Source organism: Pseudophryne corroboree, chromosome 10, assembly GCF_028390025.1.
Source record: "Pseudophryne corroboree isolate aPseCor3 chromosome 10, aPseCor3.hap2, whole genome shotgun sequence".
Taxonomy (NCBI): domain Eukaryota; kingdom Metazoa; phylum Chordata; class Amphibia; order Anura; family Myobatrachidae; genus Pseudophryne; species Pseudophryne corroboree.
In genome coordinates, this window is record NC_086453.1 from 186,479,920 (window position 1) to 186,624,098 (window position 144,179).

Sequence of the window (144,179 nt, forward strand, 5' to 3'; positions counted from 1 at the left end):
AGTTTCGTTCCTGGTTTGACGTCACAAACACACCCAGCGTTCGCCCAGACACTCCTCCGTTTCTTCAGACACTCCCGCGTTTTTCCCAGAAACGGCTGCGTTTTTTCGCACACACCCATAAAACGGGCAGTTTCCGTCCAGAAACACCCACTTCCTGTCAATCACACTCCGATCACCAGAACGAAGAAATTTATTCGTTAAGCCGTGAGTTAAATACCAAACTTTTTAGCAAATTTACTTGGCGCAGGCGCACTGCGAACGTTGCGCATGCGCAGTTTGCGACTAATCGCACCGATGCGAAGAAGAATAACGAGCGAACAACTCGGAATGAGGGCCTTAGTAAATAGACTCAGTGCATTTCCACCGTTGTCTAAAACATCTGAATTGTCCTACCAGGATGTTGTTAAATCAATTTGGATTGTGACTGCTATAGATAGTTATTTCTTGCAAAACACACTGCCTCCTTCAACACGTCCCACGTAAGCTAATCAACATGTAAAGACACAACAGCAACTGACCAGACTGCGTCAGTCGTGCACATATGATTACTTCTGCCCGCAATTCTATGCACAATACTTTTAAAGTAATGCTGCAAAGTCTCTTTGGCATTAATGACCATACAATAAAGCATTCATTTTGCACTATCTGATCATCTGCATTACACATTCTTTTCTAACCCAGATAAACAAGAAATGCAATGGCTAACTCAGGGCTGACATGTGCAGAATAAAGGCCAGAGTTCGCCATTTTATCACCAATTACTGCAGGTGCGTTAATCATTAACACTATATTTAGATTGTCACTATCACTCTAAAGAGTACTTTGGCTCTCCAATTTTAAACGACACATCCCAGAATGAGATAAAATTTTGGGACTTGTAGTCCAACCGACACCGTGACCAGAAAGCTATAGGTTGCTTTTCCTAGTTTAAGTCAAGTGAGGTCGTCGTCAGTCTGGCTAGCACAGCGAGACTGTGTGTCAGAGAGCTGCGGCTAACCGCAGTCAGCAGGGTGACATCAGCGTGATCACGTGAGGAGGCTGCCGCAGAGGATCTCTGGGTATAGATCAGGAAGTGAGTACCAGTGTCTGTCAGCAAAGTGACTCCTCTCCATGCCAGGCAGGTGTCAGGATTGTGCACAGGAACATCTAGCCGCTGTTGGTCATTCGTATAGGTCACTATTATGCTTGTACAATGTGTATCCGTATATAGATTGTTTTACATGTATAGTTACTATTCTAGACAAAAAAAGCCTGCTGACAATGCCTCTAATTACTGTGTATTGTAATGCATTGGGTAAATTGGACACACACCTCGGGATTCAGATTAAAAAAAAAATTATTGTAAATGCATATTGCCCTTTATGTACCTAGAAGTTTATGCAACTGGTGTCTTTAACTTTTGCAGGGCTTATTAGGAGCTAATTCCTAGTGATAAAAGTTCAGGGCTATTTAAATGTTAACTCTCTGTCCCTGGTATCTGGTATTACACATTGGTGTCCAAAGTATGTCTCTTTAGTCATTTTTAAGTGTCTCTAGTTTGTGTCGCTATTCTAAAATTATTTTTTTCAACAAAAATGTATTGTGAACAGTGTAAGGAGAAGTTCAACAGAAATACCTTGTGGTTTCTTATTTCTGTACTTTACTGCAGATGCTGAATAAAGACAGTTTTTCATAAAAAGCGCATTGATTTAAAAGTAAAGCAACTGACTGCATTATAACACTTGTATTGTGTTGCCCTAAATATTAATTATTAATTATAAATGTCCACAAAATGAATAAGTAGTAAATTGAGTGCCAAGCCAATCCTTTTGAAAGTTTGTTTGAATTTGATGTTTATTGATACGAGTATTTGTCATTTTTGAAAAAAGTATTGCTGTTGCATGTTAACCAGATGCCTACTTAGCCGTATAAATGCTATTTCTGATAATTAAAACATATACTGCCAGAAAATTTAAATAAAAAGCCATCTGTTGTTTCTAATATTAATGAAACTAACCTGTCGCTGGGAAGCTTACATAATGGGCCAGGTTGGATCATTAATGCAATGTCTTTGCATTTTCTTGATTTTCAGGCCAAAGCGCACGTGCAGGACCTGTTCTGCGTATGCTCGGCCCTGGAAAATGCGTTCCCATCGCAGGGATGTGAACACCTCTGCCTGATTAACTGGCAGAGGCATTCGCGGGGCAGCAACACGGCATTGTGAGGGCCATAAAAACTGGCATGTCCTGGCCATCTCTGGGGCAGCCGCTTGATGTCACACATGGTCGATGCGGAGGGAGACATGGCTGCACTGCGCCTGACTTCGCAGCCAGGCTGCATGGGCAGGAGGCAACCCTTATTTTGCCGGGTCTGCATTGCGATTGCATCGCTGGTGGCCATTTAGCATGCTGGGCACCCTTGCCCTGTTGTGGGCGGTCACTAGCACGCGGTTCTAGGCAGTTGCAGTTTTGATAAATTAGCAAAACGGCAACTGATGCTGAATAAGGTCCTGTATCAGTTATTTAACTAAACCTCGCTATGGTCCATATTTGATTCTGAGTTGCACACAATGCTGATGTTCACAGAGTTTAACTTTTTTTTGGTACTGCACATGTGCAGAAATCCCTAAAAACTCGCACTTTGTAAAAAAAATTGCATCTGTGCTACATATTCAGAGTAAAGGGGGGTACTGACAGGAGAGATGTGTGCTGAGCGATCTTAACACAGACCGCTCAGCACACATCTCTCCCCCCGCTCAGCACAGCGCAATGTGTGCTGAGCGAGGGGGGGACGCTCACTTCACACAGCGGTGAAGTGAGCGACCCACTAGATTGAGCCTGCATGCAGGCTCAATCTATCACCGGCGATAGCAATGCGCAACCTATCGCTGGGGGGCATACACACGGCAGATCCGTGCTTAAAATCGAAACAATCTAGTCAGATTGCTTAGATTTTAAACACAGATCTCTCCATGTGTACCCCCCTTAAGTTGCATAGGCAAGTCTCCAGCTGCTACTCCCTCCCCTCGTGTGGCTCCCTGCTCTTGTCCTACCTGGATCAGATGTTGGTTGATTGGGGCTGGGGCATGGTTACGCTGTGAGTTCTGAAATATTGGCCGGAGACAGCAGATAATTGGTACCCCAGTTTTTTTGGGCATGTGCAAATAAAGGCCCGTACACACTGGTCGATGTATCGGCCGTTCTCTTGAACGGCCGATACATCGCGGGACCGTCGGCCAGTGTGTACGGGCGATATGTCTGTGAACTCCGTCGTTCACAGACGTATCGCGTCGGCCGGGCAGCACAGCCGACAGCCAATATATCTAACGATATATTGGCCCGTCGCTGTGTGTGTACGGGGCGGTCGTCCGACCGCCCGTACACATGCTGCGGCGGCCGGCGGTGATTGACAGGTGAACTGGGCGGGCGCGAGCGCCCGCCCAGTTCATGACGTCAGTCCCCCGACGGATCGGGCTGTGTGTATGCACAGCACACTGCCCGATCCGTACATAGATATATCTGCAGATCAATTGATCTGCAGATATATCTAATAGTGTGTACCCACCTTAAGACATTTTATCTTATTTAATGACAACACTAATGTATTGTGCAGCATTTATCTTCCCCCGACTGAATACGAAGTGGTCTCAGTTTGGGTAAAACGAGTGCTCTCAACCATGTACATTCAATTTTCATTGAGTGTTTCAGCAGTTTTAGTGATTTCATAAATGTATTTACTATCTGCGACCAATCGCACACAATCATCATTATCAACATTACACTTACACCAGGGTCAGCATGGCCGTAACTTAAACCCCATCAGGAGGCTGGTTTTGAGACTTTTTAGCTTCCATTTTAGTTGCACTTCCTGACTACATGCCCTTACTGTACTTGTCTGCTACTGCAAGCCCACTGCCCACAACTTTCTAGCCCCGATCTCAGCACCCTAGATGTACACAGTCGCAAGCCACAATTATGACTGAAAAAGACGTGAACACATGCACAATAAAAAAAAATACATACCCTGAGACAAAAACTCCCTAAAAACAGTTAACCTTTTGGTATAAGGCCTTATGGGCTCTATCCTAAGGATTTCAGTCTGTACTTAGTTACTGTTTGAGATGTATTACTTAAAAGTGTATGTTTAATATAAAATGCTTTGTGTTATTTTATTAGTAACTTTTTGTATTTCATTTCATGTTCATGTAGATTTCTCAATGGATCTAAGCTGTGACTGTTTACATTCTTTGGGAGCTCTCTTTGGATTGTTACTGACTATTGTACTATTGTGGTTGGGTTGTCGTCTGGGTGTCATCTACCAGCTTTTTCACAAGGTGAGGAATCTGTAAGACGTTTGGATAAACATAGGGATCCTCATATTGAAAGACAACGTTACTCATATAACTTCTACTTAGAAAAGCTTAAACATTTACTGAAAGTATAGTATTTAGTCTATGATCTAATACATGTTTCATCTGATATGTGATAATACCAAGGAGGTCCATGATAACATAAGGACACAGGTTGAGTATTCTAAAGGTGCATACACACTGGGTGTTTTTGCCCACTGTGTATGCATAGCTATGATGTGAAAATCGCTGGTCGGAAAATCGCTCAGTGCATACACAGTGAGCCATTTTTACCCGGCCCAGCGATTTCACGGGGGTGAACCACTTTCAACAGTAGGAGACTGTGGAAAGTGGTTCACTTGGCTGGTAAAACAGGCCGACGGACGGCGGCGGCTGGCGATGATGCGGGAGTGCGCATCATCGCCCAGTCATACACACTAGGCGATTTTGAGCGCAACGTAGCTCAAAACGCCAAAAATTAGCTACTTTGAGTTTAAAATCGCCTAGTGTGTATCTACCTTTACTGTCCTAAAATTTCAAGGTGACTTCAGCTTTAGTCATATAATAAATAAAAACATGGCTCAATAACTTTCTCCCTTAGGTGCAGGGCTTAAACTTAAGAGCCAGAAAAAAAGACTTTTTCAGGGCTAGCTAGTTGTAGCTTTATATTGTCATGTGGTTCAGTGATAGTTCTAGTTTGACAAGAAGAGAGTTTGTGCTTGTCCTTCTGGTGAAGAGAGCTAATCGGAGTACAGCTGTCTGATTTGTTGCCAGACTGTCTGTCTTAGCAACCCTCTGCGGTGAGAAACCCAGGCTGTCGATGCAATGCCTGCACTTAAGACAGTGCAGATGGATGTGCCGTGCAAACTAATTGTTTCTCGTTTCTAGTCACTCTTGGCGACTGAATTTGTCAAGTCCTTATTTAAGATGAATTTCTCTTACGTCCTAGAGGATGCTGGGGACTCCGTAAGGACCATGGGGATAGACGGGCTCCGCAGGAGACATGGGCACTTTAAGAAAGACTTTAGGTATGGGTGTGCACTGGCTCCTCCCTCTATTCCCCTCCTCCAGACCTCAGTTTTACTACTGTGCCCAGAGGAGACTGGGTGCATTACAGGGAGCTCTCCTGAGTTTCCTGAAAGAAAGTATATTTGTTAGGTTTTTTATTTTCAGGGAGCCTGTTGGCAACAGACTTCCTGCATCGAGGGACTGAGGGGAGAGAAACAGACCTACTTTAATGTTAGGCTCTGTTTCTTAGGCTACTGGACACCATTAGCTCCAGAGGGATCGGTACGCAGGTCTCACCCTCGCCGTCCGTCCCAGAGCCGCGCCGCCGTCCTCCTCGCAGAGCCGGAAGATAGAAGCCGGGTGAGTATGAGAAGAAAGAAGACTTCAGAGGCGGCAGAAGACTTCAGTTCTTCACTGAGGTAACGCACAGCAGTAACGCTGTGCGCCATTGCTCCCACACAGCACACACAAACGGCAGTCACTGTGAGGGTGCAGGGCGCAGGGGGGGCGCCCTGGGCAGCAATAAACCTCGTTTTCTGGCAAAAGTATATATATACAGCTGGGCACTGTATATATAAAGAGCCCCAGCCAGGTTTTTAGATATTTGAGCGGGACAGAAGCCCGCTGCCGAGGGGGCGGGTCTTCTTCCTCAGCACTCACCAGCGCCATTTTCTCCACAGCACAGAGCTGAGAGGAAGCTCCCCGGACTCTCCCCTGCTTATCCACGGTGAAAGAGGGTTTTAAAGAAGGGGAGGGGGGGCACATATTTGGCGCAAAATACATACAGCGCTATCTAGGTAAACATATTGTGTGTGTTTTTTCCTGGGTCATATAGCGCTGGGTGTGTGCTGGCATACTCTCTCTCTGTCTCTCCAAAGAGCCTTGTGGGGGAACTGTCTTCAGATAAGAGGATTCCCTGAGTGTGTGGTGTGTCGGTACGCGTGTGTCGACATGTCTGAGGTAGAAGGCTTTCCTAGGGAGGAGGAGGAGGAGCAAATGAATGTGGTGTCTCCGTCGACAACGCCGACACCTGACTGGATGGATATGTGGAATGTTTTAAGTGCTAATGTAAATTTATTGCACAAAAGATTAGACAAAGCGGAAGCTAGGGAGTCAACCCATGTCTGTCCCTATGTCGCAGGGACCTTCGGGGTCTCAAAAGCGCCCACTATCCCAAATAGTAGACACAGATACCGACACGGATTCTGACTCCAGTGTCGACTACGATGATGCGAAGTTACAGCCAAAAGTGGCTAAATGTATTCGATATATGATTATTGCAATAAAAGATGTTTTGCATATCACAGAGGAACCCCCTGTCCCTGACACGAGCGTACACATTTATAAGGGAAAGAAACCTGAGGTAACCTTTCCTCCCTCACATGAGCTGAACGAGTTATGTGAAAAAGCTTGGGAATCTCCAGACAAAAAACAGATTCCCAAAGGGAGTCTTATGGCGTATCCTTTCCCGCCAACGGACAGGATACAGTGGGAATCCTCCCCTAGGGTGGACAAAGCGTTGACGCGTTTATCCAAAAAGGTAGCGCTGCCATCCCAAGATACGGCTACCCTCAGGGATCCTGCTGATCGCAAGCAGGAGGCTACCTTGAAGTCCATTTACACACATTCGGGTACCTTACTCAGACCGGCTATTGCGTCGGCTTGGGTGTGTAGCGCTGTAGCAGCATGGACAGATACCTTATCAGCGGAAATTGAAACCCTGGATAAGGATACCATCTTATTGACCCTAGGACATATAAAAGATGCTGTCTTATATATGAGAGATGCTCAAAGAGACATTGGTCTACTGGGTTCTAGAATCAACGCTATGTCGATTTCTGCTAGACGAGTCGTATGGACCCGGCAGTGGACAGGTGATGCCGACTCAAAGAGGCATATGGAGGTTTTACCTTACAAGGGTGAGGAATTGTTTGGGGAAGGTCTCTCGGACCTGGTCTCCACAGCTACAGCTGGTAAATCAAATTTCTCTATCGTCCTAGTGGATGCTGGGGTTCCTGAAAGGACCATGGGGAATAGCGGCTCCGCAGGAGACAGGGCACAAAAAGTAAAGCTTTTCCAGATCAGGTGGTGTGCACTGGCTCCTCCCCCTATGACCCTCCTCCAGACTCCAGTTAGATTTTTGTGCCCGGCCGAGAAGGGTGCAATTCTAGGTGGCTCTCATAAAGAGCTGCTTAGAGAAAGTTTAGCTTAGGTTTTTTATTTTACAGTGATTCCTGCTGGCAACAGGATCACTGCAACGAGGGACAGAGGGGAGAAGAAGTGAACTCACCTGCGTGCAGGATGGATTGGCTTCTTGGCTACTGGACATCGGCTCCAGAGGGACGATCACAGGTACAGCCTGGATGGTCACCGGAGCCGCGCCGCCGGCCCCCTTGCAGATGCTGAAGTAAGAAGAGGTCCAGAATCGGCGGCTGAAGACTCCTGCAGTCTTCTAAAGGTAGCGCACAGCACTGCAGCTGTGCGCCATTTTCCTCTCAGCACACTTCACACGCAGTCACTGAGGGTGCAGGGCGCTGGGGGGGGGCGCCCTGGGAGGCAAATGTAAACCTATATAAAGGCTAAAAATACCTCACATATAGCCCCCAGAGGCTATATGGAGATATTTAACCCCTGCCTGTATTCACAAAATAGCGGGAGACGAGCCCGCCGAAAAAGGGGCGGGGCCTATCTCCTCAGCACACGGCGCCATTTCCTCTCACAGCTCCGCTGGTCAGGACGGCTCCCAGGTCTCTCCCCTGCACTGCACTACAGAAACAGGGTAAAACAGAGAGGGGGGGCAAATTTAATGGCAATATCTTGATATATATAAAGCAGCTATAAGGGAGCACTTATTATAAGGCTATCCCTGTCATATATAGCGCTTTTTGGTGTGTGCTGGCAGACTCTCCCTCTGTCTCCCCAAAGGGCTAGTGGGTCCTGTCTTCGTTTAGAGCATTCCCTGTGTGTCTGCTGTGTGTCGGTACGTGTGTGTCGACATGTATGAGGACGATATTGGTGTGGAGGCGGAGCAATTGCCAAATATGGGGATGTCACCTCCTAGGGGGTCGACACCAGAATGGATGCCTTTATTTATGGAATTACGGGATAGTGTCAACACGCTAAAGCAGTCGTTTGACGACATGAGGCGGCCGGACAATCAATTAGTGCCTGTCCAGGCGCCTCAAACACCGTCAGGGGCTGTAAAACGCCCTTTGCCTCAGTCGGTCGACACAGACCCAGACACAGGCACTGATTCCAGTGGTGACGGTGACGAATCAACCGTATTTTCCAGTAGGGCCACACGTTATATGATTTTGGCAATGAAGGAGGCGTTACATTTAGCTGATACTACAGGTACCACTAAACAGGGTATTATGTGGGGTGTGAAAAAACTACCTATAGTTTTTCCTGAATCAGAAGAATTAAATGACGTGTGTGATGAAGCGTGGGTTGCCCCTGATAAAAAGCTGATAATTTCAAAGAAATTATTGGCATTATACCCTTTCCCGCCAGAGGTTAGGGAGCGCTGGGAAACACCTCCTAGGGTGGACAAGGCGCTAACACGCTTATCAAAACAAGTGGCGTTACCTTCTCCTGAGACGGCCGCACTTAAAGATCCATCAGATAGGAGGATGGAAAATATCCAAAAAAGTATATACACACATGCAGGTGTTATACTACGACCAGCTATAGCGACTGCCTGGATGTGCAGTGCTGGGGTAGTTTGGTCAGAGTCCCTGATTGAAAATATTGATACCCTGGACAGGGACAATATTTTACTGTCGTTAGAACAAATAAAGGATGCATTTCTTTATATGCGTGATGCACAGAGGGATATCTGCACACTGGCATCACGGGTAAGTGCTATGTCCATTTCGGCCAGAAGAGCTTTATGGACGCGACAGTGGACAGGCGATGCGGATTCAAAACGGCATATGGAAGTTTTGCCGTATAAAGGGGAGGAGTTATTTGGAGTCGGTCTATCAGATTTGGTGGCCACGGCTACAGCCGGGAAATCCACCTTTCTACCTCAAGTCACTCCCCAACAGAAAAAGGCACCGACTTTTCAACCGCAGCCCTTTCGTTCCTTTAAAAATAAGAGAGCAAAGGGCTATTCATATCTGCCACGAGGCAGAGGTCGAGGGAAGAAACAGCAACAGGCAGCTCCTTCCCAGGAACAGAAGCCCTCCCCGGCTTCTACAAAAGCCTCAGCATGACGCTGGGGCTTCTCAAGCGGACTCGGGGACGGTGGGAGGTCGTCTCAAAAATTACAGCGCGCAGTGGGCTCACTCGCAGGTAGATCCCTGGATCCTGCAGATAATATCTCAGGGGTACAGGTTGGAATTAGAGACAGATCCACCTCGCCGTTTCCTGAAGTCTGCTTTACCAACGTCCCCTTCCGAAAGGGAGACGGTTTTGGAAGCCATTCACAAGCTGTACTCTCAGCAGGTGATAGTCAAGGTACCTCTTCTACAACAAGGGAAGGGGTATTATTCCACTCTATTTGTGGTACCGAAGCCGGATGGCTCGGTAAGGCCTATTCTAAATCTGAAGTCCTTGAACCTGTACATAAAGAAGTTCAAGTTCAAGATGGAGTCACTCAGAGCAGTGATAGCGAACCTGGAAGAAGGGGACTTTATGGTATCCTTGGACATCAAGGATGCGTATCTCCACGTTCCAATTTACCCCTCACACCAGGGGTACCTCAGGTTCATTGTACAAAACTGTCACTATCAGTTTCAGACGCTGCCGTTTGGTTTGTCCACGGCACCTCGGGTCTTTACAAAGGTAATGGCCGAGATGATGATTCTTCTTCGAAGAAAAGGCGTATTAATTATCCCATACTTGGACGATCTCCTAATAAGGGCAAGGTCCAGAGAACAGCTAGAGATGGGATTAGCAATATCTCAAGAGGTGCTAAAGCAGCACGGATGGATTCTGAATATTCCAAAATCCCAATTAATGCCGACAACTCGTCTGCTGTTCCTAGGGATGATTCTGGACACGGTTCAGAAAAAGGTTTTTCTTCCCGAGGAAAAAGCCAAGGAGTTATCCGACCTGGTCAGGAATCTCCTAAAACCAGGAAAGGTGTCTGTACATCAATGCACGCATCTTCAGATGCACCTGCGGATAACCCTGTCTCCAAGGACAAGGGTATCTCTTCTGTGGTGGTTGCAGAGGGCTCATCTATTGGAGGGCCGCAGATTCGGCATACAGGATTGGATCCTGGTGACCACGGACGCCAGCCTGAGAGGCTGGGGAGCAGTCACACAAGGAAGAAACTTCCAGGGAGTGTGGTCGAGCCTGGAAAAGTCTCTTCACATAAACATTCTGGAACTAAGAGCAATCTACAATGCTCTAAGCCAGGCGGAACCTCTGCTTCAAGGAAGACCGGTGTTGATCCAGTCGGACAACATCACGGCAGTCGCCCATGTAAACAGACAGGGCGGCACAAGAAGCAGGAGTGCAATGGCAGAAGCTGCCAGGATCCTTCGCTGGGCGGAGAATCACGTGATAGCACTGTCAGCAGTGTTCATCCCGGGAGTGGACAACTGGGAAGCAGACTTCCTCAGCAGACACGATCTTCACCCGGGAGAGTGGGGACTTCATCCAGAAGTTTTCCACATGCTAATAAACCGTTGGGAAAGACCAATGGTGGACATGATGGCGTCTCGCCTCAACAAAAAACTGGACAGGTATTGCGCCAGGTCAAGAGATCCGCAGGCAATAGCTGTGGACGCGCTGGTAACACCTTGGGTGTACCAGTCGGTGTATGTGTTTCCTCCTCTGCCTCTCATACCAAAGGTATTGAGAATCATACGGCAAAGCGGAGTAAGAACGATACTAGTGGCTCCGGATTGGCCAAGAAGGTCTTGGTACCCGGAACTTCAAGAGATGGTCACGGACGATCCGTGGCCTCTACCTCTAAGACAGGACCTGCTTCAGCAGGGACCGTGTCTATTCCAAGACTTACCGCGGCTGCGTTTGACGGCATGGCGGTTGAACGCCAGATCCTAAAAGGAAAAGGCATTCCAGAAGAAGTCATTCCTACCTTGATTAAGGCAAGAAAGGAAGTCACCGCGAAGCATTATCACCGCATTTGGCGGAAATATGTTGCGTGGTGCGAGGATCGGAGTGCTCCGACGGAGGAATTTCAACTGGGTCGTTTCCTACATTTCCTGCAATCAGGATTGTCTATGGGTCTCAAATTGGGATCTATTAAGGTTCAAATTTCGGCCCTGTCAATATTCTTCCAAAAAGAATTGGCCTCAGTTCCTGAGGTCCAGACTTTTGTCAAAGGAGTACTGCATATACAGCCTCCTGTGGTGCCTCCGGTGGCACCGTGGGATCTAAATGTAGTTTTAGATTTCCTCAAATCCCATTGGTTTGAACCACTAAAAAATGTGGATTTGAAATATCTCACATGGAAAGTGACTATGTTACTGGCCCTGGCGTCCGCCAGGAGAGTATCTGAACTGGCGGCTTTATCTTATAAAAGCCCTTATTTAATTTTCCATTCGGATAGGGCAGAGCTGCGGACGCGTCCGCATTTTCTCCCTAAGGTGGTATCAGCGTTTCACCTGAACCAGCCTATTGTAGTGCCTGCGGCTACAAGCGACTTGGAGGACTCCAAGTTGTTGGACGTTGTCAGAGCTTTAAAAATATACATTTCAAGGACGGCTGGAGTCAGAAAATCTGACTCGCTGTTTATACTGTATGCACCCAACAAGTTGGGTGCGCCTGCTTCTAAGCAGTCGATTGCTCGTTGGATTTGTAACACAATTCAACTTGCACATTCTGTGGCAGGCCTGCCACAGCCTAAATCTGTTAAGGCCCATTCCACAAGGAAGGTGGGCTCATCTTGGGCGGCTGCCCGAGGGATCTCGGCATTACAACTCTGCCGAGCAGCTACGTGGTCAGGGGAGAACACGTTTGTAAAATTCTACAAATTTGATACCCTGGCAAAGGAGGACCTGGAGTTCTCTCATTCGGTGCTGCAGAGTCATCCGCACTCTCCCGCCCGTTTGGGAGCTTTGGTATAATCCCCATGGTCCTTTCAGGAACCCCAGCATCCACTAGGACGATAGAGAAAATAAGAATTTACTTACCGATAATTCTATTTCTCGGAGTCCGTAGTGGATGCTGGGCGCCCATCCCAAGTGCGGATTATCTGCAATACTTGTACATAGTTATTGTTAACTAATTCGGGTTATTGTTTAGGGAGCCATCTTTCAGAGGCTCCTCTGTTATCATACTGTTAACTGGGTTTAGATCACAAGTTGTACGGTGTGATTGGTGTGGCTGGTATGAGTCTTACCCGGGATTCAAAATCCTCCCTTATTGTGTACGCTCGTCCGGGCACAGTACCTAACTGGAGTCTGGAGGAGGGTCATAGGGGGAGGAGCCAGTGCACACCACCTGATCTGGAAAAGCTTTACTTTTTGTGCCCTGTCTCCTGCGGAGCCGCTATTCCCCATGGTCCTTTCAGGAACCCCAGCATCCACTACGGACTCCGAGAAATAGAATTATCGGTAAGTAAATTCTTATTTTTTTGCCTTATATTCCCTCACAGCCTAAGAAAGCACCACATTATCAAATGCAGTCCTTTCGGTCACAAAGAAACAAGAGAGTACGAGGTGCGTCCTTTCTTGCCAGAGGTAAGGGCAGAGGGAAAAAGCTGCACAACACAGCTAGTTCCCAGGAACAGAAGTCCTCCCCGGCCTCTACGAAATCCACTGCATGACGCTGGGGCTCCGCTAAGGGAGTCGGCCCCAGTGGGGGCACGTCTTCGAATTTTCAGCCACATCTGGGTTCACTCACAGGTGGATCCCTGGGCAATAGAAATAGTTTCTCAGGGTTACAAGCTGGAATTCGAAGAGGTGCCTCCTCGCCGGTTTTTCAAATCGGCCCTGCCGACTTCTCCCCCAGAAAGGGAGATAGTGTTAAATGCAATTCACAAATTGTATCTTCAACAGGTGGTGGTCAAGGTTCCCCTACTTCAACAAGGGAGGGGATATTACTCAACCCTGTTTGTAGTCCCGAAACCGGACGGTTCGGTCAGACCCATTCTAAATGTAAAATCCCTGAACCTATACTTGAAAAGGTTCAAGTTCAAGATGGAATCGCTCAGGGCGGTCATCGCCAGCCTGGAAGGGGGGGATTTTATGGTATCTCTGGACATAAAGGATGCATACCTTCATGTTCACATATATCCTCCTCATCAGGCGTACCTGAGATTTGCGGTACAGGATTGTCATTACCAATTTCAGACGTTGCCGTTTGGGCTTTCCACGGCCCCGAGAATTTTCACCAAGGTAATGGCGGAAATGATGGTGCTTCTGCGCAAGCAGGGAGTCACAATTATCCCGTACTTGGACAATCTCCTCATAAAAGTGAGATCACGAGAGCAGTTACTGAACAGCGTGTCACTTTCACTGAAGGTGTTACAGCAACACGGCTGGATTCTCAATATCCCGAAGTCGCAGCTGGTTCCTACGACTCATCTGACCTTCTTGGGCATGATTCTGGATACGGACCAGAAAAGGGTTTATCTTCCAATGGAAAAGGCTCAAGAACTCATGACTCTGGTCAGGAACCTATTGAAACCAAAACAGGTGTCTGTGCATCACTGCATTCGAGTCCTGGGAAAGATGGTGGCATTTTACGAGGCCATTCCATTCTGCAGGTTCCGTGCGAGGACCTTCCAATGGGACCTACTGGACAAGTGGTCCGGGTCACATCTACAGATTCATCAGTTGATCACCCTGTCCCCCAGGGCCAGGGTATCTCTCCTGTGGTGGCTGCAGAGTGCTCACCTTCTAGAGGGTCGCAGGTTCGGCATTCAGGACTGGGTTCTGGTGACCACGGACGCGAGCCTCCGAGGTTGGGGAGCAGTCACACAAGGAAGAAACTTCCAGGGTCTTTGGTCAAGTCAAGAGACTTGTCTTCACATCAACTTACTGGAGCTGAGGGCCATATACAACGCCCTTCGCGACTTACCAGTTCTGATCCAGTCAGACAACATCACCGCAGTGGCTCATGTAAACCGCCAGGGCGGCACAAGGAGCAGAGTGGCAATGGCGGAAGCCACCAGGATTCTTCGCTGGGCGGAAAATCATGTAAGCGCATTGTCAGCAGTGTTCATTCCGGGAGTGGACAACTGGGAAGCAGACTTCCTCAGCAGACACGACTTGCATCCAGGAGAGTGGGGACTTCATCAGGAAGTCTTCGCACAGATTGCAAGCCAGTGAGGACTGCCCCAGATAGACATGATGGCGTCCCGCCTCAACAAAAAGCTGCAGAGGTATTGCGCCAGGTCAAGAGACCCTCAGGCGGTAGCTGTGGACTCCCTAGTGACACCGTGGGTGTTCCAGTCGGTCTATGTGTTTCCTCCTCTTCCTCTCATCCCAAAGGTGTTGAGAATAATAAGAAAAAGAGGAGTACAGACAATTCTCATTGTTCCAGATTGGCCACGAAGGGCCTGGTATCCGGATCTGCAGGAGATGCTCACAGAAGATCCGTGGCCTCTTCCTCTAAGACAGGACCTGTTGCAACAGGGGCCCTGTCTGTTCCAAGACTTACCGCTGCTGCGTTTGACGGCATGGCGGTTGAACGCCGGATCCTAGCGGAAAAGGGCATTCCGGATGAGGTAATTCCTACTCTGATAAAGGCTAGGAAGGACGTGACAGCTAAACATGATCACCGTATATGGCGAAAATATGTTTCTTGGTGTGAGGCCAGGAATACTCCTACGGAAGAATTCCATCTGGGCCGTTTCCTTCACTTCCTACAAACTGGAGTGAATTTGGGCCTAAAATTAGGCTCCATTAAGGTTCAGATTTCGGCCTTATCCATTTTCTTTCAAAAAGAATTGGCTTCTCTCCCAGAAGTACAGACTTTTATGAAGGGAGTGCTGCATATTCAGCCTCCTTTTGTACCTCCGGTGGCGCCTTGGGACCTTTAACGTGGTGTTGAGTTTCCTTAAGTCGCACTGGTTTGAACTACTTAAAACGGTGGAGTTAAAATATCTCACTTGGAAAGTAGTCATGTTGTTAGCCTTGGCTTTGGCTAGGCGAGTGTCGGAATTGGCGGCTTTGTCTCATAAAAGCCCCTATCTAGTTTTCCATATGGATAGAGCGGAATTGCGGACCCGTCCTCAATTTTCCCCTAAGGTGGTGTCATCTTTTCATATGAACCAACCTATTGTGGTGCCTGTGGCTACACGAGACTTGGAGGATTCCGAGTTCCTTGATGTGGTCAGGGCTTTGAAAATTTACGTGGCCACAACGACTAGAGTCAGAAAAACAGAAGCACTGTTTGTCCTGTATGCAGCCAACAAGGTTGGCGCTCCTGCTTCAAAGCAGACTATTGCTTGCTGGATCTGTAACATGATTCAGCAGGCGCATGCGACGGCTGGATTGCCATTATCAAGATCGGTCACGGCCCATTCCACTAGGAAGGTGGGCTCGTCTTGGGCGGCTGCCGGAGGGGTCTCGGCACTACAGCTGTGCCGAGCTGCTACTTGGTCGGGTTCAAACACCTTTGCAAAGTTCTATAAGTTTGATACCCTGGCTGAGGAGGACCTCCTGTGTCACAACTGAGGGTTTTGGCTGACAGGAGAAAGCCTCAGTTGTAGGGGCTGAGAGGAACTTAAACCGGGGAGGTTTAATCAGACCCCTGGACATGTAAGTGTTAAAAGGAAACCCGAAGGTGTGACCATGACAACCAGGTAAAAGTCAAAATAAAAGTTTATTAGCAGACTCCGTGTAAACAAACAGCATTCAAGGTAAATAATGGCAATGATAAATAATATGATTCCTGGAGCACTCTGACCATGAAATGGTTACACAGGACACTGGTAGGTAAGAACAGCTGTTACAGTCCTTAGATGGAATAACCTTACCATGCCTGGCTATAGTGAAGATATCCAAGGAACATGCCAGTAGATGGAACAGATGAAGTTGGTAACTTGAATCAGCTGTTGTAATTGCTGGATGGAACCAGCCAGGTGGTAAGACACGGAGTGGATATGGAATGGAATCAGCCAGATGATAAAGTCACTGAATGAATGCTGGGTGGAACCAGCCAGATGATGAAACACGGAGTGAATATAGTAAGATGCTAGGGAGCGTGGAAACAGAGGAATTGAAGGATGATTACCGGTGGTAATGGATACTGCTGGAAGCAGATGAAATAGCTGGAAGCTGGAAACTGGATCAGCCACGGAGGACTGCAGAGTCAGGCTGCACCGCAGGATGGTAGGCAGGTGCGGGTCTCTTTGGTGGATGCTGGAGACAGGAGCTGGAACCTGGAAACACAACCACAGGAGAGAGACTGGAACAAGGTATGACAAACAAAGCACTGACGATTTCCTGGCCCAGGCACAGGATACTTATACCTGCAGCAATGCAGGCATTGGCTGGGCAATTATGCAGATTTCCAGAGGCAGTGGATTGGAGGAACTGAGACATGTGATTAGATCCAACATGGCTGCGCCCATGTTAGAACTTGGAGGGAAAACTGGCTTGGGAAACCATGTGGAAACATAACTGTAATGGCGGCGCCGACCACAGAGGACAGGAGACGCCAGACTGACAAATGTATGTTGAGACTCGTGAATGACAACGGAGGCCGCAGCAGGCATGGAACACCACACTGACAACCTGCACCTATAACACAGGAACGGCGGCGGAGGCCGCGGAGAACGGGAGACTCCATGCAGGATTCAAACATGGCGCCGCTGTGACAGCATCTCAGCGTGACAGGAGGAATGTGCAGTATGTGGACACAGATGAGATCCGGCCTTGGAACGCTGAGCGAGCCTCAGGAGACATCTGAAAGGCAGGTAATGGCATCCAGATACCCGGATCGTGACTTCCTGTTTGCTCAATCGGTGCTGCAGAGTCATCCGCACTCTCCCGCCTGTTTGGGAGCTTTGGTATAATCCCCATGGTCATTACGGAGTCCCCAGCATCCTCTAGGACGTAAGAGAAAATAAGATTTTAAACCTACCGGTAAATCTTTTTCTCGTAGTCCGTAGAGGATGCTGGGCGCCCGTCCCAAGTGCGGACTGCTTTTGCAAGACTTGTATATAGTTTTGCTTACATAAGGGTTATGTTATTGTTTTCATCGGTCTCCGACTGATGCTATGTTGTTTTTTCATACTGTTAACTGGTTAGTTTATCACAAGTTATACGGTGTGAATGGTGTGGGCTGGTATGAATCTTGCCCTTGGTTTAACAAAAATCCTTTCCTCGTACTGTCCGTCTCCTCTGGGCACAGTTTCTCTAACTGAGGTCTGGAGGAGGGGCATAGAGGGAGGAGCCAGTGCACACCCATACCTAAAGTCTTTCTTAAAGTGCCCATGTCTCCTGCGGAGCCTGTCTATCCCCATGGTCCTTACGGAGTCCCCAGCATCCTCTACGGACTACGAGAAAATGATTTACCGGTAGGTTTAAAATCTTATTATTATTTTTTTAACACCAAAAGTATAACCATAGTTGGGTGAGATAAGTAAAACACAACATATAAGAGTGAAACCAGGTATCATTGGTGTAGGTACTTCAGGATTTGGACTGTTGGGATCCTGATTTACCAAATCTTAGGGAGCCTCTTTATTCCATAACATAACGTTACTCAAAGATTACTGACAATCAAACTCATTTTATGTTATTGTTATGCATTGTATTATATAATTTAATTGTCAGTATTATTTATTAATTATTATATTATATTCTAGGTAGCACCTATTGCAATAATAGTGTAATAATCAAGTGCATGCACAAATCAGCTTGTTAAATGATAGGCAACATGTAAAGTCAGGGAGAACTATCCAAATGGTGTATACAATTAAATATAATACTTGTAGTAATTTAAATTCACACAATGGAGCTATTATGCTACAGTTCCTCATTAAGACTGTGTTCCAGTGATGCATAGTGGTTTACATTTTAGTTATTACTGAACAATTTTAATGCTGCTTTCTACTGCAGTCATTATAAGGGTATGGGTCGACCACTATTGGTCGACAGTGACTAGGTCAACACCTGAAATAGGTCAACACAGTCATTAGGTCGACATGAACAAGATCGACATGAGTTTTTTTTTAAAGTTTTTTTTGTGTTGTTTTCATCGTAAAGTGACTGGGAACTCTCACAAGCTCGCCATGCTTCGGGCAAGGTGCCTCGCTCCGCTACCGCTGTGTTCGGCACAGGTTACTATTCCCAGTCGTAGTCCACGTGGATCGTAAAGTATGAAAAATTAAAATAAATAAATAAATAAAAAATGTGAAAAACACATGTCGACCTTTTTCCATGTTAACCTAGTACATGTAGACCTAGTGACCATGTTGACCTAGTACATGTAGACCTAGTGACCATGTTGAGCTAATGCATGTCGACCAATAGTGGTCGACCTAATGACCGTATCCCCATTATAACATCCTTTAGTAGATCTATACTTTGGTAGATCCCCCTCCCTTGAAATGCACGTTTTATCTTGTAACTGTGCTGCTCAGCCACATGAAAGATCTGTGTGAGCTGGCGATGGTTGGGATTCTATGGATTGGCTTGGAATACTAGCCATCACCTGAATAGATGACTGTGACGTTTTTGCATTCAGATGCCGGTTGTCATTTCAAGACTGTGTTAAAAGCCACTTTCTTTGGTGCACATGTTTTTATTGCATCAGAAGAATTGAGATCACAGTGCATTGTAAATACATCTACACCCCTAAGCTCAAGCTTAGGGAACCAGGGGTAGAAATTGGACCAGTTCGTTTCTTAAATTGGCCATTTACTGCGCGATAATCCTGCAAAGCAACTGCTTTGAACGATTATTGTTCAGTGTGATACTGAACGATGATCGTTTGCAGCCTGAAAAGGGCTGAAAAACATTCTGCATCATTCAGTTTGGTTTTCAAACCTATCTGATCAGGTATGGTTCATTAGGTCGATCCCAAAAGGTTGACTTTAGAAGGTCAATATGAGAAAAAGGTTGACAGAAGAAAAAGGTCGACATGAAAAATGGTTGACATGAGTTTTTTTAGATTTTTCGGGTGTCAATTTTTCACTTGTAGCACATGGATCCCCAATTAGTGTGCTGCGTCCCCTCGCATGCTTCGGGCAAGGTGCCTCGCCCTGCAGCTGTTGCACTCTGCACTGGTTACCGTTCCAAATAGTAGTCCACGTGGATGGTAAGTGATGAAATGGATATAATAATGTAAAAAACTCATGTCGAACATATACTGTGTCGACCATTATCCTGTCGATCTTTTGACCATGTCGACCAGTAGTGGTTGACTTTTTTTTTTTTTTACTGTTGACTTAACGACCGAATACATATCTGATCCACCTGACTGTTGTTCAGCCATCTTTAGGCTGTGAGTGGAGATCGCCTTCATACATTGTGTTGTGTATGGAGATAATAAAGTGCAGACTAGATGGGCCAAGTGGTTCTTATCTGCCGTCAGATTCTATGTTTCTATGCTCCTATTATCGGACAGCTGCTCCTACCCTCTTCCCTGTCAGCTGCACTATTGTGGAATGTGTGACCACCTTAAGTGTTCGGTTGTGAGAGGAATCTGAAGAATGCATTAAGTGGTGTAGTCTAAACCGCTCTTGGCTACCAAAGTACATATACTGATAAAATGAAAGCAGCAGCATGGGCAAACATTTTGGGAAGTGACAACTGCAGTAGTTTCTTAGTACTTTGTATAGGCGTTATTTGCTAGGTCTTGGCTACAGTAAAAAATGCGTTCCTAAAGAAAATAATGCATGAATGCCATCTCCCTCTTATAAGCATTGACTCCTCATAAAAGCAATGTTTTTTTCCCTATTTTTGCTGAAGGTTGAGACCCAAAGTCCTTGCCATGGTGGAGAGTTGGTAGCAAAGGTGCTTCAGTCCCATGGCGTGAAATATGTGTTCACACTAGTCGGCGGTCATATCTCGCCCATCCTGGTTGCCTGTGAGAAGTTGGGAATTCGTGTGGTGGACACGAGGCAGGAGGCGACTGCAGTATTCGCTGCAGATGCAGTGGCCAGACTTTCAGGTACAGGAGCTTAATTTCATTGTTTTAAAGATCCTCTAATGATGGAACAATGATGTAGTGGTACTGGACAGTGATTACTCTCCTTCAAAGGCCTACACAGTTACTAAATGCTACCATTACAAAAGTACATCTCGCATGCCAAGTCCTACATATACTGTAAATGCTGTTTTTTTGTTTTTTTTTTAACAATTCATGCTATACAATTGACTTTTAACATCCCTTATCTGTCATTATCACTTTATAAATAATATATTATATAGCAGCATCTCCAGTTAGATGTGGAAACCTATTCAAGTAGGTTGAGAAATCCTACGCGTAGCAAGGATATTTCAGTGCAGCCTCAGGAGCTGCAAGGAAACATCTGCGGTAACTCACCCACTGGGTTTTAACACGTGTGGAAACCCATACATTCCAGCATTTTTACTTGTGGGTTTAATGTGCGGGTAAAATGCAGAATAATTGAATACCTGGAACTTTTCCCAGGGCAGCAAACGCACACCTAATTGGTAACAGGAATTTTATATTACCCTCACCATATACTGCACAATACTAGTCTTACATCATCAATAACTCTTTTATAGCTGGTGGTGTTCCACCACCAGACTGTAAGTGTCACATGGTGCCCGCAGTTGCAGAAGACTAAGTGCTGCTAGGATACTGACCAGCACATGAAACTATTTGCCTATGGTTGGTGTGTGTGTCTGCTGTAGCACTTTTGGTAGTGGATATAAATGGGTCCTCCTTGCAGTAATAGAGTAGGATCTTTAGGAAGAGTAGTGTTTTTGCTCATCTGTGACATATTACCTGATAATCCGCCTGTATTCAGAGTAGGTCCTGTCCCGTGGCATGTGTGGAGAAAGGGAGATCCTGCCATAGTAGGGATAACAACCTGTGGCCAGATCATTGGTCTCTTAGCAGAAGCACACAAGGTATTTTTGGAGATTAATGTTTATATTTTAGAAGGCAAAGATAGTGGAAAGACTAGGTCCCTCGAACAGGGTAAACTTGTGATGGCCAAATGCACCTCTTTATGAAATAAATGTTTTTACTATGGACTTTAGCAGAGACCATCTTTAAGCATATGGGTTTATTTTGTATGTTTAGTTTGGGTTTTTGGTGATTTTTGCATTCAATTTGCATTTCATTTTGCATAGGCTTACTAAAGGCAAAATCAAAAGTCCAATCGAGTATAGAACCAAATCCCACTCAAAATCGAATAAAAACAAACCATTGGTACTTTTAAATCAATGAATGTAGGATCTCCGATTTACTAGCATACAAGTTGAAAATCGAAAACAAAATCAACACAAAATCGAACTACAAATCCCCAGAATAATAGACTAATAACAGACGGGCGATTTTAGCTATTAGATAACATTCTATACTCTAAACCTTCATCATGATGCCTATAAAATTAGTGATAACAGACTATATGCCAATGTTTTTTTGCAATTTAAGCGCATGTGCCAAAGATTTAAAAATCGAATCTTAGTAAATGTGGGATTTGATGAGTGAAAAAGAATGTCGATTTCATTAGATTTTATTTGATTTCAATCAAATGAAAAATCAAATACAAAATCGAACTTTAATAAGGATAATCCACATGTCTCTCTTTTGGGAGTCAGATTGGTCTGTTTGTTTGGACGTGGACTTCCTTTCCCAAAAATGTTATTTAAAGAGTAACATTTTGTAACTCATGTTCCCTAAACACGAAGCTAGGTGTGTGTGGGAAGGGGGTAGGGGGTGACACCCTTTTCTTGCCCTCTGTCACACTTTGTACTGGACTAAGGTGGTCATTCCGAGTTGATCGCTAGCTGCATTCGTTCGCTGTGCAGCAATGAGGCAATAAATGGCACTTCTGCGCGTGCGTGTGCGGCGCAATGCGCACTCGCGAAGTACTATTACAACGAACGATGTAGTTTCACACAAGGTCTAGCGAAGCTTTTCAGTCGCACTGCTAGCCGCAGAGTGATTGACATGAAGTGGGCGTTTCTGGGTGTCAACTGACCGTTTTCAAGGAAGGGTTCGAAAAAACGCAGGCGTGCCGGGAAAAACGCAGGCATGGCTGGGGAAACGCAGGGCGTGTTTGTGACGTCAAAACAGAAACTGAACAGTCTGAAGTCATCGCAAGCGCTGAGTAGGTATTGAGCTACTCTAAAATGACACAAAAATTTTTTTGACGCCGCTCTGCGATCCTTTTGTTCGCACTGATGCTAAGCTAAAATACGCTCCCAGTGGGAGGCGGCATAGCGTGTGCACGGCTGCTAACAACTGCTAGCGAGCGAACAACTCGGAATGACCACCTAAAGCCTCAGACTCCTGCTGCTATCACATACATAAAGACTTGCAGTTGATATTGAGTGCAAAGTACCAGCTGGAACTTTTAAAGATTTCGGAAGAAGAAAGACACAATTGACTTATTAGTGCCCAAATAAAGCCAAGGTGAGTGACTTGAATAACCCAGCCCATTACAAATACGTGTAGATGACTGATCTTCATGTTTAACGATTTTCCCCACCTATTTTAAGGGAAATTCTGAGAGTGGTCGCAGCAACTGACCGAAAAAATTTATTTAACCTATAGTTTCCTTATATTTCCCCCTTTTAAGATCAATCTCACACAAGCTCTTTTCACAGGAAGACAGGGACATGTTTTCTAAGCGGTGGGCTTTTTAAAGCTGCTGATATTCAGCTGTTTTAATTGTTGGATTTAAAACAGCAAATTCATTGCATGTATTAGTATTGTAGTTTTAGAACCGCAGTCAAAACCACCAAAAATTGTCAGCCTTGAGAACCAAACCACCAAAAATTGTCATCTCTCCCAATTTTTTTTTTGTCACTGTGGCCTCAAAAATGGCACTTTAATAAGCTCTACATAAGATCTGAGCATTTTATGTGCAGTTTAAACAGTTGCTTGAAAAGTGCTGGAAACATAACACTTATACCCCTTCCACACCGCACAAATAACCTGGTATGGACCCAGTATATTGCCGGGACGACGCGGGTCGCTGTTTGCTGTGAAAGGGGTCGCTGACGAATTCCCGGGTCGCCCAGTAATTCAACCCAGGAATAAAGAAGGGTTATTACCGGTTCAGGTGCAATGTGAACGGGTTGCCGGATCGATGTGATAGGCAGAGTCGGCGTGGAGATGATCTCATATTGCCAGTTTGGGAAGCCAGTCTGAAAGGGTCCAGTGCTGGGTCGCACCCGGGAAGGACCCGTTTCCAATTCCTGGGTGTGACCCGGCATTGTTGAGCTTTTAATGTTTGCCAACTGACTTTTTACAACATACAGGGCCAGCAGCACCCCTATATTTTACAGCATACTGAATTATGTGTACTAGTGTTACCTCTATAGAGGGTGAATGATGTGTACTAGTGTTACCTCTATAGAGGGTGAATGATGTGTACTAGTGTAACCTCTATAGAGGGTGAATGATGTGTACTAGTGTAACCACTATAACCACTATAGAGGGTGAATGATGTGTACTAGTGTTACCTCTATAGAGGGTGAATGATCTGTACTAGTATAACCTCTATAGAGGGTGAATGATGTGTACTAATGTAACCTCTATAGAGGGTGAATGATGTGTACTAATGTAACCTCTATGGAGGGTGAATGATGTGTACTAGTGTTACCTCTATAGAGGGTGAATGATGTGTACTAGTGTTACCTCCTACAGAGGGTGAATGATGTGTACTAGTATAACCTCTATAGAGGGTGAATGATGTGTACTAATGTAACCTCTATGGAGGGTGAATGATGTGTACTAGTGTTACCTCTATAGAGGGTGAATGATGTGTACTAGTGTTACCTCTATAGAGGGTGAATGATGTGTACTACTGTAACCTCTATAGAGGGTGAATGATGTGTACTAATGTAACCTCTATAGAGGGTGAATGATGTGTACTAGTGTAACCTCTATAGAGGGTGAATGATGTGTACTAGTGTTACCTCTATAGAGGGTGAATGATGTGTACTAGTGTTACCTCTATAGAGGGTGAATGATGTGTACTAATGTAACCTCTATAGAGGGTGAATGATGTGTACTAGTGTTACCTCTATAGAGGGTGAATGATGTGTACTAATGTAACCTCTATAGAGGGTGAATGATGTGTACTAGTGTAACCTCTATAGAGGGTGAATGATGTGTACTAGTGTTACCTCTAGAGGGTGAATGATGTGTACTAGTGTAACCTCTATAGAGGGTGAATGATGTGTACTAGTGTTACCTCTATAGAGGGTAAATGATGTGTACTAGTGTTACCTCTATAGAGGGTGAATGATGTGTACTAGTGTTACCTCTATAGAGGGTGAATGATGTGTACTAGTGTTACCTCTATAGAGAGTGAATGATGTGTACTAGTGTTACCTCTATAGAGGGTGAATGATGGGGGTCATTCTGAGTTGATCGCTCGCTAGCAGGTTTTAGCAGCCGTGCAAACGCTATGCCGCCGCCCACTGGGGAGTGTATTTTAGCTTAGCAGAAGTGCGAACGCATGTGCAGCCGAGCTCTGCAAAAACAGTTTGTGAAGTTTCAGAGTAGCTCTGAATCTACTCAGCGCTTGCGATCACTTCAACCTATTCGTGTCCGGATTTGACGTCATACACCCGCCCAGCCACGCCTGCGTTAATTCAGACACGCCCGTGTTTTTGCAAACACTCCCTGAAAACGGTCAGTTGACACCCAGTAACGCCCCCTTACTGTCATTCTTCTTGCGGCCGCCAGTGCGATGAAAAACTTCGCTAGAACCTGAGCACAACCACAAAGGACTTTGTACCCATACGTCGCGCGTGCGCATTGCGGGGCATACGCATGCGCAGAAATGCTGTTTTTTCACCTGATCGCTGCGCTGCGAAAATCGGCAGCGAGCGATCAACTCGGAATGACCCACGATGTGTACTAGTGTAACCTCTATAGAGGGTGAATGATGCGTACTAGTGTTACCTCTATAGAGGGTGAATGATGCGTACTAGTGTAACCTCTATAGAGGGTGAATGATGTGTACTAGTGTAACCTCTATAGAGGGTGAATGATGTGTACTAGTGTAACCTCTATAGAGGGTGAATGATGTGTACTAGTGTTACCTCTATAGAGGGTGAATGATGTGTACTAGTGTAACCTCTATAGAGGGTGAATGATGTGTACTAGTGTTACCTCTATAGAGGGTGAATGATGTGTACTAGTGTAACCTCTATAGAGGGTGAATGATGTGTACTAGTGTAACCTCTATAGAGGGTGAATAATGTGTACTAACGTTACCTCTATAGCGGGTGAATGATGTGTACTATTGTTACCTCTATAGAGGGTGAGTGATGCGTACTAGTGTAACCTCTATAGAGGGTGAATGATGTGTACTAGTGTTACCTCTATAGAGGGTGAATGATGTGTACTAATGTAACCTCTATAGAGGGTGAATGATGTGTACTAGTGTTACCTCTATAGAGGGTGAATGATGTGTACTAATGTAACCTCTATAGAGGGTGAATGATGTGTACTAGTGTAACCTCTATAGAGGGTGAATGATGTGTACTAGTGTTACCTCTATAGATGGGATTTTGTCTATTATGAAGGCATATTAGGGAAGTGCTATCTTTAGACCTTTCTATATCATTTGTGCATGTAGTTTGTCATCTGATTATGCTCATTTCCTATCATTGTTTTCCTGCAGGGACTGTGGGTGTGGCTGCAGTGACCGCAGGTCCAGGTTTAACCAATACAGTCACTGCCATTAAGAATGCTCAGATGGCAGAATCCCCACTCCTGCTAATAGGTGGAGCGGCTGCCACATTACTACAGGTAAGTAATCCTCATCTTGTGTCCTTTCGTTTATAAGCAACATCAATTTATTTAAATTTTGACCCCCACAAATTAGATGATCTTAATTAGATTCTCATCCATGTTTATTTATTTTTTCCATTATTATGGAGCCCATTTATCAACCAGTTTTAACTACTTAAAGCTAGCGTATGGTAAATGGTGCTTCAGCCAATGAGCTGGAGCACCATTTATCATACGCGACAAGTTTTAAATAGCTAAACATTGTTCATTAATAGGCTCCTTTGTTTTATATTTGAACAAATTGCTTTAAGTTGCATATAATAATTCATTGTCATTTGTAATGAGTGTTGCCAGCTGTAGACACGCAAAATGATGAATGTGCCGAGATTCTTCAGTGTTTGTAGCTGCATTGCCCTAGTGCATACCACATATGGGTTGGATACGAAATCCCGGTAGTCAGGATCTTAACCCTAATCCTAACCCTTGCCCACCCCTTCTGCAGCCTACCCCAAGTGTCCCCTACTGCAGTCTATCTCTAACACTAACTCCACTACACTACTTACCGGCGGGATCTATTGGGATTCTGTCAGTCAGGATCCCGCTGTGTGTATTCTGGCCGTCGGGATCCTGACCGAATTTCCCCACATATGTTTATCTTCTGTGCAAGCTGAAGTAGAATGTACAGTTGTAACCTAGACTGAGGGGTGTGGTATGTTACTTAGAAGCCGCACATGTATCATGCATTACAGAGCCAGTGTACAAGGGAGATGTAGTTATGTGATCAGCGGTCAGGAGACCTACGGTCACGTTACTAGCACCTACATCCCAACCCCCTCTAATCCCGACAGTCGGCATGCCGACTAGCAGGGACTATTCCGACACCCATAGAGTAGGAATACAACCTGTGGCAAGCGCAGCTCGCCTCCAAGTGTGCAAGGGGACTCGTTGCGCTCGCCTCCCCAGCGCTGGAATTCCGCAGCTGGGATGCTGATCGCTGGGATCCCGGCTGCCGGTAACACACACCCAATCCGTACAAGGGATAAGCTTGAAAAGGTCAATGTTATTGGTCTGCTGTGTGCATACTGTAGTAAGACTACCTTGAATTGCCATTAACAGGCTGTTGCTAATTGATTTACATATTGATACACTGCATAAGTATTAATTGATGGTACAAATGTTGTTCTACAGTTAAGAGCTGCTCTTATTTGAGGTTATTTTTATTTATAAAGAGTAAACTCTGGAGCTCCAATTTATGAATAAAAAATACATTTAAATTATATTCTTTTGCCCCCAGACAAAATCTAAACCTCGTGTTCAGTTTGTAGGTGAGTCAGCCACAGAATGCTGCTCTCTAGCTATGGGACAATTTTTTCTTAGCGATGTAATTTTTTTTACATGTATCTAAATAAAACTGTTCTTGTATTAAAATTACGAATCCTCTTTTGCTGATCGTTCTCCTGATGTATTTTTCAGATGTCGGTATCCTGACCATTTAATTCAAGTATATAATTTATGTCTTTTAACCTGTTACTTGTACTAGGGCCGAGGAGCACTCCAGGACATAGACCAGTTATCTCTTTTCAAGCCTATTTGTAAATTCTGTGCTTCTGTAAGGACTGTACGTGAGATTATCCCTGTGCTGCGGAAGGCGCTAGCTGAGGCACAGTCGGGAACTCCCGGTGAGCAATGGCTTTTTAGTACTTTGAAAACAGAAAAATGTTTTACGTAATAAAATGGCATACTGTATATAGAATAAATGTGCTGTAACTAAGATTATTCATGTTCTGTCTCTATATAAAAGTAGCAAAGTAACCCAGTTATTGTCCAGGGAGTAATTAATGGAAAGAGTAAAAGAGTGATGTCGCTGTGGGTTGCAGTCTGCGCATTTAGTTGTGTTTTCTATTGTTTGTGACTGTGCATGTTTTCTATGTCTACTGCAACTGCAGTTTGTGTTTAGAGGTGGCATTGCCATAATCTAATTTTCATTTAATAAGATTCAGTATCCTTCTTTATTTGTTGCACAGTGCAGAGATTGCATTAACTAACTTGCACAGCCTCATTGCTCGCATATAGCTAGCCACATTGCCATATTGCATTGTTCCTGTTGCCAAGGACACCGGGCACTGTTCCCGTTACCATCTGGCCACAAGGGGTATTACTTAATACCTGCCTTCAAGTTTTAAATGGCTGTTTGCAAAGGGACAGGGCTGTATATGCCACTGTTTAAAAATCAGCCCTTAACAAGTGCCTTGGAAGGCTGCTTTGTTTGAGTACTGTGGTGTTAATGGGTGTGAGAATGTGAAACATAGAGAGGACACGGTTAGGGGCAGTGTGTACTGTGAGGTGTGGAAGAGAATAGTGGTAATTGTTGAATGGAAAGGAGCAGACTGAACAACACATTATTTTTCCTTATTTGTAGTCTGTACAGCATGTGTGCAAATATGGGTATGGGACTCAAGGTCGACACCCATCGGTCGGCAGCGGGTATGTCAACACTACAAATAGGTCGACATGAGTTTTTGTGTGTGGTTTTTTTTGTGTCGTTTTCTCCGTCAAGTGACCGGGAACCCCAATTAGTGCACTGCGTCCCCTTGCATGGCGAGCGCCGGGCAAGGTGCCTCGCTCTGCTACAGCTGCGCTTGGCACAGGTTACCGTTTCCCAATCGAAGTCAACGTGAATCATAAAGTATGAAAAAGTCCAAAAAAATTAAAAATTTTGAAAAACTCATGTCGACCTAATGTCCGTGTCGGCCTATTTCTAGTATCAACCTAATGGGTGTCAACCTAGAGTCCGGATACCGCAAATATTGCAGTACATGTACAGTATGTGTTCCATCAGTGTAGCGTGCGTCACATGGATGAACTAGGTGCATACACTGAGTTACTCTTTTTGCAGAGCAGGTGCTGTGTGATTTTGCCTTAATGTTTTACAGGTTGAGTATCCCATATCCAAATATTCCGAAATACGGAATATTCCGAAATACAGAATTTTTTGAGTGAGACTAAGATAGTGAAACCTTTGTTTTTTGATTGCTCAATGTACACAAACTTAGTTTAACACAGAAAATTATTAAAAATATTGTATGAAATGACCTTCTGGCTGTGTGTATAAGGTGTATATGAAACATAAATGAATTGTATGTATGTACACAAACTTTGTTTAATGCACTAAGTTATTAAACATATTGGCTAAAATGACCTTCAGACTGTGCGTATAAGGTATATATGAAACATATGTGCATTCTGTGCTTAGACTTGGGTGCCATCACCATGATATCTCATTATGGTATGCAGTTATTCCAAAATATGGAAAAATCCAATATCCAAAATACTTCTGGTCCCAAGCATTTTGGATATGGGATACTCAACCTGTACTATGTTACGTTCTTATCTCCTTATTTACATTCACCACTGTATCCTTTTTATGGTAATATAGTTAAAACTAAAGTGACAGTTTGTCCAGATATGTACAAATTGCCTTATAACTCGACCGTGATTGCCAGTATAAGGGACACATCTTTTTTTTTTTTTTTATTTAAGAATATTTCTACTGTTATTCTCTTATTATAGTTGACTCAAAATCAAGCATTCTCTTTCAACTCTAGTTTTTGTCTGTGTTTTCCAGGGCCCGTGTTTGTGGAGTTTCCCATTGATATTTTGTATCCATATCATGTGATCCATAAAGAGTTGTCCCCAAAAGGTGCTCCTAAAGGAATTATAGGAAAAATTATTAATTGGTAAGAGTTATAGAAGTTCATTATAATTAAATGTATTGGAGACATTTTCCAGTGTTATTCTGTCCTGATCATCTCATTTGGCTTATTAGCTCTGCTTATTTGCAAACTAGTATACATACCTGAACTGTCCTGATTTTCGCGGGACAGTCCCGTTTTTTTGGGGACTGTCCTGTCCCGCTGTCCCAACCGCGGTATCCCGCGGAGGGGGGGCAGTCGGGAGGCTCTGTCATTCGCTGCTCTGCTTAGACAGGCGGGAGGGACAGGGGGCATGCCAGCAGCTCACAGAGCACTGGCCATGCCCCCATAGTGATATGAAATAGGGGCGTGGCTGGCACTAGAGGCTTTACCACGAGGTTACGCCCCCCTTTTCTGAGGACACGCTCCTTTTCCCCCGGCAGGCGCGGCTACACCGCGCAGAGAGTCCCTTTTTCTACCTCCCAAAAGTTGGGAGGTATGAAGTATATGACGTACAGTGTATATAGTGGAAGGCAGGAAGTATTGTGTTTTTTGTTGGAAGTGTCACTCTGTCATTTGACCAAAAGGCCATTGCTCTATCTGTGCCTCCATGCCTAGGCAATCAGAACCACAATGTTTTTGAAATAACCTCACAGAGTTCGCTCTTTAAATTCCATATACTGCATTATAATGTGCTAAAATAGTATAGCACACTATAGGTGGCAGGTGAAGGTGTAGCATGGTTAATCATTGAAGGGTTGTAGTTCTAACCTGCTAGAGTTGTGGAAAAGACAGGGGTGCAGGCAGGAAAAGTAAAAAATAGATGGTGACGCCTTTTTATCAAATCTATAATATTGTTTTGATCAAAAAGGGCTTTCTCCTGCAGGGTCCACAGATTATCCACAGGAGAAACATTGGGATATGAGGTAGCGTCAGCAGATTGGCACCAACGATCAGAAGTTTTCGGCCTCCCAGAATGCAAAGGGCCAGTCCCCTATATCCCCGCCGCCTGGCTCAGGCAATTCAGTTTTTTTGTTGGTGCAGAAGGAGCCGGACCACGGTCTCTGGGCTCCTGATTTTGGCAGATTTGGCTTGTTATTTAATTTATTTTTATAGTCTTAATATTTTTTTTTAGTTTTCTAAAAAAAGCGTCTTACATGGACCTTTAGAAAGAGTCGCTACAACAACTCTCCGCTGGGTCGCGACAATTCTTACCCACATGTACAGTGCTATTTTAGCGGGTGTATGTGTAGGATGTACTAGCAAGTCCAGCTGACGTTACCAGGCTGTGGCCGGAGCACGGGGAGGAGGTAATGCGTCAGTTCCGCTTCACGGGGGAGACGCAAGACTCAGCCGCACTGTTTTTGGAAAGTAGACTACCGAACAGTTGCTGACGCGGCTGTCACCTCGGGTGCACCAGCGCTAGGCCCCAGGGATCATAGGCTCCAGGGATTAGTAAGAGGTCGCGATCCCTGGGGTTGATGTCAGCAGTGGGGAGTGAGATGCTTCCCTGGTCTCCCCTCCCCCCTCTGGTTCATGACCAGTTTCCTCCAAGTTTCCCGCCATTAACTGATTTCCCGCTTCCGTCTGAGACGCTGTGTATCAAAAGGTCCCAGTCGCAGCATAGGCGGCCGTATGACTGGTGCGTTGGTGTTCACTTGGACGTCTGTGTTCACTGTGGGTTCACTGGGTGTTTATGTACACTATTGGCATCTGGATCCACTCAGCGTTCACTAACGTATTGATCGATCCTGGAAGCAGGGTGAAGTCTCCCTGTATCCCACTCTCCTGAGTTAGGTGATACAGCACTAATTCTCTACCTACCATTAAGTACGAGTGGTTGGATAAGTGCCTGATGCATAGGAGTCTGTAAACTATTGCTGCTGTTTCTTTCGCAGTGCGACTGAATTCGTTTGAAGTCCTGTATAAGGTAATGCAGTAATATGTTTCTCCTACATATTTGAAATGTATCTGTAGTTGAAAATGTGCTCATATTGCTTATTATACTAATGTATAACTTGTGACTGATTGCTGACTTTACTATCCCTGTCAGTTTCTGTGTATATACCGATCCTCAATGCTGGTGCAAGGCAGGGAGGGATCGGATTGTATGTCACTTTAACAAATTTTAAAGTGATTTCAGTCACAAATTGTGTAGTTAACACTGTACATGTGTGTGATTTGTTTATCTTGTCTAAGAGAGGCAAGGGTGAGGAGGATACACTCTCCACAGCAGCACCTACACTGATTTCATGTTTGTCTTGCAAAGCTAGGTTAACCTCTCAGGATCTGGTTCAAAATGAATTATGTGCAAATTGTTTTAGCTTTCACCAAAGCCTCCTGAATAATCAAAGGCAGGCACAGGTTCAAGTTGAACCCCTTGGGCTTCTTTTGCACAGACTTTATCCAGTATAGCTGAGCGGATAATGCCAGCTCCTACACCAGGGATAGATTACCCTGTTAACCCTTACATGCAACATTCCTCTTGGGGGTTATCTCATCCAGTCCAGGAATTTGCAGCCTTTCAACAAAAACAGGCTGAAGGGCCTGTGGAAAGTAAATCACACAAACATGAAACAACATCTTCACAGTCTACACATGTTTCAGATGTGGACTCTTCAGAGGATGAGGACTCCTCGCTTTCCAGGTCTGCATACAGAGATGAGGATGAAGGTCCCAGCTCAGTGGATATACCTGAGCTAATCAGTATTATGAAACCCATTCTGTCCTTAAAGGAAGCAGCAGAGCCTTTGTTAAAATCCAAGGCACCCATGTTTAAACGTCCCAAAACAGTCAGGACTGAATTTCCTGGGTCAGAACAGCTGACGGAGATTATGCAAGAGGCTTGGGTAACACCTCCATAAGAAGTTTAGAATTCCAAAAAAATTTAGTTCCCATTATCCTCTAACAGCTGGGGACTGTTTAAAAAGGGAGGTGGCTCCCAAAGTAGATAGGCATGTCATTCGATTGGTGCGAAAATCTACATTGCCTCTGCCTTCAACATCATTAAATGATGTTACAGATCGGAAAATAGATGTTTTTTTTTAAAACCATTTTCTCCTTGGCTGTGACTATTGTAAAACCAGCCATGGCTTCAGCCTGGATGGCAAAAGCAGTGGCAGCCTGGGCTGATGCATTGGAGGATGATCTTTCATTGGCATCTAGAGAGCAAAAATCCGATATTGCACATATTAAACAGATGGCTATTTTTATGGAAGAAGCAGCCTTAGATATGGGTACTATTGCCTCTCAAGCATCAGCTTCAGCAGTAGCAGCTCGCAGAGCTGTTTGGCTACGTACATGGAAGGCTGACTCAGAGTCCAAGAATGTTCTAGAGTCTTTGCCTTTTACTGGAGATATTCTTTTTGGTAAAATTTTGGTAAAGTATTAAACAGTATTTTGGAGTCAAAGCAGACTCCAAGAAAGTTTACAGCTTTTCGTCCCTTTTGGACCCAGAGAAAAGCAAAAGGAAAGGGTTATGGCAAACAGTCTCAATCTGACAAGTCTGGTAAGACTAAAAAGCAATGGGCTACCAGAGGGCCGGCTTCCAAGCCAGAAGATAAGCCATCAGCCTGATGGTGCGGGCCTCCACCTGAGGGATCCCAGGGTGGGAGGCCGACTTCTTCATTTTGCACAGATCTGGCAGCAGTTCACCACAGATGCCTGGGTGCAAGAAGCCGTATCTCACGGTTATGCGTTTGCCTTCAACAAACACCCTCTACAAAGGTTCTTTTGTACCAGCCCGTCTTCAGTGGAAACGAGGCAGTTCAGAAGTTGCTTCAATCAGGAGTGATAATTTCAGTTCCTCCTGCGCAACGAGGACAAGGTTTTTATTCCAACCTGTTTCTAGTTCAGAAGCCAAGTGGGTCGTTCCGGCCCATACTCAATCTCAAAGTGCTGAACAAGTACATTTGGGTGCCTCGTTTTCATATGGAGACTTAAAATTCCATTATTTTGGTCATGGAGCCGGAGGATTTTATGGTATCCCTGGATATTCAGGATGCTTATGTACATGTTCCTATAGCACAATCCCATCAGTGCTACCTCAGGTTTGCCATCCTTCAGCAACACTTTCTGTTTCAGGCTTTAGCATTTGTACTGGCCACAGCTCCAAGATTGTTCACCAAAATTATGGTGGTAATGGCGGCTTATATCCATCGACAGGGGATAAGGATTTTTCCATACCTCGACGACTTATTATTCCTAGCACAATCTGAAGAATTGCTTCAGTGTCATCTGCAACAGACAATAGCTTGTTTGCAGAGACACGGTTGGCTCATAAATTGGTCAGTCATCCCTGGTTCCGTCACAACGGATGACGCACTTGGGGGCTGTATTGGATTCGGGTCTTCAGAGAGTAATTTTACTTCTGAACAAAATATCCACAGTACAGTTGTTGATTCAGGAGCTGCTACAAAGTCAAAGCGTATCCATTCACGCAGCAATGCGTGTGATTGGATCTATGGTGTCGACATTCGACATGTTGGAGTATGCTCAATTCCACTCGAGGCCTCTACAACGTCTGATCCTTTTCAAATGGAATGGGTTACATCAGACAATAAAAACACAGACTATGGTCCTTCCTCTGAAAGTAAGGTCATTAGCCTGGTGGCTACAGACATCCCATCTGGACAAAGGGAGACCCTTTTGGATCTCAAATTGGGAGGTTCTGACAATGGATGCCAGTCTTCAGGGCTGGGGAGCAGTGTCAGAAAGAAGTTGCTTTCAAGGGTAGTGGACCAAGGAAGAAAGTTGCCTGACAATAAATATATTGGAACTTCGGGCCATATATATGCACTCATTCAAGCAAAGGACATTCTTCAGGGGTAACCAGTTCAAATTCGCTCGGACAATACAACAGCAGTAGCATACCTCAATCATCACGGAGGAACTCGAATGTCTTCATCCAGGCTTGTCCGCAGTGTTCATTGCGGGAGTCCTAAACTGGGAAGTGGATTTTCTCAGTCGACACGCTATCCATGCAAACGATTGGGCTTTACATCCCATGGTCTTCCAGACTCTGGTAGACAAGTGGAGGTTACCGGAGATAGATCTCATGGCTTCCCGTCAGAAAAACAAAGTTCATGCATACGGGTCAAGGACAAAGGATCCCATAACGATCTTTGTGGATGCTCTGTCAGTAATATGGGACTTTTGTCTGGCCTATGTGTTTCTATTGATCGCCCTTTTGCCCAGGGTGATGAGAAAAGTAAAACAGCGAAAGGGCACCATGATACTAATACCTCTGGCTTGGCCCAGAAGACATTGGTACACAGATCTGCAGAGGCTATCAGTGGATACTCTGTTCCTACTCCCTCAACGTCCAGGTCTACTGTCTCAAGGTCCTTGCTGTTACAAGCACCTGGATCAGCTGTCTTTGATGGCGTGGCTCTAGGTCTTTCAAAGTTTCCAGAGTCCTAGCATTCCTTCAGGCAGGAATGGAGAAATGTCTATGGGTGGCTTCCTTGAGAGTTCCTACATCAGCATTGACTGTATGGTTTCAAAAGAAAATTGCTAACCTACAGGATGTTTGCACTTTTTTCCTAGGAATTCTTCACATCCAACTTCCTTTTGTTCCTCCTACATCTCCTTGGGATCTAAGTTTAGTCCTAAAGGCACTTCAAGTTGCCCCATTTGAACCACTGAGTTAAGCAGATCTTAAATGGTCGACAGCTAAAGTTCTCTTTCTACTGGCTATTGCTTCAGCCAGAAGAGTTTCAGACTTGGGGGCATTGTTATGTCGCCCTCCTTTTCTGATATTTCATCCAGATAGAGCTGTTCTCAGAACCAAATCTGGTTCTCTTCCTAAGGTGGTGTCTAAATTCCACCTTAAAGAAGAAATTGTAGTCCCGGCTTTTCCAAGGGCCGGACCTTTCTGCGGGAGATGCATCATTGGACGTAGTCCGTGCTTTAAGGATCTACGTGGATCGTACCAGTGCCATCAGAAAGACAGACACTCTCTTTGTTCTCTACGGATCTCACAAGAGAGTATGGCCTGGTGAGGTGGTTTCGGATGACTATTTCAGAAGTGTAAAATCGAAGTGTGAGGTGGTGTATCTGGGGCGCCCTCTTTCTGTGGTCATGTGCTAAGACCAAAGCAATGGTCGCTTTACCAAACAAATGGTGGAAAATACAAAGAATGACGTATAGTATGAAAACTTCAATTAAAACATTTTGCACAAATTTAATATACATTCACATACATAAAACAATTACTAAAAGCATACCAATATGGTAAGCTAGGAGCCGCAGGTGGTAATTAGGCAGGGTGGTCCAAGCTTCACCCTGCTCTGGCTCCTAAGCTTAGTGATGGGTTCTTTAACCCTGGATAAGTGATGATGTTCGAATATTCAGGCAATTCAAAATGTACTCAAATAAAGGAAAGCATACCAGATAGGTAGATGAGGAGCCGCAGGTGTTATACTAAGCAGGGTGGTCCAGACTGCACCCTGCTCTGGCTCCCAAGCTATCCACGAAGTTGATGTCCAAATGACAGGAAGGTTCAGACTTCCAATAGATCCAGGCTACTGGATCTATTGGAAGTCTGAACCTTCCTGTCATTTGTACATCAACTTCAACATTTCGAGAATTTAGCACAGCTATGAATGTTAACTCAGACATGTGGGGGGACGCCCAGCATAGGGCTAGTCCGCCCCGCATGTCCGTGCCCCCCCCCCCCCCGCACAAATACAAAAGCATCGCACAGAGGCGATGCCTTTGTATTTGAGGAGTAACTCCCGGCCAGCGCAGCTCCTGCGGCTGGCCGGGAGTTGTGTCTCGCTGCCGCTGGCCGCAGAGGCTGCGTGATACGTAACGCAGCCGCCGCGCCATGCCCCCCCTGCGGTCCGGCCACGCCAGCGTTGGCCGGACCGCACCTACTAAACAGCGGCTTAACGCCGCCGTTCAGCACCCTCCCGCCCAGCGACCGCCTCTGTCTCAGAGGTGATCGATGGGCACCGACGACTGCCATGCGCTGGCGCACTGCCACGCCGGTGCATGCGCAGTTCCGACTCGATCGCTGCGCTGCGACATACTGCAGCGAGCGATCGGGTCGGAATGACTCCCTCTACTCGTAATGTAGATCCGTCATGTTCAGCACAACGTGGTACTTCAGCTGAACAAATATGTAGGCAGCCACATGGTCTTCCATTAACACATTCATTAGGCATTATGCCTGTGATACCTTTGCCTCTCGGGACGCTGCATTCGGACGAAGTATTCTCCTGTCCAATCAAGAGCGTCCTCTCCACTAAAATTGCTTTGGTACATACCAATGTTTATCCTGTGGATAATCTGTGGACCCTGCAGGACAAATACGTAGTTATGGTAGACTTCCCGTCGATAACTCTATTTCCCCTAAGTCCACAGTATCCACAGGGATCCCACCCTGATGCACCTGATTAGAGGATCCTTATACTTACTAACCTCTTCCTTCTTGTACAGAAGTGTCTGCATGTGTGTTCTTTTCGCCTGATTAGGGCTCTCTATGATACTCCTGCCTTGAGCTTTGGAAAATAATTGAATTGCCTGAACCAGGAGGCGGGGGGACTGGCCCGTTGCATTCTGGGAGGCAAAAGCTTTTGATAGTTGGTGCCAATCCGCTGATGCTACCTCATATCCCAATGTTTATACTGTGGACACTGTGGACTTAGGAGAAATAGAGTTATCGACGGTAAGTCTACCATAACTATGTATTTTCTTGAAAATAAAAAATATTGATTTTTTTTATTTGTAACTACAGTATGTAGCATGATGGTGACTTTTAATTTCACCAATGATTTTCTGATTTTATACCCCTGTCACCGTGATGGATCCTTTTTTTGATTATTTTTAAACCGCAGTGGGCGGATGACAAGCTCACACTTTATTAATTTCAGTTGAATAGTCTATAACTCTATGTAAATATACTGTAACTGTAATTCATCATATACCCAGACAGCGTACAAGGTGCTGTAGGGAGAGGGTTGTGACTGTATTTCCTATGTTGGGTTTTCACCTTTTAGGTACTTGCAGAATCACCTGAATAATTTATTTGCTGGAGCCTGGGAGCCAAGAGACACTTCACCCCTTCCAGTCTCCATCACTAAGGCTACGGCTGAACAGGTCTGTTTAATGTATTCTTGAACCTCATTTCGTACATGTTAACGTTAAAATTAAATAAGGAAAATATACAGTATAACTAACTGTATGTTTGGTTATAATAGTATTTCAAAATGAATAGCAGCATACTTCCTTTACTTATAAAACACTGCAAAGAAACTTTCCAACATACAGTACCACTCTATAACTTAACAAGAACAGCAATTTACTTATAGAAACTAATTTTCCATTTTTTCTTCATAGACTGTGGGATTGTGGGGTTATCTGGTTGGGAGGCTGAGCACTCACAAATTGGTGCTGAAACTCCAATTCCTCCCGCTCAAAAGCCTGTTCAGTTAAACAGAATGTGAGAGCCCAACGGAGGCGGGTTCTCTCCTTATGGGTGCGTTGTACAGCCACTTTTTGGCACATTTTTATCTTTCATTTTTAAATGTCTCTCAGCTCTGCAGTGGGCCATGGAGCAGTAATGTGCTGTTTCTCTGAAGCTGGTAGCCCACCTTTTCCGTGGGATTATATAATTGCCTAGGTAGGTACTTCGGTATCCAGAGCCTCAGCGCCATAGAGATACCTTTAAATGTGAGTTCATCAGGATCTGAATTGTGGCACAAATGGAAATGCTTTGATACCGCATGCGTCAGGACTTTGTTTTTAATGTTTCTCACATGTTCATGAATACGGAGTTTCAAAGGTCTCTTAGTTGTTCCAATGTACTTCATTTTGCATGGGCATTCCAGCATGTAGATTACTGAGACGGTGTTGCAGTTAATGAACTGTTTGATCTTGTACTCCTTCTTGTTACTTTTGTTCTGGAAAGTACTCCTGTTGGGGTGTAGGTACCAACAGACATTACAGCGACCGCACTTATACCATCCCACACACTTAGGCATAGTAGTACGTACAGTACTTCAGGATCTCCCAGCATACTTGGTGCCAAGAGGTCTTTTAGATTTTGTGGCTTTCTGAATACCACTTGTGGTTCCCTCAGAAGAAAGTCCTTTAGGATAGGGTCCATTAATAATATGCTCCAATGTTTTTTTTTTAGTTTTTTTTTTAATGAGATTCTCATGCCTACTATAGGTGGTAATGAACCTGACTGTATCCTCTTTCTTTTCTTTAGGTTTATACATAAAAAGTTGTTCCCTTTCCAATTTCTTTGTCTTTAGGTTGGCTTCTTCCAATATATGGTGCGGGTAGCCTTTCTCCTTAAATCTTTCAGTGTAGACTTGTAGCTGTTGGTCACGGTCTTCATTGTTCTTTCCTGTTCCGGGCTATTCTGTTAAACTGTGAAAAGGGATGTTGTTTTTTTATTGTTGACAGTGATTACTTTTAAAGTGCACGTAGCTATTCATATCGACCTCCTTAATGTAATTCTTGGTAACCACTTCTTTCCCCGAGTGTGTCAATACTAGGTCAATAAATTAAATATTTTCTGAGCTCTCATTGGCGGTGAAGCTGAGGTTCATGGTATTATCTGATAAATATGTAAAAAAATTCTCTAAAACTTAGATTGTCACCATTCCATACAATTAAAATGTCATCTATGTAACGTTTATAAAAGACTATGGGGTATATGCAATTAGCGGCGAATCGCGACAATTTTTCGTCCGTTTTTCAATTCGACACAATTCGACAGTCTAATTTCGGCAAGTGGGTGCCGAAATTGACCATATTCAATAAAAAACGGATTCGACAGTCCCGCTGACGAAAAACGGCCAATTTGACGGATTTTGCTCCGATTTTTGAAAAACGGGAATAAACACGAAAAAAAATGGCGTGGGGTCCCCCCTCCAAAGCATAACCAGCCCCGGGCTCTTCGAGCTGGTCCTGGTTCTAAAAATCCGGGCGGGAAATGGACAGGGGATCCCCCGTATTTTTAAAACCAGCACCGGGCTCTGTGCCTGGTGCTGGTGCAAAAAATACGGGGGACAAAAATAGTAGGGGTCCCCCGTATTTTTTACACCAGCATCGGGCTCCACTAGCTGGACAGATAATGCCACAGCCGGGGGTCACTTTTATACAGCGCCCTGCGGCCGTGGCATTAAATATCCAACTAGTCACTCCTGGCCGGGGTACCCTGGGGGAGTGGGGACCCCTTCAATCAAGGGGTCCCCCCCACAGCCACCCAAGGGCCAGGGGTGAAGCCCGAGGCTGTGTCCCCCCCCCCCCCCCCCATCAAGGGCTGCGGATGGGGGGCTGATAGCCTTGAGAAAATTGAAAGAATATTGTTTTTCCCAGTAGTACTACAAGTCCCAGCAAGCCTCCCCCGCAAGCTGGTACTTGGAGAACCACAAGTACCAGCATGCGGGAGAAAAACGGGCCCGCTGGTACCTGTAGTAGTAGTACTACTGGAAAAAAAATACCCAAACAAAAACAGGAGACACACACCTTGAGAGTAAAACTTTCTTGCACACCTGCCGACACACACATACTTACCTATGTTGACCCGCCGACTGCCACGTCTCCTGATCCGACGATCCGGGATACCTGTGAATAAAATTATACTCACCTCAATCCAGTGTCCAGATATAAATCCTCGTACTTGGCAAAACAAATAAACGAACACCCGGACCAGCGGACTGAAAGGGGTCCCATGTTTTCACATGGGACCCCTTTCCCCGAATGCCGGGACCCCACGTGACTGCTGTCACAGAGGTCCCTTCAGGCAATCAGGAAGCGCTACTTCGTTGCACTGACCTGATTGGCTGTATGCGCGTGTGACCTCAGACAGCGCATCGCAAAGCCTCTCCATTACTTTCAATGGTGGGAACTTTGCCGTCAGCGGTGGGGTTACCCGCGGTCAGCGGCTGACCGCGGGTGACCTCACCGCTGACGCAAAGTTCCCACCATTGAAAGTAATGGAGAGGCTTTGCGATGCGCTGTCTGACAGCTCAGACGTGCAGCCAATCAGCAGAGTGCCAGGACGTTGCGCTCGCTGATTGGCTTAAGAGACCTTTCTGTGACAGCAGTCACGGGGGGGGGGGTCTCTGCATTCGGGGAAAGGGGTTCCATGTGTAAATATGGGACCCCTTTCAGTCCGCTGGTCCGGGTGTTCGTTTATTTGTTTTGCCAAGTACGAGGATTTATATCTGGACACTGGATTGAGGTGAGTATAATTTTATTCACAGGTACCCCGGATCGTCGGATCAGGAGACGTGGCAGTCGGTGGGTCAACATAGGTAAGTATGTGTGTGTCGGCAGGTGTGCAATAAAGTTTTACTCTCAAGGTGTGTGTCTCCTGTTTTTATTTGGGTATTTTTTTTCCAGTAGTACTACAGGTACCAGCGGGCCCGTTTTTCTCCCACATGCTGGTACTTGTGGTTCTCCAAGTACCAGCTTGCGGGGGAGGCTTGCTCGGACTTGTAGTACTACTGGAAAAAACAATATTCTTGTCATTTTCTCAAGGCTATCAGCCCCCCATCCGCAGCCCTTGGATGGGGGGGACAGCCTCGGGCTTCACCCCTGGCCCTTGGGTGGCTGGGGGGGGGTCCCTACTCCCCCAGGGTAGGGACCCCCACCCTACTCTTTTTGTCCCCCGTAATTTTTTGCACCAGCACCAGGCACAGAGCCCGGTGCTGGTTTTAAAAGTACGGGGGATCCCCTGTCCATTTTCCCCCCGGATTTTTAGAACCAGGACCAGCTCGAAGAGCCCGAGGCTGGTTATGCTTTGGAGGGGGGACCCCACGCCATTTTTTTTCGGGATTTTACCATTCCATTTAAAAAAAAATATATATTTTTAAAAATATATAAATAATACTTGTGCCTCCCAAAAAGACAAACCAAGTACCTAATCCCTTCTAATATAAATAGATATGCTATTACCAATAAAAAAAACATGTTTTAAATTTTTTTTATTAGATTCACCCACCAAAGTGTGGCGGATTGAAAATGACGAATTTACTGTCTAAATGCACTGTTGTCGAATTTCCAAACTTCAATTGAATATACTTTTGTCGAATTGCCGCATTTGTACCATTGCAGAAAAGTCGAATTTGACAAATGTCGAATTTCAAAAAGTCGAATTTTGAAAGTCCGTTTTTTTGACGGAAAGTACTGAATTGCATTGTCGAATTTTTTTTTTTGGCGAAAAAGTCCCGTTTTTCGACAATTTCGGGAATTCGACCGCAATTGCATATACCCCTATGTTCTGTTGGTATGGATGGTCGGTAAAAACATACTCGTTTTCCCATTGTCCCATTAAAAAGGTTTGCAAAAGTGGGTGAAAAGATAGTGCCCAGGGCGGTTCCACAGATTTGAAGGAAGAAACCATCTAAAAACTTAAAATAATTATGTTTCAGAATAAAAATCATAAGTTCACATATAAAAAATCTGTGTTCCTCTGTGATCTGAGTATCCTTACTAAGAAATCCATTGCAGGCCTCAATCACCTTGCCATGTTCTATGCATGTGTAGAGTGACTGCACATCTCTGGTGATCCACCTGTATGTGTATTTCCATTCAAATAGTTCCATCAATTAAGAACTGATGTGGGATCTTTCAAATACGCAGGTAGATTCACCACGTTTCCTTAGAAATATGTCCACATATTCTGATAAATGCGAGATTAAGGAATCAATCCCAGCAACAATTGGTCTTCCTGGGGGATTTGTCAAAGATTTATGCACTTTTGGTAAAAAGTAAAAGATGGTGGTGGTGGGGTTGGAATTAAATAGGTACTGATCTTCATCTTTGGCAAGTATCTCACGTCTGAGCCCCTTCAGGAGGATTTCTCTGAGTTCATCCACATATGATTCTTTTGGGTCAGCCAGAAGTGGGATGTAATATGTTCTGTCCCCTAATAGTCTTTTTGCCTCCAAAACATAGGCCTCCCGATCCATGATTACCAACACCCCCCCCCACACACACACACACACACACACACACACACACACACACACTTGTCAGCGGGTTTTAAAACAATACTCTTGTTATCATGGAGTACCTTGATAGCTTTAACCTCTCTATTGGTTAAATTTCTTTCCTTTATTGGTTCAGTTTCGGTGTCACATAGGTCCTTCTTCACTAGATCATAGAAGATTCCCACATTGTGCCCCTTAGATTCTAGAGGGTAAAATTTCGAAGTAGGTTTTAGACCCGACTTGGATTGTTCATAATTTTGGATCACAGCTTCTTCTTTCTTAAGAAAGTGTCTTTTGAGGGTGAGTTTCCGTATGAACTTGTTCATATCCACAAAGTCTTCGAACTTGTTAATTCCCTTTGTGGGTGCATAGGATAATTCTTTGTTCAGCAATGAGGTCTCATGCTCTGATAATGTGCATCTGGATAAATTGAATATGCCTTTTTGAGCTGAAGGTTCTATTGTATATGTCTCTTTTTGTTGCTGTAGTGACTTTTTCCTCCTGTCCCCGTGGCATCCCCCTCTTCCACGAACCTTCTTTTCAGTGGTGATGCATGCATAACTTTTTCTTTGAGGACGTTCCTTGTTGTGTCTTGAAATCATGTGCTTGTGCCTGATGACAAAAAATCCCCCTCATTGTTAGAATTCAGTCTCTGTAATGTTGCAAATCTATTTGTTATGCGTACATTCTGGTTTCCTTGTGTATCGTTGGTACTTGTTCTATTTCCTGTTCCTCTTTTAGGTACAGACTGCCAGTATTCCCTTTTTCCTCTTTGGTTTTGTTTATCAACTCCGTTGAACCGACTCCAATTCTTAATTCTGTTATTCTCATAATTGTGCTTGTCACTTATGAATTTATTTTCTTTATTCCTGATGACCTCATCTTCAATATGTTCAAGTTTCTTATTCAGTACCTTCTCATTGATCTTAAAGTTCTCTTTGTCCTTGAATGTTTCTAGTTTATTCTCAGTCTCTTTTATCTCCAGTTCCAAGGCAGAGATGATCCGTTTTTTTTTCTCCGTGACAAGTAGTTTCATTAGATTAATCGAGCAGTTGTGGAGTATATTATCCCACTCTTTCATATATTCGTGGTTCTCTATACCAAAGGTGGGCTGTTTCATAATTCTGAGTCCCCTAGGTACTCTATCCACGCTAATATAGTGCTTGAGTCCCTTGACGTCCCACCATGCTTTAACTTCTTTAATCAATAGTCTCTCCATGTTCCAAAACATTTCATCAAGTTTAGCAGTTGTGGATACATTTTCAGGGGTGTTAGTTTCATTAAAAATCTTATGGCATAGGTTACTCCTTTTTATTAGTGCGTTCACTGGTTCTAAACATACTGCGTGTGTGGTACTGGCTTCTTTAAGGCAGCCGTAGGCAAGTAATACCAAAGAGAATGTGTGTGTAAAAAAGAAAGCCTGCAGCGCCAAAATGCGGTGACCACTATAAATCTAGTAGTTAGACACAGAATGGTATTAATAAGTATCGTCCCTTCAGTGACCCTCCCTCTATAAAATAGGGCATCCGCTATACCTTAAAGAAACCAAGCACTGGTATGGGTGCTTATAAAGAGTATAAGAAAAAATGGATAAGGTATTTCTAAGCGAGCAACTGATGTCATATAAAATTAGGGAGATCAGGTATATTTAAAAGGTAATTATAAAATGTAACTTACAAACAAACAGCACAAATAAAACCAAAAATACAAAGTCATAGGTTAAAAAACTGCCTTTGAAGCTACATATACGCATAAAATAACATCCATACAATTTAAAGACAAGAGGACAAAATATAAAAGATCAATGTAAAAGAAAAAACAATAGCACTTAACTTGAGATGATGGGTTGTATCAGGTTTCATCCTATCTGGACTTCATCAAGGGGTGATATGATGCTGGGACAAACTATATATACATACCTACACTAATAAGGAAGTGAGTGTTATATCACTTCCTGGCAATTGCAGGTTCAAAGGTGAGAAAACATTTAAATTAACACAAACTTTTATATACTAATATATACTATACTATTAGTATATATAATATATACTATATATACTAGTCTCCCCAAAGGTACACTGATCCTGGGAAGAATCACTGGCTATATGGCACATAATTAATGTAAAAAACTGTTATTGAGTATTAAAAAGTTTATATAGCCACGGATTTCCTGTCCGGGCAGCGTGTGACGTCACACCCGCCCCACTTCCGGTGTCCGCGGTTCTTTCTGCACATTCGTTGGCTCCAAGCAGCTGGATTTGATGACCCCCGGACATCTACGCATGCGCCCGCTTCGTATAGCGGGATCAAATGGACTCCTCATCAGTTCATAGTGGGCTGTGTGTGCAGCGGCCATTTTACAGGAGTCTTCATGCTGGGGACATTTCTTATTAGTATTTAGAATCCTGGCGGCCATCTTTGGAGTGAAGGTTCTCTTAGCACACCGAATTGTGCTTGCAAAAGAGAAAGATATAATAGAAGAAAGAGGTTGTTTAGTAGTTGTAATTTATACACAACTCATAATAAATTTATTGGATCCAGACATCCCCATAAAGAAGTATATCTAATATGAGTACAAATATCAAGAGAGAGAATATAGGGAGCTGATGGTATTATATATAATACATTAGAATCATTAAAGTTCGAGGATCACATAGCCGTAATGGGACAAGATGATCCAATATAGAAGGATCTACCTATAGTAAACGGATTTTATAAGTATTGAATGACCGTAATCTATATCCGTTTAAAAAAAATTAATACCATATGTGTAGCGGAATGTAGCCAACTGCGACAATAAACAGGAATTCTCATATGAGTGGAAAAGTTAGAAAATAGAAGAAATTTTAGATGCATCAAAAGTAGACCCAGAAAAACTCCTATTCCTCTTTCAGTTACAGCACCCGGTCTTCCATGGCGGTCTCCCATCCATGTACTGACCGGGCCAACACTGCTTAACTTCCAAGATCGGACAGAATTGGGAATATCCAGTGTGGTATAGCTGTAGTAACAGTATGGAACAGAGAAGAAAAAAATTTAAGGTGAAAAGGGAGATAATTAAGAGGAAATCCCAAAGGTACAGGCAGGGGAAAATTTTGGATAGGGCTTACGTCACAGAAAAGGGCTATTTCATAGCCCTCATTGAAGCCATCTGGGTGGAGGGTATTCAGTTCAAATATCCAATACATCTCCCTTCTGGAGAGAAGGTTGGAAAGATCTCCACCTCTTTCCCCTAGGGAAACCAACTTGATACCTTTAAACATGAGTTCGTCAGGATCCGAATTGTGGCACAAATGTAAATGCTTCGATACCGCATGCGTCAGGACTTTGTTTTAATGTTTCTCACATGTACCTGAATATGGAGATTCAAAGGTCTCTTAGTTTTATAATATAGTACAAGTCAAAAGTGTGTGTGTGTGTGTGTGTGTGTGTGTGTGTGTGTGTGTGTGTGTGTGTGTGTATATGTGGATATATGTATATGTGTGTGTGTGTATATATATATATATATATATATATATATATATATATATATATAATTTTTATTTTTTGCATAATGTCTGTTTTAACGTGTATAACACTTATTATTACATGCACCATGACACCTACAGTATGTTATCACAAAACCACATCTCAACCCTGACACCTACAGTACGTTATCTCAAAACCACAGTCCATTTTCAAGTTTATGAGAGCATTAAAAAACATGGAAATATATGCGTTGCGTGATTGTAATTCTATATTCCCCATTTATTTTCTTGGAGAAAGATAAAGTGGAGACAGCTAAAGTACTAACCAATCGGCTCCTAACTGTCATTTTTCAAACAGGACCTGTAAAATGACAGAAGCTGATTGATTTGTATTTTATCTCTATCCAAGCTTTGGTAAACTTCCTCCATAGTTGTTTTTTTGATGTTTTTATTTTGGGGAGGGGATTTTATATGTGTTTCTCCCATGAATAATAATATTAGGTCCTTACTACATCTGCTGGAAGACTGTTCCCTGCATGTTACTCTTCTGCCTCCTAATCAACTAATCACTGTTTTATAAAACGGAATTTCCTACGCATTCTACTTCACCTTAAGGTAGTATTTGTCTACTCATTATGGCCTTTTTACAGATCCAGCAATGTGTAGAGTTGGTGAGTCGTGCTAAGAAGCCTGTATTCATCCTGGGCAGTCAGGCCACTCTGCCTCCGATACCTGCTGACAATCTCAGGTAACAAATGCAGTTTAGGCAACCTGTGCTCCATTAAGGATTGTTTTTAATTTAATGTCTAAACATGGTTTTCTTGCTATGTACAGATCTATAGATCCACAAAAAAGGGATGGCACATATACATAAAAATCACACCTTGGTGCTCCATAAAGTCAAATAACACAATAGAAAAATGACAACATGCACACCTACATATGGGCACTTCACAATGCAGCAACAAAGGTAGTGAGCCTCAGCAGCAGTCATTTCAGAATAGCGTCGCTATAAATTATCTGAGTGCATTTCAGACAGGTTTGTCCTTACCGCGTGCTACAGTGTGGACAGATGAGGTGTCCTCATCTAGGGATAAGTGATCCTTAGATGAACATTTGCTTTACTGACTACATAGACGCGGTTCACACATCCTTACTGCACCTCTAATAAAGCTGATGATAAATTCTAGTGTGCTCAAGCCTTTACAGATACACAATCTAGATCCAACACGTGGTTTGTGTCTGGTGGACCATACTAATTGTTGTAACTCATTATATTTCAGCTATCAAAAACAGAAAACTGCAGCTATCGTTTTTGTGTTGGCACATACAGATGTGTCTTCAGATGCCTTATCCGTTTTTGTGCCATTAGGCGCAACATGCCTAGCATAATTTCTATGCTTTGCACTTTTTCCTCACAAAAAACACAAATGGTTTGGAACTTGCGCTATGTAGAGCTTAAATTTTAAAATGTGGCTTTAAATCCCACTAGGACAGAGGAGTGTGTGCGATCCTCATCAGGAAAGGATTACACCTGTGTTCTTTGCTCTTTAGAAAGGAACTTACATTATGTTCCCCTCACGAGTGCATGTAAAGGTATCTTTTTCACAACGTCCTCTCTTCTATACTTGGGAATACAGCCGAACAATGTCATAGAAAATACAACTTACATCAGAATTCTATCACGTGTGCACGTAACCGTTTCTTTAGGGTCCTCCGATCACAGTAATATGGATATCCTTCAGGTTTTCCAAAAATAATTTATTTAACAGTTCCACATAAAATCACAAACAGGGCTGGGGCTGGCAGTAATGTCAGTGAACCTCAGAGCGGACTGGATGGAAAACTGATTCACACATGCGTCCCGGCTGCAGACACGGATCCGTAGTGTGGGTGGTGAAACAAGTCCAAAGCGCCGCCTTGGTATTTCTCTGACACACAAGTGACCCCTCGCTGACGGCTTCAACGCGTTTCTGGGAATCCTTTCCCCTTTGTCAAGAAGTGCCGTCCTACAAGTGGTCAGGGATTTTATCCCTCCTCAATTGGATCACATGACTAATCACTAATTACAATACACCTGATCATCATGCACATTGTCCAAATACAATCCCAAAAGTAGCTTTCTTTTAGATCCTGGTGCCTTAAAATATAAACAATAATTAAACATCATGTTCTATATCTGTATCGGGTCATAAATAAAACTAAGACTAGTACTTCAAAATCACAGCCGTTCTGGTGCTTATAAGCAAAAAACGGGTCTCTAAAAATGAACCTTCCAATATTAAAGAATGGTCCGCTCATGTATATAAAAACAAAATCCTGCACAATTGCAGGAAAAATACTCCGCTAGGTACTTTAATCCATATAAACCTAGCGAAAATTAGTAGTAATTTCACCCAGGCATAAAACTCAGGATCTAAAGTCAGCTTTACAATCCTCATGTTATATATTACAAAAAACGCCCCATAGTCTGGGGAAATAATATCTCCATGAGCCGGCTAAAAGGACTAGCTTTTTTTCCTCAGTTTGGCTAATAATGCATATAGCAAGTCACGGGTATCGGGCTTGTCTTTTGCTGTTTTCCACAGACTGCATTCTTATTCTTTCATTTCTCTAGCATCCATAAGGGATATTGGGGGAATCTAGCAATATGGGGGTATAGACGGGGTTGTCTATACCACCATGCACTTTAAATTTCTTCAACTGGTGTGCTGGATTCTCTCCTCTATCCCACAGTCAGTTTGGAAAAAAGTGCCCTCAGGAGATGATGCACACTCCACCATGGGAGTTAGGGACTGGCCTTGCGAGGTGTCAGAGCCGCTTCCACGCTGCAGGACCACTGTCCAGAGAGGTTGTTGTACAGCGGGGCACTGCGCCTTGGCGGTCACAATCGCAGCACACCGCACTCAGCCAAATAGGCAGCCTGAAGGTGACAACAGTGGTGAGTACAAACTGGGGGCCCCGCAGGATAGGCATACGGGACCCTCCTGGGGTGGACCTGCTATAGCCGCCTGTGTACACTGGCTAGCAGTGGCTTAAACTAACACTTATGTGATGTTTTTAAGCTGTTTGGGAGACATTGCCAGTTTAAAAAACACTGTAGTTCCGGCGCCATTGGGAAGGGGGGGGGGACCAGTGGCGTTTTGCGCCTTCCTCTGCTTAAAGCTGCAGCAGCAGACACACACAGCTCCTCCAGACTCTCAGGAAATGCTGGAAAACTGGCACAGGGGTGTAGCAGAGGGGGAGATCCGCTATTGAGAACAATCTGTGTCCTGTAGGACAGTAATCATAGGTGTTTCACCTTGTAATATTAGCTGGCAGCCTCACTGGGGCTGTTTAGCTTGGGTGTGTTGGTGCCTTCCTTTTGTCTCCCTCTCACATACAGCAAGGGCAGGCTTGCTAATTTATTACTTGTCTGTGTGTATGTGTATGTAAATGTGATTTACTGTGACCATGGTAAAACAAACATTATGCTGTATGTGTCACACCAAATTCTCTCCCTCAACAACTGATTCTGTATCCTGTGAACAATGCAGCCAATCTTCACAACTCAGTGAGGGGGCTGGGGGGGGAGGGTCAAGTGCCTTCCTGACTAGGTGCCATTAAAACTATGATGTCTGATATGTCATCTCAACTCACTGCAAATGCACAAAAAAATCTCCGCTTCTGCAGCAGGCTGTTGCAGACCTCACTGCCTGGGTAAATGCTCCACAGCCCCCCCCCCCCACTCGGGCCCACAGAAACGTGGGTTGCCCGCTTTACTTTTATATTCAGATGAAGAGGTACAGGAAGACAGTGGGGGACTTGGATCCCATTAGTGGGGATTCCCCTTCTGCCCAGGGTATTGAACCCCTCATTCTAGCTATACGGAAAGTGTTAAAGCTCCCTCTAGAGGGCGCTGCGACACAGCAGTCGTTTTTCTTTACACAGAATAAGCAAAGTGTCACTTACCCTGATTCTGCAGTTAGATGATCTATTTAGGTTAGCCTAGAAAAATCCAGATAAAAAATACAGAGTGTCAAAAAGGTTTTGCATACTTTTCCATTTGCTCCTGAAGGCAGGAAATTCTGGGAAGAATGCCCGGCTGTTGACATATCAGTCTCTTGCCCATCTAAAAAGGCGGTCCTGCCTGCCCCGGGCTCCTTTATCATAAAGGACCCTGGAGACAGAAAAATAGAGACTATGCTGAAGTGTATCTACACTGCAGTGGGTGTATCACAAAGGCCGTTCATAGCAGGTTGCTGGATGACCCATGCCATTCATACGTGAGCTACTGAAATTCAGGAGGGCCCCTCCGGGGATATGCCCCTGGTTACTATAGTGATTCTCCTAAGACACATTCAGGACACCGCTCACGTCCTGTGTGACTCTCTCAAGGAGATGGGCAATATTAATGCTAGGATTTCTGCCATGGCAGTGTCGGCGCGCGGGGCCTTGTGGTTGTGCCAATTGATAGTGGACACGGAGTCCAAGCGCAGTGTGGAGTCTGTCCCCTTCGCTGGGGTATAGCTCTTCAGGGTTGAGTTGTATACGTGGATTTCTAAAGTTACCGCGGGGAAATCCACGTTTCTCCCCTCTGGGTGTACCTACCCGGGGCTGTCTGTTCAGTCCTTTCGGTGTAACAGATTTCGTTCTGGGGCCAGAGGTGCTTCCAATGCGGCTAGATGCACCAGTGGTAAGACAAAAAAAACAGCGATCGCCGATTCTCAGGATCAGAGCACTGGTTCAGCTTCCACCAAGGCCTCAGCATGACGGTGCCAACGCGCCCCGATGGGATCTCGAGGTGGGGGCTCAGCTGCATCACTTCAGCCGCATATGGGACGGGCCCTGCCCGGATGCCTGGGTATGGGACCTCATTTTTCAGGGCTACAAGCTGGAGTTCGACAGTACTCCTCCCCAATGATTTTTCAAATCAAGCTTACCAGCTTTGGAGTATACACAAGTTACGCTGCAACAGGCCATCCTAAAGTTGGTCCAGTCCCAAGTCATTGTTCCAGTGCCAATACAACAACAGGGGAAGAGTTATTACTTCAACCTGTTTGTGGTACCGAAATCAGACTGTTCAGTAAGGCCCATTGTGAATCTAAAATCCTTGAGCCCTTACCTAAAGGTTTTCAAGTTCAAGATGGAATCCTTGTGAGCAGTGATTGCAGGCCTGGAAGAACAGGAATTCATGGTCTCCGTGGATTTCAAGGACGCCTATCTCCATATTCCAATTTGGCCACCTTATCAGACTTACCTGAGGTTTGCCCTACTGGACGATCACTACCAGTTCCAGATGCTAAACTTTGGCCTGTCCACAGCTCCGAGGGTGTTCACGAAGGTAATGGTGGAGATGATGTTCCAGTTCCGGGTCCAGAGGGTCAGTGTTGTCCCTTACCTAGACGATCTCTTGATAAAAGCAAGATCTAGGGAGTTTTTATTGCTCCATATTGACACCATGGGTGGATTCTTAATTTACAGAAGTCCAACCTGTAGCCGACTCAGCGGCTCCTGTTCCTGGGGATGTTGCTGGATACTGTGGCCCAGAAAGTGTTCCTCCCAGAGGACAAAGCGAGAACACTTTAGGAGATGGTCCTCATGGCTCTCTGACCTGCTCGAAAATCCATCCATCTTTGCATAAGATTGTTGGGGAAGATGGTGGCCTCAAATGAGATGATCCAATATGGAAGGTTCCATGCCAGAACATTTCAATTGAATCTCCTGAGCAAGTGGTCTGGATCACATCTTCAGATGCACCGGATAATACGGCAGTCACCTCAGGCCAGGATTTCCCTCCTGTGGTGGCTGCAGTCTTCAAATCTACTGGAGGGCCAAAGTTTCTGGATTCAGGATTGGATCCTCCTCACGATGGATGCGAGTCTCAGAGGATGGGGAGCTGTCATCCAAGGGGCTCAGTTCCAGGGCTGGTGGTCAGCCCACGAAGCCCTCCTTCCAATCAACATTCCTGGAACTTCTGGCGATTTACAATGCTCTGGTTCAGGCCTCTCAGGGATCACGCGATCCATGTACAGTCGGACAATGCCACAGCAGTGGTGTACATCAGTCGACAAGGAGGGACAAGGAGGACCTGCATGCGAGAGGTGTTAAGGATACTCCTCTGGGCAGAAAGAAATGCAAGAGCAATGTCTGCAATCTTCATTCCGGGAGTAGACAACTGGGAAGCGGACTTCCTGAGTCATCACAATCTCCAGCCAGGAGAGTGGGGTCTCCACCATCAGGTGTTTCAGCAGATCATCGACCGGTGGGGCTGTCCACAAATAGACATGATGGCTTCTCGACTCAACAAGAAGCTTCGTTGGTATTGCTCACGAACAAGGGACCCTCAGACGAGGGCTATAGATGCCTTGACGTCGCCTTTGCCTTACCGGTTAGTCTACCTGTTAACTCCGATTCCATTGCTCCCAAGGGTGCTTAAGCAAATCAGGAATCAAGGAGTTCAGGCAATTCTGATTGCCCCGCATTGGCCCTGGAGTGCTTGGTACGCGGATCTTCTGGGCATGTTCGTCGAAGACCCTTGGCCTCTACCACTGAGAAGAGATCTTCTTCAGCAGGGACCGTTCATCTACCCGGACTTACGGCGGCTTCGTTTGATGGCATGGCAGTTGAGTGGAACATCCTAGCTCACAAGTGCCTTTCCAAAAAGGTTATTGCTACCATGGTTCAGGCCAGGAAACCTGTGACGTCAAAACACTATCATCATATCTAGAGGAGATATGTCTCTTGGTGCGAGGACTGCGCGTATCCGCCTGCGGAGTCCCACTTGGGACATTTCCTGCAGGCTGGTGTGGATAAGGGCTTACGTCTGGGTTCCATTAAGGTCCAGATTTCTGCTCTCTCCATCTTCTTCCAGAAGAAATTGGCAGTGTTGCCAGAAGTTCAGACATTCTTGCAAGGGGTACTTCACATACAGCCTCCTTTTGTGCCGCCTATGGCACCAAGGGATTTGAATGTAGTGTTGGAATTTCTACAATCCTCCTGGCTTGAACCTCTTATGACGGTAGAAGACAAATACCTCACGTGGAAGACGGTGATTTTATTGGCCCCGGCTTCTGCTAGGCATGTCTCAGAATTGGAGGCCTTATCGTGTAAAAGTCTTTTACGAGGACAGAGCAAAGCTCAGGACTAGACAGCAATTCCTGCCAAAGGTCGTCTCTGCATTCCACTTGAATCAACCTATTGTGGTTCCGTCAAGTTCTGGCACTTCTGCTACTCCGGAGGCATTGGATGCTGTGCAAGCATTGAAGATCTAAGTCAAGAGAACGGCTTGGATCAGAAAGACGGATTCCTTGTTTGTGCTATATGATGCGCAGAAAAAGGGTTGCCCTGCTTCTAAGCAGTCCATTACTCGTTGGCTTAGGCGTACTATCCAACAGGCCTATGTGTCAGCAGCCTTACCTGTTCCACAGTCTCTGAAGGCCCACTCTACAAGATTGGTGGGGTCTTCCTGGGCGGCTGCCCGTGGAGTCTCGGCCTTGCAACTATCCCGAGCTGTTACCTGGTCATGGAAGATCACCTTTGTGAAGTTCTACAGGTTTGATACCCTGGACAAAGAAGATGCCCAGTTTGGGCAGACGTCTGCAGAAGTCCCTGCACGTTCCCGTCCGTTCTGGAAGCTTTGGGACCTCCTCATCGTACTAGATTCCCCCAGTATCCCTTATGGATGCTAGAGAAAATAGGATTTTAATTACCTACTGGTAAATCCTTTTCTCGTAGTCCATTAGGGCTATTGGGCGCCCGCCTCAGTGCGTTGACTTTTCTGCAGGTTGTTTCTTATATGGTTACCTTTTGTCACCGGCTGTTGCTTGTCGTTTTATGTTAGTGGTGTGCTGGTGTATAAATCTCACCACTCATTGTTGTTATGTTCCTTCTCTCAAGTTTGTCTTTTCTGCTTCAGGCACTGTTTTACCTATAACTGCCTGTGGGAGGGGGCATAGAGGCACACCCAGTTGAAGAAATTTAAAGTGCACCGCCTTCTTTGGACCCTGTCTAAACCCACATCGTACTAGATTCCCCCAATATCCCTTATGAACTACGAGAAAAGGATTTACCGGTAGGTAATTAAAATCCTATTCTTTCTATTTTTTCCACAATTTAGCATTTTTGTAGCAAAGAAATTGGTAAGAAGTCACAGATTAAGCACAACGATGCATAGTGCTGGTCACTCACATCGACCTGTCTTTGCGTTTTTACCTACTTGGCGCTATTTGAGGATAGGTATAGGTGGGCACATCTGTAAATAAAGAAATAACAGCTAAAACCATCTTTGATTTCTAGTATAATTATCCTTAAGAAGTTGAGCAGTGATATAAACAGGAAGCTCTAAATCCTATTTTTTATCACTGCGGTTTTTAGACCGAGCTTCTTATACCACTTATTATTAAAGTTTCATAGTATGAAGTTTACCTATACAACTGACCTCCATTTATTTACCCCATGGGGCAAATAAATTGCTAAACTGTTAAGGGTGTAGGAAACTTTGGAGATTATGGGCATACATTTATCTTTAATTACATTTTATTCTTTTTATTCTAGAAAGGCTCTGGAATCCTTGGGTATTCCGTGTTTTTTAGGAGGAATGGCCAGAGGCATGCTGGGAAGGGATAGTCCGTTACATATTCGTCAGAACCGAAGAGATGCACTTAAGGAAGCAGATTTGGTTATATTGGCTGGTAAGGAATCACATCTTCCACAAATAAAATTACTACAGTAGCTACTTTGCTACAAATTTAAAGTTTGTATCCAGATTTTTATTGTCATATTTTTTTGGGGGTTTGAAATTATTTTATACAGCAGAGTGCTGCGTAAGAGAGTGGGTAACAAACACAGTGTGTGACAAGATGTACTAGCCCTTTAAGAGAGTGCTGTTGAGAAGAACTTGCAATTTATGCATGAAATGAGTTTCAAACCTTTTATTGGCCCAGGTCAATAGCAAGAACTTATAATATATTCAAAGTCTTATACTTGTATTTTATCCAAGGAGGCTCATGGGCCTGGTTCTGCCCTCAATAATATTGTAGCCAACCCAAAAGTATTTACAGACTTTGGGGAGTATCCAATTAGATCCGATCCGTTTTTGGCGGGTGAAAACGGACGGATATCGCAATTAATTATCATGGTATCCAATTACAGTCCATTTTCATTGGGCATAAATGGGCCACGGTCGCGTGAAAACACATGGGATCAGTGAAAAGTCCCCAATCCCATGTGTTATCGTGGCTCTGGCAGCCGCTTATTGAGGATTATGCTTTGAATGCCTGAGGCACCCGAAGGATAATCCGCGATAAGTGCCGTCATCAGGGGGAGGGGAGCCCGCCGCATCAGGCCGTTACAATTACCCTCGGTCATCGACCTTGAGAAATTGGATACCCCCAGTATCCCATTTCACACCTCGATCTGTTTAATAAAACTGCCGTTAATGCATGCTAGCCCATTGAATCAGAGTAAAATGCAGTATCAATGCCTTTCCCCGGTCGTTAAACCCCAGAGGCTGCCTATTATTGCGTGTGGCTTAATGTGGGGGGGTAATGCCCGTGAATTGTATCAGCCGGTGTCTGTAATTAGCTGTGGGGCAAACATTGTGGCTAATTAAGTTCCCCCATAATGTTTCTTCTGTACTTTGTATTCCACTTTAAGGCACAGTGTGTGATTTTCGTCTTTCCTATGGGCGTGTCCTGAACAGACGCAGCAAGGTCATTGCGGTGAATAGAGATCGCTGTCAACTGTTAAAGAACTCTGATATGTTTTGGAAGCCAACTGTCGCCATACAAGGTCATTTTCTGTTTGATTGTTCTTTTTTAACATCTAACATTTCACAAACGTGATAAAGGCGGTTAAAACTAGTAAACATAATGATTTCAATACCTTATCTTTTTGTTATGTATCCTTACAGTAATTCCTTTTTCTTAAAATCGATCAATCAATACATGAGAAATAACAGCAATTTCATGCAAGGGATACAAAACAATGGATAGTAGTGTTAGAAATGTAACCGGGATAGGAAACAGTGGGCATGAAGGATGGTTCTCGTGTAATTTAAACTGTCTTACGGTAGCTTTATGCTAACCATGTATTTATAGTGAAAATATTTCTTTACAATGTTATGGCGTTTTTTCTTTTATCCTATATGTTTTTTTTAGGTACTTTTGAAGGGACATTTAAGTCCTTTTGTTACATTGGTGGAACTGGCACATCATTTCAGTGATGTACAACAGTTGAGGAAATCTTAAAGATTTCCCACACCACTCAAGTCTAAAGGTGGGTACACACTAACAGATATATCTGCAGATCAATTGATCTGCAGATATATCTATGGACGGATCGAGCAGTGTGTTGAGCATACACACTGCTCGATCCGTCGGGGACTGACGTCATGAACTGGGCGGGCATGTACACACGCCCGCCCAGTTCACCTGTCAATCACCGCCGGCCGCCGTAGCATGTGTACGGGCGGTCGGCCGACCGCCCCGTACACACACAGCGATGCGCCAATATATCGGTAGATATATTGGCCGTCGGCTGTGCTGCGCGGCCGACGCGATACGTCTGTGAACGACGGAGTTCACAGACGTATCGGCCGTACACACTGGCTGACGGTCCCGCGATATAGCGGCCGTTCAAGAGAACGGCCGATATATTGACCAGTGTGTACGGGCCTTTAGATTTCTAGTTAATCTTCTACTAGTAGGTGGCAGAGCTATTGGAAATGTAAGCTCTTAGGATTTCTGCTCTATTACTTTGTTTAAAAACATAAAGCTGTGTGTTTAATTGCATAAACGTAACCGTATGAAAAATGTTTGTTTTGTATTCACAGACTGTTTTGTACATTTCTTCTAGGTGATGCTGGTTCATTCATAATCAGTCTATTAGAAGGACTGAAAGGATATACGTGTCCCTCAGACTGGACAGAAGGTCTGAAGGCAGGAGATGTCACTAAAGAGAAGGCCAACCAGTAATGTACCCATACCTGACCATTCATTTGTCCTGTGCTTGGATTAGCTAATCAAATCCTTTCATTTGCAGTGCTGTCATGAAAAGGCAGCTGTCCCCACCACATGGTAGAGTTAGACATTCTTTGGGCTTTAATAGCAGTTAATGAGAATGCATGTTATCCATAGTCAGTCATTGAGAGGGTATCCTATATGGCAGTCCTAGAGAAAACTACTACTGTCCTGGGAGAGATCCTGACCGTTGTTGTATCCTATATAGCAGTCCTAGAGAAAACTACTACTGTCCTGGGAGAGATCCTGACTGTTGGTGTATCCTATATGGCAGTCCTAGAGAAAACTACTACTGTCCTTGGAGAGATGCTGACCGTTGGTGTATCCTATATGGCAGTCCTAGAGAAAACTACTACTGTCCTTAGAGAGATCCTGACCGTTGTTGTATCCTATATAGCAGTCCTAGAGAAAACTACTACTGTCCTGGGAGAGATCCTGACTGTTGGTGTATCCTATATGGCAGTCCTAGAGAAAACTACTACTGTCCTTGGAGAGATCCTGACCGTTGTTGTATCCTATATAGCAGTCCTAGAGAAAACTACTACTGTCCTTGGAGAGATCCTGACTGTTGGTGTATCCTATATAGCAGTCCTAGAGAAAACTACTACTGTCCTTGGAGAGATCCTGACCGTTGTTGTATCCTATATAGCAGTCCTAGAGAAAACTACTACTGTCCTTGGAGAGATCCTGACCGTTGTTGTATCCTATATGGCAGTCCTAGAGAAAACTACTACTGTCCTGGGAGAGATCCTGACTGCTGGTGTATCGGGATGTAGTTATGTGACCGGCGGTCAGGAAACCGCCGGTCACAATACCTCCCCCTGCATCCCGAACACTGACAATCACGACACCCCGCTCGCCACCAAGCCTGCTTCGTTGTGCTTGCCCCCCCTGACGGCATTCTGCAGCTGACATCCTGGCGTCGGGATGCTGACCGCTGGGAACCCGGATGCTGGTAACACATACCCAACCCGGTGTATCCTATATGGCAGTCATAGAGAATACTACTGTCCTGGGAGAGATCCTGACTGCTGGTGTATCCTATATGGCAGTCCTAGAAAAAACTACTGCTGTCCTGGGAGAGATCCTGACTGCTGGTGTATCCTATATAGCAGTCCTATAGAAAACTACTGCTGTCCTGGGAGAGATCCTGACTGCTGGTGTATCCTATATAGCAGTCCTATAGAAAACTGCTGCTGTCCTGGAGAGATCCTGACTGCTGGTGTATCCTATATGGCTGTCCTATAGAAAACTGCTGCTGTCCTGGGAGAGATCCTGACTGCTGGTGTATCCTATATGGCAGTCCTAGAGAATACTACTGTCCTGGGAGAAAATCATATATCAACCTACTGAATATCCATGTCTATGTCGACCATTGAACTGTTGACTTTTTGACTTTGTCAACCTATTGACTGTCTATTAATGGTCTGTCTATCATCCGGAGACCTAGAATGACTTTGGTTTCAATAAAGAGTGGTAGGATAAGGTCCACAAAGTGTTCTCACTGAACTAAAAAGTAATTTAACACATTTCTCTGCCTATAGTATATTATTTATTCAACGGTTTCCCCAGAAGGTAGGAAGCCACTGAACAAATAATATAGGTGGAGAAACGCATTAAGTGAGTCTTTTGGCCTCGCTAAAACATTTTGTGTACCGTTCCTACCACTGTTTATTGAATCCACAGTCATTCCAGGACAGCAGTAGTATTCTCTATGACTGCCATATAGGATACACCAGAAGTAGGGAGGCAAGTGACCTATCTGCTTCATGTTCTGGTATACTGTTTTACTAACACAGCACTCGTGGAGGTTATTTTTAAGAGATTACTTTTCTCTGATACGGGGAATTATACAACGTCTTACTAATTTATCAGCTGTTTAATAGGATGGGGTTCAGCTTTTCAGTGGATTGTTGCGAAGGTCCTTGCTATTATATATTTGATTTATGAGATTGGATACAGAATAAACGCATTTGCAACATTCTCAAGTATTTTTAGTGAATGTGACTGCATATTAACTCACTGACCATGTTACAATGTGTTTATGGTAAAGACAATCTGTAGCAATTAGTGGGGCAGATTTATTAAGCTTGGTGAAGTGATAAAGTGGAAGGTGATAATGCTCCAGCCAGTCAACTCCTAACTGTCATTTTTCAAACCCAGCCTGTAACATGGAAGTTAGGAGCTGATTGGCTGGTGCGTAATCACCTTCCACTTTATCACTTCACCAAGCTTAATAAATCTGCCTCAGTAAGTCTTATGGGCTGTGTACTAACCATCTCTTATTTATACCAGAACTTCATTTGTAAGCATCAATATGAACTTTTAAATAACTACACTAAGTCAGTGGTTCACAAACTTATTTGAATCACGGAGTCCTAGAGCAGTGGTTCTCAACCGCGGTCCTCAGGTACCCCCAACTGTTCATGATTTCCAGGTCTCCTCACAGGATTGCAAGTGAAATAATTTGCTCCACCTGTGGGTCTTTTAAAATGTGTCAGTGAGTAATGAATACACATGTGCACCAGCTATGCACATGTGTATTCATTACTCACTGATCTGGAAAACATGAACTGTCGGGGGTACTTGAGGACCGAGGTTGAGAACCACTACACCAGAGTATCAATTTCTTTTTCACGGCACCCTTATGCCAAAAGTTTCTTAATGAGAAAGTTAGAAAGAAATATTAAATTAAGTAAATTGTGTTTATCTGCCATCCTTAAGTTCAGTTGTGTGGCGAGGGACAAGATTTGCTTCTGTTTACTGCATATTTTATGATTGGCTGCCACCAGCACTGGTTTTGTCTATTTCATTGACCATAAATAATTGGAATTGGTCCCGGACCACCAATCCAAGGCACCTCTGCAAGTGCCCCGAGGCACCCCATGGTGCCAAGGCACACAGTTTGAGAACCACGGAACTAAGTAATTATATATTTCTAATTGTAGTGTTTTATGTGTGTTTTTTGTATTACGTTTCATCAGCTGTGTAATATTGTTATGCAATATTATTAAAATTGTCTGACAGGCCGCGCCTTTTTTACTCTACCTTTGCAGCTTAAAAATAGCCAGTTTTTCCACCTTTTGATAGTTTTGTCTTACGGAGGAAGAGACGTATTTGTTGGTTTATCGTGTATCCTCTCTGGGACATGAACACATTAGCTCCCAATGTTTGATGTTTATCAGGTTAAATATATTTATTTATGCTTTTTAATTAAGGAAAAAAGCTGAGGAGAAAACTGAGCGTCACTTGAACCCTCTACATGTTCTGCATCTGGTGGAAGAAGCTATATCAGATGACAGTATCCTTGTAGCAGATGGCGGAGACTTTGTAGGCAGTGCAGCTTACATTTTACGCCCAAGAGGACCTCTTCGCTGGCTGGATCCAGGTAATTGCACTCAAAGTATTATTTCCTTAGTACTCTATTAATCAGTTTAACCTCATGTCTCTTTTAACAGGTACATGTTAAACAACTTATAATCAATTCCAATGAGCAAAATTCAATAAGGAAATAATGCCCAGAATGTTAAAAACAGTGTTTGATGTGATTGTGAACAGGCCCGGCGACAGGGGGGGTCAAAGGGGACACCGGTCCCGGGCCCCAGCGTTGTGAGGGGCCCCAAGGTCCGGCTGCAACAGTGCGGAGGCTGCATGGATGGATGTAATTATATACATCATGGCATCACACCACAATGCCGGCTGCCCGCGGTGTAGGTAATAGCATGATGCAGCTATTACCTACACAATGGGCATCGGCGTGGCGGCACAAAGCCGCAATGTATATACTGTAATTATCCAGCATGCCAGCATTACTATTACAGCGGTCCCCTTGTGGTAACTCTCCCCCACTGCCCCCAGGTCAGCTGTCCGCTCGTACAGCTGTCCCCGTGTGCAATGATGTCGCGCTATGCACAACGCTATGTCCTCCCCTCCTCTCTTACCGGCCCGCCCTGACTCTGCTGTGGTATCTAACATAGAGGAGCGGCCGAGCAGTAGCAGGACTGTGACTAAAGAGACGTCAAGACCTGCAGACAGAATGAGCAGGCTGGCAGCTTGTGGGGAGACTGGTCTGGATAACGGCAGATGTGTAAGTGTACACTTTCCTGGAGTTTGGGGCTTTGTGTTTGGGCATGTCATGGATGCATGGATGGATGCATGCATTACAGTACAGTCAGATCAAGGAATGTATGTGGTGGCTGGTGAAGGGGGGAGGTCAAAGGGGACACCCGTACCGTGCCCGAGGGTCAGAGGGGCCCGGCCGGGGATCAGGGACACTATTAAAGAGACTGCAGCTCCTATTAGTAGTTTTTAAACTAACTGCCTGTCTGCTGCCATTTAGCTAATTAAGAGTCTGGCCGCACAATCCTCCCTGCCCCCTCACTTGGTCCCTTCCAAATGGTGCATGCAGCTGTCACAACATCATGACTATGATGCTGCGCTGGCCTTTCCATGTATTTGCCACTGAGAAGCATGCCTGATCCCGCCCAGCCTCCTCCCAGCGCTGGGCACAGACCTGTAACAGGGATATTTACAGACTGAGAGGGGTGGAGAGGCCCCAGAGCTATCAGTGTATGGGGCCCCAAGATTTCTGTTGCCGGCCCTGATTGTGAATATATATTTTATTTTCGCTGACGTCCTAGTGGATGCTGGGAACTCCGTAAGGACCATGGGGAATAGACGGGCTCCGCAGGAGACTGGGCACTCTAAAAGAAAGATTAGGTACTATCTGGTGTGCACTGGCTCCTCCCACTATGACCCTCCTCCAGACCTCAGTTAGATTTCTGTGCCCGGCCGAGCTGGATGCACACTAGGGGCTCTCCTGAGCTCCTAGAAAGAAAGTTTATTTTAGGTTTTTTATTTTACAGTGAGACCTGCTGGCAACAGGCTCACTGCATCGAGGGACTAAGGGGAGAAGAAGCGAACCTACCTGCTTGCAGCTAGCTTGGGCTTCTTAGGCTACTGGACACCATTAGCTCCAGAGGGATCGACCGCATGGAACTGGCCTTGGTGTTCGTTCCCGGAGCCGCGCCGCCGTCCCCCTTACAGAGCCAGAAGCAAGAAGAGGTCCGGAAAATCGGCGGCAGAAGACATCAGTCTTCACCAAGGTAGCGCACAGCACTGCAGCTGTGCGCCATTGCTCCTCATGCACACTTCACACTCCGGTCACTGAGGGTGCAGGGCGCTGGGGGGGGCGCCCTGAGGGCAATATATGACACCTTGGCTGGCAAATCTACATCATATATAGTCCTAGAGGCTATATAGATGTAAAATTACCCCTGCCAGTATTCCAGAAAAAGCGGGAGAAAGTCAGTTGAAAAAGGGGCGGGGCTTCTCCCTCAGCACACTGGCGCCATTTTCTCTTCACAGTGCAGCTGGAAGACAGCTTCCCAGGCTCTCCCCTGTAGTTTTCAGGCTCAAAGGGTTAAAAAGAGAGGGGGGGCACAAAATTTAGGCGCAATATTGTATATACAAGCAGCTATTGGGAAAAATTCACTCAATATAGTGTTAATCCCAAAATTATATAGCGCTCTGGTGTGTGCTGGCATACTCTCTCTCTGTCTCCCCAAAGGGCTGTGTGGGGTCCTGTCCTCAGTCAGAGCATTCCCTGTGTGTGTGTGCGGTGTGTCGGTACGGCTGTGTTGACACGTTTGATGAGGAGGCTTATGTGATGGCAGAGCAGATGCCGATAAATGTGATGTCGCCCCCTGTGGGGCCGACACCAGAGTGGATGGATAGGTGGAAGGTATAAACCGACAGTGTCAACTCCTTACATAAAAGGCTGGATGACGTAACCGCTATGGGACAGCCGGCTTCTCAGCCCGCGCCTGCCCAGGCGTCTCAAAGGCCATCAGGGGCTCAAAAACGCCCGCTCCCTCAGATGGCAGACACAGATGTCGACACGGAGTCTGACTCCAGTGTCGACGAGGTTGAGACATATACACAATCCACTAGGAACATCCGTTACATGATCCCGGCAATAAAAAATGTGTTACACATTTCTGACATTAACCCAAGTACCACTAAAAAAGGGTTTTATGTTTGGGGAGAAAAAGCAGGCAGTGTTTTGTTCCCCCATCAAATGAGTGAATGAAGTGTGAAAAAGCGTGGGTTCCCCCGATAAGAAACTGGTAATTTCTAAAAAGTTACTGATGGCGTACCCTTTCCCGCCAGAGGATAAATTACGCTGGGAGATATCCCCTAGGGTGGATAAGGCGCTCACACGTTTGTCAAAAAAGGTGGCACTGCCGTCTTAGGATACGGCCACTTTGAAGGTACCTGCTGATAAAAAGCAGGAGGCTATCCTGAAGTCTGTATTTACACACTCAGGTACTAGACTGAGACCTGCAGATAGTGCTGCTGCAGCGTGGTCTGTAACCCTGTCAAACAGGGATACTATTTTGCGAACATAAGACGTCGTCTTATATATGAGGGATGCACAGAGGGATATTTTGCCGGCTGGCATCCAGAATTAATGCAATGTCCATTCTGTCAGGAGGGTATTAGAGACCCGACACTGGACAGGTGATGCTGACTTTAAAAGGCACATAGAGCCTTATAAGGGTGAGGAATTGTTTGGGGATGGTCTCTGGGACCTCATATCCACAGCAACAGCTGGGAAGAAAAAATTTTACCTCAGGTTTCCTCACAGCCTAAGAAAGCACTGTATTATCAGGTACAGTCCTTTCGGCTTCAGAAAAGCAAGCGGGTCAAAGGCGCTTCCTTTCTGCACAGAGACGAGGGAAGAGGGAAAAAGCTGCACCAGTCAGCCAGTTCCCAGAATCAAAATTCTTCCCCCGCTTCCTCTGAGTCCACCGCATGACGCGGGGGCTCCACAGGCATAGCCAGGAACGGTGGGGGGCCGCCTCAAAAATTTCAGCGATCAGTGGGCTCGCTCACAGGTGGATCCCTGGATCCTTCAAGTAGTATCTCAGGGGTACAAGCTGGAATTCGAGGCGTCTCCCCCCCGCCGTTTCCTCAAATCTGCCTTGCCGACAACTCCCTCAGGCAGGGAGGCTGTGCTAGAGGCAATTCACAAGCTGTATTCCCAGCAGGTGATAGTCAAGGTGCCCCTACTTCAACAAGGACGGGGTTACTATTCCACACTGTTTGTGGTACCGAAACCGGACGGTTCGGTGAGACCCATTTTAAATTTGAAATCCTTGAACACATACATAAAAAAATTCAAGTTCAAGATGGAATCGCTCAGGGCGGTTATTGCAAGCCTGGAGGAGGGGGATTACATGGTATCCATGGACATCAAGGATGCTTACCTACATGTCCCCATTTACCATCCTCACCAGGGGTACCTCAGATTTGTGGTACAGGATTGCCATTACCAATTCCAAACACTGCCGTTTGGACTGTCCACGGCACCGAGGGTCTTTACCAAGGTAATGGCAGAAATGATGATACTCCTTCGAAAAAAGGGAGTTTTAATTATCCCGTACTTGGACGATCTCCTTATAAAGGCGAGGTCCAAGGAGCAGTTGTTGGTCGGAGTAGCACTATCTCGGGAAGTGCTACAACAGCACGGATGGATTCTATACATTCCAAAGTCACAGCTGATTCCTACCACACGCCTACTGTTCCTGGGGATGGTTCTGGACACAGAACAGAAAAAAGTGTTTCTCCCGCAGGAGAAAGCCAAGGAGCTGTCATCTATAGTCAGAGACCTCCTGAAACCAAAACAGGTATCGGTGCATCACTGCACACGAGTCCTGGGAAAAATGGTAGCTTCTTACGAAGCAAAATTCCATTCGGCAGGTTCCATGCAAGAACCTTTCAATGGGACCTCTTGGACAAGTGGTCGGGATCGCATCTTCAGATGCATCGGCTGATAACCCTGTCTCCAAGGACCAGGGTATCTCTACTGTGGTGGCTGCAGAGTGCTCATCTTCAAGAGGGACGCAGATTCGGCATACAGGACTGGGTCCTGGTAACCACGGATGCCAGCCTTCGAGGCTGGGGGGCAGTCACACAGGGAAGAAATTTCCAAGGACTTTGGTCAAGTCAGGAGTCGTCCCTGCACATAAATATTCTGGAACTGAGGGCCATTTACAATGCCCTAAGTCTGGCAAGGCCTCTGCTTCAAAACCAGCCGGTACTGATCCAATCAGACAACATCACGGCAGTCGCCCATGTAAACTGACAGGGCGGCACAAGAAGCAGGATGGCGATGGCAGAAGCCACAAGGATTCTCTGATGGGCGGAAAATCACGTCTTAGCACTGTCAGCAGTGTTCATTCCGGGAGTGGACAACTGGGAAGCAGACTTCCTCAGCAGACACGACCTACACCCGGGAGAGTGGGGACTTCATCCAGCATTCTTCCAACTGTTGGTAAACCGTTGGGAAAGGCCACAGGTGGACATGATGGCGTCCCGCCTAAACAAAAAACTAGATATTGCGCCAGGTCAAGGGACCCTCAGGCAATAGCTGTGGACGCTCTAGTGACACCGTGGGTGTACCAGTTGGTTTATGTATTCCCTCCTCTGCCTCTCATACCAAAGGTACTGAGAATAATAAGAAAACGAGGAGTAAGAACGATACTCGTGGTTCCGGATGGGCCAAGAAGAGCTTGGTACCCAGAACTTCAAGAAATGATATCAGAGGACCCATGGCCTCTACCGCTCAGACAGGATCTGCTACAGCAGGGGCCCTGTCTGTTCCAAGACTTACCGTGGCTGCGTTTGACGGCATGGCGGTTGAATTCCGGATCCTAAAGGAAAAGTGCATTCCGGAAGAAGTCATTCCTACGCTGATAAAAGCCAGGAAAGAAGTAACCGCAAACCATTATCACCGTATTTGGCGAAAATATGTTGCGTGGTGTGAGGCCAGGAAGGCCCCAACAGAGGAATTTCAGCTGGGTCGTTTTCTGCACTTCCTACAGTCAGGGGTGACTATGGGCCTAAAATTGGGTTCCATTAAGGTCCAGATTTCGGCTCTGTCGATTTTCTTCCAGAAAGAACTGGCTTCACTGCCTGGAGTTCAGACATTTGTAAAGGGAGTACTACATATTCAGCCCCCTTTTGTGCCTCCTGTGGCACCTTGGGATCTCAACGTGGTGTTGAGTTTCTTAAAATCACATTGGTTTGAGCCACTTAAAACTGTGGATTTGAAATATCTCACGTGGAAAGTGGTTATGTTATTGGCCTTGGCTTCGGCCAGGCGTGTGTCAGAATTGGCGGCTTTGTCATGTAAAAGCCCTTATCTGATTTTCCATATGGATAGGGCAGAATTGAGGACTCGTCCCCAGTTTCTCCCTAAGGTGGTATCAGCTTTTCACTTGAACCAACCTATTGTAGTGCCTGCGGCTACTAGGGACTTGGAAGATTCCAAGTTACTGGACGTAGTCAGGGCCTTAAAAATTTATATTTCCAGGACGGCTGGAGTCAGGAAAACTGACTCGCTTTTTATCCTGTAGGCACCCAACAAAATAGGTGCTCCTGCTTCTAAGCAGACTATTGCTCGCTGAATTTGTAGCACAATTCAGCTGGAGCATTCTGCGGCTGGATTGCCGCATCCTAAATCAGTAAAAGCCCATTCCACGAGGAAAGTGGGCTCATCTTGGGCGGCTGCCCGAGGGGTCTCGGCTTTACAATTTTGCCGAGCTGCAACTTGGTCAGGGGCAAACACGTTTGCTAAATTCTACAAAATTGATACCCTGGTGTTATGATACCAGTACGTCTGACCTGAGGTGATCTTATGACGGAGGTCAGAGTACTGGAATGGAATGCTGGTTACGGGAGCAGGAAAGCCTAGTAACCCCTGGCGCCCTAACTCCCGTTGTCTCGCCCGTGTTATCAGAAATCCCCTGCGAGACTATGGTTGCTTGAGCCCATGGCAGCCGCGTTTGAAGGGCGGATTATGTCTGCCCAACTCCGATGCCCCCTCAGGTCTTAATGGGAGACAAAGGGAAATCCGAGACAGGGTGATAACAAGGGGCCCTCTGACTAAGCAACCAGGCCAGGGGCTACAAGCTAACTAACTTAAACCAGAAGTATGTGCGGACAAACCGCCAGGGAAAAGGACAACCAAAAATCCACGAATCCGTTACTCCTATCCAGCACCGCTGGATACCAGAGTGGATTTGTGGGAGCGGAATCCTCCGCAAAAGCTCCGAAACAAAATATAACCAAATTATAAATAGTAAGCGGTCAAGCCGCAACACACGGCTACGCCGCGACTCACGAACACCACAGGATGTTAAAGGTGCTCGGTCAGGACTCCAGGAAAAGATGACAACTTCCGAGTATTGGACCACTGAGGACAGGAACGACCGGATAGACAGGACTGGAAAACTCTCTGCAACAGACACAGCAACCAGGAAGCTATTACCGGCGTCTGTGAGAAGTCCAGAGAGTGCTTTTAACTGGGAGCTCTCCAATCAGGAGCCAGACAGGGTAATTAACAATCATGCCGTGCAGCTGCATGCTGCACGGCCAGGATACCAATGAGGTGATTAATCTAGACCCAGCAACGGGGAACGCGGTCCGACAGTGGCGTCCCCGTTGCTAGGGTCTGAGCGGCTCCGTGCGCCCGGCGTCTAGCGTTGCTAGGGAGCCGGCGGCTGTCCGCATGCGGCGTCCCTAGTTGCTAGGCGCCGGGCCGCACTGACGGGCGGACCCTCGGCGCCTAACACCTGGCTGAGGAGGACCTTGAGTTCTCTCATTCGGTGCTGCAGAGTCATCCGCACTCTCACGCCCGTTTGGGAGCTTTGGTATAATCCCCATGGTCCTTACGGAGTTCCCAGCATCCACTAGGACGTCAGAGAAAATAAGATTTTACTTACCGGTAAATCTATTTCTCGTAGTCCGTAGTGGATGCTGGGCGCCCATCCCAAGTGCGGATTGTCTGCAATACTTGTATGTAGTTATTGCCTAACTAAGGGTTATTGTTGAGCCATCTGTTGAGAGGCTCAGTTATATTTCATACCGTTAACTGGGTGTAGTATCACGAGTTATACGGTGTGATTGGTGTGGCTGGTATGAGTCTTACCCGGGATTCAAAATCCTTCCTTATTGTGTCAGCTCTTCCGGGCACAGTATCCTAACTGAGGTCTGGAGGAGGGTCATAGTGGGAGGAGCCAGATAGTACCTAATCTTTCTTTTAGAGTGCCCAGTCTCCTGCGGAGCCTGTCTATTCCCCATGGTCCTTACGGAGTTCCCAGCATCCACTACGGACTACGAGAAATAGATTTACCGGTGAGTAAAATCTTATTATTTTCTTTAAAAAGCTGCCTTATACAGAGGACGTTGCTGCTTGTGGGCTGAATTAGTATTCATGAGCATCCAGCCTATTCATCCAGTAGGCACCAGTGACATCACTAAAGCACTTGGCTTGCAACACTTAATATGGGGCAGCACGATGGCACAGTGGTTAGTTGAATGGCCTCACAGCACTATGGGGGCCATTCCGACCTGATTGCACGCTGCTGTTTTTCGCAGCACATCGATCAGGACAAAACTGCGCATACGTATGCACCGCAATGCGCAGGCGCGTCGTACGGGTACAAAGCGGATTGTTGCTGAGCGAGGGATTTAACAAAGAATCCATTCACACAGCCGATCGCAAGGAGATTGACAGGAAGAAGGCGTTTGTGGGTGTCAACTGACCGTTTTCTGGGAGTGTTTGGAAAAATGCAGGTGTGTCCAAGCGTTTGCAGGGCGGGTGTCTGATGCCTATGTCCAAGAGTTTGATTCTGGACAGTTTCCTATCTGTATTGAGTTTGTATTTTCTCCCATTGTTTGTTTGTGTGGGTTTCCTTCAGGTGCTTCAAATTTCTCCAACTCAAAACCATATGGGTTAAGTTAATTGGCTTCTAATTAAATTAATCCTAGTGCAATTGTGTGTTCATGTGGTAGGGAATATAGGGGTTTATTTATTAAGCCGTGTAAAGAGATAAAGTACCAGCCCTAACTGCCATGTTATAGGCTGTGTTTAAAAAATTATAGTTAGGAGCTGGTTGGTTGGTATTTTATCTCTCTCCACATTATCACTCTTCAAGGCTTAGTAAATAGACCCCTTTGATTGTTCGCTCCTGTGGGACTAACTAAGTATTCTCCTTTAAAGCACGGCATAATATGTGTGTGCTATAGAATACATCTATAAATTAGATATTTTAAGGTCTTTGTAAGAAGTATAACCAATATACAGTATGTGCAAGTTTCAGTGTCTTGTAAAAGATAAAAGGACAAGATTTATCAAAGCTTGGAGAAAGATAAAGTACAGTACCAGTCAATAAGCTCCTGTCATTTAAAAGGCTGTGTTTGAAGGAGCTGATTGGCTGGTACTTTATCTCTCTCCAAGGTTGATCATGATATGTTGGAGAAGATTATTTTACCTGGACACATTAGACTTCCGGGCTGTACCTGTAGCTGAAGATAACTGCAGGGAGACTGAATAGACCCCAAAGGTAGGAGAAGTACGAGCATGATACTGTATGTTGGAGAAGATTATTTTACCTGAACACACTAGATCTCCGGACTATGGGGGGTCATTCCGAGTTGTTCGCTCGCAAGCTGCTTTTAGCAGCTTTGCACACGCTAAGCCGCCACCTACTGGGAGTGAATCTTAGCTTATCAAAATTGCGAACGAAAGATTAGCAGAATTGCGAATAGACACTTCTTAGCAGTTTCTGAGTAGCTTCAGACTTACTCGCCATCTGCGATCAGTTCAGTGCTTGTCGTTCCTGGTTTGACGTCACAAACACACCCAGCGTTCGCCCAGACACTCCTCCGTTTCTCCAGCCACTCCCGCGTTTTTCCCAGAAACTGCAGCGTTTTTTCACACACCCATAAAACGGCCAGTTTCCGCCCAGAAACACCCACTTCCTGTCAATCACACTCCGATCAGCAGAACGAAGAAAAAACCTCGTAATGCCGTGAGTAAAATACCTAACTGCATAGCAAATTTACTTGGCGCAGTCGCACTGCGGACATTGCGCATGCGCATTAGCGACTAATCGCTCCGTTGCGAGAAAAAAATAACGAGCGAACAACTCGGAATGACCCCCTATAAATGAAACTGCAGGGAGGCAGAAACTCGGCTACATAGGGGTATATGCAATTGCGGTCGAATTCCCGAAAATGTCGAAAAACGGGACATTTTCGCCCAAAAAAAAAATTAGACAATGCAATTCAGTACTTTTCGACAAAAAGACGGACTTTCCAAATTCGACATTTTGAAATTCGACATTTGTCAAATTCGACATTTCTGCAATGGTACAAATGCGGCAATTCGACAAAAGTATATTCAATTGAAGTTTGTAAATTCGACAACAGTGCTTTTAGACAGTAAATTCGTCATTTTCAATCCGCCACACTTTGCTGGCGGAATTTAATAAAAAAATTTAAAAACATGTTTTTTTTTGTGTTTTTTTTTATTGGTAATAGCATATATATTTATATTAGAAGGGATTAGGTACTTGGTTTGTCTATTTTGGAGGCACAAGTATTATTTATATATTTTTAAAAATATTATTTTTTTTTATTTTTTTTTAATGGAATGTTAAAAATCAGAAAAAAAATTGCGTGGGGTCCCCCCTCCTAAGCATAACCAGCCTCGGGCTCTTCGAGCCAGTCCTGGTTCTAAAAATCCGGGGGGAAAACTGACAGGGGATCCCCCGTATTTTTAAAACCAGCACCGGGCTCTGCGCCTGGTGCTGGTGCAAAAAATACGGGGGACAAAAAGTGTAGGGGTCCCTCGTATTCTTTACACCAGCATCGGGCTCCACTAGCTGGACAGATAATGCCACAGCCGGGGGTCACTTTTATACAGCGCCCTGCGGCCGTGGCGTTAAATACCGAACTAGTCACCCCTGGCCGGGGTACCCTGGGGGAGTGGGGACCCCTTCAATCAAGGGGTCCCCCCCCCAGCCACCTAAGGGCCAGGGGTGAAGCCCGAGGCTGTCCCCCCCCATCCAAGGGCTGCGGATGGGGGGCTGATAGCCTTGAGAAAATTGAAAGAATATTGTTTTTTCCAGTAGTACTACAAGTCCCAGCAAGCCTCCCCCGCAAGCTGGTACTTGGAGAACCACAAGTACCAGCATGTGGGAGAAAAACAGCCCCGCTGGTACCTGTAGTTCTACTGGAAAAAAAATACCCAAATAAAAACAGGACACGCACACCGTGAGAGTAAAACTTTATTTCACACATGTCGAACACACATACTTACCTATGTTCACACGCCGACCTTTGTCCACTTGTCCAAGTAGAATCCACGGTATACCTGTGAATAAAATTATACTCACCTCAATCCAGTGTCCGGATCTTTTTAAAATAATCCTCGTACTTGGCAAAGCAACAAAACGAACACCCGGACCAAACGGACTGAAAGGGGTCCCATGTTTACACATGGGACCCCTTTCCCCGAATGCAGAGACCCCCCGTGACTGCTGTCACAGAAAGGTCTCTTAAGCCAATCAGGAAGCGCTACTTCGTGGCACTCTCCTGAATGGCTGTATGCGCGTCTGCTGGCAGACAGCGCATCGCACAGCTTCCTCCATTAGTTTCAATGGTGGGAACTTTGCGGTCAGCGGTGAGGTCACCCGCGGTCAGCGGCTGACCGCGGGTGGCCTCACCGCTGACCGCAAATGTCCCACCATTGAATATAATGGAGAGGCTTTGTGATGCGCTGTCTGACAGCTCAGACGCGCATAGCCAATCAGCAGAGTGCCAGGACGTTGCGCTCGCTGATTGGCTGAAGGGACCTTTCTGTGACAGCAGTCACGGGGGTGTCTCTGCATTCGGGGAAAGGCACATGGGACCCCTTTCAGTCCGTTTGGTCCGGGTGTTCGTTTTGTTGTTTTGCCAAGTACGAGGATTATTTTAAAAGATCCAGACACTGGATTGAGGTGAGTATAATTTTATTCACAGGTACACCGTGGATTCTACTTGGACAAGTGGACAGAGGTCGGCGTGTGAACATAGGTAAGTATGTGTGTGTCGACATGTGTGAAATAAAGTTTTACTCTCACGGTGTGCGTGTCCTGTGTTTATTTGGGTATTTTTTTTTCAGTAGAACTACAGGTACCAGCGGGCCCGTTTTTCTCCCGCATGCTGGTACTTGTGGTTCTCCAAGTACCAGCTTGCGGGGGAGGCTTGCTGGGACTTGTAGTACTACTGGAAAAAACAATATTCTTTCAATTTTCTCAAGGCTATCAGCCCCCCATCCACAGCCCTTGGATGGGGGGGACAGCCTCGGGCTTCACCCCTGGCCCTTGGGTGGCTGGGGGGTACACCCCTTGATTGAAGGGGTCCCCACTCCCCCATGGTACCCCGGCCAGGGGTGACTAGTTGGATATTTAATGCCACGGCCGCAGGGCGCTGTATAAAAGTGACCCCCGGCTGTGGCATTATCTGTCCAGCTAGTGGAGCCCGATGCTGGTGTAAAAAATACGGGGGACCCCTACTCTTTTTGTCCCCCGTATTTTTTGCACCAGGCGCAGAGCCCTGTGCTGGTTTTAAAAATACGGGGGATCCCCTGTCAGTTTTTCCCCCGGATTTTTAGAACCAGGACCGGCTCAAAGAGCCCGAGGCTGGTTATGCTTTGGAGGGGGGACCCCACGCAATTTTTTTCGTGTTTTTTCCCGTTTTTTAAAAATCGGATCAAAATCCGTCAAATCGGCCGTTTTTCGACAGCGGGACTGTCGAATCCGTTTTTTTATTGAATATGTTGAATTCCGGCACCCACTTGCCGGAATTCGACGGTCGAATTGTGTCGAATTAAAAAACGGGCGAAAAATTGCCGCGATTCGCCGGTAATTGCATATACCCCATAATGATTGTACTGCACTGTGTAATATTTGTCATTATATAGGAACAATTACAATGTTTAAATGTTACAAGATAACTTTTGATGTTTGTAATTTACATTAATTGCCCATCAAAGAGTAAAATATTACTTTCACATGTTTGTTGTTCCCATAGTGAAGGTTATATAAATGGTATGTGCTCATTTATGTAGGCAATATACCTTTACTCTTCTCGCATGCCGATGAATTCATGTTCTAACTGTATCACTTGTAGGTGCTTTTGGCACTCTGGGAGTTGGTGGAGGATTTGCCTTGGGAGCTAAACTTTGTCGCCCCGATTCAGAGGTACTGACATTTTTGAGCATATATCTTATTTGCTTGTGTTCTTAATAATTGATTTATATATATGACTGTTCTAATAGTCCAGACTTCAGAAACTTTATAAATGTCAAAGTAGGAACCTGTTAATATCTAGCTCTATTTTGTTTTTAATACCCATTGACAGTCTTTATGTTAGAACCCCTTTAGAGTACGAAGAGACGGGTATACCTTTCCTCAGTATCTTTTCCTCTAGATCAGGCAGTCGGGTAGTGTCCCGGGTACGCATTATACCAATGCTGCTGATCTGCAGACGGGTTGGTTATCTGGGGGCTGTAGTCTGCCTCTGCATAAGCAGTTTCTGGTAGAAAAACGCATGACCATTCAGTAAGGGCCGGCTGAATGTTAAGCATAGGACCTGTTGTGTAACCTTCTGCAGTGGAGTCTCCCTTGCAACTGGAGGCCAAACAAATGATAGAGCCTTCCTGTTTGAGTAAAGCTAATGAATTAAGGGAACACTTTATGTAAAGTCTGGACAAGGATAGATCATAATGCAGTAGATTGTTTTTCTCTAGCATCCATAAGGGATATTGGGGAACACATTAGTACGATGGGCTATAGACGGGTCCAAAGGAGCCAGTGCACTTTAAATTTCTTCAACTGGGTGTGCTGGCTCCTCCCCTCTATGCCCCCTCCCACAAGCAGTTTAGAAAAAAGTGCCCTCAGGAGAGGATGCACACTGTGCAAGCTCCAGAGTTTTTCTTCAATTTCATTTAAACTTTTACTTATTTCGATATGCTGGTTGGGCAACAGCATACATGCACCGTGGGCGTTAGGGGGGGAGACGATCACCGGCCTCATGAGGTGCTGAGCCGCATCTCCGCTGCAGAACCACTGTCCTGAGGGGCTGTTTGTTCAGCGGGGCACTGCGCCTTAGCTGTCTCAGCCGCAGCTTGCCGCACACCCCTGACAGAGCCTGAAGGTGATCGTCGTGGTGAGTACAAACCGGGGGCCCCGCTAGGGGGGCCCCCCGGTTTATTGTGCGGCAGAAACATGGGTGAGGCGTACGAGTCCCTCCTGGGGGGGACCCGCGGGTGCCCCTACGTGAGACTGGCGGGAGGTGTGCGAGCCACTACACAGCCTGTGGAGACATAGCCAGTATAAAACTTATTAGTAGCTTCGGCGCCATGGCGGGGGACGGAGCTACATCAGAGCGGACTCCGCTGCATTTTGGCGCCTTCCTCTGCCTAAGCAGCAGCAGCCTCATACAGCTCCTCAAAACGGTCACAGGATCACTGGTACCAGGTGTAGAGAGGGAGAGACGCTATTAGTGCACAGTTACATTCCTCTTTGGAATTTTATGTACAGCAGTATAACTGTTATATATTACTACATAAAATTAGGACAGTCTCACTGGGGCAGTGCAGCGTTGGGTGCGCTGGTGTCCTCTCTTCTGTTTTTCCTCTCACATGCAATAGGGCAGGCTTGCATTGTATTAAGTCTGTGTTGTATGTGTATTGTATCTCATAATGGTGAAACAGAAGTTATGCAGTGTATGTAATGCCAGATTTTCCCCTATTTCATCTGACTCCATCTCATGTGAGCAGTGTAGTCAGTCATCACAAAATGCTGACAATGTGGGGGACAGTCACGAGCCCTCCTGGCTGGGGGTTATGAAAACTATGATGTCTGATATGTCATCTCGACTCACTGCCATTGCCACTAAAACACAAGAACTACAACAAGCAGTACCTAACCTAGCTGCCAAGGCTGATGTTCCCCATCCCCCACGTCTACTACAGGTGCACAAAAACTTGCTTTCTCAGACGTCCTAGAGGATGCTGGGGACTCCGTAAGGACCATGGGGTATAGACGGGATCCGCATGGGCACACTATAAGACTTTGAATGGGTGTGAACTGGCTCCTCCCTCTATGCCCCTCCTCCAGACTCCATTTAGATTCTGTGCCCAGAAGAGACTGGACACACACTAGGGGAGCTCTACTGAGTTTATTTTAGGTTTTTTATTTTCAGAGAGACCTGCTGACTACAGGCTCTCTGCTTCGTGGGAGTGAAGGGAGAGAAGTCAGACCTACTTCTTCTGAGTTAAGGGCTCTGCTTCTTAGGCTACTGGACACCATTAGCTCCAGAGGGTTCGATCACTCGGTGCGCCTAGCTGCTTGTTCCCGGAGCCGCGCCGTCACCCCCCTCACAGAAGCCTGAAGAAAGAAGCCGGGTGAGTATTAGAAGAACAGAAGACTTCAGTGACGGCAGAAGACTTCAGAGTCTCAGAGGTACCGCGCAGCGGTCGCGCTGCGCGCCATTGCTCCCACACACCAACGGCACTACAAGGGGGATGGGCGCAGGGGGGGCGCCCTGGGCAGCAATATACCTCTCCAATGAGCCTGGCAAGAGATGTATACAGTGCATAGGCACTGTATACGGACCCCCGCCAGTATAAAAATATAAAATAATAGCGTGGCTGAAGCGCGCCGAGAAGGGGGCGTGGCTTAGCCCTCGCAACTCGATACAGCGCCATTTTCTCCTCACAGAGACGCTGTCCCCACCAAAGCACTGTTAGACAGCTAGCAGTGTAAACCGAAGGGGGGCACAGTGATTTTAGTGCAATATAGGTGAAAAACTGTAGCACTATATTCTATAATGTGCGTGTAGTCAATGAGTTGTAAATAAGTGTCTGTGTTTTCCCTGTCAGATATACCCATTATAGCTTTTTAGTACACGTGTCGACGTGTGAGTGCTCTGCCGCAAACAGCTATGGGAATCCCCATTGCCGACTCCTGATGGTACTTGATTCAGTAGATGAAGTGTGAGCAGGTCGGTAGTTGTGTGCTTTTTCAAAAGTAAACACTGTACGGGAGACTGTTATTACTGGGTAAATTAACATGATGTAACTAACCTATACCTGTGTGTGTGTGTGTGTGTGTGTGTGTGTGTGTATATATATATATATATATATATATATATATATATATATATATATATATATATATATATAGTACGGTTCCATGGGCCTGTAGCTCGAGCACAGTCGTGGTTGTATTTGTGGGGGAGTGATATTAAAACTATGTATATACTTCCCTCGGACCCCTCGGGGTCGCAAGAATGATATTTTGCCTGGTTACTACTCCCTGTTGGCGACGAATACTATGTTTTATGTTGACCATAAGGTTTCCTGGTTAGATCCTCAACTTGGGCATTCACTACATGGTCTTACACATTTGAACACATTAATGTCACTAGGGACCCTGCGGTTCCGGACAAAATACTTATATGTATATAGGATATGTGTGTATATGTGTATTAAAATATGTATATTCATATTACAATTTCTAATGAATGCTGAAGTAAAATTATTCCTTCTCATGTGCTGGTTGCCCTGTTGATAAAGCTCTAGGTCAGCCGTGACGAGATGGTCTCAGATCCTCACAAGTGTTTATTCTTTTCCCGCCGCGGATAGAATAATGTGAAAGTCAACCCCTGGTCTGCACGGGGCCCTGTCACAAAGGATCGTATACAGGAAGCGAAGTGATATTTTAATTATATGCTTTGATGATATTTGCATTACATACGCATGGGGGAGTGCTTGTATTCAGAAAGGGTCGGTTACCTTGGCATCCGATAGAATTACCCTAGAGAGAGAGAGGATGTTTCTTATGTTGGGTCTTCTCTATAACATTGCGGCAGGCTGCCGTGCGACTACAGGAGGTATGGGACTCTTGGGTGCACAGGCCACTTCCATGGCCCTCTCGACTGGGAGGGCGTTGTGAATTCACCAAGGGCATGCTGAGGCTGACTCCGAGAAATACTGGAGTATTTTCCCTATGAAGGTGTAACCGGTGTTTGGTTAAGTTACTCTCGGCAGATACCACTGGTAAGTCTACCTTCGTGTGATAGGTTCCCTCACAACGGTTGATGACGCATCCTTTTGTGGGATGCAGTCATTTTAACCAGTTGGATACCGTTCTTTTTTCCCTTTCTTTGCAGATAGTGGAAGGTGAAAAGGTAAGAGGTCTGCAGCCTTTTCAGGTTCGCAGAAGCAGATATCATCTTCTGTTTCTACCACATCCACCGCATGTCGCTGGGTCCATCTTGCTGGAGCCCACACCGGTGGGAACTCGTCTAATACTCTTCAGTCAGTCCTGGAATGGACTTGGACCAGTGGGTTCATAATAGAATCCAAAGGGGGAAATACTGGAGTTTACAGATGATTCCCCTCACTGATTTTTCAAATAGATCTTAACGATTCTCCTCTGGAAGGGGAGGTAGTATGCGACGCCATACCAGAGTTGCGTCAGGATCAGGACATTGTCCTGCTGTCCCTGTCAAAAAAAAAAGATTTCTACTTAAGAAGTTGAACTACAGGATGGAATCTCTCAGGCCAGGGATCTCCAATACGTAAAAGAAGACAGTGGGTTTAAATGCGGTTTCATCCGCATTAAGCTTACCTTGGTTTGCTATCCAGGATTGTCTTTGCCATTTCACCGGAGTGATGGCAGTATGATGGTTTTCCTTCAATAGTAAGAGCCATTATTATTATGTACTGAGACGCTCTCCTGACTACGGCGAGGTCAAGAAACAAGTGGTACAAATCGATGTTTCTCTCTGACAGTTCTTCAACACAGAAAATGGCTGTTGTTCCCACCGACGCAGATGTCGGAGGTGGGTATACGTTTAGATACTGAACGGTTGAAAGTTTGTTTTTTCCTGTGGAAAGAGATCTGAGGATCCAGAGTCGGATCAGATTTGCAGTGACAACCCATCAATATGTTCCGTTGATGAAGAAGATGGTTGCGACCTTAGAGGCCTTTTCGGTGAGCAGGTTAAATGCCAGAGTGATTTTCACGGGACCAGTTGGACATGTGGTCCGGGTCTCACCTGCACATGCACCGGAAAATAATCCTAAGGACCAGGATATCGCTCCTGTGGTGTCTGCACAGTTCTCACCTCCTAGAGGGACGAAGGTTCGGGATCCAGGATTAGATCCTGGTGTCCATGCATGCAGGTCTCCGAGGCTGGGGAGCAGTCTTTCCAAGGGAAGTATTTCCAGGGGAAAAGGTCAAGCTGGGAAGCTTGTCTGCAATAAACGTTCTTGAATTAAGAGCTTTTTTCAACGAACATCTTCGTGATCTGCCTGTGTTAATTCTGTCGGACGACTTGACAGCAGTGGCGTAAGTAAGCCGCTAGGGCGGAACAAGGAGCAAAGCTGCAATGGCAGAAGCCGCAAAAGTTTTCTGCTGGGCGGAAAGGCAGGTAAACGCTATATTAGCAGTCTTCGTTCCGGCTGTAGACGACGGAGAAATAGATTACCTCTGCAGACGCGATCTCCATCCGGGAGAAATGCAGTCATCATCGAGAAGTTTTCACAGAAGTGACAAGTCTTTGAGGAGTGCCTCAATTGGACATGATGGCGTCTCGCCTCAACGAGAGACCTCAGGGATATTGTTCCAGGTCAAGGGACACTTAAGCTATAGCAGTGGACGCCCTCGTGACACCTTGGGTGTTTTCAGTCGGTCTATGTGTCCCCTTCACTTTCACTCTTTCCTAAGGTGATACACATAAGAAGAACAAAGGTTCAGGCGATCCTCATTGTTCCGGTCTAGTCAAGGAGGGCTTGGTATCCAGATCTTCAAGACTTACTCATAGAAGATCCATAGCCTTTTTCTTCTACGAAAGGACCTGTTGCAGCAGGGACTGGGCGTGTATCAAGACTTACCGCGGCTGCGTTTGACGACAGGGCGTTTGTACGCCGTATCCTAGCCCGAAAGAGTATTTCCGGTGAAGTCATTCCCACTTTGCTTCGAGCTAGGAAAGGAGTAACGGTGAAGCTTTACCTCCATATTTGGAGGAAGTAGGTGTCTTGGTGTGAATCCTGGAAGGCTCCTACGGAAGAATTCAGCTGAGTCGTTTTACTCCATTCTTTGCAAGCAGGTGTGGATGCTGGCCTAATGTTAGGCTCCATTTCAGTGCGGTGTTCGGCCTTATAAAATTTTACGGATGTTCAGACTTTTGTGAAAGGAGTGCTGCACATCCAACCTCCGTTTGTGCCCCCGCTGGCACCATGGGTCCTTAACGTGGTGTTGCAGTTTTCTTATGTCACACTGGTTGGAACCTTTATGAAAGGTTGTGTTAAAATTTCTCTCTTGGAAAGTGGTCATGTTGTTGGCCTTGGCATCCGCAAGGCGGGTGTCGGAAGTAGCGGCTTTGTCTCACAAGAGCCCCTATTTGATCTTCCATGTGGATAGAGCGGAATTGAGAACTCAGAAAATAGTTCTGCCAAAAGTGGTTTCTGTGATTTCCAGAAACCAGCCTATTTGATGCCTGTGGTTACTTAAGCATGGGCTGATTCAAAGTCTCTCGATGTAGTCAGGGCTTTGAATATTTATGTTGCCAGCTCGGCTCAGATTGGGGAAACAGAGGCTCTGTTTGTCCTGTATGCTCCCAGCAAAATTAGGGCGCCTGTTTCTATGCAGTCTGTTGCACGCTAGATCCGTGATACGATTCGGCATGCTCGTTCTACGGCTGGATTGCCATTACCGAAGTCGGTGGAGACCCATTCTTCTAGGAAGATGGGCTCTTCTTGGGCAAATGCCCAAGGAGTCTCGGCGGTTCAACTTTGCCGAGCGTCTACTTAGTCGGGTTCAAACACTTTTGCTAAGTTCTACAAGTTTGATACCCTGGCTGATGAGGACCTCATGTTTGCTCAATCTGTGCTGCAGAGTCGTCCGCACTCTCCCACCCGGTCTGGAGCTTTGGTATAAACCCCATGGTCCTTACGGAGTCCCCAGCATCCTCTAGGATGTGTGAGAAAATATGATTTTAATACCTACCGGTAAATCCTTTTCTCTTAGTCCGTAGAGGATGCTGGGCGCCCGTCCCTGTGCGTACTGTATATGCAGTTATTGGTTATGGTTACACTCTTGTGGTGTTTCTTTTCAGTCAGGCTGTTAAATCATGTTGTTCATGCCATGGCATGCGGTATCTTATTATTGGTTGTGTTGACACACCAGTTGTGTTACATATTCTTTCAGCATGTGGCTGTGTATTTTTCATGCCGTTGGCTGGTGTTCTATTGAATGCCACGTTCTGCGGCATGTTCGAGGTGTGAGCTGGTATGACACTCACTGTGTTTAAACAATAAATTCTTTCCTCAAAATGTCCGTCTCCCTGGGCACAGTTCTCTAACTGGAGTCTGGAGGAGTGGCATAGAGGGAGGAGCCAGTTCACACCCATTCAAAGTCTTCTAGTGTGCCCATGTCTCCTGCGGATCCCGTCTATACCCCATGGTCCTTTCGGAGTCCCCAGCATCCTCTACGGACTAAGAGAAAAGGATTTACCGGTAGTTATTAAAATCCTATTTTACCTGCAATCCTATCAGATAATAATGATGATGTACAGGATGATGGGGATGATGTGTATCCCATTAGTGGGGATTCCACCCCTACACAGGGTATTGTACCCCTCATATTGGCTATACAGGATGTGTTAAAGCTCCCCCCTGGAGGATGCTACTAATCAGCAGTCGTTTTTTCTCCCGCAAGACAAACTGACAGTCACATTTCCTGATTCCAAGGGATTGGATGATTTATTTAAATTAGCCTGGAAAAATCCAGATAAAAAATATCAGGTGTCCAAAAGGTTTTTGCATACCTTCCCCTTTGCCCCTGAAGGCAGGAAATTCTGGGAAGAATCTCCAGCAGTAGACGTCTCAGTCTCTCGCCTCTCTAAAAAGGTGGTGCTCCCAGCTCCGGGCTCCTTTATGGTAAAGGACCCGGCCGATAGGAAAATTGAGACCACTCTGAAATCTATCTACACTGCTGCAGATGTAGCTCAAAGACCGGTCATTACAGTTTGCTGGATGACATATGCAATTCATACGTTGGCTGTTCATATTCAGGAGGGTCTTTCAGGTGATATGACCTTAGTTACGACTGTAACTTTCCTAAAATACATTCAGGACATGGCAAGAGTCCTCTGTGACTCCCTTAAAGAGATTGGCAATATTAATGCTAGGACCACTGCTATGGCTGTGTCAGCACGTAGAGCCATATGGTTGCATCAGTGGATTGCAGACGCTGACTCCAAACGTAATGTGGAATCTCTTCCCTTCACAGGTGAATGGCTCTTCGGAGGCAAATTGGACGCATTGATCTCCAAAGCTACTGCTGGGAAATTCACGTTTCTTCTCTCAGGGGCTCCGCCTGCTAGACGTACCTACCCGGGACCGTCTACTCAGTCCTTTCGGTCCTCCAGATTTCGATCTAGAGCCAGAGGGGCCTCCGACACAACTCGAGGCACCAGAGTTAAGCCTAAGAAATCAGCCGTTGCTGGCTCTCATGTACAGAGCACCAGTTCAGCTTCTGAAAAAACTTCAGCATGATGGTGCCCACCCACCCCGAGGGGATCTCTTGGTGGGAGCTCGGTTACGTCACTAGAGCCACATCAGGGACGATTCCTGCCAGGATGCCTGGGTAAGGGACCTTATCTCTCAGGGTTACAAGCTAAAGTTTGATGGTGCTCCTCCCCAACGATTTATCAAATCAAGCCTACCAGCTTTGGAAAATATTTGTGTTACGCTACTATTGACCATCGAAAAGTTGGTCCAGTCCCAGGTCATTGTTCCAGTACCCCTGCAACAGCAAGGACAAGGTTACTACTCCAGTCTGTTCGTAGTGCCAAAACCAGACGAGTCTCTGAGACCCATTTTGAGTCTAAAGTCCTTGAATCCTTACCTGAAGGTTTTCAAATTCAAGATGGAATCTTTGAGGGCGGTGATCGCAGGCCTAGAACAACAGGAATTCCTACTGTCCCTGGATATCAAGGACGCCTACCTCCATATCCCAATTTGGCCTCCTCATCAAGCCTATCTGATGTTCGCCCTGCTGAACGATCACTACCAGTTCCAGGCGTTACCCTTTGGCCTGTCTACAGCTCCGAGGGTGTTCACAAAGGTGATGGCGGAAATGATGTTTCAGCTCAGGGTCCAGGGTGTTAACGTGGTTCCTTACCTGGACGATCTCCTGATATAGGCGAGTTCCAGGGAGCTTCTACTGCTCCTTATAGATCGTACTATCCAACTTCTGTCTCACGACGGGTGGGTCCTCAATCTATGAAATTCCAACCTGGAGCCATCTCAGTTTCTGGGAATGCTACTGGATACTGTAGTGCAGAAAGAGTTCCTCCCAGAGGACAAAGCGAGAACACTCCAAGAAATGGTTCGCATAGTTCTCCAACCTGCTCGAGTATCCATTAATCTTTGCATAAAATTGTTGGGAAAGATGGTGGCCTCATATGAGGCGATACAGTATGAAAGATTCCATGCCAGACCCTTTCAATTGGACATCATGAACAAGTGGTCCGGTTCCCATCTTCAGATGCACCGGATGATTCAGCTGTCACCCCAGGCCAGGATTTCACTCCTCTGGTGGCTACAGTCTTCCAATCTGCTGGAAGGTCAACACTTTGGGATTTAGGATTGGATCCTCCTCACAACGGATGCGAGTCTGAGAGGATGGGGAGCTGTCACCCAGGGGGCGTAGTTCCAAGGCAGGTGGTCTGCCCAAGAGGCCCTGCTTCCGATCCACAACATGCTGGAACTTCGGGCTATCTACAATGCTCTGATTCAGGCTTTCCCTCTGCTCCGGGATCGGACAATCCAGATTCAGTCGAACAGCGCCACAGCGGTGGCGTAGATCAGTCGACAAGGAGGGACAAAAAGCAGAGCCTGCATGCGAGAGGTTTCAAGAATACTCCTCTGATCAGAAAGAAATGCAAGAGCACTTTCCACAATCTTCATCCCAGGAGTGGACAACTGGGAAGCGGACTTCCTGAGTCACCACGATCTTCACCCAGGGGAGTGGAGATTACACCCTCAGGTGTTTCAGCAGATCATTGACAGGTGAGTTTGCCCCCAGATCGATTTGATGGCGTCACGCCTCAACAAGAAACTTTGCTGCTATTGCTCGCGAACCAGAGACCCTCAGGCGAGCGCAGTGAATGCGCTGACATCGCCATGGCCTTACCAGCTGGTCTACCTATTTCCCCCGATTCCGTTGATTTCAAGGGTGCTCAAGAGAATCAGGCATCAGGGAGTACAGGCAATCCTGATTGCCCCGGATTGGCACCAGAGAGTATGGTACGCGGCTCTTCTGGACATGTCCGTAGAAGACCCTTGGCCTCTGCCAGTAAGAAAGGATCTTCAGCAAGGACCGTTCGTTTTACCGGACTTACGGCGGCTTCATTTGACGGCATGGAAGTTGAGCGGAACATTCTAGCTCACAAAGGTCTTTCCAAAAAAGTCATTGCTACTATGGTGCAAGCCAGGAAACCCGTGACGTCAAAACACTATCATCATATCTGGCGGAGATCTATCTCCTGGTGTGAGGAACGCACTTATCCGTCTGCAGAGTTCCACTTGGGAAGATTCCTTTTGTTTCCTGCAGGCTGGAGTGGATAAAGGCTTACATCTGGGATACATTAAGGTCCAGATTTCAGCTCTTTTGATCTTCTTCCAGAAGAAGTTAGCTATGTTGCCAGAAGTCCAGACCTTCTTGCAAGGTGTGCTTTACATACAACATCCGTTTGTGCTGCCTACGGAACCTTGGGATTTGGATGTGGTGTTAAGATTTCTACAGTCCTCCTGGTTTGAACCTCTGACGACGGTAGAAGATAAGTACCTCACATGGAAGACAGTGATGTTACTGACCCTGGCTTCTGCTAGGTGTGTCTCAGAATTGGGGGCCTTATCGTGTAAAAGTCCATACTTCGTCATTTATGAGAACAGAGCGGAGCTCAGGACCAGACAGCAGTTCCTGGCGAAGGTGGTCTCCGCGTTTCACTTGAATCAACCTATTGTGATTCCGTCCAGTTCTGGCACTTCTGCCCCTCTGGAGGCATTGGATGCGGTGTGAGCCTTGAAGAGCTTTATCAAGAGGACGGCTCGTGTCAGAAAGACGGATTCCTTGTTCGTGCTGTATGATGCGCAGAAAAAGGGTTGCCCTGCTTCAAAGCAGTCCATTGCTCGTTGGATTAGGCTCACTATTCAACAGGCCTATATGTCGGCAGCCTTACCTGTTCCACAGTCTCTGAAGGCCCACTCTACAAGTTCGGTGGGGTCTTCCTGAGCGACTGCCCGTGGAGTCTTGGGCCTGCAACTGTGCCGAGCTGCTACCTGGTCGGGGAAGAACACCTTTGTGAAGTTCTACAAGTTCGATACCCTGGCCAAAGAGGATACCCAGCTGGGGCAGGCGGTGCTGCAGTTGTCTCTGCACGTTCCCGCCCGTTCTGGAAGCTTTGGGACATCCCCATCATACTAATGTGTCCCCAATATCGCTTATGGATGCTAGTCCATAAGGGATATTGGGTGCCCGCCTCTATGCGGTGACTTTCTGCAGGTTTTCTGTTCTGTGTTACCTGTTCAGCTGTTGCTGTTCCTGTTGCCAGCCGTTGCTGGACCGGTTATGTTATGATGTGCTGGTGCGTAAATCTCACCACACTTATTGTTATGTTCCTTCTCTCAAGTATGTCATTTCTCCTTCAGGCACTGTTTTACCTATAACTGCCTGTGGGAGGGGGCAAAGAGTGGAGGAGCCAGCACATCCAGTTGAAGAAACTTAAAGTGCACTGGCTCCTTTGGACCCGTCTATACCCCATCGTACTAATGTGTTCCCCAATGTCCCTTATGGACTATGAGCAAATTTACCGGTAGGTATCAAAATCCTATTTCTCTGACGTCCTAGTGGATGCTGGGAACTCCGTAAGGACCATGGGGAATAGACGGGCTCCGCAGGAGACTGGGCACTCTAAAAGAAAGATTAGGTACTATCTGGTGTGCACTGGCTCCTCCCTCTATGCCCCCCCTCCAGACCTCAGTTAGATTTCTGTGCCCGGCCGAGCTGGATGCACACTAGGGGCTCTCCTGAGCTCCTAGAAAGAAAGTATATGTTAGGTTTTTTATTTTACAGTGAGACCTGCTGGCAACAGGCTCACTGCAACGAGGGACTAAGGGGAGAAGAAGCGAACCTACCTGCTTGCAGCTAGCTTGGGCTTCTTAGGCTACTGGACACCATTAGCTCCAGAGGGATCGACCGCAGGACCCGTCCTTTGTGTTCGTTCCCGGAGCCGCGCCGCCGTCCCCCTTACAGAGCCAGAAGCATGAAGATGGTCCGGAAAATCGGCGGCAGAAGACTTCAGTCTTCACCAAGGTAGCGCACAGCACTGCAGCTGTGCGCCATTGCTCCTCATACACACTTCACACTCCGGTCACTGAAGGTGCAGGGCGCTGGGGGGGGGGCGCCCTGAGCAGCAATAAAAACACCTTGGCTGGCAAAATAATCACAATATATAGCCCCAGAGGCTATATATGTGATAATTACCCCTGCCAGAATCCATAAAAAAGCGGGAGAAAAGTCCGCGAAAAAGGGGCGGAGCTATCTCCCTCGGCACACTGGCGCCATTTTCTCTTCACAGTGTAGCTGGAAGACAGCTCCCCAGGCTCTCCCCTGTAGTTTTCAGGCTCAAAGGGTTAAAAAGAGAGGGGGGGCACTAAATTTAGGCGCAATATTGTTTATACAAGCAGCTATTGGGGAAAATTCACTCAGTGATAGTGTTTATCCCTACATTATATAGCGCTCTGGTGTGTGCTGGCATACTCTCTCTCTGTCTCCCCAAAGGCTGTGTGGGGTCCTGGCCTCAGTCAGAGCATTCCCTGTGTGTGTGCGGTGTGTCGGTACGGCTGTGTCGACATGTTTGATGAGGAGGCTTATGTGGAGGCGGAGCAAATGCCGATAAATGGGATGTCGCCCCCTGTGGGCCGACACCAGAGTGGATGGATAGGTGGAAGGTATTAACCGACAGTGTCAACTCCTTACATAAAAGGCTGGATGACGTAACAGCTATGGGACAGCCGGCTTCTCAGCCCGCTCCTGCCCAGGCGTCTCAAAGGCCATCAGGGGCTCAAAAACGCCCGCTCCCTTAGATGGCAGACACAGATGTCGACACGGAGTCTGACTCCAGTGTCGACGAGGTTGAGACATATACACAATCCACTAGGAACATCCGTTACATGATCCCGGCAATAAAAAATGTGTTACACATTTCTGACATTAACCCAAGTACCACTAAAAAAGGGTTTTATGTTTGGGGAGAAAAAGCAGGCAGTGTTTTGTTCCCCCATCAAATGAGTGAATGAAGTGTGAAAAAGCGTGGGTTCCCCCGATAAGAAACTGGTAATTTCTAAAAAGTTACTGATGGCGTACCTTTTCCCGCCAGAGGATAAGTTACGCTGGGAGATATCCCCTAGGGTGGATAAGGCGCTCACACGTTTGTCAAAAAAGGTGGCACTGCCGTCTTAGGATACGGCCACTTTGAAGGTACCTGCTGATAAAAAGCAGGAGGCTATCCTGAAGTCTGTATTTACACACTCAGGTACTAGACTGAGACCTGCAGATAGTGCTGCTGCAGCGTGGTCTGTAACCCTGTCAAACAGGGATACTATTTTGCGAACATAAGACGTCGTCTTATATATGAGGGATGCACAGAGGGATATTTTGCCGGCTGGCATCCTGAATTAATGCAATGTCCATTCTGTCAGGAGGGTATTAGAGACCCGGCACTGGACAGGTGATGCTGACTTTAAAAGGCACATAGAGCCTTATAAGGGTGAGGAATTGTTTGGGGATGGTCTCTGGGACCTCGTATCCACAGCAACAGCTGGGAAGAAAAATTTTTACCTCAGGTTTCCTCACAGCCTAAGAAAGCACTGTATTATCAGGTACAGTCATTTTGGCTTCAGAAAAGCAAGCGGGTCAAAGGCGCTTCCTTTCTGCACAGAGACGAGGGAAGAGTGAAAAAGCTGCACCAGTCAGCCAGTTCCCAGAATCAAAATTCTTCCCCCGCTTCCTCTGAGTCCACCGCATGACGCGGGGGCTCCACAGGCGTAGCCAGGTACGGTGGGGGGCCGCCTCAAAAATTTCAGCGATCAGTGGGCTCGCTCACAGGTGGATCCCTGGATCCTTCAAGTAGTATCTCAGGGGTACAGGCTGGAATTCGAGCCGTCTCCCCCCCGCCGTTTCCTCAAATCTGCCTTGCCGACAACTCCCTCAGGCAGGGAGGCTGTGCTAGAGGCAATTCACAAGCTGTATTCCCAGCAGGTGATAGTCAAGGTGCCCCTACTTCAACAAGGACGGGGTTACTATTCCACACTGTTTGTGGTACCGAAACCGGACGGTTCGGTGAGACCCATTTTAAATTTGAAGTCCTTGAACACATACATAAAAAAATTCAAGTTCAAGATGGAATCGCTCAGGGCGGTTATTGCAAGCCTGGAGGAGGGGGATTACATGGTATCCCTGGACATCAAGGATGCTTACCTACATGTCCCCATTTACCATCCTCACCAGGAGTACCTCAGATTTGTGGTACAGGATTGCCATTACCAATTCCAAACACTGCCGTTTGGACTGTCCACGGCACCGAGGGTCTTTACCAAGGTAATGGCAGAAATGATGATACTCCTTCGAAAAAAGGGAGTTTTTAATTATCCCGTACTTGGACGATCTCCTTATAAAGGCGAGGTCCATGGAGCAGTTGTTGGTCGGAAGTAGCACTATCTCGGGAAGTGCTACAACAGCACGGATGGATTCTATACATTCCAAAGTCACAGCTGGTTCCTACCACACGCCTGCTGTTCCTGGGGATGGTTCTGGACACAGAACAGAAAAAAGTGTTTCTCCCGCAGGAGAAAGCCAAGGAGCTGTCATCTCTAGTCAGAGACCTCCTGAAACCAAAACAGGTATCATTGCATCACTGCACACGAGTCCTGGGAAAAATGGTAGCTTCTTACGAAGCAAAATTCCATTCGGCAGGTTCCATGCAAGAACCTTTCAGTGGGACCTCTTGGACAAGTGGTCGGAATCGCATCTTCAGATGCATCGGCTGATAACCCTGTCTCCAAGGACCAGGGTATCTCTACTGTGGCGGCTGCAGAGTGCTCATCTTCAAGAGGGCCGCAGATTCGGCATACAGGACTGGGTCCTGGTAACCACGGATGCCAGCCTTCGAGGCTGGGGGGCAGTCACACAGGGAAGAAATTTCCAAGGACTTTGGTCAAGTCAGGAGTCGTCCCTACACATAAATATTCTGGAACTGAGGGCCATTTACAATGCCCTAAGTCTGGCAAGGCCTCTGCTTCAAAACCAGCTGGTACTGATCCAATCAGACAACATTACGGCAGTCGCCCATGTAAACCGACAGGGCGGCACAAGAAGCAGGATGGCGATGGCAGAAGCCACAAGGATTCTCCGATGGGCGGAAAATCATGTCTTAGCACCGTCAGCAGTGTTCATTCCGGGAGTGGACAACTGGGAAGCAGACTTCCTTAGCAGACACGACCGACACCCGGGAGAGTGGAGACTTCATCCAGAAGTCTTCCAACTGTTGGTAAACCGTTGGGAAAGGCCACAGGTGGACATGATGGCGTCCCGCCTAAACAAAAAAACTAGATATTGCGCCAGGTCAAGGGACCCTCAGGCAATAGCTGTGGACGCTCTAGTGACACCGTGGGTGTACCAGTCGGTTTATGTATTCCCTCCTCTGCCTCTCATACCAAAGGTACTGAGAATAATAAGAAAACGAGGAGTAAGAACGATACTCGTGGTTCCGGATGGGCCAAGAAGAGCTTGGTACCCAGAACTTCAAGAAATAATATCAGAGGACCCATGGCCTCTACCGCTCAGACAGGATCTGCTACAGCAGGGGCCCTGTCTGTTCCAAGACTTACCGCGGCTGCGTTGGACGGCATGGCGGTTGAATTCCGGATCCTAAAGCAAAAGGGCATTCTGGAGGAAGTTATTCCTACGCTGATAAAAGCCAGGAAAGAAGTAACCGCAAACCATTATCACCGTATTTGGCGAAAATATGTTGCGTGGTGTGAGGCCAGGAAGGCCCCAACAGAGGAATTTCAGCTGGGTCGTTTTCTGCACTTCCTACAGTCAGGAGTGACTATGGGCCTAAATTTGGGTTCCATTAAGGTCCAGATTTCGGCTCTGTCGATTTTCTTCCAGAAAGAACTGGCTTCACTGCCTGGAGTTCAGACATTTGTAAAGGGAGTGCTACATATTCAGCCCCTTTTTTGTGCCTTCTGTGGCACCTTGGGATCTCAACGTGGTGTTGAGTTTCTTAAAATCACATTGGTTTGAGCCACTTAAAACTGTGGATTTGAAATATCTCACGTGGAAAGTGGTCATGTTATTGGCCTTGGCTTCGGCCAGGCGTGTGTCAGAATTGGCGGCTTTGTCATGTAAAAGCCCTTATCTGATTTTCCACATGGATAGGGCAGAATTGAGGACTCGTCCCCAGTTTCTCCCTAAGGTGGTATCAGCTTTTCACTTGAACCAACCTATTGTAGTGCCTGCGGCTACTAGGGACTTGGAAGATTCCAAGTTACTGGACGTAGTCAGGGCCTTAAAAATTTATATTTCCAGGACGGCTGGAGTCAGGAAAACAGACTCGTTTTTTATCCTGTAGGCACCCAACAAAATAGGTGCTCCTGCTTCTAAGCAGACTATTGCTCGCTGAATTTGTAGCACAATTCAGCTGGAGCATTCTGCGGCTGGATTGCCGCATCCTAAATCAGTAACAGCCCATTCCACGAGGAAAGTGGGCTCATTTTGGGCGGCTGCCCGAGGGGTCTCGGCTTTACAACTTTGCCGAGCTGCAACTTGGTCAGGGGCAAACACGTTTGCTAAATTCTACAAATTTGATAACCTGGCTGAGGAGGACCTTGAGCTCTCTCATTCGGTGCTGCAGAGTCATCCGCACTCTCCCACCCGTTTGGGAGCTTTGGTATAATCCCCATGGTCCTTACGGAGTTCCCAGCATCCACTAGGACGTCAGAGAAAATAAGATTTTACTCACCGGTAAATCTATTTCTCGTAGTCCGTAGTGGATGCTGGGCGCCCATCCCAAGTGCGGATTGTCTGCAATACTTGTATATAGTTATTGCCTAACTAAAGGGTTATTGTTGAGCCATCTGTTGAGAGGCTCCGTTATATTTCATACTGTTAACTGGGTATAGTATCACGAGTTATACGGTGTGATTGGTGTGGCTGGTATGAGTCTTACCCGGGATTCAAAATCCTTCCTTATTGTGTCAGCTCTTCCGGGCACAGTATCCTAACTGAGGTCTGGAGGAGGGGCATAGAGGGAGGAGCCAGTGCACACCAGATAGTACCTAATCTTTCTTTTAGAGTGCCCAGTCTCCTGCGGAGCCCGTCTATTCCCCATGGTCCTTACGGAGTTCCCAGCATCCACTACGGACTACGAGAAATAGATTTACCGGTGAGTAAAATCTTATTTTTTTTTACAGATGTAACTAGCTTTGGTACATGAGCAGATAAAAAAAAGGGTTTAAAAGGTCCAGTCCTTTTTCCAGAAGCTGAGGTGATTGTAATGGATTCTCATTCAGAAAGAGACTTGCCACACACTGATGGAAATGATTCTAGTTTGGAATCTGGGGAACCTGAAAGAACCTAGAACGTTTGTGTTGTTGCAAAAGCCGTACCTGAACAAAGACCATTCTAAGAAAAATAAAGCCTCTCCTGCATCTAGTATTTAAGGATATACATATGTGTGTGTGTGTGTGTGTGTGTGTGTGTGTGTGTGTGTGTGTGTGTGTGTGTGTGTGTGTATAATATATACATACAGTGGGGTTTGAACGTTTGAGCACCCCAGGCAAAAATTCATTTTAATGTGCAAAAAGAAGTCAAGGAAAGATACAAAAATCTCCAAAAGGCATCAAATTACAGATTAGACATTCTTATAACATGTCAAAAAAAGTTTGATTTTATTTCCATCATTTACACTTTCAAAAGAACAGAAAACAAATGGTGTCTGCAAAAGTTTGGGCACCCTGCAGAGTTAGTACCTTGTACTGCCCCCTTTGGACAGCTGAGACCTGGCAGTGTCATGGATTGTTCTCAATCATCGTCTGGAAAGACCAGGTGATGTCAATCTCAAAGGTTTAAAAGGCCAGACTCATCTGACCTTGCTCCAACAATCAGCACCATGGGTTCCTCTAAGCAGTTGTGTAGAACACTGAAACTGAGAATAGTTGACGCTCACAAAGCAGGAGAAGGCTATAAGAAGATAGCAAAGCGTTATCAGATGCCCATATCCTCTGTTCGGAATGTAATTAAGAAATGGTAGTCATCAGGAACAGTGGAAGTTAAAGCAAGATCTGGAAGACCAAGAAAAATATCAGACAGAACAGCTCGCAGGATTGTGAGAAAAGCAAGTCAAAATCCACGTTTGACTGCACGATCCCTCCAGGAAGATCTGGCAGACACTAGAGTTGTGGTACACTATTCCACTATGAAGAGATACTTGTACAAATATGGTCTTCATGGAAGAGTTATCAGAAGAAAACCTCTTCTACGTCCTCGCCACAAAAATCAGCGTTTGAAGTTTGCAAATGAACATATAGACAAGCCTGATGCATTTTGGAATAAAGATCTGAGGACCGATGAGGTTAAAATATAACATTTTGGCCGGAATGAGCAAAGGTACGTTTGGAGAAGGAAGGGCACAGAATTTAATGAAAAGAACCTCTGTCCAACTGTTAAGCATGGGGGTGGATCAATCATGCTTTGGGGTTGTATTGCAGCCAGTGGCACAGGGAACATTTCACGAGTAGAAGGAAAAATGGATTCAATAAGATTCCAGCAAATTTTGGACGCTAACTTGATGCCATCTGTGAAAAAGTTGAAGTTAAAGAGAGGCTGGCTTCTACAAATGGATAATGATCCTAAACACACCTCAAAATCCACGGTGCTTCTATTTTGAGCTCTATGAAATTTGAGCCACCAGATCCACGAGGCCGAATCCATGTTTTTACCTTTCGCCTCATTGATGTTTTTGAAACCCCCGTATGAACCAACTCGGCCAATGGTTTAGGCTTGGTACTCTCTAGGATAGACACTGCTATCTAAGACACACCCCTGATGAAGTCAAGTTCCTAGACTAAACGCGTTGGGTCACCGTATTTTCTTGTTGATGTTATCTCCGAACATTTATGAGGAGGATTAAGGACACAACATAAAGTTGCCTTCATTCCTTTATATCCTATTGACGGATCGTTGTAGGAGAAATTACATCTTAATGTCTATGTAATAATGATGGACACAGATTATGTTTCTGTATAGTTGTTTTAATACATTTTTTTTATGAAAAACAGTCCGTTATATATTTTTAAGAAAAACCTTTATAAATATTGGTCATGAAACCTGTTAAGGAACAGTCTATATATAAGGGTACTTTTAATTCCTGGGTGCCATTTTTCCTCTTTTTCTATATCCTATATATATATATATATATATATATATATATATATATATATATATATATATATATAACCAAGCCTTGGAGAAATATAAAGTGTACAGAGATAAAGTACCAGCCAACTAGCTTCTTACTGCCATGTTACAGGCTCTGTTTGAAAAAGTACAGTTAGGACTAGGTTGGTTGGTACTTTACTAAGCCGTGGACTGAGATAAACGATCATCTGCCAGATCTGGCTGGTTTAAATGAAAATCTGGTAATGAATGAGAGAAAATGACAGTTGACCATTTGCTCCTAAACACTGGAAAATGGACAAACCTGTCATTCATACAAATTGGTTAAATCACAAATTTAACCAATTTGTATGAACGACAGTTTTTGTCTGTTTTTCAGTGTTTGGGAGCAAATGGTCGATTGTCCTTTACTCTTATACATTACCAGATTTCCATTACAACCAGCCAGATCTGGCTCATGATCTGCCAGATAATTGTAAAGTGTATGCCAAACTTAAGAGGTCGATTCAATTACATGTGAGGTGCTTTGCAATTTGTGTGCTGGTACAAAACAGCAATTTACCATAAGGAGATATACGCTCATTTTTGCTCATACCTCCATTAGCTGCGAGCTGAAATGAGTGAGAGCCACATGCTGCAAAGCTATTCCGGTGGCACCTTGCATTTAATCGAATCTGCCCCTAAGGCTAACAGACAGGAACAGATGTATACATTTAATGATGAAGGAATGGAGTATGTTCCTCAAAGTAGGGGCAGTTATAGCTTGCATATCTTATAGAACTGCACTTTTACTGGCAGATGGGGAACCTTAAGCTGGCCATAAACTGAATGGTAATACAAGCATGTAGCTGGTTGAAACATTTATAGTTCAGTGGATACTAACAAATGATCATTGAGCCAATGCTAAATAACATTAAAATGGTCAGATATTGTTCAAATATGTGGAAAAGTGAACAATTTTCTGACCAACTAAGCGATTTTGATGCACAAAAGTATATGGATAGACCTCTATTGAATTTTTTTTATAAATAATTAGAAAATAAGTGTGTGGCATCCCCACTGTCTAGTATTTACAGCATAGTGCTGCTTGTCCCAAAGTCAGAGGAAAAAATGTGGGGTCACTTCTCACTTCTGCTTTTTCAGTAAACCAGCAGTAGGCTTTGACAACCTGTGCAGGTGGAACTATAAAGGGGATATTCAGACCAGCCCTAGGAATGTTGACATCAATGCTTGCTTCCCCAGGGCAGTTGGGTTCACAAAAATGCATGTCGGTCACCCTCCTAGGCATAACCAGCCTTAGGGCAAAAATAATTGGTGCTCTTTCTGTATCCGATGTTTGGTGGGTACTTGCTTATTATTTTGTAGAAATAGATATAAAGCACTTTGTCATTGGTGTATTACAGGTACCAAAATAGTTAATTAATTAGTTCCTTCACAATAGGGACAGCCTTTGAGAAAATAGGATTTTTGGTACTTACTGTAAAATGTATTTCTCTGAATCCATATGGAGGACACTGGTAACCTTGGGGTATAGAGGGCACTGATAATATGCACTAATGCTAACACAGCTAACCTTGGTGAAGTTCCAGAGCTACTGTATTACTAGGGGAGAGTACGTGTAAACACATCTGTGTGCAAGAAAAAAAGAAAAGTTAGCAGTGTCCCCCTAATAGAATGGAAGATAAATGTACTATTGTGGAATCGGAAAAAAAAGAAATATATATATATATATATATATATATATATATATATATATATAATTATAGTATCCTTTTCTGTCTAGAGTAGTATCTATTCTCATTCCTGCTGGCAGCTCTCTGTGTAGGGCCATAGTCAGACAAGCAAACAGAATACTAGTTGGATATTATTATACTGACTGACTGTAATTCTTTTTATTAAACCAGGTTTCCAAAACTAGTTGTCAGCTGACAGCTCCATAACAGGGCGGCAGTACGCCGTATGCCGCCCCCATGACATCATGATGTTGCACCTAGGGGGCGGGGCTGCCAGCTCTGGGAAGTAGGTCTAGGCAGCTCCGTAGTTGCAGGGTGCATGCTCGGAGCATCCCTTTTGGAGGCACCTAACAAAACCACATGCAGAGGCTGAGGGGCAGTGACATCCCCACACCTAGATACAGCTCTGTCTGCTGATGGTTTGTTTTTGTTGAGGAATCTTCGGAAGTCACTCAAATACACTTGCCATCATGAGTGGCATTTTTAACTACCTGGGATAAATTTACTAAGTGACACCTTTCAAAGCCACGGTGTCTTCGCTGGTTTCTGCTGCTGGATTCAAAGGATCTACACAAGAGTACATACAAAAAGTGCTCAATAAATATAAACAAAGCAGCTTTCACAAGATTTTCAGAGGGTTTCTCAAAACACACCCTCCAGATAGATACAACTGAAAGAAGATAAAATCAAGTTTAACGTAAGAAAAATATAATCACCCTTAGTGTGTCCACCCAATTAAGTAGACCGTATTAGAGATCATTCATAATCCTGTTGTTTTTTTTCCAGTGAAAAAAACTGTTAAAACACAATTTTGTACCCTCTCTACCCTTTTTTATTCTCACTGGCAGTGGGGTGAGAGGAATACACGCGGAGAAAGCTATTATATGTTTCTTACATGTTTATAGCTTAGCGCTTTTTAAAACTTGATTTCATCTTCTTTCAGCTGGATTGAAATGGGCAATAAAATTAAATGCAAAACTGGTCTGGCTTTGTATTTAATATTATTGCCCCATTAAAGCCAGCAGGTAAAACTGCCGAAGATCCACCTGTAAAAAGTGCTGCTTAGTAAATTTGCCACCCCCTCTCCTGCCTAATCTGTAGGGAAACTAACCTATAGTAATGACTGCCATAGATTATTCAGAAGAAGACGGAGTATTTATTAAAAGTCCGTTACTGTAATGCACCTTCGTTTTCTACCAAAAGTAACTTTTAATATATTCTATTTGTAAAATACAGTTGTTTTTTTGTAAAATTGAGGAAGGAGATTGGTAGGTACATGCATAGCTGCTACTTGCAGTGTAGTGCACAAAATGCTATATATTTTATTACACTCCAAAACACTCTCGCACTTTTTTTGTACAGTATACACTGTTGAGTAATTCTTACATGAAAAATCTTCTCTTTTTTTCCTTTTTTTCCTTTTAGGTTTGGATAATATATGGAGATGGTTCATTAGGATACAGCATTGTAGAGTTTGATACATATACACGCCACAAGGTAGTTTTTAGTTTAAAAATAAAATTTGCTTTGTAACTAATATTTTCTATTGCAGTGTTATGAACGTAGAACAGACATTAACATACTTGTATATAATATTATATATATATATATATATATATATATATATATATATATACATACATACATACAGAACTATGTGGACACAAGTGATTGGACACTGAAAGCAAAAAGATCAATGAGATTTTATTGACGTCAGTACTTTTTAGGCCCACCACATGCAGTGATTACTGCAGACACCCTTCTTGGCAAACAGTCCACAAGTTCCTGGACAACAGCAGGTGGTATGTTTTTCCATTCCGCCTTAAGTACAATGACCAACCACAACACAAGTCGGTCTAGAACGCACCCATCATCCCATGAAAAATGCACTGTGCCATGGCATAGTCCATTTTTCATGGGATGACTTATTGACAGTATATGTGTACCACTCTGGCTATCTTTATGCTAAGTATTCATGCGTATTGCTACGTAATTCTTGATTATTGAAAATGCTCTTTGCTATGTTGGACTTCATTATGCTGCTTATTACCTGATAAATATTTTTAACTTTTTGCATATAAGTGGATGTACTGACTCTTTTTTGCTATCTAACTTACACATATATGTTCTATGCACTACTGTAATCTGGACAGTTAAGGTGCATACACACTGGGTGTTTTTGCCCAGTGTGTATGCATAGCGATGATCGCTGACATCGCTCGGCTGAAAAGCGCTCCGTGCATACACACTGATCGCTTTTTTCCCCTGCCCAGCGATATCAGCGGGGGTGAGCGGCTTTCCATAGCAGGATGCTATGGAAAGCAGCTCACCCCGCTGTTCATCTACTGGTAATACCAGTAGATGAACGGCGGCCGCCAGCGATGAAGCGGGAGCGCGCATCAGCGTTCACCGCTCCGCTTGAGCATACACACTGGGCGGCTTTGAGCTGAAAGCAGCTCAACACACCAAAAGTGAGCTGCTTTCAGCTCAATATCGCCCAGTGTCTATGGGCCTTTAGTGTATGCAGCTGGTCTTGTAAAAAATAAATGATACATATACCATAAGTTCAATTTTGAAACAATGCAATTCAATATACCAAGTTCGGCAATTCAATATACAGGTGATTGGGATGCCGGCAGTCACGTGACCAACAGCAGCATCCCGACACTAGAGGGGTAATGATTTTAACCCTCCCCTAACCCTCCGGAGGGTGGTGGCTAGGGTTAACCCCCCAGAGTGGCGTCTATGGCTAATCCTTGGGAACGGGAGGGAGGGTGACGGCTAGGGCTAACCACCCCGCCTAGTGTTTAACCCTAACCTCCCCCAAACCACCCACGCCTCCTAAGCTTTGCCTTTTGGAGTTTGGTCCCGTTGGTTTACACCATCATCACATGGTGCAAACCACTTTATGCCTATGGAGTCTCCGTCTGGCTCCGGAGTCTGACACGAACACTGCATATGCTTCTAAGGAGAAGTCTTTCACAACTCCTCCAGTAAGCCAGGGTTGTAACTCGCTGGGACAGTGGTTATCTCTACTGCTGTCCCTGCATGTTAGTACATAGCCCAGGCATTTTTGGGGAAAAATGTAAAAGTCTGTCAATAGACACTGTTACTAATTGTGGTTATAATACTTCCACTATTATTAATACTCCTTAGTGTGATACTTGTGAGCTGCTTGCTTTAATTGTATGCAACCTTTACGTTACTGTCTGTAATGTTCTCTCTCAGACTCCAGTGATTGCTCTGGTTGGAAACGATGCCTGCTGGAGTCAGATTTCTCGAGAACAAGTCCCCATGCTGGGAAGCAATGTTGCCTGCAGTCTGGCATATAATGGTGAGTTATTTTAGTGTCTATTCTTCTCCTGACTATGTACTCTGCAGCCTCTGTATGTTTCAATGGAAAATGATGGTATCTCTGTTTCTCTTATGTCCTAGAGGATACTGGGGTCCACATTAGTACCATGGGGTATTGACGGGTCCACTAGGAGCCTTGGGCACTTCAAGAAATCAATAGTGTGCACTGGCTCTTCCCTCTATGCCCCTCCCACCAGACTCAGTTTAGAAAATGTGCCCGAAGGAGCCGGTCACACTTAGGGAAGCTCCTGAAGAGTTTTCTGCATTTATTTTCTGTTTGTTGCCTTCAGGCAGGTCTGATTGGCACCAGACTGCCTGCTTCGTGGGACTTAGGGGGGAGAACGGCCCAACTTCCTAAAGAGTTATTGGTCCCGTTTCACCGCTGACAGCACACTGAGCTCCTGAGCGAGTCATTCGTAAGCCCCACCATGGCGAGCGTACCCTCCCGCAGCACGCCACCACCCCTAACAGTCAGAAGATAGAAGAGTGGTGAGTACAGCGCCAGCGTCCTGGTTAGCGGGTTGCTGGCGGGAATGGCGGCACAAGGGTAGGAGCGCAGCTCTGAGTGCAGGCCGCGCTCCAGAGGGCTCAGAGGACATACACAGACGTGTGTTCCGCTGTGAGGGACGTGCTGAGCCACCAATGCATACCCACACTGGCTATCATACCTAACAAGGGTTTTAACCCTCTGTTAGGCATAAAAATTACCTCAGGCCAGTATAAAAAAGCGGGAAGCCAAGCGCCATTAAGGGGGCGGGACTTCACTATGAGCGGATCCAGCAGCTCACCAGCGCCATTTTCCCTCTGCAGCTTACACTGACAGGAATCACAGGGAAGCGCAGCTCCTCCACAAAGACTCCACGTCTCTTCAGCAATACCAGGGGGTCTTAGAAGGGGGGAGTATTGTAGTATACTAAGCCCTATTAAGGGACTTAGTGTGGCGACCCAGCTAAATTTCACTTGGTTACAAGGGCGCTGTGTGGCTGGCTCCAATTTCTGTGTCTCCCTGAGGGCTCTGTGTGTGTTAAACTCTGTTTTTACCTTCTGTCTGTGGGTGTGTCCCTTCTTGTTACCATGTCCAGGGACTGTGTTTCCTGCACAGCTGAGTGTCTTTCCTCCCCCGGAGACTCACTACCCTGTACTCAGGATAGTGCACATTCTCAGGCTAGTGGGGCAGAACCCCCATGGTTAGCTTCCATTAAAGGGATGATATCTAATATTTCTACTAAATTATCCCATAATGAGAAAGAGACACAATTCTTAAGACAGTCTATGGATGGACCTGATGAATAAAGATTCAGTTCCCATACCAGCGTCTCAAACCCCCGCCATTTGCCCACAAAAGCCTACTCTGGCCCAGCTCATGCAGGATGATACTGATGACGATACATCAGATCCAGAGGAGGATGAAGTGGATGCGAGTGGGGGGATGCGGTCCTGTCACAAGGAATACAGGCCCTGATAGAGGCTATCAGAAATGTCCTGCACATTCCTGACAAGACGGCGGCGGTAGAGGAGGAATGTTATTTTAATGTAAAAAAGAAATCCACAGCTACTTTTCCTGCATAATAGGAATTAAATGCACTGTTTGAAGAAACTTGGGCTATACCTGACAAAAAATGTCCGATCCCTAAAAGATTAATTACATCCTTTCCCTTTCCTCTGGAAGATAGAAAGAAATGGGGAAAACCCGCCGATTGTGGACGCATCAGTATCTAGGTTGTCACGCAAGATAGTCTTACCTGTTCCTGGGGCAGCATCCTTAAAGAACACAGCTGACCGCAAGACTGAGAACACTCTCAAATCATTATACACTGCTGCTGGGGTGGCCCAGAGACACACTATTGCTTGCGCATGTATCACTAAAGCCATTGCAAAGTGGTCAGGTAACCTAATTGATGGATTGGATCCCGTACCCAGGGGGGAGATAGTTTTACTCCTGCAGCATATTCAAGACTCTGTTAACTTTATGGTGGAGACCAAAAAGGAAATTGGTTTGCTCAACGCACACACCACTGCCATGGCAGTGTCAGCACGCAGGGGCTTGTGGCTACGCCAGTGGACTGCGGATGCGGATTCCAGGAAAGGCATGGAAAACCTACCATTCACAGTTGAGGCCCTTTTGGGGATGAACTGGATAAGTGGATATCCAAGGCGGGTAAGTATACGTACCTTCCTTCCGCAGCACCCCCAGCTAGGAAAACCTACTCTGCTCCAACTCTGCAGTCCTTTCGGACAACGAAATTCAAAGGCAAATTCAAAGGTTCTTCTACCGCCTTCAATTTAATAGCGGTAAACCCAGGAAACCAGCAGCTGCAGGTTCTCAGGAACAGACCTCCAGCATGACGGTGGTCTGCACTGCCTGGAAGACAGGCAGGTGGGAGCTCGGTTACGTGATTTCAGTCACGTTTGGGCAACATCTTGCCAGGATCCCTGGGTCACAGACCTTATCACCGAGGGATACAGACTGGAGTTTTAGGAACTCCCACCTCAAAGATTCTTCAAATCAGGCTTACCAGCTTCTCCGGAAGCAAGTATGACTTTACAGGCAGCAATTCAAAAACTGGCACAGACTCAGGTCATTGTCCCAGTTCCACTTCAATTACAAAACAAGGGTTATTACTTCAACCTGTTTGTGATACCGAAATCGGACGGTTCGTTAAGGCCCATTTTAAACCTCAAATCACTGAACCCGTATTTAAGGGTGTTCAAGTTCAAGATGGAGTCTCTGAGAGCGGTGATCTCAGGTCTGGAGGAGGGGGAATTCCTGGTGTCTCTGGACATTAATGATGGATACCTTCATATTCCGATTTGGCCGCCTCATCAGGCTTATCTAAGGTTTGCACTACAGGACTGTCACTACCAGTTTCAGGCCCTGCCATTTGGCCTCTCCATGCCACCGAGGGTATTTACCAAGGTAATGGCAGAGATGATGTTTCTTCTTCGCAAGCAGGGAGTGAACATAATACCGTACCTGGACGACCTGCTGATAAAAGCGCCTTTTAGGGAGAGGTTGTTGGACAGCATTGCCCTCTCAACCCAGCTTCTCCAGGATCACGGATGGATTCTGAACCTACCAAAATCCCACCTGGAACCAACACGGAGGCTTCTGTTTCTGGGGATGATACTGGATATGGAGGAACAGAAGGTATTCCTTCCATTGAAAAAGGCATTGATAATCCAGTCGATGGTGCGGGATGTCCTAAAACCAGCCTGGATATCGGTGCATCTATGCATTCACCTTCTGGGGAAGATGGTTGCCTCTTACGAGGCTCTACAGTACGGAAGGTTTCATGCGAGGCCCTTCCAGCTGGATCTGCTAGACAAATGGTCCGGATCGCATCTTCACATGCAGCAGAAGATACGTCTGTCACCAAAAGCCAGGATTTGTCTTCTGTGGTGGCTTCAGACTTCTCACCTGACCGAGGGTCGAAGGTTCGGGATTCAAAATTGGGTTCTGCTAATCACAGACGCAAGCCTCAGAGGTTGGAGAGCAGTCACCCAGAGGGTGCAGTTTCAAGAAAGATGGTCAAGTCAGGAAGTCGTCCTTCCAATCAACATTCTGAAACTAAGGGCCATATACAACGCCCTGCTACTTGCATCGCATCTTCTTCAAAATCACGCCATTCAGGTTCAGTTGGACAATGTGACAGCAGTAACGTACATAAACCGACAGGGCGGAATGAAGAGTAGAGCAGCAATGTCGGAGGTAACCAGAATTATGCTCTGGGCAGAAAGACACGCGGTGGCGCTGTCGGCAATCTTCAGTCCGGGAGTAGACAACTGGGAAGCGGACTTCCTCAGCAGACACTACCTCCACCGGGGGGAGTGTGGCCTTCACCCGCAGGTGTTCCAGTCCTTAACACGTCGGTGGGGAATTCCACAGATAGACATGATGGCCTCTTGTCTCAACAAGAAGCTAAAGTGGTATTGTTCCAGGTCGAGGGATTCGCAAGCAGTGGCGGTTGACGCTCTGGTGACTCCATGGGTCTACCAAATGGGTTTACGTGTTTCCACCTTTTCCACTGATCCCAAGAATTCTCAAAAGAATTAAAAGGGAAAAGGTTCAAGCAATTCTCATTGCTCTGGATTGACCAAGAAGGGCCTGGTACGCGGATCTACTGGAGATGCTCCTAGAGGACCCGTGGCCTCTTCCTCTTCGAGAGGATCTTCTACAACAGGGGCCGCCTGTCTATCAAGACTTACCACGGCTACGTTTGACGTCATTCCGAACAAGGTTGTCCCTACCTTGATCCAAGCCAGGAAAGGGGTAACGTCTAAACATTTCCACCGTATTTGGAATAAAATATGTCTCGTGGTGTGAAAACAGGAAATTTCCTGCAGTGGAATTTCAGCTGGGACGTTTTCTCCTTTTTCTACAGTTGGGTGTGGATATGGGCCTCCGTTTGGGCTGCTTGAAGGTCCAGATTTCGGCCTTATCCATTTTCTTCCAGAAACAATTGGCTTCCCTCCCTGAGGTTCAGACGTTCTTGAAGGGGGATCTGCACATCCAACCGCCCTTTGTGCCTCCCACGGCACCTTGGTATCTGAACGTAGTGTTGCAGTTCCTACAATCGGAATGGTATGAGCCTTTACAGGAGATGGACGTAAAGTTTCTTACATGGAAGACTGTTACACTATTGGCCTTAGCTTCTACAAGGCGTGTGTCCGAACTGGGGGCGTTGTCTCACAATAGCCCCTATTTGATTTTTCATGAAGATAGAGCTGAACTCAGAACTCGTCAGCAATTTCTTCCTAAGGTGGTGTCTGCGTTTCATATCAACCAACCTATTGTGGTTCCGGTGCTTACTGACACCTCTGCTACCTCCAAAGTCTTTGGATGTTGTGAGGGGCTTTGAAGATCTATGTGAAGCGGACAGCTCGTCACAGGAATCTGACTCGCTGTTTGTTCTCTATGATCCCAAGAAAATTGGATGTTCTGCTTCAAAGCAGTCTATTGCTCGCTGTATCAGGCTTACTATCCAGCATGCTTATTCATCGGCATGAGTGCCGGTTCCTAAAGTACAAGCCCACTCTACTAGGTCGGTGGGTTCTTCCTGGGTGGCTGCCCGGGGTGTCTCGGCTTTACAACTCTGCCGAGCAGCTATTTGGTCAGGTTCGTACACGTTTGCTAAGTTCTACAAGTTCAATACTTTGGCCTCTGAGGACCTTCAGTTTGGTCAATCAGTTCTGCATGAACCTCAGCACTCTCCCACCCGGTTTGGGAGCTTTGGTACATCCCCATGGTACTAATGTGGACCCCAGGATCCTCTAGGACGTAAGAGAAAATAGGATTTTAATTACCTACCGGTAAGTCCTTTTCTCGTAGTCCGTAGAGGATACTGGGCGCTCGCCCAGTGCTTCGTTTTTCCTGCACTGTTACTTTGTTGAGTAATGTGTTGGTTCAGCTGGTGCTGTTCCTGTTCAAGTTGGTTAGTATGGCTTTCCTCTTGTTTGTGTGTGCTGGTTCGAATCTCACCACTGTTCTGTTACATCCTTCCTCAGGATATGTCCATCTCCTCGGGCACAGTTTCTAGACTGAGTCTGGTGGGAGGGGCATAGAGGGAGGAGCCAGTGCACACTATTGATTTCTTGAAGCGCCCAGGGCACCTAGTGGACCCGTCTATACCCCATGGAACTAATGTGGACCCCAGTATCCTCTACGTACTACGAGAAAATGATTTACTGGTAGGTAATTAAAATCCTATTTTTTTTTAATTTTGTTTACCAACTTGTTATCTGACTAGATTGCTTAGGAATTAAGCACAGATCTCTCGTGTGTATGCCCCCCTCAATCTAGCAGGTCGCTCACTTCAGCGCTGTGTGAAGTGCGCGCCCCTCCCCCCCCCCACCCCGTCGTCATCTCACTCCCCCCTCGCGGTCTGTGATAGATCGCTCAGCACACATCTCTAGTGTGTACTTCATTTTTATCAAAGTCAAGTAATTTGTCAAAATGATTTCCTAATACGTGAGTTGGACACCATGATCTGCATTGTGAAAGGAATCTCCTCTACTCTGTTACTCGCACTACTCCTTTCCACTCTTTGGCTTCACATTTATCCCCATTCCACCCAATATGATGCTGTCCCTGTCATGTGCAGCCGTGTCCTCACAATCACAAAAACAAACAGGTCACTGTCGTCACAAGATTATTGCACGTCATCTCTTTAAATACTCTGTGCTGCAATCCCAAATCTCCAGTGTCACTTTTATTATACAGTGGCCAAATTATTCCCATAAATGACACAAGTTTCAGTTGAAAATGAAATAGTGTATGATGAGACCAATAGGTAGGCGTGTGTGATTTCAGCTCTGAAACTTAGGCACCATAGAACTCTGTTAAAGATAAATGACATCACTACTCACCAACTATATTTTACAGTATTGGGTCCATTATTGTCATGCATATGCTCCAATTGTAAATATGTGGTACCTATAAGAGGTGATCCTCATTTTCAGGTGTTTTACCTGCAGTGACAGCTCTGCTGTATAGATCATGTGACAGACCTACTCTCCAAATACAGACGTAGGCACGCTCATCTAGCGTTGAGCTTGCTGTATTCGCGGCAAGCCAGGCACAGCAAGTATGCCCACGACTAGAACATGTGCGTGTGTCTAAGTATGCGTTCTCATAGGGAATACATGGGCAATGTACCGGCGTACTGAGCGTGGCTACATCTGTATGTATGTTAGATTTTATGGGTGTGCCCTCACAAGTCTCCAAGTGATGAGAATGCTACTGCCTAAATAAAGATATTTCTCTTACATCCTAGAGGATGCTGGGGTCCACATTAGCACCATGGGGTATAGACGGGTCCACCAGAAGCCATTGGCACTTTAAGAGTTTGAGAGTGTGGGCTGGCTCCTCCCTCTATACCCCTCCTACCAGGCTCAGTTTAGAAAATGTGCCCGGAGGAGCCGGTCACAGCTAGGGGAGCTCTCCAGAGTTTCCTTAGTAAAAGTTATTTTTTAGCATTTATTGTTTCTCTAACTTCCTAGTGGATGCTGGGGACTCCGTAAGGACCATGGGGAATAGCGGGCTCCGCAGGAGACTGGGCACTCTAAAGAAAGATTTAGTACTATCTGGTGTGCACTGGCTCCTCCCTCTATGCCCCTCCTCCAGACCTCAGTTAGAATCTGTGCCCGGCCAGAGCTGGGTGCTCCTAGTGGGCTCTCCTGAGCTTGCTAGAAAAGAAAGTATTTTGTCAGGTTTTTTATTTTCAGAGAGCTTCTGCTGGCAACAGACTCTCTGCTACGAGGGACTGAGGGGAGAGAAGCAAACCTACTCACGGCAGCTAGGTAGCGCTTCTTAGGCTACTGGACACCATTAGCTCCAGAGGGATCGAACACAGGTACCTAACCTTGATCGTCCGTTCCCGGTGCCGCGCCGCCGTCCCCTCGCAGAGCCAGAAGAACAGAAGCAGCAGAAGCATGAAGACATCGAAATCGGCGGCTGAAGACTCCTGTCTTCACTTAAGGTAGCGCACAGCACTGCAGCTGTGCGCCATTGCTCCCACAGCACACCGCACACTCCGGTCACTGTAGGGCGCAGGGGGGGGCGCCCTGGGCAGCAATTAATTACCTTTTTGGCAAAAATAGACATATATACAGTCTGGGACTGTATATATGGCCGAGCCCCCGCCATTTTTTACACATTAAAGCGGGACAGAAGCCCGCCGCTGAGGGGGCGGGGCCTTCTTCCTCAGCACACCAGCGCCATTTTCTCTTCACAGCTCCGCTGGAAGGACGCTCCCCAGGCTCTCCCCTGCAGTATACAGGTGCAATAGAGGGTAAAAAAGAGAGGGGGGGCACATAAATTTAGGCGCAGAGATATATTTAACAGCAGCTACGGGGTAAACACTAAGGTACAGTGTAATCCCTGGGTTATATAGCGCTGGGGTGTGTGCTGGCATACTCTCTCTCTGTCTCCCCAAAAGCCTTTGTGGGGTCCTGTCCTCAGTCAGAGCATTCCCTGTGTGTGTGCTGTGTGTCGGTACGCCTGTGTCGACATGTTTGAGGAAGGATACGTGGAGGCAGAACAAGTGCAGCTGAGTGTGGTGTCGCCGCCGACGGTGCCGACACCTGATTGGATGGATATGTGGAAGGTGTTAAATGATAATGTAAACTCCTTGCATAACAGATTGGATAAAACTGTAACCTTGGGACAGTCAGGGTCTCAACCCATGCCTGATCCTACAGCGCAGAGGCCGTCAGGGTCTCAAAAGCGCACACTATCCCAGATAGTTGACACAGATGTCGACACGGAAGCTGACTCCAGTGTCGATGACGATGAGGCAAAGTTGCAGCCTAAAATGATTAAAGCCATCCGCTACATGATTGTAGCAATGAAGGATGTATTACACATTTCTGAGGAAAATCCTGTCCCTGACAAGAGGATTTATATGTATGGGGAGAAAAAGCATGAAGTGACTTTTCCCCCTTCACATGAATTAAATTAATTATGTGAAAAAGCGTGGGATTCCCCTGACAGGAAGGTGATAATTTCCAAGAGATTACTTATGGCGTATCCTTTCCCGCCAACGGACAGGTTACGCTGGGAATCCTCCCCTAGTGTAGACAAGGCGTTGACACGCTTGTCTAAGAAGGTGGCCCTGCCGTCTCAGGATACGGCCGCCCTAAAGGATCCTGCGGATAGAAAGCAGGAAGCTATCCTGAAGTCTGTTTATACACATTCTGGCACACTGCTGAGGCCAGCAATTGCTTCGGCCTGGATGTGTAGTGCGGTAGCTGCAGGGACGGATAGACGGTCTTTCGGACCTAGTTTCCACAGCTAGGGCTGGGAAGTCAAATTTCTTGCCTTATGTCCCTCCACAGCCTAAGAAAGCGCTGTATTACCAAATGCAGTCCTTTCGTTCTCAGAAGAGCAAGAAGGTCAGAGGTGCGTCCTTTCTTGCCAGAGGCAGGGGTAGAGGGAAAAAGCTGCACCATGCAGCTAGTTCCCAGGAACAAAAGTCTTCCCTGGCTTCCACTAAATCCACCGCATGACGCTGGGGCTCCACAGGCGGAGCCAGGAGCCGTGGTGGCACGTCTCCGACATTTCAGCCACCAGTGGGTTCGCTCACAGGTGGATCCTTGGGCTATACAAATTGTGTCTCAGGGATACAAGCTGGAATTCGAGGTGACGCCCCCTCACCGTTACCTAAAATCGGCCTTACCAACTTCCCCCATGGAAAGGGAGATAGTGTTGGCGGCAATTCACAAACTTTTTCTCCAGCAGGTGGTGGTAGAGGTTCCCCCCCTTCAACGGGGAAGGGGCTACTATTCCACTATGTTTGTGGTACCGAAACCGGACTGTTCGGTCAGACCCATTTTAAATTTAAAATCCCTGAACATTTATCTGAAGAAATTCAAGTTCAAAATGGAATCGCTCAGAGCGGTCATTGCAAGCCTGGAAGAGGGGATTTTATGGTGTCTCTGGACATCAAGGATGCTTACTTGCATGTCCCCATTTATCCGCCTCATCAGGAGTACCTCAGGTTTGTGGTACGGGACTGTCATTACCAATTCCAGACGTTGCCGTTTGGCCTGTCCACGGCACAGAGAGTTTTTACCAAGGTGATGGCGGAAATGATGGTGCTCCTTCGAAAACAAGGGGTTACAATTATCCCATACTTGGACGATCTCCTCATAAAGGCGAGGTCCAGGGAGCAGTTGCTGATCAGCGTAGCACACTCTTAGGAAGTGTTGCGTCAGCACGGCTGGATTCTGAACATTCCAAAGTCGCAGCTGATTCCTGCGACGCGTCTGCCCTTCCTGGGCATGATTCTGGACACAGACCAGAAGAAGGTGTTTCTCCCGGAGGAGAAGGCTCAGGGGCTCGTGACTCTGGTCAGAGACCTCCTAAAGCCAAAACAGGTGTCGGTGCATCACTGCACACGAGTCCTGGGAAAGATGGTGGCGTCATACGAAGCCATTCCCTTCGGCAGGTTCCATGCGAGGATCTTTCAGTGGGATCTGCTGGACAAGTGGTCCGGATTGCATCTTCAGATGCATCGGATGATCACCCTGTCCCCCAGGGCCAGGGTGTCTCTTCTGTGGTGGCTACAAGGTGCTCACCTCCTCGAGGGCCGCAGATTCGGCATACAGGACTGGGTCCTGGTGACCACGGATGCAAGCCTCTGAGGGTGGGGGGCAGTCACTCAAGGAAGAAACTTCCAAGGGCTGTGGTCAAGTCAGGAGACTTGTCTGCACATAAATATTCTGGAGCTACGGGCCATATACAACGCCCTGAGTCAAGCGGAGCCTCTGCTTCGAGACCAACCAGTGCTGATTCAGTCAGACAACATCACGGCAGTCGCTCATGTAAACCGCCAGGGCGGCACAAGAAGCAGGGTGGCAATGGCGGAAGCCACCAGGATTCTTCGTTGGGCGGAGAATCACGTGCAAGCACTGTCAGCAGTGTTCATTCCGGGAGTGGACAACTGGGAAGCAGACTTCCTCAGCAGACACGACCTCCACCTGGGAGAGTGGGGACTTCATCAAGAAGTCTTCACGCAGATTGTAAATCGATGGGAACTGCCACAGGTGGACATGATGGCGTCCCGCCTCAACAAAAAATTAAAGAGGTATTGCGCCAGGTCAAGGGACCCTCAGGCGATAGCTGTGGACGCACTGGTGACACCGTGGGTATTCCAGTCGGTCTATGTGTTTCCTCCTCTTCCTCTCATACCCAGGGTACTGAGAATCGTAAGAAAAAGAGGAGTGAGAACAATACTCATTGTTCCGGATTGGCCAAGAAGGACTTGGTACCCGGAGCTGCAAGAAATGCTCACAGAGGACCCATGGCCTCTGCCTCTCAGACAGGACCTGTTGCAACAGGGGCCCTGTCTGTTCCAAGACTTACCGCGGCTGCGTTTGACGGCATGGCGGTTGAACGCCGGATCCTAGCAGAAAAGAGCATTCCGGATGCAGTTATTCCTACGCTGATAAAGGCTAGGAAGGACGTGACAGCAAAACATTATCACCGTATATGGCGAAAATATGTTGCTTGGTGTGAGGCCAGGAAGGCCCCTACAGAGGAATTCCAGCTGGGTCGATTCCTGCACTTCCTACAGTCAGGTGTGACTATGGGCCTAAAATTAGGGTCCATAAAGGTCCAGATTTCGGCCCTATCCATTTTCTTTCAAAAAGAACTGGCTTCACTGCCTGAGGTTCAGACCTTTGTTAAGGGAGTGCTGCATATTCAACCTCCTTTTGTGCCACCAGTGGCACCTTGGGATCTTAACGTGGTCTTGGGTTTCCTGAAATCCCACTGGTTTGAGCCACTTAAGACAGTGGAGCTAAAGTATCTCACGTGGAAAGTGGTCATGCTGTTGGCCTTAGCCTCAGCTAGGCGTGTGTCAGAATTGGCGGCTTTGTCATGTAAAAGCCCCTATCTGGTTTTCCATATGGATAGGGCAGAATTGCGGACTCGTCCGCAGTTTCTGCCAAAGGTGGTGTCAACTTTTCATTTGAACCAACCCATTGTGGTGCCTGCGGCTACTCGTGACTTGGAGGATTCCAAGTTGCTTGATGTAGTCAGGGCTTTGAAGATCTATGTTGCCAGGACGGCTGGAGTCAGGAAAACTGACTCGCTGTTTGTCCTGTATGCATCCAACAAGCTGGGTGCTCCTGCTTCAAAGCAAACCATTGCTCGCTGGATCTGTAACACGATTCAGCAGGCTCATTCTGCGGCTGGATTGCCGCATCCAAAATCAGTGAAAGCCCATTCCACAAGGAAGGTGGGCTGTTCTTGGGTGGCTGCCCGAGGGGTCTCGGCATTACAGCTTTGCCGAGCTGCTACTTGGTCGGGTTCAAACACATTTGCAAAATTCTACAAGTTTGATACCCTGGCTGAGGAGGACCTGGTGTTTGCTCATTCGGTGCTGCAGAGTCATCCGCACTCTCCCGCCCGTTTGGGAGCTTTGGTATAATCCCCATGGTCCTTACGGAGTCCCCAGCATCCACTAGGACGTTAGAGAAAATAAGAATTTACTCACCGGTAATTCTATTTCTCGTAGTCCGTAGTGGATGCTGGGCGCCCGTCCTAAGTGCGGACTTTCTGCAATACGTGTATATAGTTATTGCTTAACAAAGGGTTATGGTTATGTAGCATCGGTTGAGTGATGCTCAGTTGTTGTTCATACTGTTAACAATTTGTACAGTGTGATTGGTGTGGCTGGTATGAGTCTTACCCTGGATTCCAAAATCCTTTCCTTGTAATGTCAGCTCTTCCGGGCACAGTTTCCTTAACTGAGGTCTGGAGGAGGGGCATAGAGGGAGGTGCCAGTGCACACCAGATAGTACTAAATCTTTCTTTAGAGTGCCCAGTCTCCTGCGGAGCCCGCTATTCCCCATGGTCCTTACGGAGTCCCCAGCATCCACTACGGACTACGAGAAATAGAATTACCGGTGAGTAAATTCTTATTTTTACAGGGAGGCTGTTGGCAACAGCCTCACTGCAGCGAGGGACTTAGGGGGAGAGCAGTGTCCGCCCTGCGGGGTCTGAGTCACTGTCTCCGCTGACTGGACACAGCTCCAGAGGGGATAGGTCCTTCCCCGCCACAGGGGATCGCTCACCCCAGCAGCATGCCGCCACCCCCTTGCAGAGCTGAAGATTGTGGCGAGTGAGGCACCGACTTCCCAGGCAAGCGGGGGGCCGGTGTGAAGATGGCAGCATCATGGTAGGAGCGCAGTATTAACTGCGCTCCGGGAGGCTCAGCGGTACATTGTGCGGCGCTGTGAGGGGTGCCCTGAGCCAGCGCCTGCACCCTACACTGGTCACTCAGCCTGTCGGGGTCCTCGGATCTCAGCCAACATCAATCCTCAGGCCAGTATAATCCTATGAAGAGCAGGAAGACTGCGCCATTTTGGGGCGGAGCTCCTCAGAGCAGACCCAGCAGCGTTCAGTGACATTTTCCTGCCTGCACAGCGCTGTCCAGGAAAGAAGCAAGTTCCTCCACAGCAATCTCCAGCTATCTCACGGTACCAGGGGGTTGTTGAAGGGGGGGGGGCTGCAAAATGGCTGTGTAACCTATTAAGGTACACAGCGCTCATAGGGGGTCTCCCTTATATGTATAAAAGCGCTGTGTGTGGGTTTGCTCCAATCTCTGTGTCTCTCTTGCCATTCTTGGGGAGAAACTCTGTCTGTATCCCGTGTGTGTGTGTGTGTGTGTGTGTGTGTGTGTGTGTGTGTGTGTGTGTGTGTGTGTGTGTGTGTGTTCTTCAGCCTCGTCTTTCAATCACAAACCACAGTCCTCATTTCTTCAAAGTCCAAGTCCTTCAGCCTCGTCTTTCAATCACAAACCGGTCCTCATTTCTTTAAAGTCCAAGTTTTTCAGCCTCGTCTTTCAATTACAAAGCACACTCTTCAGTTCTTCTTTACTGGAGTTCTTCAGCTTCACTCTTCAAGTCATTTAACCATAGACTATAATTCTTCCAGTTTCTTCAATTGCTCCAATATTCATGTACAGCCTGATTATTCATTAAATCTACAGTTATCTTCCTACGAAGTCCTCCTTTTCTTTACGCCCTCCGGCCAACGTTAACACTTAGTAAGGCTTCCACCCCATGAGGAGGAATTACATTCAGCCACCCTCGTTTACTCTCCTCACAGGTAGTTGTCCCTTTAGCCAAAACTCGGTTGTTGGAACCCCAACTTACGCCGAGCGTGACAGGATGACACCGATACAGATTCTGATGATGATGATGGGGTACGGGGGACAGCAGCTCTTGCTAAAGGGGTGCAGTTGATGATAGAGGCTATTAGGGATGTGTTGAATATTAATGATACACCACCTGAGCAGGTTGAGGAGGCTTACTTCACTGAGAATAAGAAAGCCTCGCTAACCTTCCCTGCGTCAAAAGAATTAAATGCTATTTTTGAATAGGCTTGGGAAAACCCTGACAAAAAATTCCAGATCCTTAAGAGGGTTCAGGTCGCATTTCCTTTCCCTGTTGAGGATAGAAAAAAAATGGGAAAACCCGCCTATTGTTGACGCGTCAGTATCCAGACTGTCAAAAAAGGTGGTGTTGCCTGTTCCGGGATCTACCGCCTTGATAGAGCCGGCTTATCCTAAGATTGATAATACGCTCAAATCCATGTACACGGCTTCAGGAGCTATACTGCGTCCCACTATTGCCAGTGTTTGGATTGCCAAAGCTATAGTAAAGTGGTCTGGCACCTTGCTTGAAGATTTGGATACTATGGATAAGGACGATGTTGGCTTATTTTTGCGCAACATTCAGGATTCAGCGGGATTTCTGGTGGAATCCATGAAAGATCTGGGTTCCATGGCTGCAGGAATTTCTTCCATGTCGGTCTCAGCGCGGCGAGGACTGTGGCTACGTCGATGGTCTGCCGACACAGAATCCAGGAAAAGTGTGGAGTCCCTACCGTATACAGGCCAGGCTGTCTTTGGGGAAGCGCTAGATGTGTGGATTTCCACGGCTACAGTGGGTAAGTCTCCCTTTCTTCCCTCAGCTGCTCCTGCTCCGAAGAAACCGTTTTCTTCAGCTACATCACAGCCCTTTCGGACTACGAAGCCCAAAAAGGCCAGGCTGTCCAACACGTTCTTTCGGGGAGGTAGGCCCAAGTCCAAGAGACCCGCTACGGCAGGTTCCCAGGTACAGAAACCTATTTCAGGTACACCAAAGTCCTCCGCATGACGGTGGACTGCTGGTCCCGGAGGTGGGGCCGGTGGGAACGAGACTCAGGCAGTAAAGTCACGTCTGGATGTCGTCCGGCCTGGATCCCTGGGTGCAAGATATTGTGTCCCAAGGGTACAGGCTGGAGTTTCAAAATCTCCCCCCTCACCTATTTTTCAAATCAGGTTTACCAGCTCTGCTGGCAGACAGGACGGTCCTACAAGCCACCGTCCAGAAGTTGGTGGAGTCACAAGTCATTGTGCCCGTACCACCTCATATAACAAGGGTTACTATTCGAACCTTTTCATGATAACGAAACCCGATGGTTCGGTCAGGCCCATTCTGAACCTAAAGTCACTGAACCTCTTTCTGAAGGAGTTCAAGTTCAAAATGGAGTCTCTAAGAGCGGTGATATCAAGTCTGGAAGAGGGGGAATTCCTGGTATCCCTGGATATCAAGGATGCGTACCTCCACATTCCGATCTGGCTACCGCATCAGGCGTATCTCCGCTTTGCCTTGTTGGACTGTCATTTCCAGTTCCAGGCCCTGCCATTCGGCCTCTCAACGGTACCAAGGGTATTCACCAGGGTGATGGCAGAGATGATGGTTCTCCTTCGCAGACAGGGGGTGAAGATTATTCCATATCTGGACGATATGCTGATAAAAGCATCGTCCATGGAGAAACTATTGCGGTCCATTGCTCTCTACCGATCTTCTCAGTGTCCACGGTTGGATTCTGAACCTTCCAAAATCACACTTGGAACCAACCAGGAGGTTGTCCTTTCTGGGGATGATCCTCGACACGGAAGTACAGAGGGTATTTATTCCACTGGAAAAAGCGTTGGTGATACAAACAATGGTCCGGGATGTCCTGAAGCCAGCCCGGGTGTCGATTCATCAATGTATTCGCCTTCTGGGAAAGATAGTGGCCTCTTACGAGGCTCTCCAGTACGGAAGGTTTCATGCTCTGTCCTTCCAACTGGATCTCCTGGACAAGTGGTCAGGATCTCATCTGCACATGCACCTGAGAATTCGTCTGTCGCCAAAGGCCAGGATTTCGCTCCTCTGGTGGCTCCAACTACCTCACCTTCTTGAGGGCTGCAGGTTGGGTATTCAGGACTGGATCCTTCTAACCACGGATGCAAGCCTCCGGGGCTGGGGCGCAGTCACTCAAGGGGAGACCTTCCAAGGAAGGTGGTCAGTTCTGGAAGTCGGCCTTCCGATCAACATTCTGGAATTAAGAGCCGTCTACAACGGTCTTCTTCTGGCGGCCCATCTTCTAAGAAATCTGGCCATTCAAGTGCAGTCAGACAACATAACAACAGTGGCTTACATAAACCGACAGGGCGGAACGTAGAGCAGAGCTGCCATGGCGGAGGTAAAACGTGTTGGCGCTGTCAGCAATCTTCATTCCGGGAGTAGACAACTGGGAAGTAGACTTCCTCAGTAGACGCAATCTCCATCCGGGGGAGTGGGGTCTCTATCCGGAGGTGTTCAAAGACATAACAGACCTTTGGGGATTACCCCAAATAGACATGATGGCCTCCCGTCTTAACAAGAAGCTTCGGCATTATTGTTTCAAGTCAATGGACCCACAGGCAGTGGACGCCTGGTGTCTCCGTGGGTGTTCCAGTCGGTGTATGTGTTTCCACCACTCCCACTCATCCCAAGAATCCTAAAGCTCATAAGGAGAACAAGGGTTCAAGCGATCCTCATTGTGCCAGACTGGCCGAGAAGGGCTTGGTACGCGGACCTTCTGGATCTACTACAAGAAGAGCCGAGGCCCCTTCCTCTTCGGGGCGACCTGATGCAGCAGGGGCCGTTCGCCTATCTGGACTTACCACGGCTACGTTTGACGCCATGGAGGTTGAATGCCTGATTCTAGCTCGGAAGTGCATTCCGAACAAAGTTATTCCTACCCTGATACAGGCTAGGAAAGGAGTAACGTCTAAACATTACCATCGTATTTGGAAAAAATATGTGTCTTGGTGTGAGTCCAAGAGGTTTCCTACGGTGGAGTTTCAACTGGGATGGTTTCTCCTCTTCCTGCAGGCAGGAGTGGATATGGGCCTGAGGTTGGGATCTGTGAAGGTCCAGATTTCGGCCCTATCCATTTTCTTCCAGAAACAATTGGCTGCCCGCTCTGAGGTTCAGACCTTTTTGAAGGGTGTTCGGCACATCATCCAGCCTCCCTTTGTACCGTCAACGGCGCCATGGGATCTTAACGTGATGTTGCAGTTTCTCCAGTCTGACTGGTTTGAGCCTCTGCAAGAGGTAGAGGTCAAGTTTCTTACGTGGATGGCTGTCACTTTGTTGGCCTTCGCTTCTGCTAGATGTATGTTGGAGTTGGGGGCTTTTGTCTTGATCTTTCATGAAGATAGAGCTGAGCTCCGGACACGTCAGCAGTTTCTTCCGAAGGTTGTGTCGGCATTTCATATCAACCAATCTATTGTGGTGCCAGTTGCTACTGACTCCTCAATTTCATCTAAGTCCTTAGATGTGATAAGGGCTCTGAAGATCTATGTGAAGAGTACTCATCACAGAAAATCGGACTCTCCTTTTGTCCTATATGATCCCAAGAAAATTGGGTGTCCTGCTTCTAAGCAGACTATCTCTTGCTGGATCAGGTTCACTATCCAGCATGCGTATTCTACGGCGGGATTGCCGTGTCCTACGTCTGTTAAGGCCCACTCTACTCGTAAGGTGGGGTCCTCCTGGGCGGCTGCCCGGGGTGTCTCGGTGTTACAACTTTGCCGAGCAGCTACTTGGTCTGGGTTGAACACGTTTGCAAAGTTCTACAAGTTCGATACTTTGGACTCTGATTATCTGAAGTTCAGTCAATCAGTTCTGCAGGAGCCTCCGCGCTCTCCCTCCCGTTCTGGGAGCTTTGGTACATCCCCATGGTACTAATGTGGACCCCAGCATCCTCTAGGACGTAAGAGAAAATAGGATTTTAATTACCTACCGGTAAATCCTTTTTCTCGTAGTCCGTAGAGGGTGCTGGGCGCCCGCCCAGCGCTTCGTTTTCCTGCAGTTGTTATCTGGTTCTGTACAACTTTGTTGTTAATTATGTACTGCATTATTACTAGGTAAGTAATGTTTCAGCTGTTGCTGAAGTTTTTCAAGCTCGTTAGCTTGATGTGCCTTGTATGTGTGAGCTGGTATGAATGTCGCCACTATCTGTATATAATCCTTCTCTCGAAGATGTCCGTCTCCTCGGGCACAGTTTCTAGACTGAGTCACTCTTAAAGTGCCAATGGCTCCTGGTAAACCTGTCTATACCCCATGGTACTAATGTGGATCCCAGCATCCTCTACGGACTACGAGAAAAGGATTTACCGGTAGGTAATTAAAATCCTATTTTTACATATATTTATGTAACTTGTGTTGGCTGTGTATGTATTTGCATGATTATTTTGTTTCTGATGTTTTCTGCAGATTATCATACTGTGGCAGAAGGTTTTGGAGGGAAAGGTTTCTTGGTCACTCGGCAAGATGAAGACCGAATAACCGACATCATCAAGGAAGCACAAGAAGCAACAAAAAAAGGAAAATCTGCTCTTATTAATGTGCTAATAGGGAAAACCAATTTCCGTGATGGGTCTATTTCTGTGTAAAGTTTTTATTAGTAATGATAAAATAACACTAGAAATATATTTTTGAATAGCCCAGCTTCCTGATCCTATTGATAGATCCCTCTGTCTATCCTCTCCAGTTGGTTACTAAATCTAGCAGAGGATGTACCTGGAAATTGCTCAGAAAGAGGATAGATTTTTATAAACAAGTTTTCCAATTTTTAAAGCATCACCTTTTATGTGACCAATTCAAATATTCTGCTGTGGTTTCTGATAATCGATCTCAGCCACAGTAACTTCCATGGGGCCTATTATACTGTACCTTTGAGTGGATATTTGAGGACAGTTATATTGTATAAGACGATAGTGAATGGGGTGCTGAAGTTTAACTCAGGTAATCTGTGCACAGGAGTGGAAAACCAAACTTTGTATGAGCAGCACTGTTTTACTGATTGTTCTTTTTAATGATATGAAATTATTTCTCTTAATCGCACTGAAAAAGTACTGCCATGTGAAGACCAAATGTATACATATTTACAAAGTACAATGAACCCTTTTTCCTCTGTATTTTTACAGTATATATATGATCTGTCAAAATGAAAAGAAACGGACCAGTCCAGCTTTCACCAGATCTCCTCATTCTAGACATGATCTCGTTATAACATATTCTCTACTTTGAAAGTACACTTTGTGACATTTAGAAATATGTCTGTAAAAGTTCCCAAACTTTGAAGTCAATTCAATTTTCAGCGATGAACTACAGTATACTCCTACCTTGCCTAGAACATCGTACCCTGATTACTTGGGAAATAATGACATAGATCATTGTGTCCTGCCATATTTCTACAAATATTTACCCCGCAACTCAAGTCACTTTTAGATAAAAATAGAGCTAACTTGTAGCGCAATAAAATATTAATGTGTGATAAATGTCACTCTGAGTGATAAATTGCACAGCAAATCAACTCCTGACTGTCATTTTTCAAACAGTCTGTAACATGGCAGTTAGGAGCTGATTGGCTGGTGCAATTTTTCACTCACAGTGAAATTTATCACTCATTGATAAATAAGGGCACAAATAGGCTATGCCTAGGACTTGTATTTTGGTAACCGCTCAAAAGATGACTGGTCTAAGCTTGCAATCAGTGGTGCTAAACTGGTTAAGTTACTTCCACAGGTTTGTAGAATTTATGTATAGGGCACATACTGTACCTCCCAGAGAACAAAAAAATACGAATGGCTTTTGCAAGAATATAGTCCCTACCGCTCAAATACGCTGTAACCAGGAACAACCCACTGAATGTCAGCTCTGTCCAGTTTAGTGTAAGTAAGGCTGTGAATTTCTTTATCATCCACTAGGGGTCACTGGAGTACTCTTGGGGGATATGGACGGCTTCCACCGGAAGAAGGCACTGAATAAATTAATTTTTGAGACTACTCCTCCCCTCCATATCCTCGAGCACTTCAGTGTTTTTTCTGTGCTCGACACAGTTAGAAGGCATAGTGGAGCTCGTCCACGAAGTATTGGAATTTTTTTTTTTTAGTTCCTAAGTTTTTCTTCTTTTCAAGGATTTCCACGTCCTTTCCCCCCTTCTAACAGGCGTGGGTCAGGGACAGTGGAAGCGGCTGAAAACAGCCGTGAGTGTCGGACCTCTCTGTAAAGAGCTCCCTCACTCCACCTGCAGGCTGCCTGCAAAAAGCTGGACGGAGCTTGGATGAGAAGCCCCGTCATAGACTTTGGTCACGGTCCAGGTATGTTAGGGGCGGTCAGCTCTTGCTGCCGCTCCACTGTTGGGGATTGTATTGGGTACTCACCGCTGCCCGGAGCGCGTGTGCATGGGCCGCATCACGGCTCCATGCGGCGCGCTCTCACTCTCCGCTCCCAGCATCTTAAATACCAGACCGCTGCTCCCCGGCGCCGCAGCAGCGCTGCCTGGCTACACAGACACTCCGCAAAATGTGTGTGGCGGGCGGGAGCGCGTGTGCATAGGCCGCTCCAGGGCTCTATGCAGCACGCTCGCTGCTTCCGCTATCCGCCCGCAGCAGCCGAGGAGTTCCCGCTGCCTGGGCCTACAGGTACAGGCCGCTCACACGGCCCTATGCAGACTTCCACAGGCCCCGACCCGGTGCTGTACACGGAGGTCGTGGGAGTGGGGGGGGGGAGACATTGGCAGTATTTGGCATGCTTAATATGTTAATGTTCTCCTGTCTGTTCCAGGTTTCCTTTATTACATCTCGGCTAAGAGTGGTACTAGGGGAATTCTGGGGTCAGTTTTCTTATTGCTGGCAGGCACTGCACTTGCCTGATATATACCAGGAACTTTGGTGTTATTACTGAGTCGTGCAGTCTGTCTGTGTGTAGTTTGTATTGTCTGTCTTTTATAATGAGTAAGACACCAGCAAAATCTAAGAAACATTTTTCATGTCATGTCTGTAAGAGTGTGTTGCCTGATGGATCCACCACATGTACAGCATGTGTTGTTAATACAGCCATAAATACGATTTCAGAAGTAAAACCACCATCTCTGGACCCTCCATGGGCTTTACTTGCAGATGTATTAGTTGGTTTACAATCAGAGCTGGCCGCCTCTCGTGAAGAAAGAGAGGCGGCAAGATCTGAGTTTAAAATGAGACCATTTGAGTTACCAGAGTCTCAATCTGGTCAGAGGCCCACCTTGAGTGGAAAAGATAAATTTCCTTTTCCTAATAATTCTCCAGTCTCTGGGATACTAGACCTCACTGAACAGGAGTATGAGGAGGGCGAAATAGGGCAACAGTCAGATAGTGACGATTTTGACAGCCCAGGTATTGACAATCTCATCAGAGCAGTACGTCAGTCGCTGGAGTTTACGGAAACTGAGGAGCCCCTGACGAATGATGAGGTAGTTTTTACTAAACGACAGAGATCTCCGATGTGTTTCCCTATTTCGGAATCTCGTAATAAAATGTTACTGGAATCACGGAAAAATCCGGATAAACGGTTTTCTATTCCTCGTAGATTTAAATCGAGTTACCCGTTTCCAGAGTCCATGACAGCTACTTGGGAGAACCCACCATTGGTGGATTCATCCGTATCCAAACTTACAAGGAAGTTAACCATACCAGTACCAACTGCTACTACGCTGAAAGACCCTGCAGATCGTAAAATAGAGGCTATGCTAAGGTCCATGTATACAGCAGCTGGAGTGCTGCTGAGACCTGGGTTGGTTGGCATTTGGGTTACTAAAGCTTTAATGGTATGGATAAAAGAGCTCAAGTCGGCTCTGCAAGATGACCATCTTATACTTCTCGCGGATCAAATCTGGGAAGCTGCTGAATATCTATGTACAGCTTCTACTGACGTCTGTCAGCTTACTTCTCGCCTGTCCTCATCGCTAGTCATAGTACGACGAGCACTTTGGCTGCGTTCTTGGCAGGCGGAGACGGAGGTTAAAAAAGGTATAGAGGCATTGCCTTATGATGGCGAGAAGCTTTTCGGTCCTGAATTGGACAAATGGATTTCTGAGGCTACTGGAGGAAAGTCTGTGTTTCTTCCATCGCCTACAACTATACCTAAACGGAAATATTCTGGTCCGGCGTTCAAATCCTTTAGAACTCAGCCCTTTCGTGGGCAGGGCACAGGAGCAGTCACGCCTGGTAGAAGAGGTCGGGGACGTAGTGCTCGACAATCCAATGCACGTCGTCAAGACACTAAGACCACTAACAAACCAGTGGCATGACGGGCTCCCAGCCCATCTCGGATCTCCAATTGTGGGAGCACGCCTTCAGAGCTTTCAGGGGGCGTGGCTGCAGACGTCCACAGATGGGTGGATCCGCAAGTTAGTATTAGAGGGTTACAAAATAGAGTTCGATTATCTTCCGACAGGAAGATTTTTCACGACAGGACTGCCTGTGTCGGACGACAAGAAAGCAGTTCTGCAGGTTGCCATTCAGTCTCTGCTGAATGCTGCAGTTGTAATTCCGGTCCCCGTGCAGGAACAGGGGCAGGGTTATTATTCCAGTCTGTTTCTGGTACCAAAACCAGATGGCTCAGTCAGGCCAATATTGAACCTAAAAGGTCTCAATCATTACGTCACTTACCACAGATTCAAGATGGAATCTCTCAGGTCAGTAATTGCAGGGTTAGAGCCGCAGGAATTCATGATTGCACTGGATCTCAAGGATGCGTACTTACACATTCCGATTTGGCCACCTCACCAGAGTTTCTTAAGGTTTGCGATAAGGCGAGACCATTACCAGTTTCAGGCTCTCCCGTTTGGCCTCTCATCAGCGCCTCGGGTATTCACCAAGGTAATGTCCGTGATGATAGCTCATCTCAGGTCCCTAGGGGTAATAATTGTTCCGTATTTGGACGATCTACTCATAAAGGCTCCGTCTCAACAATTGCTTCTCCAGCATGCTTTGCTAACGTACAATGTACTAGTTCAGCACGGTTGGATAGTCAGTTTAAAGAAATCACATCTAATTCCGTGTCAGCGACTTCAATTCCTAGGGATGATTCTCGATACAGTAAAACAAAAGGTTTACCTGCCACAACAGAAAGTACAGGTCATTCGTCATCTGGTGCAATTAGTGCTCAGGCCACGCACAGTCTCAGTACATTTGTGCATTCGCCTTTTAGGCACAATGGTGGCGGCTTTCGAAGCACTTCAGTTCGGAAGGTTTCACTCACGTCCGTTTCAACTGGAGGTGTTAGCGCAATGGTCGGGATCACATCTGCAGTTGCACCACAGGGTGAGATTGTCGCCACAAGTCAGGGTGTCTCTTCTCTGGTGGTTAAAAATACACAATCTATCTGCAGGGAGACGATTCGGCGTCGTGAATTGGATAATTCTGACAACAGACGCAAGTCTCAGAGGTTGGGGAGCTGTAGTTCAGAGTCATCGGCTCCAGGGCCTCTGGGCAAATCACGAAAGATCGCTATCCATAAATGTTCTGGAACTCAGGGCGATTTACAATGCTCTAAGACAAGCAGTGTACATGTTTCGTTTTCAGACTGTTCAGGTGCAGTCAGACAATGCGACGGCAGTCGCATACATAAACAAACAAGGAGGAACGAGAAGCCGCATGGCAATGCGGGAAGTAGCTCGGATCCTCAGATGGGCCGAATATCACCAGGTGATATTGTCGGCAGTGTTCATTCCGGGAGTGGACAACTGGGAGGCAGATTTTCTCAGTCGTCGGGTTTTTCATCCAGGAGAGTGGGCATTAAATCCAGAAGTATTTCAGATGTTGATCCAGAAGTGGGGGTACCCTCAGGTGGATCTGATGGCATCCCGCCACAATCATCAGGTGTCACGATATGTGTCCAGAACAAGAGATCCAGGGGCAGTGGCGGTGGATGCTCTCACAGCCACGTGGCCGTACAGCCTTGTGTATCTGTTTCCACCGTTTCCGCTGCTCCCGCTGTTGCTAAAACGGATCAAGAGAGGGTCCGTCACAGTCATACTAATAGCGCCTCATTGGCCTCGGAGGGCTTGGTTCTCGGATCTCCTCGGGTTACTCGCAGACGATCCGTGGCCACTCCCACTACGTCCGGACCTGTTACAACAGGGTCCGTTCCTTTACCCCAATTTAGCGCGGCTGCGTTTGACGGGGTGGCTGTTGAAAAGGCCATCTTAAGAAGAGAGGGCATTCCTGAGTCTGTTATACCAACCATGGTACGAGCTAGGAAGCCGGTTACGGCAGCTCATTATTACAGAATCTGGCGTACTTATATAAGTTGGTGTGAAGCTCGGAAATTTCCGACATCATCTTTTAATTTATCCCGTCTTTTGTTATTTTTACAGATGGGGTTAGATGGAGGACTACGTCTTTCCACACTAAAGGTGCAGGTATCTGCGTTGTCAATTTTCTTTCAAAGGAAATTGGCCTCGTTGCCGTCAATACATACGTTTTTACAGGGTGTAAAGAGGATACAGCCTCCTTTCATTCCACCTACAGCACCATGGGACTTGAATCTGGTTTTAGATTTCTTACAGTCCGATTACTTTGAACCTTTACGACAAGTGGATATTAAATTTCTCACTTGGAAAACGATTTTTCTTTTAGCCTTAGCTTCGGCTAGGCGTGTTTCAGATCTGGGTGCCTTGTCGTGCAAGTCACCGTATTTAGTTTTTCATGATGACAGAGCGGAACTTCGGACGAATCCCGCTTTTCTACCAAAGGTAGTGTCGTCTTTTCACATCAATCAACCAATAGTAGTTCCTGTGTTAACAGGAGATTCTGGAACGTTGGATGTGGTTCGCGCATTGCGCATCTATGTATCCCGAACGTCTACTGTGCGTAAAACGGATACGTTGTTTGTTCTCTATGATGCGGCTAAGAGGGGTTGGCCAGCCTCTAAGCAAACCTTATCCAGATGGATCAAACTGACCATACGTCAGGCTTACCTTTATGCTAGGTTACAGCCACCTACTTCAGTAACAGCTCATTCCACACGTTCTGTGGGAACGTCATGGGCAGCGAGTCGTGGGGCTTCTACGACACAGCTTTGCCGTGCGGCTACTTGGTCTTCAGTGCACACGTTTGTGCGCTTTTACAAGTTTGATACTTTCGCGGCATCAGCATCTAGCTTTGGCCGTTTAGTGTTACAAGTGCCAAACAGCTCTCCCACCACGGAGGAAACTTTGGTACATCCCAAGAGTACTCCAGTGACCCCTAGTGGATGATAAAGAAAATAGGATTTTGGTACTTACCAGGTAAATCCTTTTCTTTGAATCCATAGGGGGCACTGGACGCCCACCCAGAGCAGTTTACCTGTTTTAGGAAGTTCAGTGGTTCTTATGGTAACACACTTTCACGACTGGTTTAAATTTAACAAGGGTTAATCAGTTATGGTGTCAACTGTTTAGTTGTCTGTTACGTTTTGTGTCAACTTTATTGTTGTCCGTGAGATTATATGTAATTCTCCTTTGGTCAATCTCTCTATCGATCCTGTTCGGCTCAGTAAAAAACACTGAAGTGCTCGAGGATATGGAGGGGAGGAGTAGTCTCAAAAATTAATTTATTCAGTGCCTTCTTCCGGTGGAAGCCGTCCATATCCCCCAAGAGTACTCCAGTGCCCCCTATGGATTCAAAGAAAAGGATTTACCTGGTAAGTACCAAAATCCTATTTTTTCTGAAAAGTGTTACAAAAAAACCAAAAATCAACTAGATGTTTGCAGTTGTTTTCTAAATTGCATTAGGAAAATTATCGTGATAACTTTGTTTCTATAGACAAAATCCCAGATTTTCATAATTTCCAACCTATGTTACGTTATATGTGGTTTCTATGGTTACAACGTGCGTAGTGCTACACTAAACCAGTGCTTCTCAAGTGCCACCAGCAGGTTATGTTTTGTGTATTTCTTTAATCATGCTTAGGTTAATTAATCCATTTTGCTGGGTCAGTAATTACCGCACAGACATAAATCCTCATAAAATAACCTGTTGGGGATACATGAGAGAGGATGTTGAGAACCACTGCACTAAACAATCCTGAATCAACATTTGTAAGCCCTATTTTCATGTTCTTGTCAGTATATGATTTTAGAGTCCATACTGTTTTAATTAGCAAAATATCTGTTACCACAAATTTGTTTTATTGAGGAATATATTTAAATGTTTCTAACCTTCCTTTCATGTTGGGGTGATCATGCTGCTAGATATTTTTATTACATGCAGAACTAGATGATGTCACAGTTTTTACTAAATAAATACTCCTGTAATCTTTGTAAATAATATTTGATTTAAAATATTTCTAATTAAACAATTGCATTTAAAGCTTCTTGTCTGCTGTATGCTGCCTTGTAAGAAATATACATTTATAAATGTAAAATAATAAAATGATTGTTTCTGCCATATGAATGAACAGGGGCTGTCTGAAGACGTTAGCTGGGTCTCTAGACCACACAAGGGGATATTTAACAATACAGGTTGAGTATCCCTTATCCAAAATGCTTGGGACCAGAGGTATTTTGGATATCGGATTTTTCCGTATTTTGGAATAATTGCATACAATAATGAGATATCATGGTGATGGGACCTAAATCTAAGCACAGAATTCATTTATGTTACATATACACTTTATACACACAGCCTGAAGGTAATTTTAGACAATATTTTTTATAACTTTCTGCATTAAACAAAATATGTGTACATTCACACAATTCATTTATGTTTCATATACACCTTATACACACAGCCTGAAGGTCATTTAATACAATATTTTTATAACTTTGTGTATTAAACAAATTTTGTGTACATTGAGCCATCAGAAAACAAAGGTTTCACTATCTCACGCTCACTCAAAAAAGTCCGTATTTCAGAATATTCCGTATTTCGGAATATTTGGATATGGGATACTCAACCTGTATCAGTGTATCACAAGCGAATGGTACAGACAATCAGAGTCTGGCTCCATATGAGATTCGAAACTCTAGACTAGAGACACATGTAAACGAATCAACTATTTGTCACCACAGATTGTCCAAATTAAAAACATTATTTATTGCCTGCTCTTAGAGATCTGCACAACCCAATAATAGAGGTGGAGGCTGATGAATCTCTTTAGTGGCCCCATCAGACATTTTTACAAGAGCGGAGACCATGGAAACTTAAAGCGAAGCTCATACGTAATATAATCGTTTCTCTCACACACCCTGATCACTCCATTTATGATTCACAAACGTTTGCAGCTAGTTCCCAAGGATATTATGTCACCTACACAACACACAATCTACTTTATTAACCTCCGATCAGTGCAACAAAACATTGTAGTAATTCTATGGTCATGTGATCTCTCCTGCTCAAATATCTGCCACAGTTTTGCTATTAGGGCATGCTGGATCTGTAGTTCCGTAGCAGCTGGATGGCCGCATGTTAAATACCCCTGTCCTAGACCACTAATTTGCTAAAGAATACGACAATCTGAGGGGCATCAGTTTCACGTGTGTCTTCACTGATGCTGGTCAATCTCAAGTAGTAAAAAAGTCTCTCAATATAAAAAAATTAAGAATTTTTAATTAACCTATATAACAAAAAAATCTTTGTACGCATATTCTTATTGATTTCAATAATTTCTCTTACACCCTAGAGCAGAGGTTCTCAAACTCGGTCCTCGGGGGCCCACACAGTGCATGTTTTGCAGGTCTCCTCACAGAATCGCAAGTGAAATAATTAGCTCCACCTGTGGACCTTTTAAAATGTGTCAGTGAGTAATTAATACACCTGTGCACCTGCTGGGTTACCTGCAAAACATGCACTGTGTGTGCCTCCGAGGACCGAGTTTGAGAACCTCTGCCCTAGAGGATGCTGAGGTCCACTTTAGTACCATGGGATATAGACTGGTCCACCAGGAGCCATTTGCACTTTAAGAGCTTGAGAGTGCGGGCTGGTTCCTCCCTCTATGCCCCTCCTACCAGACTCTGTTTAGAAAATGTGCCCAGAGGAGCCGCTCACAGCTGGGGGAGCTCCAAAGGAGTTTCTGTGTTTTTTTTTTTATTTAAATAGAGTTTAGGCACAGGGAGGCTGCTGGCAACTCCCTGCTTCGTGGGACTAAGGGGGGGAGTAGTGTCCGCCCTAAGGGGTCTGAGCCACTATCTCCGCTGACAGGACACTGAGCTCCTGAGGGGAATGAACGTTCGCCGCCACAGGTGATCGCTCACCCCGCAGCATGCCGCCACCCTCTTACAGAGCCAGAAGACTTCAGTGGCGAGTGAGTCACCGGTCCCCTGGCAATCGGGGAGCCGGTGTGAACATGGCGGCAACAGGGTAGGAGCACAGTACTAACTGTGCTCTGGGGCTCAGCGGTATATTGTGCGGCGCTGTGAGGGGCGCCCTGAGCCAGCGCCTCCACCCTACACTGGTCAGAAGCCTGTCAAGGACCCCAGATCACTGCCAGCAAATATTCCTCAGGACAGTATAAAGAACCAGAGAGTGGGAAGCAGCGCCATGGAAGGGGGCGGAGCTTAGAGCGGACCCAGCAGCGTTCAGCGCCATTTTTCCTGCATGCAGAGATGCTGACAGGTAGAGCTGTTCCTCCTCATAAACTCCAGCTATCTTGTACGGTACCATGGGGTTGTAGAAGGGGGGGGGCGCGGTATATATAATGTGTAACTTATTAAGGTGCACAGTAAGCGCTGGATAGTGTTTTTCTCCGGCAGGGTCCACAGGTTATCCACAGGATAGCAATGGGATATGATAGAGCGACAGCGGATTTGCACTAAACGATTAAAAGCTTTCAGGCCTACCAGGATGCAACGGGCCCGTCCATATATCCTCGCCCATTGGCTCAGGCAAATCAGTTTTTTGTTTGGTGCGGCAGGAGCCGGACCATGGTCAGAGGGCTGCTGTTTCACTAGCAGCCCAAGCTTTCTTATTTTATTTTTATAGTCTTACGTTTTTTTTTTAGTGATCTTTCCAAACAGCGTCTTATACACATATTGGAAAGAGTCGCTCCAACAACTCTCCGCCAGTAGCTGACGCGCCGCCACCACGGGTGCTCCAGCGCTAGGCCTTAGGGATCAGAGGCACCAGGAATAGTATGAGGCCATGATCCCTAGGGTTGATGTCAGCGGTGGGGAGTCAGACGCTCTCCTGGTCGCCCCTCCCCCCGGTTCATGACCAGTTTCCGTCGAGTCTCCCGCCATGAACTGTGTCCTCGCTTCTGTCTCAGACGCTACCAGAGGGGACTCGGTCGCAGCATAGGCTGCTGCATCAGTGTTCACTAAGCGCAACCACAAGAGATCCGGTCACAGCATAGGCGGCTGTGTGATCACTGCGTCTGTGTTCACTGAACGTTACCATAAGACCAGTGCGTCTGTGTTCACTGAGCGTCTGTCCCCGCTATAGGTTCCTGGAGCAGCAGTGTACACTAGTAGCGTCTGGATCCACTCAACGTTCGCTAATGTATTGATCGATCACTGGAAGCGAGGTGAGTCTCCCTGTATCCCACTCTATTGAGTACGGGCTATACAGCACTAAATTTCTATCTACTTTGTCAAGTACGAATAGTTAAGTTAAGTGCCTATTGCATATGAGTCTGCGTACATTTACTGTGGCTTTCTTTGCATGGCGTCTGAATACGTTAGATCTGTTTATATAGGATTCAGTAAATGTTCGCCTACATACTTTAAAAAAGTGTCTGTAATTGATGATATGCTCATATGACTAATATATATATATATATATATATGTGTGACTGCTAGTGTGATTGCTGACTTAAATATATGTTTGTCAGTTTCTTCTGATTCTCAATGCTGGTGCATGGGTAGGGTCAGATTGATATCACTTTAGAAGGTTAAAGTGATTACAGGCACAAATTGTGTAGTACACTGTGAAAGTGCTGATTATCACGTCGTAAGAGCAGCAAAGGTGACAAAGGTACACTTACAGCAACACTCATATCATGTTTGTCTTGCAAAACTGTATTATCCTTTCAGGATCTGGTTCACGATAGTTTATGTGCAAATTGTTTTGCTTTTCAGCAGAACACAAGGCAGATCCCTGTACATAAATCAGGTACAGATGGATCCACCTTGGGCTATGTTTGTACAGACATTGGGGGTCATTCCGAGTTGATCGTAGCTGTGCTAAATTTAGCACAGCTACGATCATTCACACTGACATGCGGGATCATTCACACTGACATGCGCCCCGCATGTCAGTGCCGGCCTCCCCCCGCAGAAGTGCAAATGCATCGTACAGCGGTGATGCCTTTGAACTTCAAGAGTAGCTCCCGACCAGCGCAGCTTTAGCGTGCTGGCTGGGAGCTATTCGTCGCTCCCCGGCCCGCAGCGGCTGCGTGTGACGACATGCAGCCGCTGAGGCCCGCCCTCCCAATGGTCTGGCTACGCCTGCGTTGGCCGGACTGCGCCCCCTAAATGGCGGCTTAACGCTTCCATCCATCCCCCTCCTACCCAGCGACCGCCTCTGCCTCAGAGGCGATCGCTAGGCAATGACGGCTGGCAGGTGCACTGCGCAGTCCCGACCCGATCGCTGCGAGAAACTGCAGCAAGCCATCTGGTCGGAATGACCCCCTTTGTCCAGTATAGCTGAACGGATAATTCCTACAGCTTTGGTACCAGGTATAGGGTACCCATACATGCAGCTCCCTACCTATGGTATATCATTTCCCCCAGCAGCTTCTCAAATGAAACAAGCTGATAAACCGATAGTAAGTAAATCTTCACCTTCACCGGCTACACATGATGATTCATCGGATGATGAAAGCTCTATTTACTCTACTTCAGTATACGAAGAGGAGGAAGAAGTTCTCAGCTCAGGGGATGTAGCTGAATTAATTCGAGCGATGAAGGTCATTCTGTCCTTAGAAGATTCTACAGAGCCTGTGTTAAAAACCAAGGCACCTGTGTTTAAACGTCCCAAAACAGTTAAAAAGGAGTTTCCAGGGTCAGACCAGCTGACGGAAATTATGGAAGAGGCTTGGGCAACACCCAACAAAAAATATAGAATTCCCAAAAAATGGGATTCAAATTATCCTTTTCCAGCTGGGGACTGTTTAAAAAGGGAGGTAGCTCCTAAGGTAGATACGCACATGGGGGGTCATTCCGAGTTGTTCGCTCGTTATTTTTTTCTCGCAACGGAGCGATTAGTCGCTAATGCGCATGCGCAATGTCCGCAGTGCGACTGCGCCAAGTAAATTTGCTATGCAGTTAGGAATTTTACTCACGGCATTACGAGGTTTTTTCTTCGTTCTGGTGATCGTAATTTGATTGACAGGAAGTGGGTGTTTCTGGGCGGAAACAGGCCGTTTTATGGGAGTGTGTGAAAAAACGCTACCGTTTCTGGGAAAAACGCGGGAGTGGCTGGAGAAACGGAGGAGTGTCTGGGCGAACGCTGGGTGTGTTTGTGACGTCAAACCAGGAACGACAAGCACTGAACTGATCGCACTGGAAGAGTAAGTCTCGAGCTACTCAGAAACTGCACAGAGAAGTCTTTTCGCAATATTGCAAATCTTTCGTTCGCAATTTTGATAAGCCAAGATTCACTCCCAGTAGGTGGCGGCTTAGCGTGTGCAAAGCTGCTAAAATCAGCTTGCGAGCGAACAACTCGGAATGAGGGCCATGATTCAATTAGTGCGAAAATCTATATTGCCTTTGCCATCGACATCTTTAATTGATGTCACAGATCAGTGGCAGTTCTTGCCACGGGCAAGCGGTACTTTTGCCCGGGGCGCCGCCTTCCGGAGGGCGCTGGCGCCATCCGGAGGGCGCCGCACCAGGGCAAGAACCGCCACTGTGCCCCCCGCAGTGCCCTGCTGTGCCCCCCGCTTGGAAGGGAACCAGACGCGTAGCGTCTAGTTTCCCTTCATTGAGAGGACCTTAGTTGTGCGGTGCGCGATGACGTCATCGCGCACCGCACAGCAAAGGTCCTCTCCATGAAGGGAAACTAGATGCTACGGTCTAGTTTCCCTTCGTCTAGAGGACCTTTGCTGTGCGATGCGCGATGACGTCATCGCGCACCGCACAGCACAGTGGCACAGACACTAGGGGTCATAATTGACCTCTAGTGTCTACGCTGTTCTATGGGAGAGACGTAATAACGTCTCTCCCATAGATCGAAGAGGAGAGCAGAAGAGCGGCGCCGCCGGCGGAGGGGGTCTGGATCAGGAACGGGGATGGTAAGTATACTTTTTATTTCTTTTTCTTTTTTCTTTCAGCGCGTTGACCACGCCCCCTATTGAAGCCACGCCCCCCATATTTTGCCCGGGGCGCCACAAAACATAGAACCGGCCCTGTCACAGATAGGAGAGTGGATGGTTTTCTAAAAACTATATTTTTCCTGTCTGGAGCAGTCATGAGGCCAGCTATGGCTTCAGCCTGGATAGCAAAGGCAGTGGCTGCTGGGCTGATGCATTGGAAGGTGATTTTTCATCAGCTTCTAAAGAGCAAAAATCTTCTATAGCCCATATTAAACAAGCAGCAGTATTCTTGGAAGAAGCTGCATTAGATATGGGTACTATTGCTTCTAGGGCATCAGCCTCAACGATAGCTGCTCGCAGAGCAGTTTGGTTACGTACATGGAAAGCTGATTCAGAATCCAAGAAAGTTTTGGAATCTTTGCCTTTTTCGGGAAATATGCTGTTTGGAAAAAGAATTGACAGATATTCTGGAGTCAGAAGCAGACTCCAAGAAGGTCAAGTTTCCTTCCACATATAACCCCAAGCCTAGGGGTCCGAGCTTCCGGCCCTTTCAGTCTCAAGGAAAACCAAAGGGAAAAGTGATTGCAAACAGCCCCAATACAATAAGTTTTGTAAAACAAAAAAGCAATGGGCTACCAGAGGGCCAGCTTCCAACCCAGATGATAAGCCATCAGCCTGATGGTGCGGGCCTCCACATGGGGGAGCCCAGAGTAGGTGGCCGGCTTCTTCAGCTTGCACAGATTTGGCAACAGTCTACAACAGATTCCTGGGTGCAAGACGCGGTATCTCTAGGTTATGTTTTCCCCTTCAAGAAGCATCCTCCTCGAAAGTTCTTCTGCACGAGCCGGTCTCGGGTAGAGACGAAGGCCAAGGCTTTGCAAAAAGCAGTTCAGAAATTGCTTTAGTCAGGAGTAGTCATTCCAGTACCCCCGGCACAATGGCGGCAGGGTTTTTACTCCAACCTATTTTTGGTTCAGACGCCAAATGGGTCATTTCGGCCCATTCTCAATCTCAAAATGCTAAACAAATATATTTGGGTGCCGAAGTTCCACATGGAGACCTTGCGCTTCATAGTTTTGGCCATGGAGCCAGGGGATTATATGGTATCCCTGGATATACAGGATGCATACCTACATGTTCCTATAGCACTGTCCCATCAGTGTTATCTCAGGTTTGCCATCCTCCAGTAGCATTTTCAGTTCCAGGCCCTGCCCTTTGGGTTAGACACAGCACCCAGAGTTTTTACCAAGATCGTGGTGGTTATGGCAGCTTATCTCCGCAAGCAGGGGATAAGAATTTTTCCATACCTCGACGACCTATTAATCCTGGCACAATCACAGGAATTGCTCCTGTGCCATCTCCAACAGACAATAACGTGTCTGCAGAGGCACGGGTGGCTCATAAATTGGGCAAAGTCGTCTCTGGTTCCGTCACAACGTATGACTCACTAGGGGGCTGTACTGAATTCAAGTCTGCAGAAGGTAATGTTACCTCGGAACAAGATATCCAAGGTACAGTCAAATATTCAGGAGTTGTTACACAGTCAAACAGTATCAATTCATGCAGCAATGCTAGTGATGGGTTTGATGGTGTCAACATTCGACATGGTGGAGTATGTGCAATTCCACTCGAGGCCTCTGCAGCGTCTGATTCTGGCCAGATGGAATGGAGCACATCAGACAATAAAGAAACAGACGATGGTACTTCCAGTGAAGGTAAGAAAGTCATTGGCCTGGTGGCTACAGACATCCCGTCTAGATAAGGGGAGACCCTTTTGGATATCAGATTGGGAGATCCTGACAACAGATGCCAGTCTTCAGGGCTGGGGAGCAGTGTCCGGAAAATTATGGTTCCAGGGACAATGGACCACAGGAGAAAGTTGCCTGCCAATAAACCTGTTAGAACTCCAGGCCATATACATGGCACTGATTCAGGCAAAGGACACTCTTCAAGGAAAACCGGTCCAGATCTGCTAGGACAATGCAATGGCAGTAGCGTACCTCAACCATCAGGGAGGGACCCGCAGCCAAACTGCAATGAGGGAGGTAAGTCACATTCTAAAATGGGCAGAACTCCATCTCCCAGCCTTGTCCGCAGTATTCGTTCCGGGAGTCCTAAACTGGGAAGCGGACTTTCTCAGTCGACACGCCATTCAGGCAAGTGAATGGGCTCTAAACCCGGAGGTTAACAAAGCGCCCGCATACGGGTCAAGAACAAAGGATCCCAAAGCAAGCTTTGTGAACGCCTTGTCAGTGAAATGGGACTTTCATCTGGCATATCTGTTTCCCCCCGATCCTCCCGATCACCCTGTTACGCAGGATGGTGAGGAAAATAAAGCAAGCAAAGGGTGCCGTGAGTATAATAGCTCCGGCTTGGCCCAGAAGGCATTGGTACATAGATCTGCAGAGATTGTTGATGGATGCTCCAATTCTGCTCCCTCAACGTCCAGATCTACTAATGCAGGGTCCTTGTTATCACAGGCATCTGGATCGACTGTCTTTGACGGCGTGGCTCTTGAAACCTCTATCCTGAAGTCAAGAGGATTCTCACAACAGGTAATTCAAACAATGCTTAGAGCAAGAAAACCTTCCTCAGCTCGCATTTATCACAGAATATGGCAGGCCTATATTCATTGGTGCAGTGAGAGAAGTATGGACCCGAAATCCTTTAGAATTTCCAGGGCCTTAGCTTTCCTTCAGGCAGGAATGGATAAAAGTTTGAAGGTGGCTTCCTTGAGAGTTCAAGTATCAGCATTGACTGTATGGTTCCAAAAGAAAATTGCCAATTTACAGGATGTGCGTACTTTTTTCCAGGGAATGCTGCGCATTCAACCTCCTTTTGTTCCTCCCACAGCATCTTGGGACTTAAGTCTAGTCATCAAAGCTTTGCAAGTTGCTCCGTTTGAACCACTTAATAAAGTGGATCTTAAATGGTTGACAGCTAAAGTTCTCTCTCTACTGACTATGGCATCAGAAAGAAGAGTGTGATTTTTAATCCAGATAAAGAAGTTCTTAGAAATAGGTCTGGATATCTTCCTAAGGTGGTGTCTAAATTCCACCTTAATGAAGAAATTGTAGTATACAAGGAATGGGGGGAGAGGGGATATGTTCTGCACCAGCTATTAAATCCTAAATTTTTGCTATTTAGAAAAGAGAACCCCGATAAATGTCCATCAATTTGGTTGAAGACTCATAATTGGACGTTCGGGGGTGTTACCAGAGACAATTGAATTGTACGAAGAAAGAAGAAGAGGAAAGTATGTCTCTTTGCTGGCGCACAAATAAGGATTAAAAATTAACCTTTAATAAATTCATTAAAATGTCTAACCACGAAATAAGAAAAGTACAATAAACCTATGTAACAGAATTACCATATATAGTAAATGGAAATAAATGTATTTATTAAAAGACCAGCTACTGTACCTGTATCGTGTCTTTATTGGTCCAAATTGAATGTATCCTAGATAGACTGTACTCAGTTTATATAGTTCATTATGTCAATCATTAACTTGTTAATTAGCAACAATTAGCCTAATGTAGAAATGCTGAGTATTGTATAATCTCCTATATATTTGCCTTAGTCTGTGACTCTGTGCCCGTAACGCTGGGCGGAGTCACAGGCACAGACCTGGGCGGCTGGATGCAGGGCAGGAACAGTCCCCTCCCTCTGTCCACCCATCCCCGCCCAATCCCCTCCCCATCTCCGCCCCTTCCCCTCTCTCCCCCTTCCCCGTACACTCCCTGCTGCACCTGGTGGTGACACTGCAGCCGAGGACTGTAAGCGGCGCTCTCACCGCTGCCTGCCGCACAGTGTGGAGGAGAACCAACGCTGACAGCCGCACCCGCGGCGCACACACCACCCAACACCTCCACCCGCCGCACACGGCCCGCGCCAACCTCAGAATCCACCCCACCCAACCACGGCACACGGCCCGCGGCATCCCGCACCCTCCCACCCGAGGCATCCACCCAACCCGCGGCACTCCCGCCCCCTCCCCCACCCGCGGCACGCACCCCTCCCCCACCCGCTACACGCACCCCTCCCCCACCCGCGGCACCCCTCCCCACCCGCGGCACACACCCCTCCTTCACCCGTGGCATGCACCCCTCCCCCACCCGCGGCACCCCTCCCCCACACGCGGAACGCACCCCTCCCCCACCCGTGACACGCACCCCTCCCCCACCCGTGACACACACCCCTCCCCCACCCGCAGAACGCACCCCTCCCCCACCCGCGTCACGCACCCCTCCCCCACCCACGGCACCCCTCCCCCACCCGCGGCACGCACCCATCCCCAACCCGCAACACGCACCCCTCCCCCACCACGCACCTCACCCGCGTCACGCACCCCTCCCCCACCCGCGCCATTCCCGCCCCCACCCCCCGCACACACCCCTCCCCCACCCGCGGCCCTCCCACCCCCTCCCCCACCCACGGCATTCCCGCCCCCTCCCCCACCCGCAGCACACACCCCTCCCCCACCCGCTGCACTCCCGCCCCCTCCCCCACCCGTAACACCCACACCCCGCAAAACCCCATGCCCCTCCCCCACCCGCACCACCCCCACCCCTATACCAACCTCTCCCCCCGCTACACCCTCCACCCCCCCCCACCCCTCTCCCACCCGCAGCACCCCCCCCCCACCTCCCCCACCCCACACCTACCTCTACCTACCCCCCCCTGCACCCTCCTCCCTCCACCCCACCCACAGCATCCACCACATCCGCACCCCCCACCCCTCCCCCACCCACAGCACCCACCTCATTCGCCCCCCACCCGCGGCACACACCCCTCCCCCACCCACGGCACTCCTGCCGCCTCCCGTAACACCCACAACCAGCAAAAGCCACCGGCCCACCCCCATACCCACCTCTCCCCCCTGCAACCCACCACCCTCCCCGCGGCATCCACCACATACGCCCCCCACCCGTGCCACACACCCCTCCCCCACCTAAACACCCACAGCATCCTTCACATCCGCCCCCCTCCCGCGGCACACGTCCCTCCCCCACCCCCGGCACTCCTGCCCCTTCCCCCACTCATAGCACCCACACCCTCACCTCCACCACCCGCAGCACTCCCTCCCCCAACCGCAACACCCCTTCCCCACCCGTGGCACCCACAGCACCCACCGGTATTTTGTTTTGTAACACCTTGCCTCTCTTTATCCTCTCCCTACCACCCTGCCTCACCCTATCCTTTACCCATCGCACAGCGTTTCTGTACATTCCCCCCCCCCCCCCCCTTCCCCCCTACGCCTCTCTCTCTTCTGTATGCCCTCTATATTGCCCTGCATTTCTGCATCTGTTCTCTACCGGCCTGCGTATGTTCAAAGGAGTGCAGGGGTTAACGGGGCGTAGCCACAAACGACGGTGTGAAGAGCGCCCGTAGGGCGCGATGAATCGCCTAGTATTTATTAATTATGTATTGGTAATTTGCCAATATGTATCATAAATCTGGCAGTAGTTTTAGATATCGTTCACTGCAACACTCCCTCGCTTCAGGCCAATCAGTATAATCTCATATAGCAGCTGTTGTTGTTATAATAATGTGTAGTGAGCACGTGCCTGTATATTTATTAAGTGGGGCTGCTGATAAGCACAGTTGTTTTGCTAGAAGAATTGCTTTGAGTAAAGAGAATTGTATCCTTCCACAGTAACTGCATTTGTTACAGTGAATGCTATGTAGCTATTAGATCGTTCATGTAGCAATAGCTACCTTCAGTCAGTGTAATCACCCACAGTGACTATTGTTGTTATAATAAGATACAATGTAGCTAATGGAGAGAGCTTTTCATAAGAAGGGAGAGAGCATCAGATGTGTCTTCTTATGAGAGGAAATGTTTATGAGCTAAATTGTTTTTAAACCGCTCTATAATGCATACTGTGTACTATATTCATGAGTCCCCACTATATTAGTTCTGAATGTGCATCAGGTGTATACCTGTGTAAAGTAAGTGGGGTACCAGGAGTAAAAATAAATATCAAATAATTAACAAGTCACATTATTATGTGCAATCCCTATAGCTGAATAACTGTACAGTGATTGTGTTTCATATATTTAATTTACCACTGATAGTTTAGTGCATATAGGCGCACTGAATTCTAGACAGTAAATAAATCTTTGTCTAGTATGTCAGAATTGTAGTTAATACACTCTGCAATTGCTGATAGCTGTATATTATGTTGTATCAAACTACTGGGTAAGCCTGCTGAATGCACAATTATTGCAGCTCCCAATAGATCTTCTATTAGCCAAATAACTCCTTGTTCTCAGAGAGATTTATCTATTACTGTGTCAATCTAAGACTTGTTAGCTAGCAACACAGTGCATAGAATTCGAATAATGCCAGTCTAATCTCCCCAACAAATCCCCGTTATCATAACAATCTGTATTCAGTAATATATTTGTTAATATGGCAACATTGAAGGTTAAATCAGGCTAATGCTAATCTGATGCAGCCCTGAAAAAGTCTAAACTGCACGAAACACGTGTCGGTGGTGTCATGGCCGCTACCTGGCTTTACTATATCTAATATAAAAGAATGTATCTTGATACAAAGCAGTACCAATGTCAATGTTCAATGGTATATAATTTATGTCCTGTAGAAAAAGAATGCTGAATAATGAACGCTGCTGCACTATCACTGCTATGAATGTGTAGCACTGCATATGGGAGATACTGCATCAGATTAGCATTAGCCTGATTTAACCTTCAATGTTGCCATATTAACAAATATATTACTGAATACAGATTGTTATGATAATGGGGATTTGTTGGGGAGATTAGACTGGCATTATTCGAATCATGGGGGTCATTCCGAGTTGTTCGCTCGCAAGCTGCTTTTAGCAGCTTTGCACACGCTAAGCCGCCGCCTACTGGGAGTGAATCTTAGCTTATCAAAATTGCGAACGAAAGATTAGCAGAATTGCGAATAGACACTTCTTAGCAGTTTCTGAGTAGCTTCAGACTTACTCGGCATCTGCGATCAGTTCAGTGCTTGTCGTTCCTGGTTTGACGTCACAAACACACCCAGCGTTCGGCCAGACACTCCTCCGTTTCTCCAGCCACTCCCGCGTTTTTCCCAGAAACGGCAGCGTTTTTTCACACACACCCATAAAACGGCCAGTTTCCACCCAGAAACACCCACTTCCTGTCAATCACACTCCGATCACCAGAACGAAGAAAAAACCTCGTAATGCCGTGAGTAAAATACCTAACTGCATAGCAAATTTACTTGGTGCAGTCGCGCTGCGGACATTGCGCATGCGCATTAGCGACTAATCGCTCCGTTGCGAGAAAAAAATAACGAGCGAACAACTCGGAATGACCCCCCCTATGCACTGTGTTGCTAGCTAACAAGTCATAGATTGACACAGTAATAGATAAATCTCTCTGAGAACAAGGAGTTATTTGGCTAATAGAAGATCTATTGGGAGCTGCAATAATTGTGCATTCAGCAGGCTTACCCAGTAGTTTGATACAACATAATATACAGCTATCAGCAATTGCAGAGTGTATTAACTACAATTCTGACATACTAGACAAAGATTTATTTACTGTCTAGAATTCAGTGCTCCTATATGCACTAAACTATCAGTGGTAAATTAAATATTTGAAACACAATCACTGTACAGTTATTCAGCTATAGGGATTGCACATAATAATGTGACTTGTTAATTATTTGATATTTATTTTTACTCCTGGTACCCCACTTACTTTACACAGGTATACACCTGATGCACATTCAGAACTAATATAGTGGGGACTCATGAATATAGTACACAGTATGCATTATAGAGCGGTTTAAAAACAATTTAGCTCATAAACATTTCCTCTCATAAGAAGACACATCTGATGCTCTTTCCCTTCTTATGAAAAGCTCTCTCCATTAGCTACATTGTATCTTATTATAACAACAATAGTCACTGTCGGTGATTACACTGATGGGTTTGCAACAAAGGTAGCTATTGCTACATGAGCGATCTAATAGCTACATAGCATTCACTGTAACAAATGCAGTTACTGTGGAAGGATACAATACTCTTTACTCAAAGCAATTCTTCTAGCAAAACAACTGTGCTTATCAGCAGCCCCACTTAATAAATATACAGGCACGTGCTCACTACACATATACAACTGCTATAATGGGCATATAAGAATAGCATATAGCCTGTACTAATTATAAATGTATAGATGTGCAATGACTATTGAATAGTGGGGGAACTATTAAATACCCTTATATTAGCTACATTGCGTCTATTATAACAACAACAGCTGCTGTATGAGATTATATTGATTGGCCTGAAGTGAGGGAGTGTTGCAGTGAACGATATCTAAAACTACTGCCAGATTTATGATACATATTGGCAAATTACCAATACATAATTAATAAATATTATACAATACTCAGCATTTCTACATTAGGCTAATTGTTGCTAATTAACAAGTTAATGATTGACATAATGAATTATATAAACTGAGTACAGTCTGTCTAGGATACATTCAATTTGGACCAATAAAGACACGATACAGGTAGCTGGTCTTTTAATAAATAAATTTATTTCCATTTACTATATATGGTAATTCTGTTACATAGGTTTATTGTACTTTTCTTATTTCGTGGTTAGACATTTTAATGAATTTATTAAAGGTTAATTTTTAATCCTTATTTGTGCGCCAGCAAAGAGACATACTTTCCTCCTCTTCTTTCTTTGAAGAAATTGTAGTCCCGGCTTTTCAGGTATCGGGACTTTCTGCGGGAGATGCGTCGCTGGACGTGGTCCGGGCATTAAGGATCTGTGTGGATCGTACCAGTGCCATCAGAAAGACAGATTCTCTCTTCATTCTCTACGAATTTCACAAGAGAGGATGGCCTGCTACTAAACAGACACTGGCAAGATGGCTTTGAATGATGATTGCAGAAGCATACTCTCAAGCTGACCTCCCTGTTCCGGCTAATGTCTCTGCTCACTCTACTCGTAAGGTAGGTCCTTCATGGGCAGCACAACATGGTGCTTCAGTAGAACAGATATGTAAGGCAGCCACATGGTCTTCCATTAACACATTCATTAGACATTATGCCTTGGATACTTTTGCCTCTCATGACTCTGAATTCGGGCGCAAGGTTCTCCTGTTCAATCAGGAGCATCCCCACCACTAAATTGCTTTGTGAAATCCCATTGTTATCCTGTGGATAACCTGTGGACCCTGCCGGAGAAATATACGTTATGGTAAGAACTTACCGTTGATAACGGTATTTCTCCTAAGTCCACAGGTTCCACAAGGATCCCACCTGACGCACCTGATTTGAGGATCCTTCTACTCACTAACCTCTTCCTTCTTGTATGGAAGGATGTGCTTGTGTGTTCTCGCCTGGTTAGGGCTCTACATGATGCTCCTGCCTAGTGATTTGGAATACAACTGATTTGCCTGAGCCAGTGGGCGGGGATATGTGGACGGGCCCGTTGCATCCTGGGAGGCCTGAAAGCTTTTGATCATTTGGTGCCAATCCGCTGTCGCTCCATCATAACCCATTGTTATCCTGTGGAACCTGTGGACTTAGGAGAAATACCGTTATCAACAGTAAGTTCTTACCATAACGTATATTTCCTATATCTAAAAAGCGCTGTGTGTGGGTTGGCTCCAATCTCTGAGGCTCTCTTGGCATTCTTGGGGGGAAACTCTGTCTGCCTTGTGTGTGTGTGTGTGTGTGTGTGTGTGTGTGTGTGTGTGTGTGTGTAGTGTTTGTTGTCCCCAACTGGCCATGTCTAGGGACTCTGTGTCATATGCTACAGAGGATATGTCCTCTCAGGATGACCCCTTTCCATGTAATCAGGACTGCACTGTTTAAGCACAGGTTCCTGCTAAGGAGCCTAAGTGGTTAGCCTCTCTTAAGGGTATGATCTCTCAGATTTCTACTAGGGTAGCGAAACTGAGACAGCAACTCTGGTTTTTACAAAACTCTATGGCTGTATGGTCCGGTTCTGTTCCTCCAGGGCCCCCTAGCATACAGTCTCAAAAACGTGCTCTTGCCCAGATTATGCAAGATGATACAGTTACCGATTCTAACATGGCAGACGGTGAGGGGGATGTGCTGAGGGGAGCAGCATCTCTTGCAAAAGGGGTGCAGTTGATTGAAGCCATTAGAGATGTGTTGAATATTACTGACGCAACACATGAGCAGGTTGAGGAGGCTTACTTCACGGTTAATAAGAAAGCCTCGCTAACCTTCCCTGCGTCTAAAGAATTAAACGCTATATTTGAAAAATCCGGAGAAAACCCGGAGAAAAAACTTTCAGATCCCCAGAAAGGTTCTGGTTGCTTTTCCCGTTCCTGAGGAGGATAGAAAGAAATGTTTCCAGACTGTCAAAGAAGGTGGTTTTACCTGTCCCGGGATCTACAGCGTTAAAGGAACCGGCTGATCGCAAAATTGACACTACGCTCAAATCCATATACACGGCTTCAGGGGCGATATTGTGACCTACTATTGCCTGTGCATGGATCTCTAAAGCTATAGTAAAGTGGTCAGGCACGTTACTTGAGGAATTGGATTCAATGGATAAAAGTGACAAATTGTTTTTACGTAACATACAGGATTCTGCAGGATTTATGGTGGAATCCATGAAAGACCTGGGTTCGATGGCTGCAGGGATATCTTCCATGTCTGTCTCGGCTCGCAGAGGACTCTGGCTATGCCAATGATCTGCCGACGCGGAATCCAGGAGAGGTGTGGAGAACCTACCATAGACAGGTCAGGCTCTATTTGGGGAAGCGTTGGATGCGTGGATTTCCACGGCAACTGCGGATAAGTCACCTTTTCTTCCCTCAGCTGCACCTGCTACGAAGAAACTCTATTCTTCATTCCCATCACCGTCCTTTCGGACAGCAAAAACAAGAAAGGCCAAGCCTTCTAACACCTTCTTTAGAGGAGGTCGTGCAAATTCCAAAAAATCTGCTACTGCAAGTTCCCAAGATTAGAAGCCTGTTTCTGGTACATCAAAATCCTCAGCATGACAGTGGACCGCATGGCCTGGAGGAAGGGCCGGTGGAGGCGAGGCTCAGATGGTTCAGCCACATGTGGGTGTTGTCCGGCCTGGACCCCTGGGTGCAAGATATTGTGTCCCAGGGGTACAGGCTGGAGTTTCAAGAACTCCCGCCTCACAGATTCTTCAAGTCAGGCTTACCAGCTTTACTGGCACAGGGCTGTCCTACAGGAAGCCATCCAAAAATTGGAGAAGTCACAGGTCATTGTCCCAGTTCCACCTCAGATGCTAAACAAGGGTTACTATTCAAATCTTTTCGTGGTTCCGAAACCAGATGGTTCGGTCAGGTCAATTTTGAATTTGAAAATGTTGAACCCCTATCTGAGGGAATTCAAATTCAAAATGGAGTATTTGAGAGCGGTGATCGCAGGTCTGGAGGAGGGGGAGTTCCTGGTATCCCTGAATATCAAGGATGCATACCTTCACATTCCAATTTGGCCGCCGCATCAGGCTTATCTCCAATTCGCACTGTTAGACTATCACTATCAGTTCCAGGCGCTGCCATTCGGCCTCTCCACGGCACCGTGGGTGTTCACCAAAGTGATGGCAGAGATGATGGTTCTCCTCCGCAGGCAGGGAGTGAACATAATTCCATACCAGGACGATCTGCTGATAAAGGCAGTGGCCAGGGAGAAGTTGCTGCAGTCCATTGCACTCACGACTCGACTGCTCAGGAATCATGGTTGGATCCTGAATCTTCCAAAGTCACACTTGGAACCGACAAGGAGATTGTCATTCCTGGGAATGATCCTCGACACGGAAGTGCAGAGGGTGTTACTACCAGTGGCGAAAGCGTTGGTGATACAAACAATGGTCCGGGATGTCTTGAAGCCTGCCCGGGTATCGGTTCACCAGAGCATTCGCCTTCTGGGGAAGATGGTTGCCTCCTACGAGGCTCTACCGTATGGAAGATTCCATGCTCGACCCTTCCAACTGGATCTCCTAGACAAATGGTCGGGATCTCATCTGCACATGCACGTCTCTCACCGAAGGCAAGGATTTCGCTCCTCTGGTGACTGCAAATGACTCACCTTCTGGAGGGCCGTGGGTTTGGAATTCAGAACTGGATCCTTCTAACCACGGATGCAAGTTTCAGAGGTTGGGGAGCGGTCACCCAGGGGGAAACCTTCCAAAGAAGATGGTCAAACCTGGAAGCCATTCTTCCAATAAACATTCTGGAACTGAGAGCAGTGTACAACGGTCTTCTCCAAGTGGCACATCTACAAGATCGGGCCATTCAAGTACAGTCAGACAATGTAACGGCGGTAGCCTACATAAACCGACAGGAAGGAACAAAAAGCAGAGCTGCAATGTCAGAGGTGACAAGAATCCTCCTCTGGGTGGAAAGGCATGCATTGGCGCTGTCAGCGATCTTTCTTCCAGGAGTGGACAAATGGGAAGCGGACTTCCTCAGCAGACACAATCTCCATGCAGGAGAATGGGGCCTCCATCCGGAAGTATTCACAGAAGTGTCCAGTCGGTGGGGCGTGCCTCACATAGACATGATGGCCTCACGTCTCAACAAGAAACTTTGGAGGTACTGTTCCAGGTTGAGAGACCCACAAGCAGTGGCGGTGGATGCCCTGGTAACTCCGTGGGTATTCAAGTCAGTGTATGTGTTTCCTCCACTTCCACTCATTCCAAGAATTCTAAAACTCATAAAGAGAACAAGGGTTCAGTCAATTCTCATTGCTCTGGACTGGCCAAGGCAAGCTTGGAATGCGGATCTTCTGGACTTACTGCTGGAGGATCCAAGGCCCCTTCCTCTTCGCGAGGACCTTCTGAAACAGGGGCCGTTCGCTTATCAAGACTTACCGCGGCTACGTTTGATGGCATGGCGGCTGAATGCCAGATCTTAGACCGAAAGGGTATTCCGAGCAAGGTTATTCCTACCCTGATACAGGCTAGGAAAGGAGTCATATCTAAACATTACCATCGCATTTGGAAAAAATGTGTCTTGGTGTGAATCCAAGAAATTTCCTACGGTGGAGTTTCAGCTTGGACAGTTTTCTCCTCTTCCTGCAAGCAGGTATGGATATGGGCCTGCGTTTGGGATCCATAAAGGTTAAAATTTTGGATTTTTTCATTTTCATCCAGAAACAATTGGCTGCCGTCCCTGAGGTTGAGACCTTTTTGAAAGGGGTTCTGCATATCCAGCCTCCCTTTGTGGCGCCGACGGAACCCTGGGATCTTAACGTGGTGTTGCATTTCCTGCAATCGGATTGGTTTGAGCCTTTACAGGAGGCTGAGGTCAAGTTTCTCACATGGAGGGCTGTCACTTTGTTGGCCTTAGCCTCGGCTCGACGTGCGTCGGAATTGGGGGTTTGTCCTGTAAAAGCCCCTACTTAATCTACCATGAAGATAGAGCTGAGCTCAGGACACGTCAGCAGTTCCTTCAAAAAGTTGTGTCGGCTTTTCATATCAACCAACCTATTGTGGTGCCAGTGGCTACTGACTCCTCAATTACATCAAAGTTCTTGGATGTTGTGAGGGCTTTGAAGATCTATGTGAAGAGGACGGCTCGTCACAGAAAATCAGACTCTCTGTATGACCCCAAGAAAATGGGGTGTCCTGCTTCTAAGCAGACAATTTCTCGCTGGATCAGGTTCATTATCCAGCATGCATATTCTACGGCAGGATTGCAGTGTCCTAAATCTATTAAGGCCCACTCTACTCGTTAGGTGGGCACTTCCTGGGCGGCTGCCTGGGGTGTCTCGGCTTTGCAGCTTTGCCGAGCGGCTACTTGGTCTGGGTCAGACACATTTGCCAAGTTTTACAAGTTCGATAATTTGGCCTCTGCGGACCTACGGTTTGGTCAAGCAGTTCTGCAGGAGCCTCCACGCTCTCCCTCCCGTTCTGGGAGCTTTGGTACATCCCCATGGTACTAAAGTGGACCCCAGCATCCTCTACGACGTTAGAGAAAATAGGATTTTAATTACCTACCGGTAAATCCTTTTCTCGTAGTCCGTAGAGGATGCTGGGCGCCCGCCCAGCACTTCGTTTTCCTGCAGGGGTTATCTGGTTCAGTACAACTTTGTTCTTAGTTAAGTCCTGCATTGTTACTTGGTAAGTAATGTTGCAGCAGTTGCTGAGTTTAAGGCTAGTTAGCTTAGTTTGCCTTGTATGTGTGAGCTGGTATAAATCTCACCACTATCTGTGTATAATCCTTCTCTTGAAGATGTCTGTCTCCTCGGGCACAGTTTCTAGACTTAGTCTGGTAGGAGGGGCATAGAGGGAGGGGCCAGCCCACACTCTCAAACTTTTAAAGTGCCAATGGCTCCTGGTGGACCCGTCTATACCCCATGGTACTAAAGTGGACCCCAGCATTCTCTACGGACTACGAGAAAAGGATTTACCGGTAGGTAATTAAAATCCTATTTTTTGTTATAAGTAATTAAAAAATGACACATTTTTTAATAATAGACCTGTATACTACTTAAGACTGTGCAAAAGGAAAGGAAAAATCA

At 46.2% G+C, this 144,179-nt stretch overlaps 1 protein-coding gene and 1 pseudogene across 4 annotated transcripts; one reads left to right on the forward strand and one right to left on the reverse strand.

Moving 5' to 3' along the window:
* The first annotated feature begins 835 nt into the window (after window positions 1-835).
* Window positions 836-117,432, forward strand: ILVBL (ilvB acetolactate synthase like). 4 transcript variants are annotated; one of them, XM_063942963.1, is made up of 16 exons: window positions 836-1,117; window positions 4,188-4,312; window positions 20,182-20,383; window positions 26,055-26,182; window positions 27,705-27,843; window positions 29,790-29,901; window positions 37,860-37,959; window positions 46,930-47,027; window positions 54,815-54,951; window positions 55,916-56,050; window positions 57,116-57,230; window positions 60,498-60,667; window positions 73,306-73,376; window positions 95,873-95,944; window positions 97,676-97,781; window positions 115,886-117,432. In XM_063942963.1, exons 1-16 carry the CDS (start codon window positions 1,111-1,113, stop codon window positions 116,062-116,064), a joined length of 1,896 nt encoding a protein of 631 aa, XP_063799033.1. In that variant the 5' UTR covers window positions 836-1,110; the 3' UTR covers window positions 116,065-117,432. The 4 variants fall into 4 exon arrangements, with proteins under 4 accessions (XP_063799033.1, XP_063799035.1, XP_063799034.1 ...); XM_063942965.1 differs by having other exon boundaries at window positions 836-1,072; window positions 115,886-117,431; XM_063942964.1 differs by having other exon boundaries at window positions 1,088-1,172; window positions 115,886-117,431.
* Window positions 45,704-45,821, reverse strand: LOC134967100 (5S ribosomal RNA; annotated as a pseudogene).
* Window positions 117,433-144,179: the final 26,747 nt, after the last annotated feature.

Bases quoted from the DNA above. Each gene is read 5' to 3' on its own strand.
- ILVBL (XM_063942963.1), top strand. The intron at 27,844-29,789 runs GTGAGCAATGGC...TGTGTTTTCCAG, and splicing joins GGCACAGTCGGGAACTCCCG to GGCCCGTGTTTGTGGAGTTT. The intron at 37,960-46,929 runs GTCTGTTTAATG...GCCTTTTTACAG, and splicing joins CTAAGGCTACGGCTGAACAG to ATCCAGCAATGTGTAGAGTT.